At 41.3% G+C, this 144,179-nt stretch overlaps 4 protein-coding genes across 5 annotated transcripts in view; 2 read left to right on the top strand and 2 right to left on the bottom strand.

Moving 5' to 3' along the window:
• Positions 1–28,377, bottom strand: part of si:dkey-82f1.1 (DENN domain-containing protein 2A) — a 66,499-nt gene extending 38,122 nt beyond the window's left edge. The window contains exons 1-2 of the mRNA XM_060914556.1: positions 28,027–28,377; positions 1,770–1,856 (exon numbers count right to left, since the gene is read on the bottom strand). Coding sequence (XP_060770539.1) covers positions 1,770–1,855 — 86 coding nt within the window. The 5' untranslated portion in view covers position 1,856; positions 28,027–28,377. The remainder of the gene's footprint in view (positions 1–1,769; positions 1,857–28,026) is intronic.
• Positions 28,378–49,522: 21,145 nt separating this feature from the next.
• Positions 49,523–59,587, top strand: adck2 (aarF domain containing kinase 2). The gene is made up of 8 exons (XM_060908649.1): positions 49,523–50,807; positions 51,055–51,201; positions 51,276–51,404; positions 51,513–51,608; positions 52,617–52,862; positions 52,972–53,100; positions 53,848–53,901; positions 58,925–59,587. Exons 1-8 carry the CDS (start codon positions 49,956–49,958, stop codon positions 59,066–59,068), a joined length of 1,797 nt encoding a protein of 598 aa, XP_060764632.1. The 5' UTR covers positions 49,523–49,955; the 3' UTR covers positions 59,069–59,587.
• A 6,325-nt stretch (positions 59,588–65,912) lies between these two features.
• On the top strand, positions 65,913–118,205 carry bbs4 (Bardet-Biedl syndrome 4). Its single transcript, XM_060914553.1, has 16 exons — positions 65,913–65,975; positions 71,362–71,404; positions 86,234–86,313; positions 86,406–86,469; positions 88,678–88,789; positions 88,945–89,017; positions 89,119–89,172; positions 93,067–93,194; positions 99,216–99,270; positions 99,363–99,431; positions 99,514–99,666; positions 99,822–99,993; positions 107,747–107,816; positions 107,910–108,054; positions 108,861–109,068; positions 113,068–118,205. The coding sequence occupies exons 1-16, from the start codon at positions 65,952–65,954 to the stop codon at positions 113,193–113,195; spliced, it is 1,578 nt and encodes a 525-aa protein (XP_060770536.1). The 5' UTR covers positions 65,913–65,951; the 3' UTR covers positions 113,196–118,205.
• adpgk (ADP-dependent glucokinase) lies at positions 115,884–143,931 on the bottom strand. 2 transcript variants are annotated; one of them, XM_060914554.1, is made up of 8 exons: positions 143,842–143,931; positions 141,073–141,309; positions 138,421–138,646; positions 130,667–130,729; positions 130,338–130,458; positions 129,941–130,137; positions 122,781–122,879; positions 115,884–120,168 (listed from the first exon to the last, which is right to left on the bottom strand). In XM_060914554.1, exons 2-8 carry the CDS (start codon positions 141,291–141,293, stop codon positions 119,599–119,601), a joined length of 1,497 nt encoding a protein of 498 aa, XP_060770537.1. In that variant the 5' UTR covers positions 141,294–141,309; positions 143,842–143,931; the 3' UTR covers positions 115,884–119,598. The 2 variants fall into 2 exon arrangements, with proteins under 2 accessions (XP_060770537.1, XP_060770538.1); XM_060914555.1 differs by having other exon boundaries at positions 115,898–120,165.
• Positions 143,932–144,179: the final 248 nt, after the last annotated feature.

Genomic DNA, 144,179 nt, shown 5'->3' with positions numbered 1-144,179 from the left:
AGCTGACTATGGGCGAAAGGCAGGGTACACCCTGGACAAGTTGCCAAATCATCGCAGGGCTGATACATAGAGACAAACAACCATTCACACTCACATTCACACCTACGGTCAATTTAGATCAGCCTTTCTCAACCGGGGTTCCGTGGCACCCTGGGGTGCCGTCTGGCTTCGTTAGGGGTGCCGTCAAAAAATTATATATTCTAACATTGAAATAAATAAAATGAATTAAAATTCCAAAAAATTATAGTTACACTAATGCAGATCATCGCTGCCTTATGCATCATCAAAATTTGTCTCACGGCCCCCTTTCCCATGTCACAACGTCACTGCTGGGGTCAGTGTATGGTCAGCGTAACTGCGTATATTTTATATGGGGGTGCCTTGAGAATTTGCATACTTCTGAAGGGTGCCATGACTGAAAAACGGTTGAGAAATGCTGATTTAGAGCCACCAATTAGCCTAACCTGCATTTCTTTGGACTGTGGGGGAAACCGGAGCACCCAGAGGAAACCCACGCAGACAACATGCAAACTCCACACAGAAAGGCCCTTGCTGGCTGCTGGGCTCGAACCCAGGACCTTCTTGCTGTGAGGCAACAGTGCTAACCACTACACTACCGTGCCACCCCCCCCAATACACAAAAGCATATCTTTTACAAGGTTAATGAAAACAATGGGAGAGATGTTCGTCATTCTGGTGAAAGACTTTACTGCATTCTACTGAACACTGAGGTAATTAGCAGTGACCCATTGGGTAGCCTCTAAATTCTAGAAAATATTTATCTTGGTATAAATACTGAATATAGAGCTCCCAAATGGCATAAAGTGCAATTCTTGACATAATATGGATTACTACGGTTGTGGAATAGGGCTATTTACTGTCTCATCTCATCTCATTATCTCTAGCCGCTTTATCCTGTTCTACAGGGTCGCAGACAAGCTGGAGCCTATCCCAGCTGACTACGGGCGAAAGGCGGGGTACACCCTGGACAAGTCGCCAGGTCATCACAGGGCTGACACATAGACACAGACAACCATTCACACTCACATTCACACCTACGCTCAATTTAGAGTCACCAGTTAACCTAACCTGCATGTCTTTGGACTGTGGGGGAAACCGGAGCACCCGGAGGAAACCCACGCGGACACGGGGAGAACATGCAAACTCCACACAGAAAGGCCCTCGCCGGCCACGGGGCTCGAACCCAGACCTTCTTGCTGTGAGGCGACAGTGCTAACCACTACACCACCGTGCCGCCCCGACCTCATGAAGCTGGTTAAGATAATGCCAATAGTGTGCAAAGCATCATCAAGGTAAACGCTGGCTACGCTGAAGAATCTAAAATATGAAACAATTTTTTTATGCTTTTTTGTTTACCACATAATTCCATATATGTTCCAGATGTTATTTCATAGTTATGATGTCTTCAGTATTGTTCTACAATGTAGAAAATAGTCAAAATACAGAAAAACCTATGAACAAGTCGGTGTACCCAAACTTTTGTCTGGTACTGTATGTGTAAGAGGGAAGGTAGAATGTTCCTCCCAGTGTGTTCAGCTGCCCAGCAGTTAAGGAAAAAAAATGCAAAGACTGGTTTCACATTGCACACATTTCTCAGAGGAAGCACAGCATTCCTGGTTGGTAGCTATGATGTGTTAGGGGAGAGCTGTCTAGTTGAGGGAATTGGCGCATGAACAAATTGGGAGAAAAATGGGGTAAATTTGACTTATTATACAATGATTTTGAAGTGTAATATCTTATTTCCATACCCGTTGACTGACTGGTAGATGCAGTTCTCTGTGTTCGTACAGAGCAGCAGTGCTCTTCCACCAGTCATGATGCTAGCAGCTGGCATCCTGAGAAAACACAGAAGCAGAAAGTTGCTTTCAACCCATATGATATCTAATCGCATACACACAGACACCCAAAAGATACAGTTATACACCCTACATCATCCGATGCAAATTCACAAAGTCAGGTAAATATTAGCGAGAATACTGAATTCAGTGATGTTAAATGATTAGGACTTACACTACCGTTCAAAAGTTTGGGGTCACCCAGACAATTTTGTGTTTTCCATGAAAAGTCACACTTTTATTTACCACCATAAGTTGTAAAATGAATAGAAAATATAGTCAAGACATTTTTCTGGCCATTTTGAGCATTTAATCGACCCCACAAATGTGATGCTCCAGAAACTCAGGCCCTGTCCACACGGCAACAGATTCAGGTGACTCCGATACAATTGCTTATCGTTTAGGCCTGGCGTCCACACGGCACCGGCGTTTTGGGTGCCCAAAACGAAATCTTTTTGAGAACGGGTTCCAGAGTGGAAAGATCTGGCAACGTTGCCGTTGTGACGTCTGGATGAGTAGAACGGATTTGTTTACGATGATGTCACAACCACATGACTGTGAGTGCTTCACGCCGGGTAGAAGTGTAACGAACTCGATGCGAGTTGTCAACAAATCCTATAACTTGGTTCATGAAACGTGCTTACAAAATATTTTCACTGTGAATATTTATTGTGTAATGGTGCAAAGTGAGAGAGAGACTCTGCCCTTAGGGCAGAGTCAATCCCACCAGCAAAAATAGGGAAAAAAAAGGAGCGATCTCACCTCTTCAGATGATGGTTTAAGTCCTACAATACATTCCTCAAAAAGGGCGTAGAAGAGCAAATTAATCCATCAACATGTAGCATTACATTTATTCCGGACCGTTAAAGACGCCGCCTTCCGCGTAGAATCATACGTCATCCTCGCCGCCATATTGGATAGGTCAAAGCGGAGAATAAAGATTCATGTGCTGCGTTTAACTGTACCAACAGGTTTACTGTCCAAACGAGATCACATGGGATTACCTTTCACAGGTGAGAAACAACAAATTAATCCATCAACGTGTAGCATTCAATTTATTCCGGACCATTAAAGACGCCGCCTTCCGCGTAGAATCATACGTCATCCTCGCCGCCATATTGGAAAGGTCAAAGTGGAGAATAAAGATTAGCTGCGTTTAACTGTACCAACAGGTTTGCCGTCCAAACGAGATCACATGGGATTACCTTTCACAGGTGAGACTGGAAAAATACTTTTTATTGTACAGTATTTGGTCATTATAATGTAATTTTCCGAACAGATTTTCCTGACTTTGTGGCTAATATGAAGTCGCGCGCATAATAGTTTATGCGCATGCGTCCTTACTTCTTCTATTGTTCTGGTGTCTCCGAAGGGACCGTCTTACAGCGCCCCTAGAGGTGTGGCATGTGTATTGCATCGTTTTCAGCAAGCGTTGCGTTGCCATATGGAGCTGATATTTTACTGATCGTTGCCCATTTGAACGCGATATATTTTTAAATAACATCTCGTTGCCGTTGTCATGTGGATGTAGCCTCAATCTGCTCAAAGGAAGGTCAGTTTTATAGCTTCTCTAAAGAGCTCAACTGTTTTCAGCTGTGCTAACATGATTGTACAAGGGTTTTCTAATCATCCATTAGCCTTCTGAGGCAATGAGCAAACACATTGTACCATTAGAACACTGGAGTGAGAGTTGCTGGAAATGGGCCTCTATACACCTATGGAGATATTGCACCAAAAACCAGCAGCTAGAATAGTCATTTACCACATTAGCAATGTATAGAGTGGATTTCTGATTAGTTTAAAGTGATCTTCATTGAAAAGAACAGTGCTTTTCTTTCAAAAATAAGGACATTTCAAAGTGACCCCAAACTTTTGAACGGTAGTGTAGATGAATAATTTCTAAGCTTGTAAGTTGAGTTTCAAAGCTCAAAATGTTCTTGCCAATTACTGTAGCTGTTCAAATAAATACAGATAAACAGGTCACTATGAGACATATTAGAGAGTTTAGAGAGTTGAAGTGCTGGGACACATACAAGTAATCATCAGTAATCATAAGATATCTAACACAAACACATTTCATCTTCATAATCTTTTGTTCCTATGTCTCACATCTTTTCTCCTCCATATCAAAACACACTAGCACATTAGTTGGATGTGTCAGTGATAGTGACTGGAGACAAAAACAAATGGCTCATTTTTACCCGAAGAGCTTATGGACTGAGTCATGAAATTTGGCAATGTTTACAGCTGTAATACACGCAATGCTTCATGTAGGTTTTAAAACCAAAGTCAGGCACAAAGAGAGAGAGGTTCATGTATCCTCCTGATTAAAAGGTCAGACTCAGTTGTAAAATATTTTTTGCAGCCATGCTCTAAATGCAAGAAACAACAGTCAGCACCATAAATGAGTGCATTCAAAGAATCCTTAAAGAAAAAGCTAAACGTGCTTTCCAAATCCTACAGTAGTGCTTGAAAGTTTGTGAACCCTTTAGAGTTTTCTATATTTCTGCATAAATATGGCCTAAAACGTCATCAGATTTTCACACAAATCCTAAAAGTAGATAAAGAGAACCCAGTTAAACAAATGAGATAAAAAATATTATACTTGCTCATTTATTTATTGAAGAAAATGATCCAATATTACATATCTGTGAGTGGCAAAAGTATGTGAACCTTTGCTTTCAGTATCTGGTGTGACCCCCTTGTGCAGCAATAACTGCAACTAAACGTTTCCGGTAACTGCTGATCAGTCCTGCACACCGGCTTGGAGGAATTTTTGCCCATTCCTCCGTACAGAACAGCTTCAACTCTGGGATGTTGGTGGGTTTCCTCACATGAACTGCTCGCTTCAGGTCCTTCCACAACATTTCAATTGGATTAAGGTCAGGACTTTGACTTGGCCATTCCAAAACATTAACTTTATTCTTCTTTAATCATTCTTTGGTAGAACAACTTGTGTGCTTAGGGTCATTGTCTTGCTGCATGACCCACCTTCTCTTGAGATTCAGTTCATGGACAGATGTCCTGACATTTTCCTTTAAAATTCACTGGTATAATTCAGAATTTATTGTTCCATCAATGATGGCAAACCGTCCTGGCCCAGATGCAGCAAAACAGACCCAAACCATGATACTACCACCACCATGTTTCACAGATGGGAGAAGGTTCTTATGCTGGAATGCAGTGTTTTCATTTCTCCAAACATAACGCTTCTCATTTAAACCAAAAAGTTCTATTTTGGTCTCATCCGTCCACAAAACATTTTTCCAATAGCCTTCTGGCTTGTCCACGTGATCTTTAGCAAACTGCAGATGAGCAGCAGTGTTCTTTTTGGAGAGCAGTGGCTTTCGCCTTGCAACTCTGCCATGCACACCATTGTTGTTCAGTGTTCTCCTGATGGTGGACTCATGAACATTAACATTTGCCAATGTGCGAGAGGCTTTCAGGCCAAGTTTACATTAGACCGTATCTGTCTCGTTTTCTTCACGGATGCACTGTCCGTTCACATTAAAACGCCGGGAAATGCCAGGAAACGGGAATCCGCCAGAGCCCACGTATTCAACCCAGTTCGTATTTGATCCGGTGCTGTGTAAACATTGAGAATACGCGGATACGCTGTGCTGAGCTCTAGCTGACGTCGTCATGGGACAACGTCACTGTGACATCCACCTTCCTGATTCGCTGGCGTTGGTCATGTGACGCGACTGCTGAAAAATGGCGCGAACTTCCGCCTTGTATCACCTTTCATTACAGAGTATAAAAGTATGAAAATACTGCAAATACTGATGCAAATACTGCCCATTGTGTAGTTATGATTGTCTTTAGGCTTGCCATCCTTCCACTTGCAAGTGGTAAGTGACGCGCATGCCCGATATGCACTGGGATCACACACACAGCGGCTCAGTCCCGAATCACTGCTCGTGCGCTTCACTCGCGCGCTCTGTGAGCTGCGCAGGGCCGGAGTGCGCACCCTCCAGAGGGCGCTCGCTGTTCAGGGCGGAGTGATTTGGAGCGCAGCCGCTGAGGAGGAAGCGATGAGCCGCACTGACACATTTCAACTTACGTGCCGAATTAGTCATGTAATTAGCGTATCCGTGTATTGGCGTTGCTGTGTGCACGCGAATCGTGTACTGGCGTTGCTGTGTGCACGCTAATCGTTTTTAAAAATGTTAATCTGATGATCCGCTGATACGGTCTAATGTAAACCCCACCTCAGTTGCTTAGAAATCACCCTGGGGTCCTTTGTGACCTCGCCGACTATTACACGCCTTGCTCTTGGAGTGATCTTTATTGGTTGACCACTCCTGAGGAGGGTAACAATGGTCTTGAATTTCCTCCATTTGTACACAATCTGTCTGACTGTGGATTGGTGGAGTCCAAACTCTTTAGAGATGGTTTTGTAACCTTTTCCAGCCTGATGAGCATCAACAACGCTTTTTCTGAGGTCCTCAGAAATCTCCTTTGTTCATGCCATGATGCACTTCCACAAACGTGTGTTGTGAAGATCAGACTTTGATAGATCCCTGTTCTTTAAATAAAACAGGGTGCCCACTCACACCTGATTGTCATCCCATTGATTGAAAACACCTGACTCTAATTTCACCTTCAAATGAACTGCTAATCCTAGAGGTTCTCATACTTTTGCCACTCACAGATATGTAATATCGGATCATTTTCCTCAATAAATAAATGACCAAGTATAATATTTTTGTCTCATTTGTTTAACTGGGTTCTCTTTATCTACTTGTAGGACTTATGTGAAAATCTGATGATGTTTTCGGTCATATTTATGTGGAAATATAGAAAATTCTATAGGGTTCACAAACTTTCAAGCACCACTGTAAATGCTCTTTTACTTTTACTTGTTTTGGAAAAAAAGTAGGACCAAAAACCTACTACTATCACTTTGTAATACTTACAGTGGATTACTACAATACGTGAAACAGAGAAATATTAAAATACTAATTTGTCTTATTTTTAGCCACTAAAGAAAAAGTAAAAGCATTCTCACACTCTCAAAAACAGAGGCCTTTTGAGCCTGAGTCACACAACATACAGTCATTTTCAGCTATCCAACAGCACATGCTAAGCACTTAGCTCTGTTTTGGGAATGTTCAGAACATTCAATCCACATGTTACCACTTAACAGACATATTTGGGACAGGCTGTCATTTGTGTGCGTGAGCATGTGTGCGTGTACTTTGAGTACTTCTACCTGCTGCCTTTCCTGCCAAGAGGAAGTATGACATCATATAGAGACAAGAGGGGGGTTTAAAAACTCTCTTAATGTCAAATCACTCTGTAACACTACTACAACTCCAAATCAGAAGAAGTTGGGACTGAAAAGAAAATGCAAATAAAAAAGTAAGCAGTGATTTCTAAATTTACTTCGATGTGTATTTCATTGCAGACAGTATGAACCCAAAGATATTTCATGTTTTGTCTGGTCAACTTCATTTTGTTTGTTAATATACATACATTCCTGCGTTTCAGGCCTGCAAAGCATTCCAAAAAAAAAAAAAGTTGGGACGGGGGCAATTTAAAGCTAGTAATGAGGTAAAACAATTAAATAATCATATGATTTGAAACAGGTGATATCAGTAGCTGATTGTAATCATGATTTGGTACGAAATCAGCATCCAGGAAAGGCCTGATCTTTGAAGAGAAAAGATGGGTCGAGGATCTCCAGTTTGTCAACAAATGCATTAGATAGTTATTGAAATGTTTAAAAGCAGTGCTCCTCAAAGAAAGATAGGAATAGATTTAGATATTTCACCTTCTATGGTACATAATATCATTAAACAATTCAAGGAATCTGGAGGAATTTCGGTGTGTAAAGGGCAAGGGCTCAAGCCTAAGCTGAACACCTGTGAACTCCGATCTCTCAGATGGCACTGTATCAAGAACCGTTATTCATCTATAGCTGATATAACCACATGGGCTCGGGATTACTTTGACAAACCTTTGTCAAGCACTACAATACAGAGTTACATCCATAAATACCAGTTAAAACTTTACTGTACAAAAAGGAAACCTTATATTAACTGTGTCCAGAAGTGACTTCTCCTGGTTCGGAGGCATCTGGGATGGCCCATCACACAGTGTAAACATGTACTGTGGTCAGATGAATCAATATTGCAGGCCTTTTTTTTTTTTTTTGGACGAAATGGACACTGTGTGCTCCAGAGTAAAGACGAAAAGGACCATCCAGATTGTTACCAACAATAAGTCCAAAAGCCAGGGTCTGTCATGGTATGAGATTGTGTCAGTGCCCTTGGCAAAGGTAACTTACGCTTCTGTGATGGCAGCATTAATGCAGAAAAGTACATTGAGATTTTGGAGCAACATTTGCTGCCTAAAAGATGACACCTGGCGAGATTAGAAATGAAAAATATGCCAACGACAATCCCGTACTGTTGCACACCTTAAGACCTGTTTGCAGGAAAGATTTGACAAAATAATTCCTGAAATGCTTCATCACTTGGTGTCTTCAGTCCCCAAACATCTTTTAAGTGTTTTAAGAAGGAATGGCTACATTATAAAATGGTAAATGCTTTACTGTCCCAACTTTATTTGAAATATGTTGTAAGAATCAAAATTGAAATATGTGTTTATTTTGAAAAAGCAAGAAAATTCATGAGGTAAGTCATCAGAGAATGTGCTGTTGTATTGTTTTGGAGTCCAATACAGGTGAAAGATTATTTATAAATCAATGTTTTCAGTTTTAATTTCCATTTCAACATACTATCCCAACTTTTTCTGATTTGCGACTGTAATTAAACTGCACTACATGAATTATTCCAATCGCATCCCTCTACAAGAGAGACTCAAAGTGCTTACATGATATAAGTCACATATCGTAGAGCATATGTTGCTGATTCGTGCAATAAGTTAATAGGCTGAACATCCTTTTACAAAAACTTTGCCAATTTTCTACCAAGCCTTGCAGTTGGAGTAGCGTGGGCTAGACATTTTGCATGCAGCTCCAGTACCTGTCCTTTGAAAACTCTTGGCATTGCTGGAAAGAATTCCCAGCGGCTGTGCTGGCCCACAGCATGAACTGATTTTGTGGGTCTGCCAAGAACAATATTGAAGCCATTCTGCATGTGGTGTTCTCCCCTTTAGTGTGGCAAAGGCACTTATTTCAAAGGATTTGCCAGCTTTACTGCTTGTCCTCTTATTTAAAACCCATTAATAACAGTCAAGACTTGGAGGATGGTACTTGGTAATCCATCCATCCATTATCTGTAGCCGCTTATCCTGTGCAGGGTCGCAGGCAAGCTGGAGCCTATCCCAGCTGACTATGGGCAAGAGGCAGGGTACACCCTGGACAAGTCGCCAGGTCATCGCAGGGCTGACACATAGAGACAAACAACCATTCACACTCACATTCACACCTACGCTCAATTTAGAGTCACCAGTTAACCTAACCTGCATGTCTTTGGACTGTGGGGGAAACCGGAGCACCCAGAGGAAACCCACACAGACATGGAGAACAAGCAAATTCCACACAGAAAGGCCCTTGTTGGCCACTGGGCTCGAACCCAGGACCTTCTTGCTGTGAGGCGACAGTGCTAACCACTACACCACTGTGCCGCCCGGCACTTGGTAATATAGTATGCAGGGTATACAAAGTTTTAGACAGTGATGGAACATGATTTAATAATTTTAAAAAATGTTAAATTAAGACAATCGTGGTATGATAATTTCTCTCCTATGCATGTTCTCCCTGTGTCTGCGTGGGTTTCCTCCGGGTGCTCCGGTTTCCCCCACAGTTCAAAGACATGCAGTTAGGTCAACGTGGGATGGCCTTGGGCTGAAGTGCTCAAGAGTGGCGGCACACATGTATGCAGCGACTTTGCTCTCCTATGATGAACTAAATTTCGTTGTACGTTTGTGCAGTGACAATAAAGGCATTCTATTCTATTCTCTCTCTCTCTCTCTCTCTCTCTCTCTCTCTCTCTCGCTCTCTCATATTGCATGGCTGACCTGCATGGCTAAATGATTTTCAGCTGTGTAAGGGGGTCACATGTTTTCAGAGGAACATACACTTTTTTCTCTTCCCTCTGCACTGCTCCTCTTACTGAAACCTAGAGGAAAAAAACACACACGCACACACAGCGAAGACAAATGGAAAGCAGAAATTAATGTATGCAAAGATGGCTAGTAAATTCTATAGCCTATTTCGTAACACGTATCTTTTCAATTGTTCCTCAGAAGCGATAGATCAGCTGATATTTAAAAAAGAAAGACAGGTTTAAACTAATAAAGTATATTTAAAGTTTCAATTCCTGCCCTTTGAGGCCCATACAGATGTCTGGATACAGTGTAAATTCCTCAAACTGTACAGCTCTACCTTCTTAACGGTCAAGAACTGATAATAGTGATAGAGCATACAGAGGCTGCTCCAGTAATACAGCACACTTTGTCTTTCGATTTCTTGTATTGAGCTTTATAGGTGCAGACTCCTGACTCCTAGGGCTGGCATGCAAATAAAACACACAGAGGTACGCTACATGGAGCAAATCCACGACTTGTAAAGCGGTAAATCTGGCAGTAGCCACGTTTACTGCTCCACTGCTTTATAGTCTCGGCTGATTCCAGCTACTTTAGAAATAGTGAAGAGTCTTTTCTTTGTCCTATTCTCTATTGTTAAAGTGACCCTGTAACACACACACTGTTTCCTCAATGATGTGGTGAAAGAGACAGCCATCTGCTTCAGGCAGTAAAAAGTCCCATATGCCCTGGCTGACCTCTTACCTGTCCCGTTTCCTGAGCCACCGTTCAGGAAAATGATTGGTCTTGCATAAACTTGCCCTGCTATGCTGCTTAGGAAGCCTTTGGGTATACTTGGACAAAATTGAATGCAATGGTTTTCCTCAATGAAGACACTTAAAATATTTGCGGCTGTCTTCTTATTTGCAATTTTGATTAAGCACCATGAGAGAAAGTATAATAGCTGTGAAACCTAACAGGTATGATTTTTATGCTTTTATATGTATTTTTGCTAAACAATACATACCTCTGGGTTAGCTCCAGACCCTGATTATTTAAAGAAATACTCTATTTCACATCTCTGTTGATCCCCAAACTAAATCTACACATTTTACCGATGACATTGATGAGCCTCCTCCCAAATAAAAGTGTAAATAGAGTTTTGCGATGTAGATACTACAGACAGTTTACACAGCAGACATACTGAAATGCCTACACTTTGTTCATCTTTATGCACCATTACACTTTAGCATTCAACCTGCCCCCAAAGCCTATAAATGCAAAGAGACACAAAAGCAGGCTGACAGTAGAAGAGCACGACCAGGCTCTATAAAAGTGATAGGCATCAGTTAGTGGACTCTGTTGAGAGTTTGTGGATATTAGTTCAGGTCAAAGCAGGGCCATCAGCCTCTATCAGTTACATAACTAAGCATTCACTTCAAACAACAGATCAGTATCAAGGCACTGTCACCAGGGGTTGGGTACACACAGCATTAGAAAAAGACAAGAGGAATAAAGAACCGCTGGAGGCTAATCACTCTGAGGGTAAACATACACAAGTGTTTGTGGCTAACGAGTTTCCAAAAAAAACCCAGTAAATAATTATACAAACATGTGTTGGTGAGTGTGTTTCCTGCTTGTTTCCTGAGAAAAATATTCACCTCCATGTGTATTAAGTTTTATATACATATACACACACAGTATATGTTCTATCCACATTCACTGGATATGAGCAATCATGTGCTCTGATTGGCTACTCTACAACTAGGCTATCAGCTCATATACCATGAGTAGAAAAAAAACAAAATGGCAGAGCATGTTGCTGAACCAACCGAGGATAAAATAAAAACCCTACTCAAAAACAAAACCCCATAAAAATACAAAAAAGCAACAAAATATGGAATAAAAGTATTTGATGGTCAGAACGTGTCTTTTTTTAATTTTTCAAGAATTATTATGATAACATTTTTGACAAATTGTTGCTGTCATTTCACCAGTTTATTCACATCCACAAAAAAATAAGCAAGTTAATCAAAAGAATTTTAATTTTGAACTGGTTCGTCATTTTGACAACGCGCATCCAGTCAGTGGGAAATTGCTGGGAGTGATGTCTCATCTCATTATCTGTAGCCACTTTATCCTGTTCTACAGGGTCGCAGGCGAGCTGGAGCCTATCCCAGCTGACTACGGGCGAAAGGCGGGGTACACCCTGGACAAGTCGCCAGGTCATCACAGGGTTGACACATAGGCCAAGTTTACATTAGACCGTATCTGTCTCGTTTTCTTCGCGGATGCACTGTCCGTTCACATTAAAACGCCTGGAAACGCCGGGAAACAGGAATCCGCCAGGGTCCACATATTCAATCCAGATCGTGTCTGGTCCGGTGCTGTGTAAACGTTGAGATACGCGGATACGCTGTGCTGAGCTCTAGCTGGCGTCGTCATTGGACAACGTCACTGTGACATCCACCTTCCTGATTCGCTGGCGTTGGTCTTGTGACGCGACTGCTGAAAAACAGCGCGGACTTCCGCCTTGTATCACTTTTCATTAAAGAGTATAAAAGTATGAAAATACTGCAAATACTGATGCAAATACTGCCCATTGTGTAGTTATGATTGTCTTTAGGCTTGCCATCCTTCCACTTGCAAGTGGTAAGTGACGCGCATGCCCGACATGCACTGAGATCACACACACAGCGGCTCAGTCCCAAATCACTGCTCGTGCACTCCACTCGCGCGCTCTGTGAGCTGCGCAGGGCCGGAGTGCGCACCCTCCAGAGGGCACTCGCTGTTCAGGGCGGAGTGATTTGGAGTGCAGGATGCCTGCGGAGCCGAGCGTATCCGTGTATTGGCGTTGCTATGTGCATGCGAATCGTGTATTGGCGTTGCTGTGTGCACACTAATCGTTTTAAAAACGTTAATCTGATGATCCGCTGATACGGTCTAATGTAAACCCCACCATAGACACAGACAACCATTCACACTCACATTCACACCTACGGTCAATTTAGAGTCACCAGTTAACCTAACCTGCATGTCTTTGGACTGTGGGGGAAACCGGAGCACCCGGAGGAAACCCACGTAGACACAGGGAGAACATGCAAACTCCACACAGAAAGGCCCTCGCCGGCCACGGGGCTCGAACCCGGACCTTCTTGCTGTGAGGCGACAGCGCTAACCACTACACCACCATGCCGCCCATATACCTGATTTTCTTTTTATTATAGCAACACATTCACAAACAAAAAGTACCCAAATTTATCAAAACCATTCATCGATTTCCTCAAGAGTGAAGATATTTAAAAAAATATGTCCCGGATGTAGCTTGGATGAAAAATACCACTAAAGCTGATGATGAAAATAGGAAATTATTAAAAGTAGTGTGTGTGTGTGTGTGTGTGTGTGAGAATGGACATGGCTGAGCAGCCATCTGTGTTTTATTTTAAATCCCTAATGCATAGAAACTCAGACAACTCCTTCTTTCCAACTTTCTTTCTGCTGTGGACAATAGAAGCCAAACCCTGGATAGTAGGAGTGTTTTATACACACACACACAAGGCCAGGGGCCAGGTCAAAGTTGAGCTCTTTCCTTTTACAACCACAGGACATCCAAAAAGCCATTCTAGAGATACACACACCCAGATAAGGAGTCATAATAATAATAATAATAATAATAATAATAATAATAATAATAATCACACATACAGTATTAAACAAGCACAAATTAAAAATCATGAGTTATTTTTGTGCCATTAGGTCAGCTGGAGCAGAGGCCATTATTCTTAAAGAATGAAACCATTAACATGAAGCTTAGTATTAGTGATTTAGTGATGGCATCGCCAGTTTGCAGAGAAACAACAACATGCTGAAGCACTTTGAGTCAAAAATCAGCCTGAGGTTTGTTGTTGTCACTGTTATTCCTTGGTATTCTGAAAGGTTAAGCAGCCAGATTTCTCTCTCTCCATCTATCTCGCCTCCCTCCTACTCCTGCTAACAGCTGCTTCTCATAAAGCCTGTCCACAGCGGCCAGCCCTGGAGGACCCTCTTAACGTATGACATCATGCTCACTGCACCTCTCAACAGTAGAGAGAGAGGAGAAACTATGAGAGTGGGAATGAATCTTTGATTGCCACATACCTAAAATATGCAACTCAACCAGATCTATTTGGTAAAGTGATTGAAGCAAACAGAATACTTATTATATACAGGACCTTCTAACGTAGCAGATACTTTGCAACCACTTAATGGCAAAACCTGAAGATTCATTGTCCTATCACAATGAACCCCAAGAGTTGTAGAAATGCGAAAGAAAAAAACTTCAAATCAGTTTACTTTTATTCTTATGAGTGTGCAACCAGGACTTGTGTATTCAGTCTAACTTTTTTTGCTCCTCAACTCACGGGGAACTTTCTCTGCAATCAGTTCATGCGCCACTAAACAAGTAGCAAAGCTGAGATCGAAACATGGTGTGTGAAAGAGTGTGGAGTGCGTGTCTATTCTTCTGTACTGGTGGAGGCACTCAGTGGGGGAATAACTTTCACCCAATGCCTCTGCATTCAGTGAAGGCACATTCCACCAATTTCAAGCAGATTGAGAAAGAGAGCGAGAGAGATGTCTGAGGATTTGTGATTGAGCGATCATATAATGAATATGTTGTTAATTATATACTCAATTTTTACTTCATTACTTCTTTATGTAATTCTCATATATGTTCTTGATATTATTAATTAATAAATAGCTATTTGGCGGATAAGCCCCTGTGGTAAATTGCTGTAGCTGCTAATGCAGCATCTAGTTCCCAAAGCTGTCTGGTTAAACACTCACTTTAGGAACTGATTGTAAACATTCATGTCCTATAATTGTGTCCCATAAAAGACCAACACATATATACTCAGGCGGACCCCCTGTACTGCTATTGTTAGGAAAGGATACATATCAGACAGGAACATGACTGGATATGGCAAACAATTAATTTATGGGTCTATGTTTATACGTCTATGTATGTTGATAGAGCCACAAATAAATATTGATTGGATATATAAAACAAAAAAAACTGTGTCGTTGTTTTTTAATGTGAAAATATCTTTTGAAAATGGCTCATGTTTACTGGACAAAGGTGACAATTCTGACATCTGAACCAAACCATCTAACTAATCATTTAATGCTACAGGGTTACAATGGCATCACTCACTCACTCACAGACAGACAGACAGACAGTCAGTCAGGCTACATCCACACAACAATGGCAACGAGATTTTTTTTTTTTTAAATATCGCATCCACATGGGCAACGGATCAGTAAAATATCAGGTACATATGGCAACGCAACGCTTGCTGAAAACAATGCAATACACATACCACACCTCTACGTGCACTGTAAGACGGTCCCATCGGAGACACCAGAACAATAGAAGAAGTAGACGCATGTGCATAAACCCCTTCTTCTGTAGCATCAGCCACATAAAGTTTTGATTATTAATCAGTAGCGTAAAACGAAAGACGCGGAAAGAGGAATGAATGGGGGTAGATGGAAGCCGGTACACCAACATTCTGATATCCTCCAGAATTCTTTAATGATCCGGAATAAATTGAATGCTACACGTTGATGGATTACTTTGTTCTTCTACGCCCTTTTTGAGGGATGTATTGTCGGACTTAAACCAACATCTGAAGAAGTGAGATCGCTCCTCTTTTTTTCCCTATTTTTGCTGGCGGGATTGTTTTTGTTTTTGGAAAGCAGTGAAAATATTTTGTAAGCGCGTTTCATGAACCAAGTTATAGGATTTGTTGACAACTCGCATCGAGTTTGTTACACTTCTACCCGGCGTGAAGCACTGACAGTCATGTGGTTGTGACGTCATCGTAAACAAATCCGTTCTACTCATCCAGACGACTTCGCAACGGCGCCATTGCCAGATTTTTCCACTCTGGAACCCGTCCTCAAAAGATTTTGTTTTGGGGCACCCAAAACGCCGGTGCCGTGTGGACGCCAGGCCGAAACGATAAACAATTTTATCAGATTCACCTGAATCCGTTGCCGTGTGGACAGGGCCTCAGTCTCAAGAAGAAAATTAACAAGAAAGACAGGATGGGAGATCCTGCCTTCACTACATACCCACTTGTGCGTGTCCTAAATTGAGTGAGAGGGTATTCTGTAGCAATTCCCAGTAGACCAACAGGTCAAAGAAGAGGAAGAAGCCCTTTGAAAATGTCCCATTCTCAGTCCAGCTGTCTGTCCCTGCAGAACAATGGATTGTGCTATTGTCCAGCAAACACTCCTCAAGGACAAATGTCATTTTTTTCAACATTAACAATTATATTTGTCTACTGTATCCAACATATTAAGTGATTAATGGTTGGGGAAAGTTTCTACTTGTTCTACTTTAAATTAAAATTAGAAAAAGACAGAAAAGTATGGATCTTTCTACAACTACAAACCCAAAACAAGTTAGAGCCTTGCTCTCTGTGTAGCTGGTATGAACACTGGTCAATAATGAAGGCTCTTTCTGAAGAAATTTTTTTTTCTTGTCTACTTATTTTTAACCTGAGATCACCCTACTGAGACAAAGAACTGCTTCAGTGCAGCTTTCTTTCAATATAATTGTATCACACTGTCTCTGTGTGTAGGTGGGCAGAGAGACTATCCATCCATCCATCCATCCATCCATTATCTGTAGCCGCTTTATCCTGTTCTACAGGGTCGCAGGCAAGCTGGAGCCTATCCCAGCTGACTATGGGCGAGAGGCGGGGTACACCCTGGACAAGTCGCCAGGTCATCGCATGGCTGACACATAGACACAGACAACCATTCACACTCACATTCACACCTACGCTCAATTTAGAGTCACCAGTTAACCTAACCTGCATGTCTTTGGACTGTGGGGGAAACCGGAGCACCTGGAGGAAACCCATGCAGACATGGGGAGAACATGCAAACTCCACACAGAAAGGCCCTTGCCAGCCACTGGGCTCGAACCCAGGACCTTCTTGCTGTGAGGCAACAGTGCTAACCACTACACCACCGTGCTGCCCGACGGCAGAGAGACTAACCTGGCCTAAATCTAACACAATGCATTACCTGTTACTTACCTTATTAAAGCAGACAAAAATACTCTTAAGGAACAAATAAAATTCTAAATAACTTCCTATGAAGTTGTAATCAAACTATTACTGATTGGATGTGCATATAGTCTTCAGATATAATTTGGATATAGTATATGCATCATGTATATATACATATTATTAAAGCACCTGCCTAATATTATATACATCCCCCTTGTGCCACCAAAACAGCTGTGGTCCATTGAGGCATAGACTGCACCAGACCTCTGAAGGTGTGCTGTAGTATCTGGCATCAGGACGTTAGCAGCAGGTCCTTTAAGTCCTGTAAGTTGCAAGGTGGGGATTTGTGTGTCCAGCACATTTAACAGATGCTCAATCAGATTGAGATCTGGGGAATTTGGAGATCAAGTCAACACCTTGAACTATGTGTCATGTTCCTCAAACCATTCCTGACCAATTTTTGCAATATGGCAGGGAGCATTATCCTGTTGAAAGAGGCCAGTGCCATTAGGGAATACTGTACCATGAAGGGGTCGACTTGCTCTGCAACAATGTTTTGGCTGGTGGTACGTCAAAGAAACATCCACATGAATGCCAGGACCTAAGGTTTCCCAGCAGAGCATTTTCCAGAGCATCACACTGCATATACCAGCTTAGCTTCTTCCCCTAGTGAATCCTGGTACCATTTCTTCCCCAAGTAGGTGACGCGCACACACACTCGGCCATCCACATGATGTAAAAGAAAACGTGATTCATCAGACCAGAACACTTTCTTCCATTGCTCCATGGTCCAGTGCTGATGCTCACATGCCTATCGTCGGTACTGACCCCATTTCCAGAAAAGTTGGAATATTTTCCAAAATGCAATAAAAACACAAATCTGTGATTTTGTTCGTTCACATGAACGTTTATTTAACTGACAAAAATACAAAGAAAAGCTTTTCAATAGTTTTACTGACCAACTTAGTTGTATTTTGTAAATATAAATGAAGCTAGAATTTGATGCCTGCAACACACTCAAAAACAGTTGGGACAGAGGCAAAATAAGACTGAAAGGTTTATAGGATTTTCAAGTAACACCATTTTGAAAGATTCTACAAAAAGCAGGTTAATTGGTAACATGATTGGGTATAAAAGGAGCAGCACCAAAGGCTCAGTCTTTGCAAGCAAGGATGGGTTGTGGCTCACCCCTTTGTGCCAAAATTAGTGAGAGAATTGTTATTCAATTCAAAAAGAACATTTCTCAATGCAAGATTTTAGGTCTTTCAAAATCTACAGCGCGTAATATTGTGAAAAGATTCAGGGAATTCAGAGACATCTCAGTGTGTAAAGGGCAAGGTCAGAAACCACTGTTGAATGTGCGTGACCTTTGAGCCCTCAGGCAGCACTGCTTGAGAAACTGTCATGTTAATGTGACAAATATAGCCACATGGGCTTGGGAGTACTTTGGAAAAACACTGTCACTTAACACAGTCCACTGCTGCATCCAGAAATGCAACATGAAACTGTATTGCGCAAGGAGGAAACCATTCATCATATTGTATGCAGAAACGCCGTTGATTTCTCTGGGCCCGAACTCATCTCAGATGGACTGAAACACAGTGGAAAAGGTGCAAAAGCCAGCCTTTGTGATGGTATGGGGGGCATCAGTGCCCACGGCATGGGTGAGTTGCATGTGTATGAAGGTACTATTAATACATTGAGGCATATATTGGGATTTTAGAGAGACATATTCATCAAGGCAACGTCTCTTCCCGGGACATCTGTGCTTATTTCACCAGGACAGTGCCAGGCCTCATTCTGCACGGGCTACAACAACATGGCTTCGTAGAAACAGAGTGTGTGTGCTTGACTGGTCTGCTGCCTATCCAGATCTGTTTCCTAATTTGGAAAATATCCCAACTTTTCTGGAAAGGGGGTTAGTACTTTCTGCAATAGACAGGGGTCAGCATGGGCACTCTGACCAGTCTGTGGCTACGCAGCCCTACACACAGCAATCTGCAATGCACTGTATGTTCTGCCACCTTTCTATCACAGCCAGCATTAACTTTTTCAGCAATTTTTGCTAGAGTAGCTCTTCTGTGGAATCGAACCAGATAGGCTAGCCTTTGCTTCCCATGTGCATCAGTGAGCTTTGGGAGACAAAGACCCTGTCATCGGTTCATCGGTTGTCCTTCCCACATACCGAAAACACCTCACAAGACCTGCCATTTTGGAGAGGCTCTACCCAGTCACTTAGCCATCATAATTTGGCCCTTGGCAAAAGTCTCTCAGATCCTCATGCTTGCCCATTTTTCCTGCTTCCAAAACATCAACTTTGAAAACTGACTTTCACTTGCTGCCTAATATATCCCACCCCTTGACATGTGCATTTGTAATGAGATAATAAATGCTATACATTTCACCTGTCAGTTGTTTTAAACTTATGGCTGATCGATGCTTGTGATATATTTTATTTGAATTTTATTTATTTGAACTTAAACTAAAAATGTGAATTATTTGAGCTAGTGGGGTTTAGAGAAAGAGTTTGATTTAATGTAGAGCTGAAAATGTAGACAGCTTAGAGTTCAGTTTACTTTTCAACTTGGCCTAAGGGTAGCATATATTTTATGAAATGCACTTAAATGCTCTCCCAGAGAGAATCAGAGAAATGTCTATAGTATTGCTCACTGATAGATGTACATTGAGTAAGCAGTCACATTGTATACTACTTTTCATCTGTTTACTCACTCGATATTTTTTTAAGGTAAAATTCCATACATATCGCTCACTTTGTACATGTAGGTACCCAATTACTGACTGTAGTTCACATGTTGCATGAATACTCACCCTGTGCATCAGGACCACTGATTCAGTAATGTTTAGGTGGTGGATTATTCTTAGTGTGTGTTGTTGTATGAATGTATCAAACACAGCATGGACATGTACACTGTGTACATTAATGGCCAATTTATTAGACACATCTATCTTGAAGGTGTACAGTTTGAGACTTGTCTTTTTTGTTATTTTTTTACCTCTTCGTCATTGTCAGTTTCTGACCACAGAATTGCCGTTCGCTGGATATTTTTAGTTGGTGGACTGTTCTCAGCCCCTTCATTTACAATGAGGTTACTCTGCAACACTACTTCACTCATACCAGTGCCACACGCTACCATGTCATTACCATGTCAGTCTCACTGATGTGCTTCATAACTGCTTAATCCTGGTCAGGGTCACGATCTATTCAGAGTCTGTCCTGGGAACAATGGACACAAAGCTGGAGAATTCACCCTAAATTGGACGCTAGTCCATTGCAGAGCACAGTGCACACACATTCATACACTCATTTATATCTATGGGCACTTCAATGTAGTCGACACCTGCTTGTTTTTGGGATGTAGGAGGAAACCCACATGGACATACGAAGAACATGCAAAACTCCACACAGAACAAGCTCAGGATCAAACCAGTGACCCTGGAGTTGCACCACTGTGCCACCCTGTTGAGAACGATTCAACACCTAAATACTGTCTTGTCAGTGGTGATCCCTTTGCATTGATGGACAAGTAAAATGAGGCTAACAAACTGTGCATAGCAACAGATGCACTACAGTCAGTCAGTATAACACTTTTTTTTTGCATGTTGGCAGGTGCTACTCTTATTACAGTACCTTGAAAAAGTATTCATACCCCTTGAACTTTTTCACATTTTTCCACCTTATAACCACAAACTTAAAAGTTTTTTATTGAGCTTTTATGTGATAGACCAACACAGAGTAGCACATAATTGTGAAGTGAAACGAAAATGATAAATGGTCTTCAAATTTTAAACAAATAAAAATCTGAAAAATGTGATGTGCATTAGTATTCAGCCCCCCTGCGTCAATACTTTGTACAGCCACCTTTTGCTGCAATTACAGCTGCAAGTCTTTTGTAGTATGTCTCTACCAGCTTTGCACATCTAGACACTGAAATTTTTGCCCATTCTTCTTTGCAAAATAGCTCAAGCTCAGCCAGATTGGATGGAGAGCGTCTGTGAACAGCAATTTTCAAGTCTTGCCACAGATGCTCAATGGGATTTAGGTCTGGACTTTGACTGGGCCATTCTAACACATGAATATTCTTTGATCTAAACTATTCCATCGTAGCTCTGGCTGTATGTTTAGGGTCATTGTCTTGCTGGAAGGTGAATCTCCTTCCAAGTCTCAAGTCTTTTGCAGCCTTCAACAGGTTTTCTTCCAGGATTGCCCTGTATTTAGCTCCATCCATCTTCCCATCAACTCTGACCAGCTTCCCTGTCCCTGCTGAAGAAAAGCATCCCCATAGCATGATGCTGCCACCACCATGTTTCACAGTGGGGATGGTGTGTGCAGGGTGATGAGCAGTGTTAGTTTTCCGCCACACATAGCGCTTTGCATTTAGGCCAAAAAGTTCAACTTTGGTCTCATCTGACCAAAACACCTTCTTCCACATGTTTGCTGTGTCCCCTACATGGCTTCTTATGCCTGTCTTTCAACAATGGCTTTCTTCTTGCCACTCTTCCAAAAAGGCCAGATTTGTGGACTGTACGACTTATAGTTGTCCTGTGCACAGATTCTCCCACCTGAGCTGTGGATTTCTGCAGCTCCTCCAGAGTGATCATGGGCCTCTTGGCTGCTTCTCTGACCAGTGCTCTCCTTGCTCGCTCTGTCAGTTTAGGTGGACGGCCATGTCTTGGTAGGTTTGCAGTTGTGCCATACTTTTTCCATTTTTGAATGATGGATTGAACAGTGCTTCTTGAGATGTTCAGAGCTTGGGATATTTTTTATAACCTAACCCTGCTTTAAACTTCTCCAGAACTTTATCCCTAACCTGTCTGGTGAGTTCTTTGGCCTTCATGATGCTGTTTGTTCTTCAGTGTTCTCTAACAAACCACCGAGGCCTTCACAGAACAAGTGTATTTATGCTGAGAGTAGATTACACACAGTAGGACTCTATTAACTAATTAGATGACTTCTGAAGGCAATTGATTGCACTGGATTGTATTTAGAGGTATCAGAGTACAGGGGGCTGAATACTAATGCACACCACATTTTTCAGATTTTTATTTGTTTAAAATTTTGAAGACCATTTATCATTTTCGTTTCACTTCACAATTATGTGCTACTCTGTGTTGGTCTATCACATAAAATCTCAATAATAAACTTTTAAGTTCGTGGTTGTAAGGTGGAAAAATGTGAAAAAGTTCAAGGGGTATGAATACTTTTTCAAGGTACTGTATATCCATATAATAAGACTGTATACCCTATATTGTTGGGAAAGCATGCACAGACATCATATGTAGATTTCCAGGATATGAATGATTTGAAGTCAGTTTGCATGAAAAATATCATTGAATTCAAGTTCAAGCAAACTATACTGAAGTAAAAGCTGATCTAAGACCAAATTTGAGACATTTCCCATATGATACTATGATGAGTTTACTGCTTTTAGATTAGTACTGGAATCAGTCACGTTTTGGCCAAGCACGTAACTGAGATTTTACCCTTCATGGCTGTGGTATATCATGAAATTTCTTTCCCTTTTCTCTGTGCGTTCTTGCCGCTTTTCGCTCTATGTGCTGACTCTGTGCCAGGTCTCCAGTTACCCTTCCTGTTTTCCCTCACGCTTCTGCGGTTCCGCCTGACCATTCCCACCGGCATTCCTGCTCCCAGCCCTGCGCTCAAAGCACAGACAGATTCCTACAATTCCCTGCAGTATTCCCAGAGGATTGCAGCGTGGCGAGAGCTTGGGAAAGTGCTCTTCCGGAGTCAAGGATCCACCAAGCAACAGACAGTTTTGGTCTCTCTAAACCCCCCCCCCCCCCCCCCCCAACCCCCATTCTCAGAATCAACATTTCTAGAGTGAATGAAACCCAGGCAGCCAGAATGATTTTTTTTTTAAGTGATTCTAAGGGAAACACAGAGCTTGGCAGATGTCTACAAGTCCAAATTCTTTTTTTTTTGTCCATTATAAGGAATGAAAGAAGTGAATCAAATATATTTACTAGGTATTTCAAAAATGTATGGCTCCATTTTTCTTGTCAAACATGACTTTATAGGCACTGCATACCTCATAATGATCTTCAGTATTTTCCAAGAACTGAACCATCAGGAGAAATCTTCCAAGTTACTGCAATTACACAGCTCTGGTGCATGGCATGTCTTATACAGTATGGTGTTCAATCTAAATAATTGTCATAATATTGAGTTAATCCATCATGTGTTGCATTAAGACCACACAAACAACTGCAAACAAACGTTACAGATTAGTTTACATAAGGAGTCACTGTAGCCATGTCTTGCACAGAACGCCAAAAGCCAAGACCATGGTGGAAAAATTTAGGCTCCACTACATCAAGATAATGGATGAAGATGCTGTTGTCTCTGTTACATATGCTAGAGAGACAGAGCTTTCTCCTCACTTTCGTCCTCCCAAAGTAGGGTTATGAAGTCTTTGACCATGGGATAGTTCATGGACCCCATGATATGAACTCTGTCGCCCAAGCTATGAAAACATTCTGATATTGTTCTTATACTGACACCCCCCACACACACACACAAAATAAAAATAAATAAATAAACACACTTGTTAGTTTATCAGTATGAAGAAATAGAATATAAATAGTGCCAGTCACAAACAGAAAGCTGCCATCAGGATGGAAAATATTTTTCTATCTATATGCTTTGCTTCAAGACATATGAAACTTTGGCACAATACTGTCATCACTGGACTGGTTGAAGTACATTTTGTACATTTCTATCAATTTATTCAATTGTTGCACCTACACTGTCAGAAATAGGGGTACAGTAGGAGTCCATTTCTGTCCCCCAAGGTACAAGCTACACTAATGTACCCCTTAGGGCTCATTATTGGACCTCCTGGTAACTATTGCCCCTTTTCCACCAAAGTAGTTCCAGGGCTGGTTCTGGGCCAGTGCTTAGTTTGGAACTGGGTTTTCTGTTTCCACTGACAAAGAACTGGCTCTGGGGCCAGAAAAACCGGTTCCAGGCTAGCACCAGCTCTTTGCTGGGCCAGAGGAAAGAACCGCTTATGTCAGCGGGGGGGGGGCGGAGTTGTTAAAGGAACAGTCCACCGTACTTCCATAATGAAATATGCTCTTATCTGAATTGAGACAAGCTGCTCCGTACCTCTCCGAGCTTTGCGCGACCTCCCAGTCAGTCAGACGCAGTCAGACGCGCTGTCACTCCTGTTAGCAATGTAGCTAGGCTCAGCATGGCCAATGGTATTTTTTGGGGCTGTAGTTAGATGCGACCAAACTCTTCCGCGTTTTTCCTGTTTACATAGGTTTATATGACCAGTGATATGAAACAAGTTCAGTTACACAAATTGAAACGTAGCGATTTTCTATGCTATGGAAAGTGCGCACTATAATGACAGGCGTACTAACACCTTCTGCGCGCTTCGGCAGCGCATTGATACTGAGCTCAGATATCAATGCGCTGTCGAAGTGCGCAGAAGGTGTTAGTACGCCTGTCATTATAGTGCGCACTTTCCATAGCATAGAAAATCGCTACGTTTCAATTTGTGTAACTGAACTTGTTTCATGTCACTGGTCATATAAACCTATGTAAACAGGAAAAACGCGGAAGAGTTTGGTCGCATCTAACTACAGCCCCAAAAAATACCGTTGGCCATACTGAGCCTAGCTACATTGCTAACAGGAGTGACAGCGCGTCTGACTGACTGGGAGGTCGCGCAAAGCTCGGAGACGTACGGAGCAGCTCGTCTCAATTCAAATAAGAGCATATTTCATTATGGAAGTACGGTGGACTGTTCCTTTAAGACCAACAACAATAACAAGACCGCGAAAGATCGCCATTTTTAAGCGACGAGAAGCAGCAGCTGTACAAACACGAAGTCATCCATTATTATTATTGTTGTTGTTGTTGCTGTTGCTGCTGCTTCTTCCGTGTTGTTTTTGCTTCGATATTCACGCCAAGGTTTATGCAAACATAGCGACGTAACTGACGTATACAGCGACGTAATGACGTATACAACGACGTAACTGACGTGTACAGTGACGTAATGACGTGTCTTCCGTTAGCACCGCGAGCTATGGAAAAGCAAACTGGTTCTCAGCTGGCTCGCAAGTTGAACGAGTTGTGAACCAGCACCAGCACTGGCTCCGAACCAGCCCTGGAACTGATTTGGTGGAAAAGGGGTATATGTGTACCTTTTTAGGGTCAAAAAGGTACATATATGTTCCCGAGCAGTATATAAAGGGTACAAATAAGTACCTTAGATGGTACGGCACCAGTGACAAGCCATTGTACTCTTAAAGGGTCAATAATGAACTTTATTTTCTGAAAGTGTACTGTCACCCACATATCACGGTGAACTCTGTTTTTTTATGGATAACTCTTGTTGCATGTTGTGCTGACGTTCCCAAATTTCCACTTGAGGATCAATAAAGTACATAGCTACCTATCTAATAGATTAAAAAAGCAGAATGAACTGTTTTAAAAAGTGCAACTTTGCCAAGTCACACTATATTTGGAGTGGAGATTTACATCCAGTATTTCTCACTATAGAAAACAAACTTCATCTCCTGCCACTTCCTCTCCCCCTTCTTTCTCATCCTGGGTTTAAAACAAAAAACACAAAAAAAACAGCTCTACAAAGTGCACTGAACCTTGACAGGGCCCATGTCAGAGCAGCAGCTTGCAAGCACGACTCCAGTGGCAGCAGGGGGTGGGAGAAAGCGAGGTTGAAGGAGGAAGGGAATGGAAGGAGTGTGTGTGTGTGTGTGTGTGTGTGTGTGTGTGTGTGTGTGTGTGAAGGAAGGGGGCGGGCAGTGACCACAGCATCTGTGCTCCGTTCCCAACCACTGCAGCACAAAAGGCAGAGAGCTTGTGGAATCCTGAGCAGCCAGAATTCCCTCACCAGCACAGCGCATTCTGTAAGTGCTGCCACGGAGACGGCCGAGCCATGAAAGAGACTCAGAGTCTGAAACTGCTTTAATATAAAAGACTCCCTGGTGAATTACTGTAGCAGTACGGTTCCACTGAATTACGGTCCGATGATTGAGCATCTGGCAAAATGCATGGTCTGTATTTATGTGTCAGATCAGCACAATTCAGGCCAGATGTCATTTCATACAAGCTTGATTAATGTCTTGCATTAATCTAGAATGATAAAGAAATTCATGCACACACACCATGTCTTATGCATGCACACACACACACAGACAGCCAGACAGACGCACAGACACACACGCATACTTTATGGAATGATCATATGTTTTCCACATATGATTTTGTTAGTAATAAGGGATTACATGGGGGAAGAAAGAGCAGTTCAACATGTTATGGCCTGAAAATGCACAAGCAAACTCATATAATCACGTGAGACTCAAATAACCCAATTAATCATCTGGATAATCTGCGATTTAAAAAAAAAAAAGTCACAAGTCAACATGTAAATATATATGAATAATGTCAGGATATCACACAAAATCATTTGGAAAAATGAATCGTAAATAAGAAAAATCAAAATAAATGAATAATGTGAAAGAATCAGATGTGCAACTAAATGAATCGTGGGGAAAAATCACTAAGTAGTACAAATAAATGAATCATGTGGGGAAAAAATACATCACATGAAAATGAACGAATTACTTGAAAAGCATGATGAATTGTGCTATTCATTTGAAAATTAGCCTTCAAAACGTTTCACAGACGCTTCCTACTAAACAAGACCAGATATAATGGTTTAAATAAGAGTAGACTTGGCATGATAGTACTGATTTGTTGGAAATGGAATACTTTGAAATTATGCTGAAATCAGATAAATATCCCATGGACATATCAAGTAGAATGGAAGTGACTTCTTTATTTTTTTTTTCCTAAAGCAATCCTCCAGTTAAGAGGAGATCAGTATAAACAGCCCTTACTATCAAACAGGCCTGTAATCACATAACAGACTCAAAGACGACCAGGCTGCTGTCCAAATTCACTTCAATACACACACTGTTTGACTGCTCTACACAACTCATACCACTGTCTCAAATCTGCCCTTTTTCTTTGGCCTAGAGTCCTTCTTTACCACTTGGAGATCCGAAGTGTAATAAACAGTGTCACAGGACAATAATTACATGCTAGTTAGCTGAAGCCTGGAACATGATGAAGAGGTGGATTTGGCAAATCAGAGTTGAAAACCTGAATTCATGAATCCAGACCACAATATGGATATGAGTCAGTGGCTGCGTGACAAAGCTGAGAGTCATCCAGAAAAGCTCAGAAATTCGATTAAGCTTTCTTCCTAAGTGTGTGCTGCATTACAATTGAAGTGTTAGTGCTGGAAACCAGACACAACTGTGTGCTCTGAATAGTAAACAACACGGCTGGGTAATATGATATGCGTTACAGTACACTGTGTTATTAAATGAAATATTTCCCTGTAATAAAATTCATTTCCATTTTTAATAATAAGGGTTCTTTCTCTTGGAAATGTGGCATACTGTGTATCATGAAGTATTGCAATATGGGTTTTATTTTGTTGGTGGTTGCTTTTAAAAAAAAAAAAAACATACTGTGCAGGTCTAGTATTTAGTCACAAGGGTAAACATCACTTTTTTTTGTTACCAGACTGATTTTGAGAGTGAATAACTTCTGATCTTGGACAGTCAGGTAGATTTAGTGCTGCTTGATGGAAGTTATCTGTGCTCCAGCTGCTCTGTTTACCACCTCTCCTTTCACTCTATCTCTTTCAGTGGAGCAGTGAAGAGAGACCATTGTTCTGCAGGCTAAAACGACTCGCCTCACTTATCCAATTACCCACTTCTCTATCTGCGCTGTCTCTCCCTGCCTGCACTGGAATGCACCTATTTAACACACACCTCTCCCCGAGCTAGAGCAAAACACCTCACTCTGAACCCTGTCTGCACTCACAGAATGAAGAGAAAAGAAGTTCAAGTAGTGACTCATCTTCCAGAGGAACGCTCCACATATTCTCTTTCTTTCCATACATGCAGTTTCATTCTGAGAATCCCAGCTGATCCAATTCAAACGTATGAGTTGAACATTGATTAACAGTATATGCTTTCTATCAAGTATGCAGAAGCACACACACACACACACACACACACTGCTGTACCTGGATTGGTTGGTTGAGCCCTACAGAAGCGCTCTTGAACTGGTCTTTCATTTTGTGAAACCTGACACTACTGAGTATGGCAACATCCACTCAGTGATTTCTCTTGGAGCAACCAGTCCTCTTCCAGTTCTTCTTCTTCGTTTCTTTCTTTGCGCCCCTTTCAAACACTCTTCTTCCTTGATCCCCTGTTCTTCTGGTCTCTGGATGGCCCCCAAGCCTTTTCCCACCAAACGTGCAATGAGAAGGAAACTAGAAGCAGAGTCTGAAAACTATCTCCACCAACTTCAACCCAAGCAACCCAATCTCTCCCTCCTACTTCCCTCTGCACTATTGCCTTCTTCTCTCTTTCCTCTCTCACATGCTCTTTCTCTGCACTTTTCCCACCCCTCCCTCCTCTCTCACCAAGACCCCCACACACACACTCTGTTCCTCTCTCTCCTTTTCTCCCTCCTCCCCTTTCCCATCATCCCTCCACCCCCTACTGCTGAACTAATCTGCAGCTAGCTGAGTGATTGGAGGTCTGGTTGTCTTGGTAATGAAGTGTCCTGTTTTAGCCGCAGAAGAAAGCAAAGCTGAATGCTTAAATGACAGCCAAAGAAAATAATACAAGCGTTAAATACTTGTCTGCCTGATTAATAGTGTATATATATATATATATATATATATATATATATATATATATATATATATATATATATATATATATATATATATATACACATCAATATGGTGGTGGTATGCTGTACACTGAGAATATAATCAGAAATCATTTAACTATATAACACCATATTGCATACAGTTATGCCATTAATATTACACCATACCAGGTTGGATTGTTTTGTCAAAGAAAAATATGTCTAAGTGCTGTGTCCCTTAAAAAAATATGCTCCAAGGAGTACCATCTCATCTCATCTCATCTCATCTCATCTCATCTCATTATCTGTAGCCGCTTTATCCTGTTCTACAGGGTCGCAGGCAAGCTGGAGCCTATCCCAGCTGACTACGGGCGAAAGGCGGGGTACACCCTGGACAAGTCGCCAGGTCATCACAGGGCCCATAAAAACAATGTTAAATTACGTAAATCATTCTGAGGTCTAGTTGAAAAGATGAAGGTTGTATCAGTTTTCTTAACTAAGAACTAACTACTACTACTACTGCAGTTATATCTCATGTAATGTCATACTTTTTTGAAAAACTGTCATGTTCTGTCACATTGCCATGATTTTTCTTATTATTATTTTGACATAATTTCTAAATTTCTACATTATTTCTTCCATAATAGGTTTCTCAACAGCTCTCTGAATAATTGAAGGTTCTTAGCTTCCTAAAGCGATTCTACTTGGAACTGTGTCTGATAAGGAAATGCTCTGTTGTAAGTTTATACATAGAAACTTGTTTAAAATGTGTTTATTTAATTTTTGCTCATTTGTCCTCTCCAATCTGTGTTTACAAAATGCTGCTCAAGCTACATCACAGGGCAGGGCTTTCTACCCTCTTTGGCATACATGAGCTCTCAAACACCCACGATTGGTTAGTGTCACTGGGATTGACACGCAAGAGAGTGTACGGTATAACCATGTCCAATTTGGCTCTCTTGACTACAGAACGATGTGACATTGCTGGGATTTGAACTTTCATTCTCCTAATAATAATGCACACACCTTCCTGATGCACCATTCCAGAGCCCCTGCTTCAGGGTTCTAAATCTTTCAGGGTTCTAAATCTTTCAGGGTTCCTCCAAACTCACAACTGAAGAAGCAACCCTTTAGGTTCTGGATTTGCCTTCCAGTGTAGTTGGGGGGAAAAAAAAGCCATGTTGGAAATCTACCATCACTGTTCTATTCACGTGTAGTTCCATGAAGCAATCCAGAGGCACCACTGCTGGACATGCGAGAGGGACAGAGTCAGAAATGACTCCTGGCTTGTATTCAAGAGATGAGGAGGCAGGAGAAGTGGTGGATCACAATTCACACAGATATTGGCAACTTTGTGTGCTGAAATGTCCATCCATTTTCTCTTTCATTGCCTGTTTCTACTCTATTTTACGTCTCTTAAAAATCTGTTCATACAGAGAATGAGATAAGCCTCAAATCCTCATCTAGAATACTATTGCCAATTTTGTGGCAGTAATTGATGAAAAAAATCAACTTTTTGGAATGTGTTGCAGGCATCAACTTGTTTTTTTAGATTAATCTTCTGACAAACTTTCTCTCAAGGTCTCACAAGGCTAAAAAGCTGTACCACAAAAAGCATTAAATCAAACACATCTAAGACACACATTAAAGACTTAGATTTCAAAGACTACCACTTTAACAATAATGAATGCCCCATCTGTGACAAGCAAGACAGCTTTAAGACAGAGTCGGACTGCAGGGGGAGGAGGATGTGAATGCAACATCTGTTCAGGGATCTTCATACCTTTTGGGTGGAGGATGGACGACAAGTATATTAACCTCTCAATGGCAGCTGAACATCAGGTCAGTAAAAAATTTTAATATTTTGGGCTTCTGGGAATTGTGCACATGCACATTTATTTTGTAAAGTGCAAAGAAAACAACAAAGCCCATGAAAACAAGAACCATAAACATTAACTGTGGATACAGTACAAGAGACATAAAGGCTATAAATAATAATGTGGCACACACATGATAATAAATGACATCTGCAATAAAAGATTAACGGTGAGATAATGGGTGTATTTCAATGTCAAGGATGCTTCCTTGGTAAGATGGGTCCTTCCAAGTCAGGTTCTTCAAAGACTAGGCAAGTGTGCGTCATTGAAAAGGTCCTGCCTTGTACGTGCACATAGGATTGTGCGTGCATTAAGAACACTGAGGATACACACATGCATCCTTGACAATTCGCTGAACAAAGGACTTGGTCCTTGGTAGAATTCAAAGGATCTTAGACAATGGAATAGTCCTTTGGTGGGATTCGACGATGTGGCATCCTTGAAATGCAGCTGTTAAGGATATTTCCTTGACATTGAGAAACACCCAGTGAAAACTAGAACTTAAATAGTGGTGCTAACAAGGCATAATGAGACACAATACAAACACAAGATTTTTTTTTTGTAAACATCGAGCAACAGTGGATCGACACTCACTCTTGCCCCTTTTCCACCAAAGCAGTTCCAGGGCTGGTTCGGGGCCAGTGCTTAGCTTGGAACCAGGTTTTCTGTTTCCACTGACAAAGAACTGGCTCTGGGGCCAGAAAAACTGGTTCCAGGCTAGCACCAACTCTTTGCTGGGCCAGAGGAAAGAACCGCTTACGTCAGCGGGGGGTGGGGGGGTGGGGGGGGTGGACTTGTTAAGACCAACAACAATAGCAAGATCGCGAAAGGTCACCATTTTTAAGCAGCGAGAAGCAGCAGCTGTACAAATGCGAAGCCATCCATTATTATTATTGTTGTTGTTGTTGCTGCTGCTTCTTCTCCGTGTTGTTGTTGCTACGATGTTTGCGCCAAGGTTTATACAAACGCAGCGACGTAACTGACGTATACAGCGACGTAATGACATGGCTCCGCTTAGCACCCCGAGCTATGGAAAAGCAAACTGGTTCTCAGCTGGCTCGCAAGTTGAACGAGTTGTGAACCAGCACCAGCACTGGCCCCGAACCAGCCCTGGAACTGATTTGGTGGAAAAGGGGTATCTGAATTTCATGCCTGCGACACATTCAAAAACTCCAAAAAGGTTGGGACAGCGGTAACAAAAGACTGGGAAAGTTGTGGAATGCTCAGAAAACACCTGGTTGGAACATTCTACAGGTAAACAGGTTAACTGGTAATAGGAAAGGCTCAGTCGTTCACAAGCAAGGATGGGGAAAGGTTGACCACTTTGTGAAAAATTGCATGGGCAAATAGTCCAACAGTTTAAGAACAATGTTTGCCAATGTACAATTGCAAGGAATTTACTGACTTCACCATTGACCATCCATAATATTGTCAAAATATTCAGAGAATCCAGAGAAATCTCTGCATGTAAGGGGCAAGGCTGAAAATCAACATTGAATGCTGATGACCTTCGATCCCTCAGGCAGCACTGCATTAAAAACTGACATGATTGTAGAAAGGATGTTACTACATGGACTTGGGAACATTTTGGAAAACTGTTGCTGGTAAACACAGTTCATCACTGCATCTAACATGCAAAGTGAAAGCCATATCAACAGCATCCAGAAACACTGCCGAATTCTGTGGACCCGAGCTTGTCTGAGATGGACTGACACCAAGTGGAAAAGTGTGCTTGCAGTCTGACAAGTCCAAATTTTGAACTGTTTTTGGAAATCATGGATTTTGTGCCAGGCGGCACAGTGGTGTAGTGGTTAGCACTGTCACCTCACAGTAAGAAGGTCCTGGGTTTGAGCCCAGCAGCCGGCGAGGGCCTTTCTGTTTGGAGTTTGCATGCTGTCCGGGTGCTCCGGTTTCCCCCAAAGGCATGCAGGTTAAGCTAATCGGTTGCTCTAAAGTGACTGTAGGTGTGAGTGTGAATGGTTGTCTATGTGTTATCCCTGCGATGACCTGGCGACTTGTCCAGGGTGTACCCTGCCTCTCACCCATAGTCAGCTGGGATAGGTTCCAGCTTGCCTGTGACCCTGTAGGACAGGATAAGCGGCTACAGATAACGAATGGATGGATTTTGTGCCCTCCAGGCCCAAGAGGAAAAGGAACATCCAGATGGTTACCAGCAAAAAAGTTCAAAAGCCAGCATCTGAGAGGGAATGGGGGTGTGTTAGTGCCCATGGCATGGCTAACTTACACATCTATGAAGGCTCCATTAATGCTGAAAGGTACATACAGGTTTTGGAGCAAGCTACACTGACATCCTGACAACATCTTTTTCAGGGACGTCCCTGCTTATTCCAACAAGACAATGCCAAGCCATATTCTGTATGTGTTATAACAGTGTGGCTTCATAGTAAAAGAGTGTGGGTGTTAAACTGGCCTGCCTGCAGTCCAGTCCTGTCTCCCATTGAAAACATGTGGTGCATTATGAAGCGTAAAATACGACAGCAGAGATCCCGAACTGTTGAGCCACTGAAGTTGTATGTCAAGCAAGAATGGGAAAGTATTTCCCTTTCAAGACTTTAACAATTAGTGTTGTCAGTTCCCAAACACTTACTGAGTGTTGTTAAAAGAAAAGGTGATGTAACACAGTGCTCCTGTCCTAACTTTTCTGGAACGTGTTGCAGGCATCAAATTCAGAATGAGTATATATATTTACAAAAAAAATTTTAAGTATGAAGATTTAGATCTTTTCTTTGTGTTGTATTCAATTGAATGTAGGTTGAAAAGGATTTGAAAATCATTGCATTCTGTTTTTATTTACATTTTACACAGAGTCCTGACTTTTTTGAATCAGGGTTAGTAAAATTAATAATTTGTTAAATCCCTAATAAAAATAAAGACACTTCATACTACAATAGAAGGCAAAATTACTGGAAAGTGGTAGTTGCACTGGATATTTTTTCAGCATTACAACTACAGGGAGGATGGTTTTTCAAGGACCTACTGACATCATGTCAGACTGAGGCTAGATAAAGTAGGGGAGCATTGGATCAGTTTTAACAGGGGTCAGTTGTAACACTATCAACTGCCCCAATCAGCAACATACAGTACAGTTCCAGTCACTCTGCCTGTGCTCAGTAGCATCCTCTACCTGCCTGCAAAAGAACAGCAAATTAATCACAGCTCTGAAGACTTTGTCATCAAAAGTCAGGTTATGAAGTATGAAAGTAATTTTGCTCATCTGAAGAATTGTGTTCATTTTGTATGCAAATGAAACCAAAATATCCCTTACCAAAAAGAAGTATACTTCAAGTTAATTTTATTAAGTATACTTAAATAAAGTTAAAGTATATTTCCTTAAGTATACTTTTGTGTACCAAGTATACTGATATCAACGTACTTACAGTATACTTGTAAGTAAACTAATCTAATACTTCTCGGGACTAAATTGGCCCACTTTTAGTTTATAAAAAGTATACTTTCAGTCTAAGAGAAGTAAACTTTGAGTATACAACTAGTATTTTTTATTTTGTACTGCAAGTATACCACAAGTGAACTTATATACCAATTGTTTACTAGTCCTATAATTGTAGTCCATTTTTTAGTTTACTAAAGTATACTTTGTAGTATACTGGAAATATACTATTGGTTTACTCGTTACACACTTCTAGTCCACTTTTTAGTTTATAAAAATATACTTTATAGCATATTGGAAATATACTATTAGTTTCTGGTTATATACATCTAGTCCACTTTTTAGTTTTGACGTATACTGCAATTACCCTTCTAGGTATACTACTAGTTTTCTAGCCCTAACCCTTACCTCGCGCACACTACCAGTAGACAACTTAAGTGTTTTGTACCTTAAGTTACAATGAAGTTATAAAGGTAAGAATTCACAAAATAACAACAAATACTCAGGATTAAGAACATATTCATTTTCTTTAAAAATCAAAATTTATAGCAACATTGTATTAAATGCCAAAGTATAAAAACATGGCAATGACAACTGAAATTGACATCCAAGCTCTAAAGAAAAAGAAAGAAAGAAAAAAATTAATTATCCCACTCAGGAGAATTAAAAAAAAAAACTTATATGGAACCACAGACATACCTAAGAGTCAACAATGCTGAAGCACAACTACAGGGCAAGTACACTTAAACATAAGGCACAAATATTTTAGAAAAGAAAAGAAAAGAAAGAAAGAAAGAAAGAAAGAAAGAAAGAAAGAAAGAAAGAAAGAAAGAAAGAACAACTTTATTCATCATGCACTTGTGAAATTTTCTCTCTGCATTTAACTCATCTGAAGCAGTGAACACACACGTGAGCAATGAGCACACACACACACACCCAGAGCAGTGGGCAGCCATGCTAACAGCGCCCGGGGAGCAGTTGGGAGTTAGGTGCCTCGCTCAAGGGCACCTCAGCCCAAGGCCGTCCCATATTACCCTAACTGTATGTCTTTGGACTGTGGGGGAAACCGGAGCACCCGGAGGAAACCCACGCGGACACGGGGAGAACATGCAAACTCCACACAGAAAGGCCCTTGCCGGCCGTGGGTTCGAACCCAGAACCTTCTTGCTGTGAGGCGACCATGCTAACCACTACACCACCGTGCCACTTAATAATAATATTTTAATACTTTATTACACTTTTGTTAATTATATCTTGATCAAAAGTTTAAGTATGAGCTTAATATGCTAAGACTTTTATATATACTTTTCAGTATAAGCCAAGTGTACTTATGTATAACTTTAAGTATATCTCTGATAAGTAAATAACTGAAAGCATACTCTCTTATTTTTAGTTTAAAAGAAGTATACTAGAAGCACACTTGAATAAACTTCTTTTTTGTAAGGGATACCAGTTTTATCATTTTGTTTAGTTGACTATCCATTAGCTTGATTGACAGTTGAAAATACTGAGCTGACCAGAGAAAATTGTTGACCATGTGGGGTCTGCTGTAACAGTTCTAACAATACAAGTATTTAAGGTACTTAACAAAAATTCAAAAGAGATTCCATTTTCTTGAAAAATTGCTGACTTCTTGGAAAACATATTATTGTTATTCATGTGATGCATTTGTGCGTCATGCATTGCCCAGTGTTTTAGATAAGATATAAACATGAAAATGGCATTTGTTTATTAGAAATAGTTACCAGATAAGTATACTTATTTATATGAAAAAAAATCTATGTTTCGTGTATTTTGCTTATCATCGTCGGCTGTCTATCGCTAGCGATGATGACTGCTTCATTAGGATACAAAGAAGTGCAGATAGGCCGCGAGGCCTCCACCAGAGCGATAGAGTCACCTGCAGTGGCAGCACAAATGGCCTGGCCGAGCCGCCATGGAATGCCTGGACTCGTGAGCTCTCGCATACTATTCTCCTCTCCTAATGAAGCACTTTGCATAGTAAGCTGAGACAAACAATGTCGTGCCCCCATTGTGTTGTCTCTCTGGACCTCCAGACCTGATGCCAAGTGGTGCACAAAAGTGCCACAGACCTGATGGGTATGGAACTTGCCCCGCAGTGACAACTGACTTGCTGAGTGATGCCATCCATTGGCCATTTGAGGGGCTCTTCCATATGCCATCAGGTAGTGTGCCATCGACCCTGTTGGATTCATCTGCCACATTGCACCAAAAAGTGCCCTGCTGCCAGCGCCTTATTGATGATGTACTATTTAACCCATGACTGGAACCCAGGCAGGTGCTACCACTCCGAGTCAGAGCAATGGTGATTAAGGGGTAACTCCACTTTCCCCAATACTCAAGTCCTCCTGGACCTGAGACTCACCACCACTACTCACTGTAGTTTAAAGTCATACCAAATCTTAATTTGCTTATAAGATTTACATGAAGGTGTAAGAAATGTTACATTCAACTGTCTTTTGTTTTCTTTCTTTCTTTCTTTCTTTCTTACTTATATTTACCGAGATCCATTCCACTGCCTCTGCTGTATCGTTTGCTTATTATCATGAGCAAATGGCATGAGTTGTCCTTTTATTGCTATTACAATTTTATATACAGTAACACTTTACATACAACAGCTAACACAGTGCACACTAGTAACCCCTGTTGGTCAAGATTGTTTATCGCAGCAATTCTTTACAACATATGACAAATGAAAATCTTATTTGTTTTATTTTGCATTCTTTACTGCAAATAAACCACAAAAGTGTATCATTTTTCTGCATCATTTCTATTTCATTAAATGCAAGTGCTCCAGCACTGAAAAAGCATCCAATTTCCTCTCGGAATAAAAGTCTCAATTTTAAGGTTTTAATTTGACTCACACTTACAGGTAACATTCCTGTTGAAAAATGTCATTAAACGCATTAGCTCAGGGGTGGGCAATTATTTTTTCCATGGGGCCACATGAGAAACAGAATTTTGTGGAGGGCCGGACCAAAAGGCTGAACTAAAGTCTGCATAATATTAATTGTATTTCTTTATCTAAAGCAGTAAATAACATTGTTTTACAAGCTGCTAAGACTGGTAAGAGTATGGAAAAAACGAGGTTGCCTTACAAAAAATGTCATTTATTCAATCAAATTTCCCAAAACAATGGTTAACAAAATGTGAACGTTTGTACCATTTTTTTCAGTCACATTCACCCCAAAACACAATAAAGACATCACAATATTGCCTTTCTACTCCAAATATCAAGCAAGATACATCATATTATAATAATGATGCCCACATTTGTAGTCTAATCACCTCATTTGGTGTTTTTCATTTGGTAATGCCGACTCAAATTGTAGTCTTTGAACACTGCGATCTGCTCTCCGCAAACTAAACACACGGCTTCATCTCTGACTTCAGTAAATAAATACTTAGCAGTCCATGTTTTGTTGAAAGCCCTGCATTTGGCATCTACCTTTCTTCTTTTTGCGGACATTTTGGGGACTAAAGTCTTCTTGTGATCTGCTCGCAACAACTTCGATTCGGTGTAGGTATCAGATCTACAGATCGGCTCGGGCTCCGGCGCCTGCTAGTGACGTCACACTATGTGATTGGCTGGACTGTTTGAAGGATGACGTACAAGTTTGTGGTTGGTCTGGACAAATTACGGAAGTAGTTATCGCAGGATTAGGTTTCGTGGGATTTCATGTCATGCTCATGTCGTGCGCATTGCGTTTTTGTTGAACACAACTTCAAAATAAAAGCAATGCGGCCCGCGGGCCGTAAAATGCCCAGGTCTGCATTAGCTGGTATGTTGTAGAAGTATGTTGACTTACATCTATCCATCATCTGTACCACTTACTGTATCTGTCAGGGTCACAGGTGAACTGGAGCCAGTTCCAGCTGACTTCAGGCAAGAGGTGGGCTACACCAACCTATCACAGGGCTAACACAGAGACAAACAACCATTTACACTTTGGCAATTTAGAGTAGCCAATGTTTTTTGGACCGCAGAAGAAAACCAGAGAATATAGAGGAAATTCACATGCAAACTCCACATAGAAAGGCCCCAGTTGGACATGAGGATCAAACCCTGAACCTTCTTGCTATTGAGCTAACCATTGCACCACTGCACGACCCTCCATGTTTACTTGCACTAATTGTATTTTTGTTTGGTACAAAATAAATAGAAAAATGTTCATATGATAAAGGGGAGGCTGAACTGCACAAACCTGCAGTTCCAGCTGATAAAAATGTAGATAAACACATTACGCCCAGTCGTAAAGATTACCTTCTGATCTTGGAATAAATTTCATTTCTTCTGGTGCTTTTTTGTTCAGCACTGATGAAGCAATTTTACTGTGACATGCATTCTTACTGTACCTGGATAATGTGTCTACAACTATCTAAATCATATATAGATTATGAAAGGTCATTAATAATAATAATATAATAAGCATATATCAGCTGACTAGAAAGTCATCAAGCTACATTATACTATGGAGAGGATTTCATGCCAGAATGGAAAGTGATGAGAAAACATAAAATACAATACACAAACCCCCCCCCCCCCCCCCCCCCCCCCCCCCTCCTTTTTTTTTTCATGATAACAGCCACACCCCTGAGTATGCTGTGACTGGACAGTGATTGCATTTCAATATGGCATGACTTCAACACACCAATGAAAGGGAACTGCAATGCAGTCAGATATTACATTCACTTCTAACACAATATCATCAAGAGATATAAAAACAATACAGTGAATATTTTGCTTTTCAGTGTATAACATTTCCAAGTCATGCAAATGAAAAGTAATACAGTTTGTGCACTTCATGTACCTTCACTGCTGTAAAAGCTTTTCTATGTTAACTTGCACTGTGAAATGCACTGCAGCGGTGCGGATTGTTTTTGAAGGTGGATCACATTACCTTCTGACACACTTTCAGCACTTAATTCTTAAAAAGCATTCCGTTGCAGATTGTTGTTCATTATCAAGATTTATGAGAAAGATTTCCCCGAATGAAATGTAATCTCACCTGTGAAAAAATGTGAAATACAATATGCAAATGGTATTGTGATTCATGAGTGACAGAAAACATACACAAACACTGATAAAAAACAATCCTTGCATTCTTAGAAGCCTTGATCATTGTTGAAGACTTTAAAAGGGCAAACATAGGGAAAGATCTTATGAAAGGTCATTAATAATAATAATAATAATAATAATAATAATAATAGGGCGGCACGGTGGTGTAGTGGTTAGCGCTGTCGCCTCACAGCAAGAAGGTCCTGGGTTCGAGCCCCGTGGCCGGCGAGGGCCTTTCTGTGTGGAGTTTGCATGTTCTCCCCGTGTCCGCGTGGGTTTCCTCCGGGTGCTCCGGTTTCCCCCACAGTCCAAAGACATGCAGGTTAGGTTAACTGGTGACTCTAAATTGAGCGTAGGTGTGAATGTGAGTGTGAATGGTTGTCTGTGTCTATGTGTCGGCCCTGTGATGACCTGGCGACTTGTCCAGGGTGTACCCCGCCTTTCGCCCGTAGTCAGCTGGGATAGGCTCCAGCTTGCCTGCGACCCTGTAGAAGGATAAAGCAGCTAGAGATAATGAGATGAGATAATAATATCAGCTGACTAAAAGGCATCAAGCTACATTATACTATGGAGAAGATTTACTGTATCGCCAACACATTCATTTCTCTGTATCTAGTGAGCAGATTCTTTGCTATTCGGCACAAAAGGACAGCTTCAAACCAATCCCCTGACGAGTTTTTGGTAAATCAGACCACAATAGCACAATTTACTACTGCCTGTCTACAACCCCAGTTCCAAAAAAGTTGAGATGCTGTGTAAACTGTAAATAAAAACCAGAGGTGGACAAAGTCCCCAACGTCATTACCTAAGTCAAAGTACAGATCCCACTGGTTAACGTTACTCCGATACAAGTGAAAGTTGTAAAGTCAATTTTTTTACTAAAGTTAAAGTACTGAAGTACTTGCTTTGAAAAATACTTAAGTATTAAAAATAAATTTTCTGTCAATGCATCGTCATATTATTGCCACAAAGCTTACAAAACCTAATGCTGTTACCAAAGACAGAAATGTGAATTCACAAAATGAAAGCATGCTGTGCATCATGGTGGTTTAACGTTAAGCTAGCTAGTCAGTGAAACTCCACCTGACATGCTAGCAAACTCTTTTCAAACTCAAAATCATATTGGGTAGCTAACGTTACTAGCAAAGAAAGATTTCTACGTTCTGTTTATTTAGCAAGATTATGCTAAAACATATTTCTGAAAGAACTTCAGATAAGTTAACGTTATTCATGTTAGCGTAACTCCGTTTTTACATGTTAACTAATAGTGTCCAAGTTAACTAGCTATGTGTAAATGTTAGCTGTGGACAAGGCGATGGCAACTTGGTGGCAAATCCATAGAAAGTCATTTGACTAACCAGACTGCATAGTTATTGCAATGTTATCGCCAGCTCTAAAAGCACAGACAACTTTGTTGCAAGCTTTCTCTTGGAATAAAGTGTTTATAAACCTCAATATGCTCCCGCAGGTTGGATGGCGAGTTTTTGTTGGCTGTGATGCGGTTCGTTTTTGGCAAGCAAAGCAAACATCTCATCTCATCTCGTTATCTCTAGCCGCTTTATCCTATTCTACAGGGTCGCAGGCAAGCTGGAGTCTATCCCAGCTGACTACGGGCGAAAGGCGGGGTACACCCTGGACAAGTCGCCAGGTCATCACAGGGCTGACACATAGACACAGACAACCATTCACACTCACATTCACACCTACGCTCAATTTAGAGTCACCAGTTAACCTAACCTGCATGTCTTTGGACTGTGGGGGAAACCGGAGCACCCGGAGGAAACCCACGCAGACACGGGGAGAACATGCAAACTCCGCACAGAAAGGCCCTCGCCGGCCACAGGACTCAAACCCGGACCTTCTTGCTGTGAGGCGACAGCGCTAACCACTACACCACCGTGCCACCCGCAAAGCAAACATTTAAAAGAAAATAAATCTTTAATCCTTTCAGAAAACTGAAACATGGGTTCTAGATAAAGCCATGAGTGCGTGCATTCCCCAGAAGAACCGTTTCCTTCCATTCTGCCATCAACTGATCGTGTTCAAATAATGATGTTGAGAAATCACTGAACTTGATTTTATACAGTCTATGGACGTGACGTGACCCTAGTGATTACTGATCGGCTGTCTCAGTGTCACCTGCGAAAAAACCAATCAAGTTTTAGAAAAAAAAGAAAAAAAAACATCCACTTTCAAAGCTGCTTCACAGTAACGAGTAACGAGGACCTTGATTGAAATGTAGTGGAGTAAAAAGTACGATATTTGCCTTTCACATGTGGTGAAGTTAAAGTCATAAGTTTTCAAAAAAAATAATACTCAAGTAAAGTACAGATACTCAAAAAGTGTACTTTAGTACAGTACTCAAGTAAATGTACTTCGTTACTGTCCAACTCTGATAAAAACAGAATGTGAAGATTTGCAAATCATGGAAACCCTATATTTCATTGAAAATAGTACAAAGACAACATATCACATGTTGAAACTGAGAAATGTTATTGTTCTTCGAAAAATATATGCTCATTTTCAATTTGATGTCAGCAAGACATTTCAGAAATGTTGGGACAGTTGGCAACAAAACACTGAAAAAGTTGTGTAATGCTAAAAAAAACCTAATTCGGTTAATCAGCAACAGGTCAGTAACATGATTGGGTATAAAAAGAGCATCCCAGAGAGGCAGAGTCTCTCAGAAGTAAAGATGAGGAGGGGTTCACTGCTCTGTGAAAGACAGTGTGGGCAAACAGTGCAACAATTTAAAAATAATGTTCCTCAATGTTTTGCAAATTTGCAAATTATCGCAAGCTCAGGTTTTCCAAAATGTTTTGGTGAGTCTGCACCCACTGTAGCCTCAAATCCCCGTTCTTGGCTGAAAGGAGTGGAACCTGAAGTTCACCTCTGCTGTTGCTGTCCATCTGCCTCAAGGTTTTGTGTGTTGCGCAATCTGAAGTGCATTTCTGCTCATCATGGTTGTTTTGAGCGGTTATTTGAGTTACCGTAGCCTTCCTGTCAGATCGACCCAGTGTGCCCATTCTCCTCTGACCTCTCCCATCAGCTATTAACTCATTGGATGTTTTTTGCTTATTTGTTTTTTTGTCACACCATTCTGTGTGAACCGAAGGGAGTGTTGTGGAGGAAAATCTAAATTGACTCTTGAATAATTTATGTTAATAAATCTTGCATAATTTATTGTGATCTGTGATTTGTCTTCTTGTGCAAGATTTTGATTATTTAATACACAGGAACTATAAGCAAACAATGGTATAGATAATGGTATAAATATGGTATTGTAACCATAGTTTAAAAATGAATATATGTAATGAAACTAAAATAATAATCCCGGCAGTATGGTGGTGCAGTTAGTTAGCACTGTCACCTCACAGCGAGAGGTTCGAGCCCAGGCGAGGGCCTTTCTGTGCGGAGTTTGCATGTTCTCCCCGTGTCTGCATGGGTTTCCTCCGGGTGCTCCGGTTTCCCCCACAGTCCAAAGACATGCAGGGTAGACTAATTGGTGGCTCTAAATTGACCGTAAGTGTGAATGTGAATGGTTGTTTGTCTCTGTATCAGCCCTGCGATGATCTGGCGACTTGTCCAGGGTGTACCCCGCCTCTCGCCCGTAGTCAGCTGGGATAGGCTCCAGCTTGCCTGCAACCCTGTACAGGATAAGTGGCTACAGATAATGGATGGATGGATAGTCCCTGCTGGAAAGAAGACTATGTCTCTTTTTGACTTTACAGCTTTATTTCTGGTATATAGCAATGATTCTGGGTGGCTAGAGATCTGGATCTTTCCAAAGTTTCACTTTAAAAAAGCACAATGTGGTAGACAAGGTCCCTGATACTTAATTTCCATTTAGTTTTCACCTTTTGAAGAAATTTAATCTTAAATCTGATCTTTATGACTCTATTGCAGACTGATTTTGGTGGTTCTAACTATAAAACCTAGTCTTGGTTTATTGATATAATCAGTACAAACACCTTGCATGAGCTGCGATCTGTCTGTTGAGGTTCTCTAGGCTGTGAGACTGTGTAGTCAGGCTTTTGGGTGTGGATCATCCATGAAAGCTTTTGTTGTGCGTCTGGGTCTAGATCAAAAGTTTTGCTGCTGCTGTCACAGACAAATGATTCATTGTTCTTGTTAAAATTATTCCTTACTGTCATAAACTGTAAACCTGTCATACTTTTTGTATGAAGTACCAACACAAACTGTCGTTGTATAATCCAGCATAAACTATATAATCCAGCATAAACCAGGGTTACTTTCATCCATTTGAGGGAACTTTTCAGAAAGGTACTGGTGTGCAGTGTCAACGTGTTCATCTCTGAGCTAGAAGTCTTTGTTGAGTATCAAATACTTAAGAATGAAAGCTGATGGCATGGTGGTGCAGTGGTTAGCACTGTCGCCTCACGTCAAGCAGGTGTTTGGGTTCGAACCTACTACTCAACTGGAGCCTTTCTGTATGGAGTTTGCATGCTCTCCTCGTACATTGTGTGGGTTTCCTCCAGGTGCTCTGGTTTCGTCACACAGTCCAAAAACATGCAGTTGATTAGGTCAACTGGATTCTCTAAATTGCCCATAGGTGTGAATGTGAGTGTGAATGGCTGTCAGTCTCTCTGTATTAGCCCTGTGATAGATTGGCAACCTGTTCAGGGTGCACACCGTCTCTTGCCTAATGTTAGCTGGGATTGGCTCCATCTTCCCCGCCACCCTCAGTAGGATAAGGTGACGCTAACACTACAGCTCATGATGCTTTGTGATAGGTTATCGATGAAAATGAGGCGTTTTGGTGGAGGTGCTTCCCCAAGCTTCGGGAAGTATTCCTAAACCTACACTGTCAGAAAACAAAGTACATCACTGTACCATTAAGGGTAGACCAACTTGTTGCTGGTGCATTACCCTCTAAGGTACTTATTTGTACTATTTATATACTGGCTGGGAACATTCATCTGTGCTGTATGTCGAGCATGTATAGCATATTTGACAATAAAGTTGACTTGACTTGACTTATTGGACCTTGTAATCCAATAATGAGCCCTAGGAGGTATGTTAGTGTAGATTGTACCATGTGGTACAGAAATGGACTCCTATCCATCCATCCATTATCTGTAGCCGCTTATCCTGTTCTACAGGGTCGCAGGCAAGCTGGAGCCTATCCCAGCTGACTGTGGGCAAGAGCCGGGGTACACCCTGGACAAGTCGCCAGGTCATCGCAGAGACAACCAACCATTCACACTCACATTCACATTCATGCCTACGGTCAATTTAGAGCCACCAGTTAACCTAACCTGCATGTCTTTGGACTGTGGGGGAAACCGAAGCACCCGGAGGAAACCCACGCGGACACGGGGAGAACATGCAAACTCCACACAGAAAGGCCCTCGCCGGCCACTGGGCTCGAACCCAGGACCTTCTTGCTGTGAGGCGACAGTGCTAACCACTACACCACCGTGCCGCCCCAATGGACTCCTACTATACCCCTATTTCTGACAGTGTATCTGTAAGTATTCGCTGCTTAGTTTGCCAATGAAAACATCGCCACCAAGTTTCAAAGCAATTCAAATTTTAATTGAGATTTTGCACAATGTTTTTCACCACTCACGAGACGGAGACACACCAAAAAAAAAAAATCGTAAAGCTTGGAGAACATGGCGATTTTATCAGTATGCCAAGTATTCGCAAACCCATTGCGAGATGTACGTAGTGTGACCAGAGCCTCAGCAGTATAGATAATGAATGGATGGATGGATGGATGGATGGATGGATGGATGGATGGATGGATGGACGGATTGTTGCACATGGTTCCACGTGTGGTGTTTTGTTTGTTTGTTTTTTGTCCATGACCTTTGGCATCAGGGGCGGCACGGTGGTGTAGTGGTTAGCGCTGTCGCCTCACAGCAAGAAGGTCTGGGTTCGAGCCCCGTGGCCGACGAGGGCCTTTCTGTGCGGAGTTTGCATGTTCTCCCCGTGTCCGCGTGGGTTTCCTTTGGGTGCTCCGGTTTCCCCCACAGTCCAAAGACATGCAGGTTAGGTTAACTGGTGACTCTAAATTGACCGTAGGTGTGAATGTGAGTGTGAATGGTTGTCTGTGTCTATGTGTCAGCCCTGTGATGACCTGGCGACTTGTCCAGGGTGTACCCCGCCTTTCGCCCGTAGTCAGCTGGGATAGGCTCCAGCTTGCCTGCGACCCTGTAGAACAGGATAAAGCGGCTAGAGATAATGAGATGAGATGAGACCTTTGGCATCATCCATGTAATGTATTTCTGCCTACAGTCACCAAGTTCATACATAGAGTTATAATCAGTTCCCGCAATGATAAAAGAGCGCATGACATTTACAAACGTACTGTACACCACAGACAGACAGTAAAGAGTCTTAGGAAATCACGCGTTATCTTGTGGTAGCGAGACTTCGTTCCACTTTTGATCATGCGCACACCGCATTGCGAGAATCCCGCCAACCGTGAAGTCATAGACATATAAACATAGACGCCGCATTCTGCGTAGAATCATATGTCATCCTCGCCACCATATTGGATGTGGCAAAGTGGAGATTCTTCAACCGTCTCTGGTATAGCGTCTAGACCAGGGGTTCCCAAACTTTTCCATGCCAAGGCCCCCCAAACAGCATTAGCTTCTGGCCGGGGACCCCCTTTGCAAACCCACAGACAATGCTACAAAATATGTAAAGAAACATCAACTTTTAGAATGTTTTCTCTTACTTTTATTCAATATTCAATAATTGTTACATTTGTTTAGCATAAGAATATTATTAACTAACATGTTTTCAACACAAATATTTTCGCCATGAACAATAAACTTTTCAACAAACTGTTAATAAGAACAGCACAAAAGAAATCAAACCACTCTCAATTGTGTGTGTGTCTGGGAGTGACAGACGGTTTACACTAGTGGGAGGGATGGGCTTGGTGGCTCCTACATAGTTTGTCAACCCTGGGCTTAATCTCCGTCAGTGCCATACGCATGTCATTGTCCACATGTAGACGTGCTCTATGTTTGGTTTTGAGTACCTTTCAAGTTGAAAAGCCAGACTCACACAAGTAGGTTGTTGCAAAAGGGAGAAGGCATTTCAGTGCCCTGTCAGCCAAGCTGGGATAGTCCTTTCTTACATGTAGCCAGTAGTTAGACAGGGGAAGAGCCTCAAAGTCCATTTTTAAATCCCCTGAGTTTGTCATCTCAATCAGCTCCTCCTGTGACTTTAAGTCCAGACTAGAACCGACACCGGGGGCAAAGGGGTTCCTAACCCAGTTTAAATGTGTGTTTTCGAGGTCAGGGAAATAGTCTTTAAAATATCCTTGGAGGTGCTCCAGGTGGGACTGGATCAATGGAGAGACGGAGCCCAAATCATCACATGACAGCAGCTCCTGGTGAAGTAGTGGGAACATTTCTGTAACTCCCTCCTGGAGCTTGTTTAACCACAGCATGATCTTTTTGGAAAAAGCACGCACTTTGTCTTGCACCTGGAGTATGTACGTGTCACGTCCTTGCATGCTTTGATTCAGTACATTTAGATGCTGGAAAATGTCTGACATGTATGCAAGTTTGCGGATCCAGGTTGCATCGGTGAACCAATCTGCCAGCTGATGCTTTTCAGATGAGAGGAACTCTGCAACCTCCCTCTGCAGCTCATAGACACGGTTCAAAACTGCGCCCCGTGACAGCCAGCGCACGTTCGAGTGAAGCAGCAGCCCCTCAAAACGAGCACCCATCTGATTACAAAGCAGGGTAAACAGTTTGTGTTTCATGGGACGGGCTTTAATCAAATTCACTACTTGTATAACCTCCTGTAGTACCTGATTCAACTCGTTATCCATCCTTTTTGCGACCAGTGCCTCGCGATGGAGCATGCAGTGTGTGGCCACTACATGCGGGGCCTTCTGCTTAATGAGCGCGGTCACTCCACTGATCTTCCCAGTCATTGCCGCGGCTCCGTCCGAACACACCCCCACACAACGGGTCCAGGCCAATCCGTTAGACTCGATGTAATCGTCCAAAACTTGAAAAATGTCTTTTCCACTAGTTCTTCTTTCAAGTGCTTTACAAAATAGTCTTTCCTCCACAATACGCTAGTTTGAGGAGCAAAGTAGGTTGATAAATGGCGCAAACTGCAATGTCACAGGCAATCGGAGAGATGAGCATGGCAAACAACGTTTCAATATGATGTATTATCTCATCTCATTATCTCTAGCCGCTTTATCCTTCTACAGGGTCGCAGGCAAGCTGGAGCCTATCCCAGCTGATTACGGGCGAAAGGCGGGGTACACCCTGGACAAGTCGCCAGGTCATCACAGGGCTGACACAAATGCCGCTTTTCCACTACAAACGCGGCTGAGTCGGGCTGAGCCGTGCCGTGCTGAGTCGAGCTGAGTGGGGCTGTTGGAGTTGCATTTCGACTACAACCGCGCTGAACCGTGCTGGCTGGAAGTGGGTGGACACATTGGGTGGAGTTAGCGAAAGTGGGTGGACGTCACGTGATGTCGTTAAGCGGCGCAAACAGTGACATCAGTGATCTTTTAAGCGGTAGTCTCACGACCCGGATAGTAAACAATAAACATGGAGGACATGGAGTCGTTAGTGTTGCTGGTCTTGGTGCTGTGGCTTGTTGTCACCGACAACGCCAACAGATACTGGCAAGAGCGTATAGATGAGGCGAGGCGCATAAGGCTTCGGAAATTCTCGTAATTCGTAATTCTTCTTCTTCCGGGTTTACGGTGTTTACAGATCCCAGCGTGCTCGCGGGGCGTGTGTGAGGACACTCCTCCTCACCAATCAGTGCACAGGGGAGTGTCTGCTCACGCCCCCAGCCTCACTCAGCTCGGTTTGGCTCGCTTCAGCCCCACTCCAAAACCGTGCGAGTTTTGGGTGCTAAGCAGGGCTGAAGCGAGCTGAGTCGTGCTGTTTTGAGATAGTCGAAACACAAGCCGTGTCGGGCTGAAGTGAGCTGAAAAAGGGTCGTGGAAAAGGGCCAATAGACACAGACAACCATTCACACTCACATTCACACCTACGCTCAATTTAGAGTCACCAGTTAACCTAACCTGCATGTCTTTGGACTGTGGGGGAAACCGGAGCACCCGGAGGAAACCCACGCGGACACGGGGAGAACATGCAAACTCCACATAGAAAGGCCCTCGCCGGCCACGGGGCTCGAACCCGGACCTTCTTGCTGTGAGGCGACAGCGCTAACCACTACACCCCCTGATGTATTATTATTAATAATTATATTTTATAATAATGATTAAAAAACTAATTACAATAAATTTAATAATAATTATTTAAAAAATATATTTTTTTTTTCGCGGCGGCACGGTGGTGTAGTGGTTAGCACTGTCGCCTCACAGCAAGAAGGTCCGGGTTCGAGCCCCGTGGCCGGCGAGGGCCTTTCTGTGTGGAGTTTGCATGTTCTCCCCGTGTCTGCATGGGTTTCCTCCGGGTGCTCCGGTTTCCCCCACAGTCCAAAGACATGCAGGTTAGGTTAACTGGTGACTCTAAATTGAGCGTAGGTGTGAATGTGAGTGTGAATGGTTGTCTGTGTCTATGTGTCAGCCCTGTGATGACCTGGCGACTTGTCCAGGGTGTACCCCGCCTTTCGCCCGTAGTCAGCTGGGATAGGCTCCAGCTTGCCTGCGACCCTGTAGAACAGGATAAAGCGGCTACAGATAATGAGATGAGATGAGATATTTTTTCGCAATTTTTTTGTTATCGTTCCTCCAACTTTCTGAGGCCCCCCTCGCGCCCCCTGGCGGCCCCCACTTTGAAAACCACTGGTCTAGACAGCAGCGGAGAATAAAGATGCCTCATTCATGTGCTGCGTTTAACTGTACCAACAGGTTTACCGTCCAAACGAGATCACATGGGATTACCTTTCACAGGTGAGACTGGAAAAATACTTTTCATTGTATTTGGTCATTATAATGTAATTTTACAAACAGATTTTCCTGACTTTGTGGCTAATATGAAGTCTCGTGCATAATAGCCGCTCGGTGAAACCTGTCTCCAAACAACGAAGTATTTCCTTCCTAACTACGCTGATAACACTTTGTGTTTTTGTCAAACATTGGAGCTTTGTATTCATTCTGAAGGTTTATTGTTATTAATATTGAATAAAAAGTAACTGGGATATATCATTGTTAATTATCATTCAGATTTTAGGTAAATTATTTTAATTTGCATCTTATACGGGTTTTATAAGGGAAATACGGATTTTGGAGGTTGGGTATGCAGGTTTGATTGACCAAAGGTTGACATGTATGCAAGTTGCACTTAATATTGAGCACAGTACATGCTCATTTTAGAAAGAAAACTGACAACAATTACAATTTCATAATGCACTCTGAAGACATTCAGGAACGTGTGTAAATAAATCTGTAATATCTCCGACAAAACACCCGCACACTAAAGTTTCAAACGCAGGAACTAAAAGGCGGAACACGATTCCACGGTTATGTGAACCTGTAGGGAAGGATTTAAAGGTGGCACCGGAGAGTGCGGGCAAATTTCACAGCAAGGATGAATGAATATATAAACAGAAAGTGCCGTTTTGGGATGAGGGGTCTGAACGGGTGCTGTATGACAACTCGGACTTGTTAGCAAAATATTTAATATGCATGTTTATTGATTTTATTGATCAGTTTTATTGGTCGTATTTTGCAGGTTTGTACATTTATAGGTGATGCACCTAATGTAGCTTAAAGATAAACTGATACTAGATACTTGTTCATTGCTTTGTTGAGTTTTCATGTCTCTATAAGATTTGACAGTGAAATAATTTGTTCCTGTGAAACTACCCTCGTGTGTTATTTATCTAGTGTGTCTGTATGAGCTTTATCTGTACAGTCCAGTCAAGTGTAGCTCAAATGTGAAATTTGCATCAAGGTACACTATTCTACACTAGTAACTGATACCAAGGACCTCAAAATGTCTGCATTTTGCACAAAGGTTATTTCCCAAAGCCTCAGGTGTACAATTCACAGAGTCTCAGCGTCCATTCGATTCATACCATACAGAGCTATCTTTGTCAAGAGGAGCCATCATGTTCTTTCTCAAGCACCCAAAGTGGCGTTGTTGTGTTGGGGGGCAGGTGGAATCACTTACGCTTCAGCGCAGGAGGCAGTGCTTCCTCACAGGACTACAGAGAAAAAGTCTCTTGCCAGAGTGCAGGTCTACAGGCTGATGTTTGTGTTTCGGCTGGGCGTCCGTGCTTTGGTCCTCCTGCTGAAATTCAGCCCGCTTTTGCTGCTGTACCCAATGAGTCTGCTCTCCCAGCACTGGGCCGCATGCTGGCTAGACGCCCTGCTCTGGGTCACGGAGACGTCTGGTCCAACATTTATCAAACTTGGACAGTGGGCCAGCACACGACGGGACGTCTTCTCCCCGGAGTTCTGCGATCGCTTTTCCCGGCTCCATGTCAGGGTGCATCCTCATTCATGGACTCACACGAAGCAATGTCTAACACGGGCCTTTGGGGAAGGCTGGAGGCAGCTCTTTATCTTTGACAGTAAGGATCCTGTGGGCTCAGGATGCGTGGCACAGGTATATCGGGCCAAGGCTCGAGTGGCAAGTGTGAAAGACCCGGCATTCCAGGAGCTGGTGGAGGGCCTTGAAAAGGAGGACATGCTGGAGGCTTGGGAGATTCCTGGCTTTGGAGGCACTTTGGGTTATTTCTGGGGGTCTGAGAAAGGAGAAGAAGAGATGTCCGAGAATGCAGACGGAGGTTCTGCTGAGCTTCTACATGCAGAGGATAAGGGGCTAATACCAGTAGCGGTTAAGGTGAGGTTAAACAAGCTCTGCTTCTGAGGTTTAAGTGAACATCGTATTAAGTTTTAAGTATATGGTTAAAATATGTCATAAAACCAGGAGCAGTTAGTCATGCCAGTGAAGACACAGATTTTTGAAAGATTTCATAAAATCTATCTGGGGGAACTCTCTCTGATGTGCAAACACTATATGACTCGGTATCATTATTATATAAAAAAAGTGTTGCGATGTCAAAGCAGTCTTCCTATTTTTCATGTAGGTGCTTCATCCTGGTATCAGGAGACAGGTTCAGATCGACCTGATTCTGATGAAGGCAGGCAGTGTGCTCATCAGCTGCTTACCAGGTCTCAAGTGGCTCAGTCTGCCCGAAGTGGTGGATGAATTTGAGAAGCTCATGACGAAGCAGGTAGCACTAATTTCACCAGATACTCTTGCAAATTCTTACAAACCTCCTTAAAAAACCCTTTGGTTTGGTTGCAGATAGACCTTCGTTTTGAAGCAAGGAACATGGAGAAGTTCAAGAACAACTTCAAGGACTTGGAACATGTCAAGTTTCCAACACCACTAAGACCATTTGTTACAAGGACTGTCCTGGTTGAAACGTATGAGGTCAGGAAATTCCTTCTGATTATATTGTACATTAGTAGATGGCGAGTCTGTGTTTTGTCTTCTTTGACTGAATTGTGTCACATGCTTTTAACTAATTTACTGTTTTAGGAGAGCGAACCCATTTCGAACTACCTGAGAGCTGAAGTTTCTGTGGCTGTGAAGCAGAGAATCGCCCGCATGGGGGTGGACACGCTGCTGAAAATGGTGTGAGGATGAAACGTGCTTATGCACATATATTACAGTCTTCACTTATTTAGTATAGTGCAGTGGTTTAAATCTGGAAATCTGATTGTCCAGTACCAGACACTTTTTAGCAAGAGATAGAAGCCTGATTGTCAGGATTATATCTTGGGCCGCTTTGCAAAATGAGACACAGGAGAGGACTTGTTATAAATCCATTAGCTAATACACCGGACAAGTAAAAGCTCCACTGTGGTGCCCAGTCCTATCATTTGTTTGCCCGGAAACATAATTGACTGGGATAAAATGTGGTAGTTAATGTATAATATATGGAACGTGTTAGTTATGTGCATTAATACAGAATAAGGGAAACAAATCTTTAATGTTTCTAATGTAGCAAATTATTTTTTATCCAAACAAACACAAAAATCAGCAAACCATTGACCAGCATTTTGGCTTGCATCAAAATATATGCAATATAGTACTGTCCAGGGGCGGCACGGTGGTGTAGTGGTTAGCGCTGTCGCCTCACAGCAAGAAGGTCCTGGGTTCGAGCCCCGTGGCCGGCGAGGGCCTTTCTGTGTGGAGTTTGCATGTTCTCCCCGTGTCCGCGTGGGTTTCCTCCGGGTGCTCCGGTTTCCCCCACAGTCCAAAGACATGCAGGTTAGGTTAACTGGTGACTCTAAATTGAGCGTAGGTGTGAATGTGAGTGTGAATGGTTGTCTGTGTCTATGTGTCAGCCCTGTGATGACCTGGCGACTTGTCCAGGGTGTACCCTGCCTTTCGCCCGTAGTCAGCTGGGATAGGCTCCAGCTTGCCTGCGACCCTGTAGAACAGGATAAAGCGGCTAGAGATAATGAGATGAGAGATATGTTTGGGCTTCTCTGAAGGCCTAGAAAGCCCTGACGGTTCCCCTCTGGTACGATCTTAATAACTAAACATATGTGCTCGGACAACATGAGTTGTAATTCGTATCTTCCCTGCTGTTTTAGTCGTGTTGAAGTGAGTTGACGTGGCTGTGTTTCCGTGCAGGTGTTTGTAGATAACTTTGTCCATGGAGACCTCCATCCAGGGAATATCTTGGTTCAGGCGGACCAGGGGGTCTCACCCCAGGACAAGGCCACTCTGACGGATCTGTGGGACACAGTGGTGGTCAGTATGAGACCTTCACCTCCTCCGTTACAGTTGGTGCTGCTGGACACTGGAATTGTTGCCCAGCTAAGCGAAGGAGATCTGCGTAACCTGAGAGCTGTCTTTACTGCTGTCGTGCTCCAACAGGTATTGATGCACGACGTATTCGGGCTCATGCAAGAGTTTCAGGACTGAAAATGGAACCTGAGTAACCATACATACTGTACAGTACTTCTCATGTCTTCATCCATGTCAGGGCGAGCGTGTAGCAGAGCTGATTCTACACCATGCCAGGGCTAATGAGTGCCAGGATGTGGCACGCTTCAAAAAGGAAATGGCTGAGCTGGTGAACCTTGCTGTCAGTGATACACTGTCTCTGGGGAAGGTACGCCACATGCCTACTTGCATACGAATCTCAGCCTTCTGATTTTGCACAATGTTTCACTAGATCAGGGGTTTTCAAAGTGTGGGAGAGTCAGCCCCCCCCCTCAGAGAGCAAATAAATAACAGCCCCCCCCCCCCCCCCCTTACAGTTTTTATTGTTGCTATACTTAATGTTCCATTCGTATTTTAAAAAATGGTTGTTGTACACATTTTTATTTTTTTATTTTAAACATATGAGCTTTTTTAAAACCTCTTCTTTACACATTTTAAACATCTGTGCTTTTTAAAACATCTTTTTTTTTTTTTTTTTACACATTTTAAACATCTGTGCTTTTTTAAAACATCTCATAGCATCGTTAGCTAGCACCTCTTGGCAGACAACACATTGTGGCAGTGGAGCATCTTCAGATCCAGTCCATGAAAATCCAAACTTTAAATAATCGTGGTCATACTTCCTTCTTTTTTTGCTTGGCCCAGACTCTGTCTCCTCACTCACTGTAGCTTTAGGTACTAAAAATTGATCCATTTTGTCTCTGGCAAAGGCTAGCTGAAGTTCGCTAAATGTCCGCAATAGTAACTTATTCTGGTTTATTTTTCCTCACGTTGCGCCCCCCCAAAGAACTCTGGCGCCCCCTAGGGGAGGTGCGCCCCACACTTTGAAAAGCCCTGCACTAGATGATTCAAATGTTTTTTTTGTTGTTGTTGTTTTTTTTTTTAAATTCATGTTTTGCTTTGTAATTCTGTAAAGGTTCAGGTGGCAGAGCTGTTGTCCAGAGTATTTGGATTGCTAATACACCACAAGGTATGTGACGTGTTTAATGTAAAGACGCACACATACACAGCTCAACTTTTTGAATCTTTTCAGTAACTTGAGTCACTTGAATCTGTTCAGTTAAATGAGTCGCTCAGATTCGTTCACCAGTGTTCTCTCACTCACATTTCCAGTTTGCCCAAATGTTCAGCCTGATTATGTCGCCATCATGAGCTTGAGTGAAATATCGCTAGCTTGTGTTGTTTGGAGAATTTATCTTTCACATCCCGTCACATCAGCATCGAGTACTAAAGCCAGTATCTCACTGGGCTGCGACAGCTTGCGACAAATTGCGAACGTCATTCGCGAGAGAGTTTCAAAAGTGTCTTGAAACATTCGCGGGGCTTCTCAATTTCCTCGCATGAGTCGCAAAGTGTCGCTCCTTCATTGCTGAAATTTTGAACATGTTCAGAAAATTCGTGCGACAAAATTTCTCTCAAAATAGCCGCAAATGCATCGCTAGTGTCGCAAAGCCGTCACGCACCCTTCTCAAGTCAGTTTCTGTGAGACAGGAAGTGCGATTGTATCTCTCTGGGCTGCGACAGCCTGCGACTAGTTGGAGACAACAATTGCGATAAAATATGCGAATATCAATTCAGTGTGATTCCAAGTGAAAATTGTCACTAATTCGCATATTTTATCGCGATTGTTGTGTCTCCAACTAGTCGCAGGCTGTCGCAACCCAGTGAGATGCTACCCTAATGCATGCGCTGCCTTTGATCAAACGAGTCAGAAAGGGATTCACTGACTCTTGAAAGTTCAGTGTACATGCTTTTAAGCATGAACGGTAGCCTGGCAAGCCAGACTAAATGTGAATATTTAGTCTGGCCTCGCTTGTAGACATTTCCGAAGGGTGTGGGTGGAACAACCCGTTGTCTTTCAAACTGTCTCTGTGCGTATAGGCCAACGCTCTGACCAATCAGCACAACAGTGACTGTGATGTAGTCAGAGCGTGCAGTGGGGGAGACCTTGAAATAATTTTTCAAAATGCGTATTAATTAATAAACAGGTTCTAGATATTAAGATGTTTGGAGATAATAACCACAAGTTTGGAGTCTGTACCACATACTTAACATACACTTATTTTTTTCAAGTGTTTTTCAAGGGTTTGCTTAAACTGTGTTTGAGAGTTTTTATTTAGTGGTGTTTGGTGAAATAATTTCCCTTAAATTTAAAATAACGGGAAAATAAGAAACAGTCAAAAAGTAATGTTTCAAAGCTGTTTATTAATTCTTCGTACTGCACAAACTAGCCCCATCCTTTCGGCTACGAGCGGAGCCAGCTGGTAGATCAGACTTTTGCCATAGCCGGTCGGCAAAACAGCGAAAACGTCCTTCTTGAAAAGGAATGAGCGGAGAGCCTCTTCCTGCTCATGTTTCAACGAAAACTCCAAGTCTAATTCTTCTAAAACTGATTCCAAAGCGGAGTCAAACGCACGCTGTTCACTAGCCGTAGCCATCTTTCCTGCTGCGCTTTCTCCAGCGTTGCGCAGCTTTGTCATCACTCCTGCAAAAGCCCGCCCAAAGAATCCAAACAAAAACCTTGCGTTGTGATTGGCGGGCACGATTTGATGCCCGGGGTGTTTTGTTGATCTGGTGCGAGGCTAGACCCACTCACAGGCAAAAAATATTTTTGGCCGCTAGGCGGGTGGGTCTAGTTTACTAGCCTACATGAATGGATAAATACATAAATTAAAAAAGAGTGGCTGAAAGATTTCATGATTCATACACTGAACTATAAAACCCCCCCACAAATCCAAAAGAATTCACTGACCGAGTAGAGCAGCGGATCCGGTTCAGCAAATACGACTCTCACAATTTTCAGATGTTTGAAAATCACAGACTGGTAAACGTATACCGTAGGCATATGTAAAATTTCTGTCGGTTACCAAGTTGTATGTAAGAGATGTAGTGCTTTGGCTTCCATATTGCAAACTGCAAAACTGAATGAAAGGAAAGACTCAACATGGCAATTCGTTCACTGTAGTAATGTAATTTGTTTTAAGGAAAAGAATCATTTGTGAAATACACATCTATACCCGCACTAGAGTGCCAAACTAGCCATTTCTTATTATGTCAGATCCATCATATCCCACCATAAACCAGACAAGAAAAGCTTACATAAGATTAAAATATTGTAACGCTTGAAACTATTTTACATTCATTAAAGTAGGCGGCCTTTCGATTTCATATAATCAGTGAAATTTAGTTCCCTCTGAAATGTGGTCATTGTGATGTATATTTATTTCTGTAATATCTCACAAAATATCAGGCCATTCTGTGGCTGGGAAGTTATTTAGTTTGAGGGATTCCCGAGCAAATAATGTTCATGAAATCGCTCGCTTCGCGCAGTCAAGCAGACAGAGGAAGTCTGTGTGCGCATGCACAGGTTTACCTTCTTCTTTTACAGCAGCTGGCATCCACAGTGTTGCATTACTGCCATCTACAGGTTTACCTTGACCGTGCACTGACAGTTCCATCATTCTGTCGCTAAACGAACAGCTGATCACACCGAGGTGCTCGCTGACCGCCGATATTTATTAGTTTGGTCCTGCGTTTCCTTTCCTTCACAACATAACATCTTTTCTTCTCGCTTTCCGTTACTGTAGTCAGTCTTTCACGTTTCATTCGCACACTCACGTCCTCCATTTTTCTCCCCCGTTTCAAATTTGTATCCCACAATGCCTTGCGCGAACGGGGAAAGCCCACCACGTGATGTTTGATGTAGTATCTTGTATTGCGTCATGGTGAAGCTGGAAAAAATAGCGGAGAATTTAGGGCCACGTGGCCCTAAATTCATTAATTGTTCTGTTTTTAAAAAATAATAATAAAATTGGAAGTCTGTGATTCGAATTCAGCAGCTTTCAGTCCACTAAAGAAAAATAATTGGGTGTCAGGGAAAATTATTTTTATGACCTAAGCTTGAAAAATCTGAAAGGCAGTCTATCTTTAAATATTTGAAAACAAAAAAAAAAGCGTTTAGTTTGGGTCTACAGTGTGTTGCCTTTTTATAGAAGACAAAATTAAAGAAAGGTTAAGATAAATTTTAAGCTAAATTCTGTTTTTCAATTAAAATTAATTAACGTTGATATAAAATCCGGTGGCGGCACGGTGGTGTAGTGGTTAGCGCTGTCGCCTCACAGCAAGAAGGTCCTGGGTTCGAGCCCCGGGGCCGGCGAGGGCCTTTCTGTGCGGAGTTTGCATGTTCTCCCCGTGTCCGCGTGGGTTTCCTCCGGGTGCTCCGGTTTCCCCCACAGTCCAAAGACATGCAGGTTAGGTTAACTGGTGACTCTAAATTGAGCGTAGGTGTGAATGTGAGTGTGAATGGTTGTCTGTGTCTATGTGTCAGCCCTGTGATGACCTGGCGACTTGTCCAGGGTGTACCCCGCCTTTCGCCCGTAGTCAGCTGGGATAGGCTCCAGCTTGCCTGCGACCCTGTAGAAGGATAAAGCGGCTAGAGATAATGAGATGAGATGAGATAAAATCCGGTTAATACAGGTAGGCATATCGGACGTTCGCTGGCTGTGCTGTGAAAATTGTGCATGCAGACGCTCATTTGCCAAGTTTCCAAATCTGTCATTGCTTAACTCTTGAATATTTTCTATCATGAGAACTGTCATTAAAAAGCTTATAATCTCAGCTTTCCAAAGAAATTAGTCTTGTTAAGATCTGCTCCGTACTTTGGGAGTAACAGCAGGTTGAATTTGGTACAACAGAGTAAAAACTGCTTGCGTGATGTCGGGAAACTGCCGGTGCTTTTTGAGTCACATGAAAGTGGTCAGGCTCTCGCTCTTCTGATCAGTTTCCGACTGGATTACTTGTGAATATCATTCAGATAACTTTTATAGGGGTGTTCTGTTCTGATGAAGTATTCAGCAAAATTTTCCGTCAGCTAGTTTTGATGTTATGCTTCACGGGAGACTTTGAAGTGAGTTTTCATAGCTTTACCTACTTATTTTTCAAATCAAACTGATTCCTGTAAATAAATAACTATTTTAGAATATAACTGTAGCTGTTTTGATGAAAAATATTGAGATCTTGGTGGTTGGAATGAGATTTAAAAAAAACGGAAGTCAGAAACGCGAGTGTCAATTTCAGTTCAATTAACTGGAATTGTTTATTGGATGTGAATCTCGTGTTTTTTTTTTTGAGGTTCGCCTTGAAAGCTGTGAATATTAATTGAAATAATCATTTCTATTCTTTCATATAAACACTAGTAGGCCCTATTTAGAAATACAAAGGCATACAGAGCACAAAAAGGGTATTAGAAATAGTCTTTTATGACACTTTTTTTTATTTTGATAGAGAATGGTAGATGTGAACGGCGTTCAGTGCTTATTTATGCATATTTTATAATTAGTATTGATTTCTCCTTTGTGATGTATTAAATGAGAGCTAAGATCAGATTTATATTGCACAAATAAAGCTATTTGGTGAAACTTTGAAGAAGAGAGTGTACCGATTTAACGGTTTTACTTAATTAGCATAATTAATACTAATTAAATACTCATTTGTATAATTTGTTTTTACTAAATTTTCAAACTCTGTATTCAGTATACAACCATCTATGTGCCTGCCAATTTCCATGTAAATATTTTGAAAAATGGAAAAGTTATTAAGGAAAAAAAAAATTTGATCTCATTGGTTAATGAGGCCCATTTTGGACCATGTGATCCTAATACAGAATATTACAGCAGGTTTCTAAAAATTTAAGTCATTTTTTTTTTCAATCTTTGATTTGGAATAGCTCAAGAATGGATAAACATATTTTAATTTTGTAAAAAGTATGTTCTGCATTCAGTTCTGAATTCAATGAGACCAATTTCAAGCAATTTGGATAGAATTTGAATTTTCACCTGACATGCCTAATATAGGTATGACGGCTGAGATAGTCACCTTTCACGGGATGTAATCTAATTAAATTCAGGTCTTCATTGTATAACTTGCATTGCAGTGCATAGTAGGATGCATTTTGGTCAAAAAGTCTTGTTTAGCTGTTGGCCTTTTGTTTGCAGGTGAAGCTGGAGAGCAACTTTGCCTCCATTGTGTTTGCCATCATGGTCCTGGAAGGCTTGGGCAGGTCACTGGACCCAAACTTGGACCTGCTGGAGATTGCTAAACCTCTGCTGTTAAAGAACTGCACCTCTTTTCTTTCCTGAACCCTATATCCAGAATTATCCAATTTTGGTCCATTGTCTCAATGTAGCTTCAACAAATAAATAAATCTGTACACAATTACTTAATATATATCCTATGCTAAATTTTATGGGCAGTTATTGTTTTAACAGAATTGAAGGGTCACGTACAGTGAGACGAGCAGGGCCAGTGTGTGTCAAGTCTCTCCAAGGAAAAATCTGGTTTTAATTGCCAATCAATCAGGATATTACTTCTATACTCCGATAGTTAAGCCTGAGACTATTTTTAAGAGCAGTTCTCAGAAGTTTTAGTCACAAGCAGATCTGCAACAGATCCCTCAATACATCATCAACAGAAAACCTCATCGTCCTGCCTGTCAGGAAACGCCACGATCACAAATGTTAAGACAGATCTGAAATGAACGCTCGAGTCAGAACAGTGATGGCTGCCTGAAATACTGTAGATGAATTGTATCGTGCAAGCTATACTTTGTGTGTTTCCTGAAAATTGAAATAAATTCTGGGGGTCTATGCATTACTCATCATTTGCCTTATACTTGCTTTTTTTTTTTACTGTTGAACAGATGCACTGGAGTCAGTCCTGTAAAGCCAGCTAGTTTTAAATCTTGGTTGAAAATAACTGCAGCTTTCAAATTCAATCGTAGTTTGTTTTGCCTTTTTTTTTATCATCCTCAATTAAATCGAATTAAATGTGAATTAACTGACTTTCACGGGAGGTTTTGAGGAAGTGACCTAAAATTAGCTACAGCAGACTTGTAAATGAAACACAAATTTTGTTGTGGTCTGGTATAAAAATTATACTACCAAGGGATGTTTGGTACTGAATGTACCTAAGTGCACCGATTCCTACACTGTAAAGAAGCTCCTTCATCACCTAGCATTAGTGTATTGAAGGATTAAAGCTCCGAGAGAAAAGCCCGTCCTGTAATAGAAGGGCTTGAGAGCAGATTTTGCCAGCAGGTTTGTGAACATGCTGAGTAATATGCAGGTGCATACAGACTCTGGATGCTGTGTTTTGTTGTTGCAGTACCAGTTGGGATTGGGGACTGGGATCTGTACATGCTCTCGTGCAGCGAGGAGCCTAGGCATAGTGGCAGAAGCAGACAATTAGACACTGAAACCAGTTCTCCATGTGTAAAATAAGGCCTGTGATGCTTCATTTGGACATTTTTAAGTGACGTGTGACCTGAAATGGAACAGTCCAGAGAAAGAACTGGACTGTTGCTCAGTGGTCCAAAGTCCTCTTTTCAGATGAAAGTAAATTTTCATTTCCTTTGGAAATCAAGGTCGGAGAGTCTGGTAGAAGAGTGGAGAGGCACAGAATCCAAAGTGTTTGAAGTTCAGTGTGAAGTTTCCACAGTTTGTGATGGTTTGGGGTGCCATGTCATCTGCTAGTGTTGGTCCACTGTGTTTTATCAAGTCCATTGAGCAACAGTTCAGTTCTTTCTCTCCTTAGCCCAGGTAAGACACTTCTAACATTGTCTCTGGTTCAGGGGTGGCTTGATATGAGGAATGTGACAGTTGTAGCCCCTTTCCTGAAGACATCGGAGTGTGGTGGCTCTTGATGCACTGACATCAGCCTCAGTCCACTCCTTGTGAAGCTCTCCTACGTTCTTGAATCAACTTTTCTTTACAATCCTCTCAAGGCTGCCGTCATCCCTGTCGCTTGTGCACCTTTTCCAGCCAGCTTTTTCAGCAATGACCTCCTTGTGGAGGGTGTCAATGATTGTCTTCTGGACAACTGTCAAGTCAGCAGTCTTCCCCATGATTGTGGTTGCGTGTACTGAACTAGACCGAGAGATACACAGTGTTTATACTATTTTACTCAAACTGAAATTGAAATATTCTAATAATTTCAGATACTGGATTTCTGATTTTCATGAGCTGTAAGCATCAAAATTAAAACAAAAAAGCCTTGAAATATTGCACGTTACATTTAATGAATCTAGAATGTATGAAAGTTTACCTTTTTGAATTAAATTACAAAACAAATGAACTTTTTCATGATATGCCAATATTTTGAGATGCACTAGTAAATAGATGTGGAGCTTGCAATATGAAATTTGTATATTTGAATGATTTAAAAGTCACATTAAATAATTTTAGTCCTGTGGTGTTTAATAAATGTAAATTTTTGCAAAAGCCTCTTCTTTGTTTTGAAAATAGAGTCAAAATTACAGGTTATCATTTTCACAAATCTAAAAAATTCATATTTCATGTAAAGTAGGCCAAAGATGATGCATCCAGGAAAAAGTAGAGTTAAGTGGGGTCAAAACTGAAGCTATGAACTGTAATGAGGTAAGTGCATGTAAAGGTTTCATGTTCTAATGAAGTAGCTGAATTCAGTAGATAGCTGTGATTGGTTAAATGCTCAGTTTGACCACTCTAATAATGATTACTTTTCCCTGGGAGTCCCACATGTTTTACCTTTGGCATGAAATCTGTATTTTTGAGATTTATATTTAGGATTCAAGTTTTTCCCCAGAAAATCTCAAAATCACAATCCATAAATTTTAATTATATGCTTTTAGAGGTAAACTTTAATCCTAATAAGTTCAAAACAAAGAAATAGTTTGCTGGGAATGCTAAGTGAGTGAAGTAATAATATGGTTTGCAGAAGGAATTGCATGTTTATGTATATTCATCTTGGGTTTTTTCCATCTTTGTATATTCATCTTAGTTAGTTAGTATGTTTATGTATATTCATCCTGGTTTTTTTTTTTTTTGCATCTTTGTCTATTCATCCTAGTTAGTTAGTATATTTATGTACAGTATGTTCATCCTGATATCTATTTGGCATCTTTATGTATATTCATGTTAGTTAGTTAGTTAGTATGTTTATGTATATTCATCCTGATATTTTTTGCATCTTTATATTCATGTTAGTTAGTTAGTTAGTTAGTTAGTTAGTTAGTTAGTTAGTTAGTTAGTTAGTTAGTATGTTTATGTATATTCATCCTGATATTTTTGCATAGTTTTTTAAACCTGTCGTTGTTTATGTATATTCATTCTAGTTAGTTAGTATGTTTATGTATATTCATCCTGATATTTTTTGCATCTTTATATTCATGTTAGTTAGTTAGTTAGTTAGTTAGTTAGTTAGTTAGTTAGTTAGTTAGTTAGTTAGTATGTTTATGTACAGTATGTTCATCCTGATATCTATTTGGCATCTTTATGTATATTCATGTTAGTTAGTTAGTTAGTTAGTTAGTTAGTTAGTTAGTTAGTTAGTTAGTTAGTTAGTTAGTTAGTTAGTTAGTTAGTTAGTATGTTTATGTACAGTATGTTCATCCTGATATTTTTTGCATCTTTATATTCATGTTAGTTAGTTAGTTAGTTAGTTAGTTAGTTAGTTAGTTAGTTAGTATGTTTATGTATATTCATCCTGATATTTTTGCATAGTTTTTTAAACCTGTCGTTGTTTATGTATATTCATTCTAGTTAGTTAGTATGTTTATGTATATTCATCCTGATATTTTTTGCATCTTTATATTCATGTTAGTTAGTTAGTTAGTTAGTTAGTTAGTTAGTTAGTTAGTTAGTTAGTTAGTATGTTTATGTATATTCATCCTGATATTTTTTGCATCTTTATATTCATGTTAGTTAGTTAGTTAGTTAGTTAGTTAGTTAGTTAGTTAGTTAGTATGTTTATGTATATTCATCCTGATATTTTTGCATAGTTTTTTAAACCTGTCGTTGTTTATGTATATTCATTCTAGTTAGTTAGTATGTTTATGTATATTCATCCTGATATTTTTTGCATCTTTATATTCATGTTAGTTAGTTAGTTAGTTAGTTAGTTAGTTAGTTAGTTAGTTAGTTAGTATGTTTATGTACAGTATGTTCATCCTGATATCTATTTGGCATCTTTATGTATATTCATGTTAGTTAGTTAGTTAGTTAGTTAGTTAGTTAGTTAGTTAGTTAGTTAGTTAGTTAGTTAGTTAGTTAGTATGTTTATGTATATTCATCCTGATATTTTTTGCATCTTTATATTCATGTTAGTTAGTTAGTTAGTTAGTTAGTTAGTTAGTTAGTTAGTTAGTATGTTTATGTATATTCATCCTGATATTTTTGCATAGTTTTTTAAACCTGTAGTTGTTTATGTATATTCATTCTAGTTAGTTAGTATGTTTATGTATATTCATCCTGATATTTTTTGCATCTTTATATTCATGTTAGTTAGTTAGTTAGTTAGTTAGTTAGTTAGTTAGTTAGTTAGTTAGTTAGTTAGTTAGTATGTTTATGTACAGTATGTTCATCCTGATATCTATTTGGCATCTTTATGTATATTCATGTTAGTTAGTTAGTTAGTTAGTTAGTTAGTTAGTTAGTTAGTTAGTTAGTTAGTTAGTTAGTTAGTTAGTTAGTTAGTTAGTATGTTTATGTACAGTATGTTCATCCTGATATTTTTTGCATCTTTATATTCATGTTAGTTAGTTAGTTAGTTAGTTAGTTAGTTAGTTAGTTAGTTAGTATGTTTATGTATATTCATCCTGATATTTTTGCATAGTTTTTTAAACCTGTAGTTGTTTATGTATATTCATTCTAGTTAGTTAGTATGTTTATGTATATTCATCCTGATATTTTTTGCATCTTTATATTCATGTTAGTTAGTTAGTTAGTTAGTTAGTTAGTTAGTTAGTTAGTTAGTTAGTTAGTTAGTTAGTATGTTTATGTACAGTATGTTCATCCTGATATCTATTTGGCATCTTTATGTATATTCATGTTAGTTAGTTAGTTAGTTAGTTAGTTAGTTAGTTAGTTAGTTAGTTAGTTAGTTAGTTAGTATGTTTATGTACAGTATGTTCATCCTGATATTTTTTGCATCTTTATATTCATGTTAGTTAGTTAGTTAGTTAGTTAGTTAGTTAGTTAGTTAGTTAGTTAGTATGTTTATGTATATTCATCCTGATATTTTTGCATAGTTTTTTAAACCTGTCGTTGTTTATGTATATTCATTCTAGTTAGTTAGTATGTTTATGTATATTCATCCTGATATTTTTTGCATCTTTATATTCATGTTAGTTAGTTAGTTAGTTAGTTAGTTAGTTAGTTAGTTAGTTAGTTAGTTAGTTAGTTAGTTAGTATGTTTATGTACAGTATGTTCATCCTGATATCTATTTGGCATCTTTATGTATATTCATGTTAGTTAGTTAGTTAGTTAGTTAGTTAGTTAGTTAGTTAGTTAGTTAGTTAGTATGTTTATGTATATTCATCCTGATATTTTTTGCATCTTTATATTCATGTTAGTTAGTTAGTTAGTTAGTTAGTTAGTTAGTTAGTTAGTTAGTTAGTTAGTATGTTTATGTATATTCATCCTGATATTTTTGCATAGTTTTTTAAACCTGTCGTTGTTTATGTATATTCATTCTAGTTAGTTAGTATGTTTATGTATATTCATCCTGATATTTTTTGCATCTTTATATTCATGTTAGTTAGTTAGTTAGTTAGTTAGTTAGTTAGTTAGTTAGTTAGTTAGTATGTTTATGTATATTCATCCTGATATTTTTGCATAGTTTTTTAAACCTGTCGTTGTTTATGTATATTCATTCTAGTTAGTTAGTATGTTTATGTATATTCATCCTGATATTTTTTGCATCTTTATATTCATGTTAGTTAGTTAGTTAGTTAGTTAGTTAGTTAGTTAGTTAGTTAGTTAGTTAGTTAGTTAGTTAGTTAGTTAGTATGTTTATGTATATTCATCCTGATATTTTTGCATAGTTTTTTAAACCTGTCGTTGTTTATGTATATTCATTCTAGTTAGTTAGTATGTTTATGTATATTCATCCTGATATTTTTTGCATCTTTATATTCATGTTAGTTAGTTAGTTAGTTAGTTAGTTAGTTAGTTAGTTAGTTAGTTAGTTAGTTAGTATGTTTATGTACAGTATGTTCATCCTGATATCTATTTGGCATCTTTATGTATATTCATGTTAGTTAGTTAGTTAGTATGTTTATGTATATTCATCCTGATATTTTTTGCATCTTTATATTCATGTTAGTTAGTTAGTTAGTTAGTTAGTTAGTTAGTTAGTTAGTTAGTTAGTTAGTATGTTTATGTACAGTATGTTCATCCTGATATCTATTTGGCATCTTTATGTATATTCATGTTAGTTAGTTAGTTAGTATGTTTATGTACAGTATGTTCATCCTGATATCTATTTGGCATCTTTATGTATATTCATGTTAGTTAGTTAGTTAGTATGTTTATGTATATTCATCCTGATATTTTTTGCATCTTTATATTCATGTTAGTTAGTTAGTTAGTTAGTATGTTTATGTATATTCATCTTGATATTTTTTGCATCTTTATATTCATGTTAGTTAGTTAGTTAGTTAGTTAGTATGTTTATGTATATTCATCCTGATATTTTTGCATAGTTTTTTAAACCTGTCGTTGTTTGTATATTCATTCTAGTTAGTTAGTATGTTTTATGTATATTCATCCTGTTTTTGGGGGGCATCTTTATGTATATTAATCTTAGTTAGTTAGTTAGTTAGTTAGTTAGTTAGTTAGTTAGTTAGTTAGTTAGTTAGTGTATATTCATCTTGGTATTTTTTGTTATGCTCCTAGGTAATGTGAAGATTTTTTTTTTTTTTTGGTCCATGAAAAACATATTAAACACATTAAACGGCATCCACGCAGACCGTTAACTGTTTAATTGCATGTTTAGGAGTACTTTAATATTAAAACTGCATTTTCTGGAAAAATAATCTAATGGTATAATCTAATAATCTGGTATAATTTAATAAAACATTACCTATAATGCCACGCGTTTCTACAGTGCTTTGTCGCTACCGCGTTGCCTCAGTAACGGCTGTGCGTTTGAGGGCGCTGTGAGAAACCGGAAGTGCGTCTCCTCATAATCTGCTGCCCGAAAGGATGGCTAACGACGGGACCAAAACGGTGAGGATTTCTTCAAGTTGTTCGTTTAAAAACGTATTTGTTCGCTTATTTTGTCCACCCTAAAGTGCACTCGGTAGCTAATTGAAGTGATTTTGCTGTCGGGGGTTGATATGGGGTGCAGTTAGCAGCAGAGAGCTCGGCAGCCATCTGCTTCACAGCCATCTGCGGGGCTTTAGGGAGCACTCACTCACTCACTCTCTCACTCACTCACTCAGTGTTTATTTCGCTAAATTCCATAACATGGCTTAGTATATCAAAACTATGACCTGGGTACATCAACTCTCACACACATTCACACACTCATAACACCATCTACTCCTCACAGGACAAACTAGTTCAGAAAGCAGCACACAATCACATTCACTTTATAGCTTTTGGCCTCTCATAAGGGTGACATAGCTTAATATTTTAAAAACAGGGAAGCTAGAAACACCAGATTTCACTCACACTTTGTTCACCAGAACTGTAGCCCCATTATGAAGATAACGATCCATTAAAGCTAGACTGCCTTTCAGATTTTTCAAGTGTAGGCCATAAAAATAATTTTCCCTGACACACAGTTATTTTTGTTTTGTGGACTGAAAGCTACTGAATTCGAATCACAGACTTTGAATTTTATTAGCTTTTTTAAAAAAAAATTGAACAGTTCATTAATTTAAGGCCATGTGGCCCTAAATTCTCTGCTATTTTTCCTACTTCACCATGATGCAATACAAGATGCTACGTCATGCATCACGTGGTGGGCTTTCCCTGTTTGTACAAAGCATTGTGGGATACAAATTCGAAACAGGAGAGAAAAATGGAGGACGTGAGTGTGCGAATGAAACATGAAAGACCGACTACAGTAACGGAAAGCAAGAAGAAAAGACGTTATGTTGCGAAGGAAAAGAAACGCAGGACCAAACTAATAAATATCGGCGGTCAGCGAGCACCTCGGTGTGATCAGCTGTTCGTTTAGCGACAGAATGATGGAACTGTCAGTGCACGGTCAAGGTAAACCTGTAGATGGCAGTAATGCAACACTGTGGATGCCAGCTGCTGTAAAACCCAAAAGAAGAAGAAGGTAAACCTGCGCATGCGCACACGGACTTCCTCTGTCTGCTTGACTGCGCAAAGCGAGTGATTTCATGCACATTATTTGCTCAGGAATCTCCTCAAATTAAATAACTTCCCAGCCACAGAATGGCCTGATATTTTGTGAGATATTACAGAAACAAACATATATCACAATGACCACATTTCAGAGGGAACTAAATTTCATCGATTTTATGAAATCGAAAGGCTGTCTAGCTTTAAGCGTGTTCTCATTCTAACCTGAGTATAAGCTAATGAACAACTCAATCAAACAATGACCCAGAAAGACCAATTTTTTTAATCACTCATTATTAATAATAGCTTTCAGTCGACTGAAAGCTGCTCACAGTGCACACGGAAAACTCGCCAGAAGGGTTTTTCTTGAACATGGGCTGTCAGAGGAAATGAAAATCACAGTCTATCGGGCAGTTTCTTTCAGCACACTGTTCTACGGATGTGCAACGTGGACTCTATCATTGTAACATCTAAAATGTTGAAAGATTTCATCAAATAAAGCTGCAGTCAATCCTAGGCATTATCGTTCAAGTCCTGGAATGTGCCAGTCAATTGAGTATTGAAGCTTAAATGATATCAAATGTTACTAACTTGCTTTCCAAATGAAGAAAGAAGGGACAAGAAGAAGGGCTGGTCAAAGGAAAAGATACTACCTTCAGATATTTGATACCTTCAGCGCTACCTTCAGATATTTGACATTCAACCATCCAACGAGGAAACATTTGCTCATGATTGGCCAACATGGAGAATCTGGAGCCAAACGAGAAGCACACAAGAAGATTGAAATAGCAGTCTGAATATCACTGGGTAATTTCCATGCGTTGTCTGTGGAAAAATATACCTTTCAATGATAGGACTTCTAAATCATCAAAGAAGGAAACATCCTGGACAACTTCTCGACTATGAGAACGGCCAATGATGATTAATCATAACTTCTATTGGCACTGAAAATAACGATCTCATTAAACCAACCATAAAATTTAACAGCCTCACAGCTCCAAGATCATGGATTCAGTCCTGAGTTGGGGTTAAACACTGTGTGTGTCGCTGCATGTTTTCCATGTTGGTTTCCTCCAGATGCTCTGGTTTGGAAACAGGGAGGTATTCCCACCTCATGCCCAGTGTTCCTGGGATCCGTTACAATCCTGACCAGGATAAAGCAGTTGCTCAAAGCGAGTCAAGTGAGCTTAATATAGATTTAGTGTGTTAAATAACATACTTGCTTTGTATTTAGTTTAAAGAGTCATTATTTTGATAGGAGACGGTAGTTCTTACTTAAGTGTGGGGAAAAATGGACAAGTGACATAGAAAATGAACAAATGAATGGATAGTGTAATTAATAGATAATATTATGGTTACTATTGGGTGTCACGGTGGTGTAGTGGTTAGCACTGTTGCCTCACAGCAAGAAGGTTCTGGGTTCAAGCCCAGCGGCCAATGGGGGGCCTTTCTGTGTGGAAAATGTCTGCGTGGGTTTCCTCTGGGTGCTTCGGTTTCCCCCACAGTCCAAAGACATGCAGGTTAGGTTAACTGGTGACTCTAAATTGAGTGTGAGTGTGAATGGTTGTCTGTGTCTATGTGTCAGCCCTGTGATGACCTGGCGACTTGTCCAGGGTGTACCCTGCCTTTCGCCCGTAGTCAGCTGGGATAGGCTCCAGCTTGCCCGCGACCTTGCACAGGATAAGCGGCTATAGGTAATGGATGGTTACCGGTTACCATTGTAGTGCAGAAAGCAGTCTGGCTTTATGCACTTGAAAAGCTTCCTTTGGTGATGTTCTACTTTTTCTTTATGGAGTATAATTTGGCCTCGCTTATTAAGGTCACATTTAATTTATCCAAGCCAAGGGGAAGCCATGGCCAAATGGTTAGAGAAATGGCTTTGGGACCAAAAGGTTGCTGGTTCAATTCCCTGAACCAGCAGGACTGGCTCAAGTGCCCTTGAGCAAGGTGCCTAACCCCTAATTGCTCCAGCAAGAGTAGTGGCGTATCTGATTAGCCAGAGAAAAACTGATGATGTGATTATCAGTTCGGGCAAGAACCCGGTCATAACTAACTACTTTATCCAGCGTAGATGATCAGTCTATATTTACTGTCACAAATCTACCAACAGGAAGGTGAAGTGCATTAATCACATGACTTTGTGTGTTGCATAATTCAAAACTGGTTGCTGTTAAGAAGAACAACTTTATTCATCACACGTACACTTAAGCACAGTGAAATTCCTCTGCATTTAACCCATCTGAAGCAGTGAACACACACACACGTGAGCAATGAGCATACACACATACCCTGAGCAGTGGGCAGCCATGCTACAGCCCACACATGCCCCTTTTCCACCAAAGCAGTTCCAGGGCTGGTTCGGGGCCAGTGCTTAGTTTGGAACCAGGTTTTCTGTTTCCACTGACAAAGAACTGGCTCTGGGGCCAGAAAAACCGGTTCCAGGCTAGCACCAGCTCTTTACTGGGCCAGAGGAAAGAACCGCTTACGTCAGCGGGGGGGGGCGGAGTTGTTAAGACCGATAACAATAAGACCGCGAAAGGTCGCCATTTTTAAGCGACGAGAAGCAGCAGCTGTACAAACGCGAAGTCATCCATTATTATTATTGTTGTTGTTGTTGCTGCTGCTGCTTCTTCCGTGTTGTTTTTGCTTCGATATTCGCGCCAAGGTTTATGCAAACGTAGCGACGTAACTGACGTATACAGCGATGTATTGATGTGTCTTCCCTTAGCACCGCGAACTATGGAAAAGCAAACTGGTTCTCAGCTGGCTCGCGAGTGGAACGAGTTGTGAACCAGCACCAGCACTGGCCCCGAACCAGCCCTGGAACTGATTTGGTGGAAAAGAGGCAACAGACAATACGCAAACTGCACACAGAAAGGCCCCCGTCAGCTGCTGGGCTCGAACCCAGAATCTTTTTGCTGTGAGGCGACAGTGCTAACCACTACACCACTGTGCTGCCCATTAAGTTGTCATTAACAATTAATTAGCACTTTCATTTAAAAAAAATCTTGTGTTGTCTTTGTGATTTTCTTGCTGTATGAACTCCTCAACAGAGTTTTAAACTGATGTCATTCTTAGTGAATCAGTATCAGGATGTATTTATTGATAGAGTCTTCAGAGCACGTATATAAGTTGCTGTGGATAAGGGTGTCTGCCAAATGCCTTAAATGAGAACTGAAATCATTTTTAAACTTGCTTTATTTCTTCATTAACGTGTTATTCAATTACGTTTTCGGTTTTAGTAACCTTATATCGTGACTCGTATTGGAACTAATTGCAATTAAATATTATACTTATCGGCCTATTCGGTTTTTAGCCGTGTTGAATGTAATTCGTTTGGTCCACGGCAGGCGTCACTTATCCGCGTGATCTTCACCAGACTTGTGCGAGACTTTGAAACGTCAAGTGTCAGTGCCGCCATTTTGAAAACTGTTTTTCCAAACGAAACATTGCACAAAAATGAGTTTAAATGACAATTACTGCCTACTTTTTTCAAACTTTCCTGATTGCTATCAAAACAAATAAACAAAACTTCCGGCTTGATTACGTCAGCATTCGAAGGAGGGCGCGCGTCTTTTGACAACGTTGGCAGTTGTTGGTCACTTCGATTTCCGCTGTACATTTTACTTCCGTCCTACGATGTCGCGCACAGGTCTCAACGAATCTCGTTTACAGCCATTGCTTTGACATATGGACTGATATATTACAGAGCATATTTCAAACACTCATAACTTGCGACAGCGGTGACAAAATAGCGATCAAACTCATCTCATCTCATTATCTCTAGCCGCTTTATCCTGTTCTACAGGGTCGCAGGCAAGCTGGAGCCTATCCCAGCTGACTACGGGCGAAAGGCGGGGTACACCCTGGACAAGTCGCCAGGTCATCACAGGGCTGACACATAGACACAGACAACCATTCACACTCACATTCACACCTACGCTCAATTTAGAGTCACCAGTTAACCTAACCTGCATGTCTTTGGACTGTGGGGGAAACCGGAGCACCCGGAGGAAACCCACGCGGACACGGGGAGAACATGCAAACTCCACACAGAAAGGCCCTCGCCGGCCACGGGGCTCGAACCCAGGACCTTCTTGCTGTGAGGCGACAGCGCTAACCACTACACCACCGTGCCGCCGCGATCAAACTGCATTCTGATATTTAATAAAATGAGATAAAATAGAATTTTGATAATAAAAAAAAATTGCCTTCAGTTCTCCTTTAAATGTAAGTGGATTACTATTCCTTTAGTAATGAGTCACTCTATCTCATGTCTCGTATTTCTTGACTTTAGGAAGCTTCACTACCTGTGGCCATGAAAGCCCGTCCTAAAAAAGGTATGTACCTGAAGTCCAGGATGTATTATGTAAGGTTTCAGAGCTGTTCGTGTACTACCCCACACTGTGAGGCAACTGGAAACATTAAGAGCTGTTAAGAGAGACCATTTCTACCACTCCAGTCCTGCTGAATGAAACCAGTTGATTTCCAGAATGGTGTGAACTTTATTTGGGTTTTGGAAAGTTCTTTTGAGGGTATGTTCGAGTATACTGTGCTTGGAAAATGTTTGCATTCATTAAACTGAAATGAGTACAGCAAAGATGGTTCTGCTTAATCTCTAATGAAGTATATTTACAATGGAACAAATTATATACAGTGCGCGCCACAATTATTGACACCCTTTGTAAAGGTTATTAAAAAAAAAAAGCTTTGAAAAAACCCACCTTTTGATGAAGTTGCTTCATCTCACACTGGAAAAATGAGAAAAAGTCAATTAAATTGCAAAATTCAGGCACTTACGTTTGTGAATATTTTAAGTTCGTTTCTTAGACAAGGATATTTTTTAAGCTTGTTACCTTGTTAACAGTTTCGGCGAGAATCTCCCGCCTTCTTCAGAAACAGTCACCAGATGGCGAGTGGTGACGTGCCTTATCAGCTGAAAAAGCACACCAAGAAAACCTAAAATCAGCCATTTCAGACCACTGCAAACGGCAAAATCACATAATGAATTGGGAAGAGGCCAGAGTCATTCGCGCTGAAGAAAATAGATTCCAGCGTTGGATTTTAGAGGCAGTGGAGATACGCAAGCGGGCGCAGAGGACGATGAACCGGGATGAGGGAGCGTATGCGCTGTCGCATACCTGGAGCGCCGTCCTGGAGGAGCGACCTGACAGCAGGAGGCGTGGACTACCTGTCAAATTGGGCGGGACGTTCACGCCTCCTGCACGCAACATCAGCTGATAAGGCACGTCACCACTCGCCATCTGGTGACTGTTTCTGAAGAAGGCGGGAGATTCTCGCCGAAACTGTTAACAAGGTAACAAGCTTAAAAAATATCCTTGTCTAAGAAACGAACTTAAAATATTTGTAATAGTTAGACATAATGAACATCCACTACTTACGTTTGTGGTTAACTGACAGAAAAGGCTTTTTTCTGGCATTCCTTCCAATAATCTGTTGGCATGGAGGTGGCGTCTGATGGTGGTTTTAGAGACTCAGAAACCCCAAGATTTTACTACTACTTGTAATTCACCAACAGTCATCCATGGGGATTGTTTTGCTTCTCTTACCCTCCTCCTCACTGTACGTGGGGGCAAAATAAACTTGGGTCCTCTTCCAGGCAAGTTTGTAACAGCTCCAGTTGGTGTCCATGTTTTTATTGTTGCCCTAACAGTCGAAATGGACATTTTCAGGCGAGTAGCTATTTTTAATCGCCATTCTCTGACTTGTGAAGATCAGCACACTTCTCCCTTATTCGGTTTATTTGTTCTCTTCTCTTTCCCATGTTGATGGGTGACTAACCCTGTGTCCGAAATCGCTCCCTACTCACTCACTATACAGGGCACTATATAGTGGGGACGCCATTTTGTAGTGCTGTCCGAAACCTTAGCGAGGATTATTTACACCCTATATAGTGCACTCAAGGTATCCCACAATGCCTCATTAAAAGTAGTGTACAACCGATGGTCGCTAACCAAAGCAATATATCCCATCATGCATTGCGGTCGCACTGAAAGAAATCAAATAAAAAGTCTCAAATTTGATTTAATAAAAGGAAGCGGCAAAGAAGAAAATATTCAGCCCTGATTTAAAACAACTGAAAGATGCAGCTACTTTGTATTGATTAAGGTGGGGAAATGCGCTCAGTATAATATGGATTTATCACAAAAATACATGCATGTATTTATTTTGAAAACCCACCAGCTGACTGATCTGGCATGTTTTAATTGTGCGACAGTAATGATGTAAATAACGGCGCGACAGACTAGTGTTCAAAAGTGTTTTTTTTTTTTTTTTTTCATTTTACCAGCTCACTATATAGTCCTCTATATAGTAATTCCCCATGTAGGGAGTAGTGAACGAGTGAGCGATTTCGGACACAGGGTAAGGGAATTTAGTCTCTGTGTCACTTCATATTTGTTCCCCAGTTAATCAGGAAGTCATGGATTACAGCATGAACGTCCCTACACATTCCAATTAACTCAAACGTACAATATAAATAGGAAACATGCTTCAGTTACATTGCGTTCACTATCATTTCCAGGGGTGCCGATAATAGTGGCCATGTGTTTTTGTTGAAATAATTATTTCTTGATTTGTTTTTCTCTGAATAAATTTATTTCAATTCAAGGTTGGATTTTTCTCATTTTTTCAGTGTGAGATGAAGCAACTTCACCGAAAGGTGGATTATTTTCCCCCTAATCTTTACAAGGGGTGCCAGTAATAGTGGAGGGCACAGTATTAAGCACAATAATACAGGCATAGGTGATTTTACGGGCGGCACGGTGGTGTAGTGGTTAGCGCTGTCGCCTCACAGCAAGAAGGTTCTGGGTTCGAGCCCCGTGGCCGGCGAGGGCCTTTCTGTGCGGAGTTTGCATGTTCTCCCCGTGTCCACGTGGGTTTCCTCCGGGTGCTCCGGTTTCCCCCACAGTCCAAAGACATGCAGGTTAGGTTAACTGGTGACTCTAAATTGACCGTAGGTGTGAGTGTGAATGGTTGTCTGTGTCTGTGTGTCAGCCCTGTGATGACCTGGCGACTTGTCCAGGGTGTACCCTGCCTTTCGCCCATAGTCAGCTGGGATAGGCTCCAGCTTGCCTGCGACCCTGTAGAACAGGATAAAGCGGCTAGAGATAATGAGATGAGAATATTTTAGCTATTTATTGGAGCAATATACCATTTTATTCCTGAACTTTCCACTCAGAAAACACAATTTATTCAATTTGTCATTAAATTTAAGTTGACGTTATTTACAGACCTGTTCATGTTTGAGCTAGTGAGGTTTGGATTAAATCAGGCTTATAGTACTCGAGTCCAGGACTCGGACTCGAGGCCGACTTGTGCCCTAACTTTAAGGACTCGTGACTCAACTCGGACTTAAGCACTGATGACCCAGACTTGGATTCGGATTCGTGCATTAACTGCATTCGGACTTGTAAATTGGAGACAAGGACTCAGATTTTTTCTTTATTTTTGTAACATGCCATAATAATTTGGCATAAGATATTTATATCTACATTAATTTTGTACTAATTTCATGTAAGAGTGTCATACCTGCGCGCCTTGGCTCATGCATCAGAGAGACTCTTGGGCACTCCGGACAGCGCACGCACCAAGCGGACTCTCGCGTGCACCATAAACAACTCGCACCTGCACAGGATTAAGGTGCAATCAGCGCACCGATATAAAAACTGTGAAAACACACTTACTTTGCGAAGTATTGAGTTGCGTTGCTGTCACATTACCGAGCCTTATTTCCTTGTTTGGTTTCCTGATCCCTGATTTCCTGTTTGTTTTTGATTCTGCCAAGTCTACGATAGCCTGTTTGTGGCTCGCTCGACCTGTTGCCTGTTTCACTGTTTTACAATTTTGCCTGCTGTTCTGGATTGTTTACCCGTCTTCATTTGTATTAATAAACACGCCTTCTGCACTTACATCCGTCTCCCAACCATCTCTGACAGAATACTTCGCACTCTCTGATAAAGAGAAGCGCATTCACCTGTTCATACGTCATGTTCAGGAACGAACTAATGTTAGTGGCGCTAAAACAGCCACCGTAAAATGGTGCGGTTGGAGTGTTGGACTCAGACTCGACTCAGTTTTTTTTAATGACTTGGACTTGACTCAGACTTGGACTCGAGACTGGACTCGGACTCGAGTTTTAGTGACTCGACTATAACAGTGGATTAAACTAAAAGAAATAAAGAGTTAAATCCTGAAATGTCAGCCTGTAAAGGATCCATGCAAGTTATGTACAGTCCTGTGCAAAAGTCTTATTCACATGTAAAGAAATGCTTTAGACCAAAAATGGCTTAAAAATAATGAAATGAAATGTTTCAACATAAAAAAAATACTATAAACAGTAAGCAGTAAGCCATAATAAATGAAACAAAGTCAGTATTTGGTGTGAGACGACCCTTTGCTTTAAAAAAAATAATAGTCTCAGGTCCAGTGAGTGCAGTTTTATGCGGAAATGAGCTGTAGGTTTTACTGAGCATCTTACAGAACCAGCCACAGTTCTTCTGGACGCTTTGACGGTCGCACTCGCTTCTTCATTTTGCACCAAAACCCAGCAGCCTTCATTATGTTTTCTTTTTTACTCTGAAAAGTGCTCTCTTATGTACAGTAATATGCTGCTCAGATACAGTACAAGCATTTTTTTCTGTAACATGTAATTTTGTGCTGGAAAACGAATGTTTGGAACTCTAAAATGTTTTTGTACTGACTTGATAATGTAGAAGTCATACAATAGAAATCTATAACAAAGTTTGTATGAAAAAAATAGGGTGCACAAAACTTTTGCACAGTACTGTACATTATTTGACTGTGTATAAGAAGCTAGATAAAAGGATTTGTTCAATCTACATTCACTTGATATGAGCAGTCGTGCGCTCTGATTGGCTACTCTACTACTAGGATATCAGCTCATATATCGTGAGTAGAGAAAAACAAAATGGCGGAGCGTGTTGCTGAACCAACCGAGAACGAAATAAAAATCCTACTCGAAAACAAAAACCCAAAAATTATCAAGTATTTAAAAGAAACAGAAATAGCTAAAAGATTATAGTCCCCCCCATATCTCCTGTTCTACACTCCAGCCCTAAAGAAGAAGAAGAAAATAAAAAAAACCAAAATACAACCCCGATTCCAAAAAAGTTGGGACAAAGTACAAATTGTAAATAAAAACGGAATGCAATGATGTGGAAGTTTCAAAATTCCATATTTTATTCAGAATAGAACATAGATGGCATATCAGATGTTTAAATGTTACCACTGTGAGACATCCCCTTTTCTCTTTACAACAGTCTGTAAACGTCTGGGGACTGAGGAGACAAGTTGCTCAAGTTTAGGGATAGGAATGTTAACCCATTCTTGTCTAATGTAGGATTCTAGTTGCTCAACTGTCTTAGGTCTTTTTTGTCATATCTTCCGTTTTATGATGCGCCAAATGTTTTCTGTGGGTGAAAGATCTGGACTGCAGGCTGGCCAGTTCAGTACCCGGACCCTTCTTCTACGCAGCCATGATGCTGTAATTGATGCAGTATGTGGTCTGGCATTGTCATGTTGGAAAATGCAAGGTCTTCCCTGAAAGAGACGTCGTCTGGATGGGAGCATATGTTGCTCTAGAACCTGGATATACCTTTCAGCATTGATGGTGTCTTTCCAGATGTGTAAGCTGCCCATGCCACACGCACTAATGCAACCCCATACCATCAGAGATGCAGGCTTCTGAACTGAGCGCCGATAACAACTTGGGTTTTGATTCGTCTGACCACAGAACAGTTTTCCACTTTGCCACAGTCCATTTTAAATGAGCCTTGGCCCAGAGAAGACGTCTGCGCTTCTGGATCATGTTTAGATACGGCTTCTTCTTTGAACTATAGAGTTTTAGCTGGCAACGGCGGATGGCACGGTGAATTGTGTTCACAGATAATGTTCTCTGGAAATATTCCTGAGCCCATTTTGTGATTTCCAATACAGAAGCATGCCTGTATGTGATGCAGTGCCGTCTAAGGGCCCGAAGATCACGGGCACCCAGTATGGTTTTCCAGCCTTGACCCTTACGCACAGAGATTCTTCCAGATTCTCTGAATCTTTTGATATTATGCACTGTAGATGATGATATGTTCAAACTCTTTGCAATTTTACACTGTCGAACTCCTTTCTGATATTGCTCCACTATTTGTCGGCGCAGAATTAGGGGGATTGGTGATCCTCTTCCCATCTTTACTTCTGAGAGTCGCTGCCACTCCAAGATGCTCTTTTTATACCCAGTCATGTTAATGACCTATTGCCAATTGACCTAATGAGTTGCAATTTGGTCCTCCAGCTGTTCCTTTTTTGTACCTTTAACTTTTCCAGCCTCTTATTGCCCCTGTCCCAACTTTTTTGAGATGTGTTGCTGTCATGAAATTTCAAATGAGCCAATATTTGGCATGAAATTTCAAAATGTCTCACTTTCGACATTTGATATGTTGTCTATGTTCTATTGTGAATACAATATCAGTTTTTGAGATTTGTAAATTATTGCATTCCGTTTTTATTTACAATTTGTACTTTGTCCCAACTTTTTTGGAATCGGGGTTGTACCAAAAAAGCAACAAAATAAGGAATAAAAGTATTTGATGGAAAGAACGTATCTTTTTTTATTTTTCAAGAATTATTATTATCACTCCTGTCATTTCGACGGTTTGTTTACATTCTAAACGGAAATGATTTTGTCGGGCGTTTTGTATCAAGTTTTTATTTATCAAATTTACAAAAAATAAAAACGGTCTGTTTCTCAAAATCCAGTGAATGTGGATAAAATAAAACAGTTATTCCACTCAATCTCGTTGTACATGGCTTATAGGGAGGGAAAGTGAAACACAGCGATCCTAGTGGTAGCGTTCCTAAGCCGAGAGCCATACTATTGAAAATCCCATAGACCCGATTTTTAAAAAAATCCCACGAAGTTATGACGTGGAACTTGTGCACCCCCAAAAAATATGTTGTATATGTTGGGATTATCTACTAACTGTGAAAGTATCAGGTGAAATTTTGCTGTCTTTTAAAAGATCGAAATTGCGCCTAACCTGTCAGAAACGGACTACAACCAAACTGTCTAGTCAGAGTTGCTCATATTACGTCAGCAGTAGGCTTAGCTATCCCACGCTTGGTTATCCCCACGAGGGATGCATTTCTTATTGGTACAGAAATACTCCGCCAACCACGCTATACAAATCAGCATGTTGATGTAGGCTACTCGCCGGCCGCTACCTGCTACAGATTTGGAAAGGCGCTAGACTTGTGGTGACGTCACGTACGCAACATCAGATCCGTGTAGTCTTATTAAAAAAAACATTCAAAACAATTCAAATCGGTGGAAAAAATAAAGTATGATCACCAGGATCGATAGAGCTGCCCGACATGCACAACATATGGAAGCCATTGTCTAAACTTTGAAGTGTAACCCGAAATGTAATTTTTTGAAAAGGTATTCCCATTCATTTTGCCATAGAAGTTGGAACGCATCCAGTAGGGGGCGATGAGATTACTTTTCCTCCCTATAGCCGACTTGGTGCTACCCACCTCGTCGGCTATCAGCTCATGTACGACTCGATTTCATGGAATAACTGTTAAATGTCGGCCTAATATAAGCAACTGGAATTTTAAATCCGTGCTGAAATTTAACATCTGTGTTTAATTTGAGAAATCTGTATCTTTAAAATTATGTTCATGCATGCATTTCCTTTCAAATTATTTGCATCTTTATTCTGTTTACATTTTTTAAATTGAAATATATATATATTTTTTTTCTCTGTTGACTTTGTCAGTCATTGCAACATCAAATGACAGAGACTCAAAAATGTGATGGCGAGAAAAACCCCTCAGTTTTAATTCCAACAGCAACGGGTGCAGATTTTCCTTTTGCATCTCCTTTAAAGACTACAGGTCAACATTTCAGGAAGTTAATTTTGTAATGCTATCACAACAGAATTTTCTCACACTCGTCACTTTCCTCATCACATTATTCTCACACTCATCACTGCCAGGGACAGCTGTAACTGAGTGCATAGTGTGAGTCATATTTACAGCGTATCACGTTTCCTCGCTGACTGTCATTCTTCAGTTTATCCTGTGGATGGCGCTGTTTGTTGAGTTTTCATGCACTGGTCTCACTTGAAAAGGATTAAAGCTCAGAGAGAAAAGTCTGTCCCGGAATAGAAGGGCTTGAGAGCAGATTTTGCCAGCAGGCTTGTGAACACACGAAGTAATACGCGGGTGCACAACAGACTGTAGATGCTGTGTTTGTTGTTGCAGTACCAGTTGGGATTGGGGACTGAGAGCTGTACGTGCTCTCGTGCAGTGAGTGAGGAGATGAGACACTGAGTGTGTTTACATGCACATAGAGAAAATCGAATTTCTGCCGTTGCTCGACTGAAATTGAAGTTCTAAATGGCATGGAAACACCTTAGCTCGGCTGAAATTGAACCGAACTTGATTTCTCATAATCGAGCTACACGACCTAGATTATGCGATTGTAGCCGAGCTACTTAGTGCATGTAAACCCTGTCGAGATACGTAATCGAGCTGCTTACTTCAGCACTGCCCCTTCCGGAAGTGACGAGTGACGAGACCACAAGCGGGAAACACAACAGCCTCGGTCGGCATGACACTTCACCTTAGCCACCATTTTATTAGGAACACTTGTGTCTGGGCATGTACGCACCCATTTCCAATTAGTTGGTAAGTTATTAGCATGTTAGCAGGCTAACAGTTAATATGTTAACCATTACAGATCAACTTCAACTTAGTGGCCATTTTATTAGGAACACTTCTGTTCGTACATACAAACACACTTCTTGTGAACATGGAACTGATAACTTTGTTTATACTCTTGAATAGCTCTTCTTCATGACGACAACCGGAAGTGTACCAACACGATGGGGCGTGTAGCGCCACCTGTGGCTCGGGTGCACAATGCACCTCACACAATAGCTCGATTTCCTTGTGTGCATGTAGGATTGGATTTGTCTGGCACCCCTGCTGGGACCCTCAGCTCGATTACCGACAGCAGCTCGATTTGGATGTGCATGTAAACGTACTGACTGTGGCATAAGCAGCCAGTAAGGCCTGTGTGACCTGAAATGGAACGGAGATCACTACTGACACAAAATACCTTTACTGTCTTACTCACTTTATGTGCACCACCTACTATGTTTACAACTCTACCCCTTTATGACTTTAAAACAGGATTAAAATGACTGCGTGTCGTCGCAGCATGCTGGTTGCACCTGGTTATATGGTGGTGCTTGAAAGTTTGTGAACCCTTCAGAATTTTCTTTATTTCTGCATAAATATGACCTAAAAACAACAACAGATTTTCACACAAGTCCTAAAAGTAGATAAAGAGAACCCAGTTAAACAAATGAGACAAAAATATTATACTTGGTCATTTATTTATTGAGGAAAATGATCCAATATTACATATCTGTGAGTGGCAAAAGTATGTGAACCTCTCGGATTAGCAGTTAGTTTGAAGGTGAAATTAGAGTCAGGTGTTTTCAATCAATGGGATGACAATCAGGTGTGAGTGGGCACCCTGTTTTATTTAAAGAACAGGGATCTATCAGGCCAAGTTTACATTAGACCGTATCTGTCTCGTTTTCTTCGCGGATGCACTGTCCGTTTACATTAAAACACCTGGAAATGGGAATCCGCCAGGGTCCACGTATTCAATCCAGATCGTGTCAGCTCCGGTGCTGTGTAAACATTGAGAATACGCGGATACGCCGTGCTGAGCTCTAGCTGGCGTCGTCATTGGACAACGTCACTGTGACATCCACCTTCCTGATTCGCTGGCGTTGGTCATGTGATGCGACTGCTGAAAAACGGCACGGACTTCCGCCTTGTATCACCTTTCATTAAAGAGTATAAAAGTATGAAAATACTGCAAATACTGATGCAAATACTGCCCATTGTGTAGTTATGATTGTCTTTAGGCTTGCCATCCTTCCACTTGCAAGTGGTAAGTGACTTGCGCACAGCGGCTCAGTCCCGAATCACTGCTCGTGCACTACACTCGCGCGCTCTGTGAGCTGTGCAGTATAGTAGTATGGTAGTATCATGGTTTGGGCCCGTTTTGCTGCATCTGGGCCAGGACAGCTTGCCATCATGGATGGAACAATAAATTCTGAATTATACCAGTGAATTCTAAAGGAAAATGTCAGGACATCTGTCCATGAACTGAATCTCAAGAGAAGGTGGGTCATGCAGCAAGACAACGACCCTAAGTCGTTCTACCAAAGAATGGTTAAAGAAGAATAAAGTTAATGTTTTGGAATGGCCAAGTCAAAGTCCTGACCTTAATCCCGGGTTTTTCAACACTGGGGTCGCGACCCCACGTGGGGTCGCCTGAACTTGCAATGGGGTCGCTTGAAATATCCAGAAGTGGGAAAAAAAATACTGCTAAAAAAATAAAATAATTGTATGAATAATAATACTATCAAAAAAGTATTACCATCGATTAAAACACCACACACACACACACTTAAATGAACATACATGATCGATATGGATTTTTTTATGTAAATTCGTTCAAATGACTGCGATGACGGCACAAAGATACGCCCACTTCAGTTTACGCGCTTGACTAAATAACTGAACAGTAGCCAGTGCTGCCCACACAGCCTTGCTAGCTATTAGCCTACAAGTGCAACAAAAAAATGGAACGATTTCTTCGTCCGCCCGACACTACAAAGAGCAGACAAACAACACCTGATGAACATGAACCGAAAACAAAAAGGCTGAGAAGATACGACGAAAGTTTCTTACAATTTGGATTTACCAGCGTGCTGGAAAGAAACGAGGAAAGGCCGAAGTGTCTTCTGTGTTCGGCCGTGCTGTCTGCAGAGAGTCTCAAACCCAACAAGCTGAAAAGGCACTTTGAAACAGTGCACAAAGAACATCTCGGTAAACCCCTAAGTTTTTTTGAAAAGAAATGTGCTGAGCTTAATCAGCAGCGATCTTATTTCAAAAAGGCTGCGACGGTGAGTGATGGGGCACTGAATGCATCGTTTGAAGTTAGCTACCTCATTGCGAAAACCAAGACCCCACACACAATCGCAGAGACGCTAATTATGCCTGCTGTCCTCAAAATGGCAAAAGCAATGGGTGAGGAGGAGGTGGGAAGAAAATTTAAAGTGATACCTCTGTCTGATAATACAGTTAAGAGACGAATCGATGCTATTGCCGCTGACCAGGAGAACACGCTAGCAGAGAAACTCCATGATTCCCCAGCCTATGCTCTTCAAATGGATGTCAGCACCGAAGGCAAAAATGCCCACGCATTGACATTTGTTCGATTCTTAGCAGAAAATGCCATTCAGGAGGACATTCTATACTGCCTGCCTCTTCCCGAGCATGAGACTGCAGAGGCAATGTACGATGTTCTTCAGGATTACATGGAGAAACACAGAATTCCCTGGGAGAATATGGTGGGATTTTGCACAGACGGGGCTCCGTCTATGGCCGGACAGCGAAATGGTTTGAGGACACTTGTCATTCAGCGAGCACCATCTGCACTGTGGAATCATTGCATGATTCATCGGGAACAACTGGCATCTAAAGAACTGAGCGCGTCCATCACAGGCATCATGCAACAGGTGGTAGCCATGGTGAACTACATCAAGCCACATCCTCTGCGAGCACGCCTGTTCGCAAAGCTATGCGTCGATATGGGCTCTGAATATGAAGATCTGCATTTTCACACAGACGCCCGGTGGTTGTCGAGAGGCAACACGTTGGAGCGGTTTTTCAAGCTGAGAAACGAACTGTTGGCGTTTTCAATGGATGTGAAAAAAAACGATTTCGTTGACTTTCTCTGTGACCAGCAGAAAATGTGCCTCCTTGCATATGCCACGGACATATTCAGAAAACTTAACGAACTGAACACAAGCATGCAAGGAAAAAATAAGAATGTCATGCAGATGAGTGATCGGATTGATGGATTCAGGGCCAAAATCACACACTGGAGAGGAAGTCTTGCAAAGGGAAACAGTGTTTCCCGCACAAAATTGCTTAGTCAAGGTGGTGAGTCTTCGGTGGGCATCACGCGCGGCACGGATAGTGGTCCGGGGGGGGGGTTTGTCGGGCCGTAACGCGTCACACGTTGCACAGATAGTCCGGGGGGGGGGAGTAGTAGTACTACAATAATAACAAAGCTGTGTAGAACTGTAAAATAGGTATTTATTGAAATTAAATGTCACAACTACTTACAAAAACTGAGGTAAAATGGTTTCCTGGCCAATAAAAGTGCTCTCAGTACAGCAGCAAGAAAAAAGTAACAAAAAGTGCAGGTCATTTACATAAGGGAAAAACGGTTAGAAACAACATAGAGTGCAACATTTACTAGGCTACTTATGGCACATCTTGCAAGTCTTGTCCTTGCAGGCCATCCTTCTGGGTTTTTCAAAAAACAGCTCCAGTGCTCTGCTGTAATTGAACTGCCCTACTGGTGGGCCATTTATGCTAATCGTCATGCAGGCTGTGAGGCTGTCACCCTGCAGCCTACTTCGCAGGTCTGTTTTGATCTACACACAGAGAGAAATGAATATAAGATATTTAACTCAGTAGTCATCTAACATCGTGATTTTAAGATGTGTATGAATGATGAAACTCACCCTGTTCAGCGACTCCTCGGCTGAAAGAAGCCCGATATTTTTTGTTGTTTCCCTGCCATTTACTGCACGCAAGAAAGGAAGCAACAAGTTAGCGTCAATCATGCAATCATTGGGACAGATCGGTTTTTTTTTTAACTATTATAATTTATTTACGGCCCATCAGAGGAATGTTGGTGTGCAACGGCGAAAAATGTATGGCTTTGCCATCTAGCCTATGATTACCCTCCCCTTTTGTTGAGGAGGAAAATGCATGACCCTCTCTCATAACATCCAGACTAAATAGCTGCCCCTTCCTTCCACAAAAAAAGTTGCGTGACCATTCCCTGTTTTCCTCCGGTGGACCCAACGAGAGTAATCTCGCTGGGTGGACCAACAAAAATAACGGAAGGGTCCCACGAATGTAGCCTACAGCCATAATTTATATTGCCTACCTTAATACATTTATATTAGGCCTACTTATATTAGCACATGAACATTATATAGCATTAGGCTATATAATTATATTATTATATTATCTTACTTATATTAGTACATGAAAATTAAATTTCACTGTAACAGTGCAAATGCACCGTTTAGATGAGCAGTTACAAATACAACTTACCTTCTTATTCCACCGACGATAATGGCAACGTCTCGACTTTCCCGCTGAACCGTTGAATTTAAAATTAAAATGTTTGTAAATATGGCCTCGAGGACATATGGCGTAGTAATATATCCAACCACTAGGTGCCGCAGTTTAGTCTAGCTGTCAGTCCCTGCGCTGAAATGCATTACCACTTCGGTTTTTTTTTTTTTTTGGACGCATTTTTTTTTTTCTTGGAACCTTGCTAGGGCGGGCGGTCGAGTTACCCAGGGTGGCCGCCTTGCCTGGAAAGTGCTGGGGGAAACACTGGGAAACTTCACGCATTTCCCCCAGTTAAGTCAGTTTTTGGAAGACAACAGCATCGACAAGTGTTCTACAATGGAGATGTGCAGCCACCTGGAACGGCTTGAGGAGCACTTCGCCACATACTTTCCAGATGTGGATATGTCAAAGTTTGAATGGGTGAGGAATCCGTTTCACTGTGATGTGAGCGCAGTGGACCTTCCTGCCACCGCGATAGAACAGCTGATTGACATGTCTCGTGACAAAATGCACCAGCAATTACATTCGCGCGTGCCAGTGGAAGAATTCTGGTTTGGAGCCAGAGAGGAGTACCCCGAGATCGCACTGCGTGCTTTGAAACTGTTGGTTCCTTTCGGAAGCACTTACCTTTGTGAAGCTGGATTTAGTGCACTTGTCTGTATGAAATCAAAGTACCGCTCGCGTTTGGATGTTACGTCAGAGATGAGATGCGCACTCTCTACCACAGAACCGGACTTTGAAAGGCTGCAGAGAAGTGTGAAGGCTCAGACATCTCATTAGATGTGGTGAGTGGAGAGACTCTTTTACATAGTTCCATTTTTGTGAAATTGAAGGATATGTGATGAAAATAAAATGTGAGTTTGTGCAATAAACTGGTTACTCTGTATTTACAACACAGTATAAAACACATCAAACACTAATTAAAAAAAAAAAATGTCAGTGGGGTCGCCAAAAATGTACGAGGTCAAAATGGGGTCACAAGCCAAAATAGGTTGGGAACCTCTGCCTTAATCCAATCGAAATGTTGTGGAAGGACCTGAAGCGAGCAGTTCATGTGAGGAAACCCACCAACATCCCAGAGTTGAAGCTGTTCTGTACGGAGGAATGGGCTAAAATTCCTCCAAGCCGGTGTGCAGGACTGATCAACAGTTACCGGAAACATTTAGTTGCAGTTATTGCTGCACAAGGCGGTCACACCAGATACTGAAAGCAAAGGTTCACATACTTTTGCCACTCACAGATATGTAATCTCATCTCATCTCATTATCTGTAGCCGCTTTATCCTGTTCTACAGGGTCGCAGGCAAGCTGGAGCCTATCCCAGCTGATTACGGGCGAAAGGCGGGGTACACCCTGGACAAGTCGCCAGGTCATCACAGGGCTGACACATAGACACAGACAACCATTCACACTCACATTCACACCTACGCTCAATTTAGAGTCACCAGTTAACCTAACCTGCATGTCTTTGGACTGTGGGGGAAACCGGAGCACCCGGAGGAAACCCACGCGGACACGGGGAGAACATGCAAACTCCACACAGAAAGCCACGGGGCTCGAACCCGGACCTTCTTGCTGTGAGACGACAGCGCTAACCACTACACCACCGTGCCGCCCCAGATATGTAATATTGGATCATTTTCCTCAATAAATAAATGACCAAGTATAATATTTTTGTCTCATTTGTTTAACTGGATTCTCTTTATCTACTTTTAGGACTTGTGTGAAAATCTGATGTTGTTTTAGGTCACATTTATACAGAACTATAGAAAATTCGAAAGGGTTCACAAACTTTCAAGCACCACTGTATCACAGTATAATACTAACGTAACTTAGTAGACTTGTTACTGGTTTATATATAATATATTATGTTTCCTTTCTCAGCCCCAGAGCTCCCGATACTAGAGAGGAGGAACTGGCTCATCCATCTACACTACATCCGTAAAGACTACGAGACCTGCAAGGTGCGAGCTCTTCTTCTGCTGGCAGCTTCTTCAACTTCTGTTATTCCTGTATTATCCCTTCATTGTGTTGAATTTGCTTCATATCTTCTAAGGCAATTATAAAGGAGCAGCTGCAGGAGACTCAGGGCATGTGTGAATATGCCATCTATGTCCAAGGTAACCTCTTAACTCCACCCATCACACAAATTTTGCTGATGTGGCATCAGAAATTTCATATTTTTGACTGGAACCTACAGATAGTGACATGTTAAAGTTTTTGTGTGGCTAAAATACATAATGCAGGGCTTTCCCTAAAGTGCGGATACGCAGCTCTCCACTGCACTGTGCAACGTCAAGCACTGTGTTGTCACTTGCACACCAAAAATAAATCAATACCATAAATTGAACAATGCAGAGTATTTTCCGCACCTAAATATCTTCTGTTCCCCTCTGAAAATGAGTAATAACTATAGAAATAGGAAGATATTGTAATATATAGGTCTTGACTATCCTGGTACTCAATCCAGAGATGAAAATAAAGAGTTTCGCTGATTAATATTCAAAACCATGCATAAAGCCACGTTCTAAGTGCTGGTCACTAGATGGCGCTGTTGCATGATTTGATCTTGACTCTATTCCTGGCATCCTGGAATTGGAAAAGGAAGAGGCATGCCGCGAAGGGTTTTCATTTCAATTGAATCTTTTGCCCTTTAAATTTTTCCCCTTGCATATTTGACAAGGTAAAAAACAGCAAATTTAATAATAATAATAATAGTAATGTTGAATTGTGTCTAAATCAGCCCTAGATGCCACCAGAATGCACCATCTGAAGTCTCTAATTTCAAAATTTTCCAGCGGAGCATGTTCCTGGACCCCCCTAGCAGCCTTCGGGGCCCTCCAGGCTGGGATCCGCATCAGTAGCACTGCTCTGAGATATATATATATATATATATATATATATATATATATATATATATATATATATATACACATACATATATATATATATATATATATATATATATATATATACACACACTACCGTTCAAAAGTTTGGGGTCACCCAGACAATTTTGTGTTTTCCATGAAAAGTCACACTTTTATTTCCCACCATAAGTTGTAAAATGAATAGAAAATCTAGTCAAGACATTTTTCTGGCCAGTTTGAGCATTTAATCGACCCCACAAATGTGATGCTCCAGAAACTCAATCTGCTCAAAGGAAGGTCAGTTTTATAGCTTCTCTAAAGAGCTCAACTGTTTTCAGCTGTGCTAACATGATTGTACAAGGGTTTTCTAATCATCCATTAGCCTTCTGAGGCAATGAGCAAACACATTGTACCATTAGAACACTGGAGTGAGAGTTGCTGGAAATGGGCCTCTATACACCTATGGAGATATTGCACCAAAAACCAGCAGCTAGAATAGTCATTTAGCACATTAGCAATGTATAGAGTGCATTTCTGATTAGTTTAAAGTGATCTTCATTGAAAAGAACAGTGCTTTTCTTTCAAAAATAAGGACATTTCAAAGTGACCCCAAACTTTTGAACGGTTGTGTGTGTGTGTGTGTGTGTGTGTGTGTGTATATATATATATATATATATATATATATATAAGTGCTGTCAAGCGATTAAAATATTTAATCGCGATTAATGTCGCGACTGTCATAGTTAACTCGCGATTAATCGCAATTTAATCGCACATTTTTGTCACATGAAAAAACATTGTAATTCTCTTATCAGTATAAAAAAGTGAATGGGCTTGCTTTGTACCAATGTTTTTTTTTATTGCAGAGCATAACACGTCTTGTCACAGCCACTGCAAAGTCGGGCTGGAGCCGCCGATGGGAAAACGAAACCTAAGCCGAGCACCGTGGCTCTTCGTCCCGAGGCGCGGGACTAGCGCGCCCTGCCCGCACTGGTTCTTTGGGGGGAGGGCAGAGGACTCTGGCTGTGCGGGGCGTGGCATTACAGTCTAGCTGCTATCGTTTTTCTAAGCAAAGTCTCTGTTCCAAGTTCCTGGCAGTTTCAAAAACTTATGAAAAACCTACATCATGTCACAGAGCGTTAATCTCACGATAAAAAAATTATCGCCGTTAAAATTGAGTCAAGTTAACGCGATAATAACGCGACATTTTTGACAGCACTAATATATATATATATATATATATTTTTTTTTTTTTTTTTTTCTGGGGAAAGCCCTGTGATGTTATCAGTGAACTTTTTTTTAATTTTTAAATTTTTTGCACTCTTAGTGTATTCTGAAGGCTGATCGGATTAATGTGTGATGTGCATCCATTGCACAAAACTCCTACTGCACCCATTTCTAACCCTGTAATGACAGTCGCCTTTAATACTGTGTGTGTGTGTGTGTGTGTGTGTGTAGCTCTGATCTTACGTTTAGAGGGGAAGATCCAACAGTCTCTAGAGCTGTTTCAGAGCTGTGCCATCCTCAATCCCACCAGCTCAGACAACCTCAAACAAGTGGCTCGTTCCCTGTAAGCGTCCTGCGTTGATATACATCTTGGGTTTTTAGTTTAGTTTTGTTTTTTTGGTGAACATTTGTAGATTCTTTCAGAAAGAAAGTCATTTTGTGTGTGTGTGTGTGTGTGTGTGTGTGTGTGTGTGTGTGTGTGTGTGTGTGTGTGTTCAGTTTTCTCCTAGGGAAACATAAGGCTGCCATTGAGGTTTACAATGAGGCAGCTCGTCTCAATCAGAAAGACTGGGTAAAAGTCCTCTTAACTTTTAACAACAATCATTACCCATAACCCTCAAATTAAGAATTTCTGCTCTATAGCACCAAGTGACATTTCAGTTTATTTTGCAGGAGATCAACCATAATCTCGGAGTTTGCTACATCTACACCAAGGACTTCAAGAGCGTAAGTCGGTCCCGGTGTTCTGTATCGTAATTTGTGTTAGTTATTTGACATTATATGACCAAAATTATGTAGACACCTGGGTGTCGTACTTATGTGGTTCTCCACCAGACTGTTGCCACAGACTCTGAAGCACACAATTGTCCAGAATGTCTTAGCATGCTGTAACATTACAAGTTCACTTCTTTGGAACTAAGGGCCTTCAACTTTTCGAGCATGACAGTGCTCCTGTGCTCAAAGCAATCTCCATGAAGACCTGCCCTGTGTCCGAAATCACTCATTCATTCACTACTCCCTACTCACTATATAACGAATTACTATAAAGAGGACTATATAGTGAGCTCATGAAAAAACACTTTCGGACACTACTCCGTCACGTCTTTATTTACGTCATTACTGTCGCACAATTAAAACGTGCCAGATCGCTAGCCATGCTTTCTGCCATAATGATATAATGTGTACTACATTAAAAACAGTTCAACAAAATTCAAAAATACTCGTCATGTCATCAAAAGTCAAACGGAAATTTACTTACATTTATACATAATATTATAATAATATTCTCTCGTTGCTGCACTGGTTGCTCTTCTGTCATCTGCCTTTTTTTTTTTTTCTTCAGCGCAACTGCAATGCTTGATGGGAGATATATATATATATATATATATATATATATATATATATATTGCTTGGTTAGTGACCATCGGTTGTACGCTGCTTTTCGTGATGCATTGTGGGATACTTTGAGTGCACTATATAGGGTGTAAATAATCCTCACTATTCATTCGGACAGCACTACAAAATGGCGAACTCACTACAGTATATAGTTCACTGTGTAGTGAGTCGGGAGTGATTTCGGACACAGGAATAGTTTGCTAAAGTTGGAGTGGAAGAACTCAAGTGGCCTGCACAAAGCCCTGACCTCAACACCAATGAAGACCTTCAGGATGAACTGGGACACTGAGTGAACCCCAGACCTCCTCATCCAACATCAGTGCCTGATTTCAGCAGTGCTCTTGTGGCTGAATGAACACAAATCCCCACAGCCACATTTCAAAATCTAGCGGAAAGCCTTCCCAGAAGAGCAAAGAGAGGACCAAATCTGGAACGCTATGTTCAACAAGCACATATGGGTGTAATCAAGATCAAGGTCAAGGCTTTTTTCTTGTCATTTCAACCATCGGTACAGTACACAGTTAAAACGAAACAACGTTTCTCCAGGACCATGGTGCTACATTAAATATCGCAGGACTATGGATCTACATACAACAACCTAAAGTACAAGAGTGCAGTGAGTGCAAACATTGCAGACAATAAACTACACACAACATAAAGTGCAGACAACAAGGACAGTGCAAAAATGACAACTAATACAGACAGACAGTCCTGTGCCAACCAGTACCTGTTACTGTTAATATGCGGAAAGTTGAGTGTGTGTTTTAAGGTAGTATACAGTGGGGCAAAAAAGTATTTAGTCAGTCACCAATTGTGCAAGTTCTCCCACTTAAAAAGATGAGAGAGGCCTGTAATTTTCATAATAGGTATACCTCAACTATGAGAGACAAAATGAGAAAAAAATCCAGAAAATCACATTGTCTGATTTTTAAAGAATTTATTTGCAAATTATGGTGGAAAATAAGTATTTGGTCAATAACAAAAGTTCATCTCAATACTTTGTTATATACCCTTTGTTGGCAATGACAGAGGTCAAATGTTTCCTGTAAGTCTTCACAAGGTTTTCACACACTGTTGCTGGTATTTTGGCCCATTCCTCCATGCAGATCTCCTCTAGAGCAGTGATGTTTTGGGGCTGTCGCTGGGCAACACGGACTTTCAACTCCCTCCAAAGATTTTCTATGGGGTTGAGATCTGGAGACTGGCTAGGCCACTCCAGGACCTTGAAATGCTTCTTACGAAGCCACTCCTTCGTTGCCCGGGCGGTGTGTTTGGGATCATTGTCATGCTGAAAGACCCAGCCACGTTTCATCTTCAACGCCCTTGCTGATGGAAGGAGGAGGTTTTCACTCAAAATCTCACGATACATGGCCCCATTCATTCTTTCCTTTGCACGGATCAGTCGTCCTGATCCCTTTGCAGAAAAACAGCCCCAAAGCATGATGTTTCCACCCCCATGCTTCACAGTAGGTATGGTGTTCTTTGGATGCAACTCAGCATTCTTTCTCCTCCAAACACGACAAGTTGAGTTTTTACCAAAAAGTTCTATTTTGGTTTCATCTGACCATATGCCATTCTCCCAATCCTCTTCTGGATCATCCAAATGCTCTCTAGCAAACTTCAGACGGGCCTGGACATGTACTGGCTTAAGCAGGGGGACACGTCTGGCACTGCAGGATTTGAGTCCCTGGCGGCGTAGTGTGTTACTGATGGTAGCCTTTGTTACTTTGGTCCCAGCTCTCTGCAGGTCATTCACTAGGTCCCCCCGTGTGGTTCTGGGATTTTTGCTCACCGTTCTTGTGATCATTTTGACCCCATGGGGTGAGATCTTGCATGGAGCCCCAGATCGAGGGAGATCATCAGTGGTCTTGTATGTCTTCCATTTTCTAATAATTGCTTCCACAGTTGATTTCTTCACACCAAGCTGCTTACCTATTGCAGATTCAGTCTTCCCAGCCTGGTGCAGGTCTACAATTTTGTTTCTGGTATCCTTTGACAGCTCTTTGGTCTTGGCCATAGTGGAGTTTGGAGTGTGACTGTTTGTTTGAGGTTGTGGACAGGTGTCTTTTATACTGATAACGAGTTCAAACAGGTGCCATTAATACAGGTAACGAGTGGAGGACAGAGGAGCCTCTTAAAAAAGAAGTTACAGGTCTGTGAGAGCCAGAAATCTTGCTTGTTTGTAGGTGACCAAATACTTATTTTACCGAGGAATTTACCAATTAATTCATTAAAAATCCTACAATGTGATTTCCTGGATTCTTTCCCCCATTCTGTCTCTCATAGTTGAAGTGTACCTATGATGAAAATTACAGGCCTCTCTCATCTTTTTAAGTGGGAGAACTTGCACAATTGGTGGCTGACTAAATACTTTTTTGCCCCACTGTATGGAAAAAAGAAATAAATAGATGTGAACACTGTGTTTGCAATGGGCATTGTAAAAAGCAATAGTACATTATTGTTCACCGTGCAAAGATTGCCATGTGAATGGTGAGTTCAACAGTCCGTGTGTTATCAGTCCAGTCCCTCAGAGTCAACGAGTCTGATAGCATGTGGAAAGAAACAGTTAGAAACCCTGGCTACAAAGGCCCGAATGCTTCTGTACCTTTTCCCAGACAGCAGGAGGGTGAAGAGATTGTGTGAGGGGTGTGTGGGGTAATACACAATGCTGGTGGCTTTCCCAGATGCAGCATGTGGTGTAAATGTCCGTGATGAAGGGAAGACAGACTCCAACGATCTTCTCAGCTGTCCTCGCTATCCGCTGTCGGGTCTTGCGATCCGAGACGGTGCAATTCCCAAACCAGACCGTGGTGCAACTGCTTAGAATGCTCTCAATAGTCCCTCTGTAGAATATTGTGAGGATGGGTGATGGGAGATGGGTTTTCCTCAGCCTGCGAAGGAAGTAGAGAGACGCTGCTGGGCTTTCTTGGCTATGGAACTGGTGTTGAGGGACCAGGTGAGGTTCTCTGCCAGATGAACGCCAAGGAATTCGGTGCTCTTGACATTCTCCACGAGTGAGCCGTCGATGTACAGCAGAGAGTGGTCACTCTGTGTAATGGTCAGGTGTCCACAAACTTTTGGTCATACAGTGTCGTGTATATAAAAGGAGACTGTATTATTCATCATGACCAAGCCGTGAAAGGACTCGGACAATGGACGTCTGAGGATTATTGATTGTTGTCTTTAGTGGATGATGTAAAGTTTGACCCTTTGACTTGTACGCAGGCTGAGGAGCATCTAAACATGGCGCTGCAGCTTAACAAGCACGACATGACTTACATGATGCTGGGAAAGAGCTACCTGTTACAGGGAGACACCGAGAAGGCCATTGAGATCTACAAGAGTGCAGTGGAGTAAGTCTGTTCAAGCCCTAATGCCTCTGGTTAGGTTCTGCAATGTTGTACCAGAGGAGTGCAGTGCAGCTGCAGATGTTAATTTTTCACCCAAACCAATTTCTAGCTCTAAGCCTCGTCTCGGTGACCTAGAAGACACATGATCAAAGCCTGCGCTTTGTGACGCGAAGCAAATTTTAGACTGAGAGTAACCTCAGAGACGCCTTAGAGATTCACAGCAAGTGGTGGTGGCAGATGAAGTCAGTGCTTCGGGGGAAAAACAGCATGCCGGGATGAGACGCAGAGCAATGGTTGTAATTAATCACATTTACAGGCTGACTCTGACACTTTTTTCTTTTGTTACGACTGTTTTCGCAAACCTCCCTTAAGGAAAGAAGATTTTTTAATAGCCTTGAGTAATTATTATTTAAAGATCAGAGTCACGTCTTAAACAGATTTCGCACGCCGAACAGATATAGCTACAGAAAGAATCAGTGCTATTTACCACCCGAGTGAACCGTGCTTGATTAGGAGTGTTTACTTGTTTTTCTGCTTTTATTGACTTTAGGAAATAAGGAAATAACTCCTTGAAGTTGTTAGCGTATACTCTGGCATAGATATCAGAAGAACTCTAGGAGAGTAAATATGTGAAGGCAGAGGAGCTGCTGTGCGCACAGTGTGTGTCCTCATCTTTACCATGGACCTCCTGTAGAGCCGCTGAATTAGTCATGTTGATGTGCTTTAATGAGCAGTGCTGGGCTTCTCCTGAAGCAAGAAATCTCAGTTCCGCTCATTTACACTAGAGATAGAAGAAAGAGGCGTACTCTCTCTGTTCTTCTTCTGAGCCAAAATGAATAACTAACAGCTTGCTGAGATGAGCCACACTGAAATGAGAACGTGAAAGACAAACATGATGCTGTCAGGCAGAACATGGTTCAGGCTAGAAGTTATTGAATGTCTTGGTCGTTACAGAGCAAGACATGTTGCAGTAGCATCCTCAATGTTCCTGGCAAAATATTTAGGTCCGACCTGTTCAAAATTTTAGGACTGGAAGTAGAAAAATTCTCTGAAACGTATGTTAAGAAAGATGTCGCTGTAACACCATTGTACTGGAGTTGAATTCACTCGATCACTGTCTATATAATAAAGCCGTTGTGGTTATTTTCCATTTACCAAAATTTCACATGCCCTGTGTCCGAAATCACTCCCTACTCACTATAATAAATCTTGGGGTAACGTTTGACAGTGGGCTTAAATTTGATAAACAGATTAGTTCTGTTGTTAGAACGAGCTTTTTTCAACTCCGTCTCTTGGCCAAAGTGAAGCCGTTTCTCAGTCGGCAGGATCTTGAGAAAGCAATTCATGCATTTATCAGTTCGAGACTGGACTACTGTAATGCCCTGTATGTTGGCCTCAGCCAGTCTTCAATTTTACATCTTCAACTTGTACAGAACGCTGCGGCCCGATTTTTAACAAGCACGTCTAGACGTGAACACATTACTCCTGTGTTGTCGTCACTCCATTGGCTTCCAGTCCGTTTTAGAATTGATTTTAAACTTCTGTTGTTTGTTTTTAATGCCATCAATGGCCTGGCCCCCTCTTACTTGTCTGAGATTTTAACTATTCGTGATCATGGTAGGGCCCTGCGTTCTTCAGGTCAGCTTCTGTTAGAAGTTCCAAGGTCGAGATATAAACAGTGGGGTGATCGTTCTTTTGCTGTCGCTGCTCCCAGACTGTGGAACAATCTGCCCCCCGACATTCGCACCACTATTGATCTCGGCCTTTTTAAATCAAAGTTGAAGACCTGCTTTTTTAGATTGGCGTTCAATCCTGACTAGGGGAGTCTTGTTTTTGAGGGGTGCTTTGTTTCGTCTGTTTTATTTCATGTACTTCTGAAAGGCTTTTGGTAATCTGCAGCACTGTGGCACCTTCCGCAGTCAAAACCTGTGTTTTTATGTGTTTTGGTGTTCTGTTTTATGGCTTCGATGTGAAGCATTTTGAATACCTTTTGGTTATTGTAAAGGGCTATATAAATAAAATTTGATTGATTGATAATAGTGGACTGTGAGTTTGCCATTTTGTAGCGCTGTCCGAATGTATAGTGAGCATTATTACACCCTATATAGTGCACTCAAAGTATCCCACAATGCATCACGGAAAGTAGTGTACAGTGCTTTGCAAAAGTATTTATCCCCCTTGGTGTTTGTCCTGTTTTGTCGCATTACAAGCTGGAATTAAAATGGATTTTTTGGGGGGTTAGTACCATTTGATTTACACAACATGCCTACCACTTTAAAAGGTGCCATTTTTTATTCTTTTTATTATTATTATTTATTTAAACAATAATTAAGATGAATAAAACAGAAATCTGGACTATGCATAAGTATTCCCCCCCCAAGTGAATACTTTGTAGAGCCACCTTTTGCTGCAATTACAGCTGCAAGTCTCTTGGGGTATGTCCCTATTAGCTTAGCATATCTAGCCACTGGGATTTTTGCCCATTCCTCAAGGCAAAACTGCTCCAACTCCTTCAAATTCGATGGGCTGCGTTGGTGGACAGCAATCTTCAAGTTATGCCACAGATTCTCAGTTGGATTGAGGTCTGGGCTTTGATTAGGCCATTCCAACACATTTAAATGTTTCCCTTTAAACCGCTCCAGTGTAGCTTTAGCAGTATGTTTAGGGTCGTTGTCCTGCTGGAACGGGAACCTTCGTCCCAGTCTCAAACCTCTGGCCGACTCAAACAGGTTTTCCTCCAGAATTGCCCTGTATTTAGTGCCATCCGTCTTTCCTTCAGTCCTGACCAGCTTTCCTGTCCCTGCAGATGAAAAATATCTCCACAGCATGATGCTGCCACCAGCATGCTTCACTGTAGGAATGGTGTTCTCAGGGTGATGTGTTTGCGCCGCACATGGCGTTTCCCATGATGACCAAAAAGATCAATTTTAGTCTCATTTGACCAAAGAATCTTCTTCCATGTGTTTGGGGAGTCTGCCACATGCTGTTGGGCAAACTCCAAACGTGATTTTTTAAGCAATTATTTTTTGGGGGCCACTCTTCCATAAAGGCCCACTCTGTGGAGTGTACGGCTTAAAGTGGCCCTATGGACAGATACTCCCATCTCCGCTGTGGATCTTTGCAGCTTCTTCAGTGTTATCTTTGGTGTCTTTGTTGCATCTCTGATTAATGCCCTCCTTGCCCGGTCTGTGAGTTTTGGTGGGCGGCCTTCTCTTGTCAGGTTTGTAGTGGTGCCATATTCTTTCCATTTTACAATAATGGATTTAATGATGCTCCCTGGGATATTCAAAGTTTGGGATATTTTTTGTAACCCAACCCTGAGCTATACTTCTCCACAACTTTGTCTCTGACCTGTTTGGAGGCTCCTTGGTTTTCATGTTGTTTGCTTAGTAGTGTTGCAGAGTCAGGGTCCTTCCAGAACAGGTTGATTTATACAGACATCATGTGACAGATCATGTGACACTTTGATTGCACACAGGTGGATCTTAATCAATTAATTATGTGACTTGTGAAGTGAATTTGGTTGGAGCAGCTCTTATTTAGGGGTTTCATACGAAAGGGGGTGAATACTTATGCACAATCAAGGTTTCTGTTTTTTCATCTTAATTATTGTTTGTGTCACAAAAAAAAAAAAAAACAATGTGCACCTTTAAAGTGGTAGGCATGTTGTATAAATCAAATGGTGCTAACCCTCCAAAAATCCATTTTAATTCCAGCTTGTAATGCGACAAAACAGGACAAACACCAAGGGGGATGAATACAACACGCATTTTGTGCATGATTGTATAACATGCGTCTTTAATAGAAAAAATAATAATTTGGTGCATTAATTTATTTTGCGTTTTCTGGAATCACCACATGGTCAAATCTTATGTATCTTCTTCTTCCTCTTTTCGGCCGTTCCCGTTAGGGGTTGCCACCGCAGATAATGTCCCTCCATCTCCTCTTGTGCTCCATATCTTTTTCTGTCACACCAATTGTCCTCGTGTCTTCCTATCTATGGTCTTCCTTTTTTCCTTCTACCAGGCAACTCCATCTCCGGCATTCTTTTTCCAGTATACCCTGGATCTCTCCTTTGTATGTGTCCAAATCATCTCAATCTCGCCTCGCTCACTTTGTCTCCAAGCCGTCCCACATGTGCTGTCCCTCTAATATACTCATTTCTCATCCTGTCCAACTTTGTCATTCCCATTGAAAATCTCAACATCTTCAACTCTGCTACTTTCAGTTCAGCCTACTGTCTTTTTGTCTCCAAACGATACAACATCACTGGTCTTACTACTCTTGTACACTTTCCCTTTCACTCTTGCTGGCAATCTTCTGTCACAAGTCACTCCCGACCCTCTCCTCCATCCATTCCAACCTGCTTGCACTCTCTTCTTCACTTCTCTTCCACACTCACCATTACTTTGTACAGCTGACCCCAGAGAGTCCACTGGGGTTGCAATCCAGCCAATGGGTTTGCACAAGCCAGTGCTTTCTTAGTGTCAGTCCCAAGCCTGAATAAATGGGGAGGGTTGCGTCAGGAAGGGCATCTAGCGTAAAACTCATGCCAAATCAATTATGCAGATGATGAACAGGACTTTCAAGTGTTATACATACAGGGTCAAAAATATACATACATTAGACCTAATATTTTGTTAAATGGCCCTTAGCAAGTTTCACCCTGACCAGACACTTTTGGTCATCATTAACAAGCTTCCAGCAGAATTCTGGTTGGATATTTGTCCACTGTTTTTGGCAGAATTGGTAGAGTTCAATTAAATTTGTTGCTTTCCTGGCACTTACTCAACTTTTAAGCACAGTCCACATATATAGGGTTGAGTTCAGCCTGCTTTTTCCATGCCACAAAATGCTTTGATGTGTTTGAGGGTCATTGGTCCTGTTGGAACACCCAACTTTGTCCAAGTTTCAACCATCTAACTGATGGTTTGAAGTTATGCTGAAGAATTCTGAGGTAGGACTCCTTCATTATTCCATTCACAGCAAAACAGCCCAAGAGGATGATGCTTAACAGTTGGTCCAGTGTTCTTGGGGTTGAATGCCTCACCTTTACTCCTCCAAACATATCTCTGGTCATCGTGGCCAAACAACTCCGTCTTTGTTTCATCTGGCCATAAAATTTTCCTCTAGAGGGCTTTCTTTGTCCATGTGGTCAGCTGCAAACTTTAGTTGAGCTTGAAGGTGTTGATTTTGGAGCAGGGGCTTCTTTCTTGGACGGCAGCCTCTCAGTCCATGGTGATGTAAAACTCGCTTGACTGTAGACTGGTGTCCCAGCAGCTTCCAGTTCGTGGCAGGCCAAGTGGGTTGTTCCTAACCATCTGAACCAATTTTCTCTCAGCTCAGGGTGACAGTTTGGGTTTTCTTCCAACCCTTGGCAAAGTGGCTACACCTCCCAATAATTTGTATTTACACACCATTGTTTGAACCGATGAGCTTGGAATCTGCACTTGTTTAGAAACGGCTCCAAGTGACATTCCTTCCTGAATTGTGTAAATCTATGATCCTCTTTCTCAGATCTGCACTGAGCTCCTTGGACTTTCCCATTGTACTGTTTGTTGGTCAATACAGTGACTGCTGTCAAGCAAATCCTTTTATTTTGGCACTGAGAAACTACCAGCTCTAGTCAATCATGATCACTAACAGGAAGTTAGGAGGCCTTGGCAAGTTAAGACATTTTGGAACTTTCAGCACCATTGAATTAATAATCTAAGTTTGTATCAATACATTTCTGACCCTGTATGTATAATGTTGATGCTTTTTCATTTCAGAAAACCCACAATAATTTAAAACTTGTGCGCTATTTTTTTTATCTTAAAGATGCATGTTGTACAATCATTCTGCCACAGAAAAAGAACAGTTCAAAGAAATCATTGAAAGCCCAATATTGCCATGACATTCATGTTTGTGATGAGTGTATGTAAACCTCTGAATACAACTGTATATACTGTATATTTTTGCGGATACATCATTTATCTAGAGTTATCCAGAGGTGCATTGAGCAGTTGTGAATGTGTGCTGTAGGTTTTCCCCAGAGAACACAGAGTTGCTGACCACACTGGGACTCTTGTATATGCAGGTCAGTTTCAGCAGACAATCGGGTCATGAAACCTAATGTTGCCTTGGATGGTCTGGATTTGAAATTCACGACATTTTTGTATTTCTTTATAGCTCGGAAAATATCAGCGGGCCTTTGAACATCTTGGGAATGCACTGACATATGACCCAAACAATTACAAGGTCAGAAAAACTTCCATTTCTGATTATATGTCTTGCCTTTGAAGGTAAATGTGATATACTCAGTGGGTGTGTTTCCCCCCAGGCTATCCTGGCAGCGGGAAGCATGATGCAGACACATGGCGATTTCGATGTGGCCATGAATAAGTATCGCGTGGCAGCTTTCACAGTGCCTGAAAGCCCCCCACTCTGGAACAACATCGGCATGTGCTTTTTTGGCAAGAAGAAATATGTAGCTGTGAGCTTCCGAGTTTTTCATCTTGTGTCGTTAACTATTTATAAGATGCCACACTAATGTTTTCTGTCTTCTTCATTTGTTGTGCTTTTTTTCCCCTTGCGTGTGTGTGTGTATGTGCGTGTGGGTTTTTTTCCCTTTGTTTCTTTGTTTCTCAGGCTATAAGCTGTCTGAAGAGAGCAAACTACCTGTCTCCATTTGACTGGAAGGTCTTATATAATCTGGGTCTGGTGCATCTCACCATGCAGCAGTACGCTTCAGCCTTCCATTTCCTCAGTGCTGCCATTAACCTGCATCCACGCATGGGAGAGCTCTACATGCTGCTCGCAGGTATTTACACCTGTTTCCTTCCTTTATCAGCTAAATAGAGGGAAAGGAAAAAGCTTAAACTTGTGTTTGTGTAGGTCTCGTCAAATTAACTCAAGCTTTCTGTCACTGAAAAACTGTACAGTGTGACTGTAAGCTCTCTTCTACATATACACAGTGGCAAAGTGTTACACAAGAACAACATGTAATAACTGCTGTTAGTCTAGGTGATTATAGAAAATCAAGCACGCTGATTGGTCAGGAGATTCAGATTATTTCCCGATAATCACCTCGAATGGCGGCCAATCGCTTCGTCACCGTAAGTGAGGAAGAATTACAAATTGTGAAAGAAAATGTTGTTCCTAAAAGCACTAAAGATGCTGCGAAGTTTGGTCTAAAACTATTCAAAGGTAAGAAGGGATTGTGATTTATTTTATCGATTTCAAAACAAAGTATTTGATGTGACTCGGCGTAGATAAGTGACACACACCTGTGTGCGTTACATTTTCATGCCACTTTTGAAGACTGAAACAAATTATTTTTTAAAATTTGATTAATTTTTTTTTTTTTAATAATTACCTGTGTGTTTAAACTAAAACAATTATCCGCCTCAGGCTCAGTGAATAATAACCTTGACTTCATTTCTGTTATTATTGAAATAATATTGGCTGGCGTTGAGTGGTATACAGTGGGGCAAAAAAGTATTTAGTCAGTCACCAATTGTGCAAGTTCTCACACTTAAAAAGATGAGAGAGGCCTGTAATTTTCATCATAGGTATACCTCAACTATGAGAGACAAAATGAGGGGAAAAAAATCCAGAAAATTACATTGTCTGATTTTTAAATAATTTATTTGCAAATTATGGTGGAAAATAAGTATTTGGTCAATCACAAAAGTTCATCTCAATACTTTGTTATATACCCTTTGTTGGCAATGACAGAGGTCAAACGTTTTCTGTAAGTCTTCACAAGGTTTTCACACACTGTTGCTGGTATTTTGGCCCATTCCTCCATGCAGATCTCCTCTAGAGCAGTGATGTTTTGGGGCTGTCGCTGGGCAACACGGACTTTCAACTCCCTCCAAAGATTTTCTATGGGGTTGAGATCTGGAGACTGGCTAGGCCACTCCAGGACCTTGAAATGCTTCTTACGAAGCCACTCCTTCATTGCCCGGGCGGTGTGTTTGGGATCATTGTCATGCTGAAAGACCCAGCCACGTTTCATCTTCAATGCCCTTGCTGATGGAAGGAGGTTTTCACTCAAAATCTCACGATACATGGCCCCATTCATTCTTTCCTTTACACGGATCAGTCGTCCTGGTCCCTTTGCAGAAAAACAGCCCCAAAGCATGATGTTTCCACCCCCATGCTTCACAGTAGGTATGGTGTTCTTTGGATGCAACTCAGCATTCTTTCTCCTCCAAACACGACAAGTTGAGTTTTTACCAAAAAGTTCTATTTTGGTTTCATCTGACCATATGACATTCTCCCAATCCTCTTCTGGATCATCCAAATGCTCTCTAGCAAACTTCAGACGGGCCTGGACATGGACTGGCTTAAACAGGGGGACACGTCTGGCACTGCAGGATTTGAGTCCCTGGCGGCATAGTGTGTTACTGATGGTAGCCTTTGTTACTTTGGTCCCAGCTCTCTGAAGGTCATTCACTAGGTCCCCCCGTGTGGTTCTGGGATTTTTGCTCACCGTTCTTGTGATCATTTTGACCCCACGGGGTGAGATCTTGCGTGGAGCCCCAGATCGAGGGAGATCATCAGTGGTCTTGTATGTCTTCCATTTTCTAATAATTGCTCCCACGGTTGATTTCTTCACACCAAGCTGCTTACCTATTGCAGATTCAGTCTTCCCAGCCTGGTGCAGGTCTACAGTTTTGTTTCTGGTGTCCTTTGACAGCTCTTTGGTCTTGGCCATAGTGGAGTTTGGAGTGTGACTGTTTGAGGTTGTGGACAGGTGTCTTTTATACTGATAACGAGTTCAAACAGGTGCCATTAATCCAGGTAACGAGTGGAGGACAGAGGAGCCTCTTAAAGAAGTTGTTACAGGTCTGTGAGAGCCAGAAATCTTGCTTGTTTGTAGGTGACCAAATACTTATTTTACCGAGGAATTTACCAATTAATTCATTAAAAATCCTACAATGTGATTTCCTGGATTCTTTCCCCCCATTCTGTCTCTCATAGTTGAAGTATACCTATGATGAAAATTACAGGCCTCTCTCATCTTTTTAAGTGGGAGAACTTGCACAATTGGTGGCTGACTAAATACTTTTTTGCCCCACTGTATCAGATATATTCCATTCAGCTAGCATGATATTGAACGAGTTGAAGATGAGTTCAGTATCATGCTAGCTGAATGGAATATATCTGATAGACCACGAAAAAGTCAGCCAACATTATTATTATTATTAGCTCATCTGGCCGACAGGCGATGATCTTACGCCATCATGTATTGTCCATCATCTGTCCGGCGTCTGTTGTCCGGCGTCGTCCACATTTCACGAAAATTGCTTCTTCAGGTCTGCCTGGGGTGCATATAGCTTGTACCCAAATTTGCATAGTTGCAATTAATAAATAATAATAAAGATATGGAGTAATTAAGCCCTAACGAGCAGTTTCCACACAAATCGCTTCTTCTCCCTCAGTTCTTCACCAATTTGGATTTTTTTCTGGCATGAAGGTAGGGGTACCTAGGGTGCATATAACTTCTACCCAGACTTGAGTTCTCATGGGGCCAGAGATTGATGGTCTCGTTATACATACACATTCCTTTCGGCTGTCTTTCTCCTTCAAAATTCTGTTAAAATCTTCCGTATTCAACAAAGCAAACCTGGCAGCCATATTTGTTTCCAAATTGTCACAGTAGCGCAGAAGTTTTACATCTCCGACATGTGACGTCATGTTGTCTTGACAACCATGCAATATTATAAACTATATTCAAAGCTCATTCTCCATTGGGTAGAGTGTCGTAATACACGCAGGATAAGCAATATGCTAACAATATTGCATGCTATCAAACTAAATGAATGGAACCTATGAGAAGGGAATAGAATAAATATATGTTATTTACCAGCTTAAGGTTGGTCCGTATCATGAAATACCGTGACCGAGGTCTTGAAAGTACTGAGCGAGGCCCTCTGGGTTGAGGTCAGTATTCAAGGCTGAGGTCATGGTATTTCACCATACGGACCGACCTTAAGCTGGTAAATAATATATTTATTTTTTGCTTTACCAAATTCTAACAGAAAACGAGAGCGCCCGAAAGGGAAAACCGAGCCGAGGCGAGACGCCATTTTGAATCCTCATTCAGGGCTGTAATGCAAATGGCTTCTTCCTCGGTATACAAGTGCACTTCCATGGCAGGAAAAAAACATCATTTTGCCGCCTATGTCGTCCCCTATTTATACAAAATTGAGTCATTCAGGATTCAGCCATGTTTTTGCTCGGCGTTAGCAACAGTTAGAGGTTTTTAGCTTTCTCCTGAAATGTTTTCTTTTATTTAATCTTCCTCTGGGTAGTAAAACTCGCTTTCGCTGTGAACACTGTCGTTATCGCTATCCATGCTGTAAAATTAATGTTATTCTCCTGAGAAATGCTGGCAAAAATTTACAAGATTTTTGATAATCTTATAAATAAATCTTATTAAAAAAAAAGATAAATGTTGACAAAAAAAATCTACTGTTTGTTGTTGTGAATGAGCGAGTCGCCAGAGGTCCGTAATTGGGGTCCGTACTGTAGGATACAGACCCGCTCGCCAGCCAATCAGAGCACAGGATTTGGACCGTGAAAAAAATAAATGTTTTTCTTCCATCGAAAAAGTGTCCTGTATGTATGATAATCACCGATATTCATATTCAAATTGTTAATTATTATGCAGCATAAGATCACACAAGTCTCCGGTGAGCCTGTATCACTTTAGCCTCAGATTCCTGTTCTGGGCTGACAGGAGCGGAAGATAATGTAGTCTTCTGCTGTTGTAGCATATCCTCCTCAAAGGTCGATGTGTTGTGCATTCTGAGATGCCTTTCTGCTCACCATGATTGTAAAGAGTAGAAATCACACTTCCTGTCAGCTCAAATAGAGAATGTCCTGAGTGATACGAGCGGACAGGAAGGCAACATTAACTCACGTAACCACCCTCCCTTTACAACTGTGTTAATTTATAGCCTACTCAAAGAAGTTATTTCACAGAAGAGTTCTGATTATTTAATACAGGATTAATGGCTTAATTAGAGCGGTTTTAAAAGTAGACGGCCTTTCGATTTCAAAAAAATCGGTGAAATTTAGTTCCCTCTGAAATGTGATCATTATGATATGTTTATTTCTGTAATATCTCACAAAATATCAGGCCATTCTGTGGCTGGGAAGTTATTTAATTTGAGGAGATTCCTGAGTAAATAATGTGCATGAAATCGTTCGCTTCGTGAAGTCAAGCAGACAGAGGAAGTTCGTGTGCGCATGCGCAGGCTTACCTCCTTCTTCTTCTTTTGGGTTTTACAGCAGCTGGCATCCACAGTGTTGCATTACTGCCATCTACAGGTTTACCTTGACCGTGCACTGACAGTTCCATCATTCTGTCGCTAAACGAACAGCTGATCACACCGAGGTGCTCGCTGACCGCCGATATTTATTCGTTTGGTCCTGCATTTCCTTTCCCTCGTATATAACATAACGTCTTTTCGTCTCGCTTTCCGTTACTGTAGTTGGTCTTTAAAGTGCTGATGACAAGTTTTTGACATCTTTGGCGATGTTTTATAACATAAAAATTCCCGATGATCCATATATTAATTCATTAATATCATTAATTAATGATTAATAATTATCATTAATATCATTAATTAATGATTAATAATTAATCATTAATTAATTAATTAATTAATTAATTAATAATCATTAATTAATTAATTAATCTGTTGCCAGATACTGCTGAAGTTTTCCAGCCCAAAATATGTTCAAAACCCACCAAAATGCACTTGAAACCGCTCAACTGGGCGGGAAAAATCCCAATCTGGCAACACTGCCAGTATTCTGGAGGGGGTCTACTAGTAGCTATGCCGGATCCAAAGACAGTCCTCCTGTCAGAACGTGTTGTGAAACGACATAAGATAAAGGTACGTAGAGCTATAGATTCTACATGATAATCATAAATGTAATCATAAAGTCGGCGTGATATCAGTCATGTATTTGCTTGTGAAAGCTTGCGGCTTTCATGTAACTGCCGCCTAGCAACGAGAGGCAAAGGGTAAAGAGGGTAGGCTATCATAGATTCTATTCGGAAGAGATCAACACAATTCTAGACTCCCAGAAGAGGAAGAGCTAGCACTAGAGAGTTCACCGGCGTTTTCATGCGCCATTTCCATTGAGTAGAACCAGAGTAGAACAGCCAGTGAACCGCAGCGTGTTCTTCCGCTGACGTCACAACATGGCCGCGAGCCACGGACCCAGTTTTCTTGCGCTGTGCAATTAAAAGTTGGATATTCGCGTAACAACAGCTTCTTTTCACGTAATTATAACAGAAATCTAACATGTTTGCCATGTTGTATAGTTTATTTAAGAAATTGCATAGAGTCATGTTCGTGTCATCAGCCCTTTAACATTTCATTCGCACACTCACGTCCTCCATTTTTCTCTCCTGTTTCAAATTTGTATCCCACAATGCTTTGTACGAACAGGGAAAGCCCACCACATGATGCATGATGTAGTATCTTGACTTGGGTCATCGTGAAGCAGGAAAAAATAGCGGAGAATTTAGGGCCACATGGCTCTAAATTCATTAATTGTTTTTTTTTTCTTTAACTCATTCCTTACGGAATACTTCAATTTTTTTCAGTCACGTTTTGACGGAATACTTTTTGTGAAAATCACCAATTTAATAGGTACATTCAGTTAAATGTCTCTATCTCCATAACAAATTATTTTAGAGGTAGAAAAGTATACATTTACCGAGTCCTTGAACCCTATCCTTTCTAAATATGGAATTATTTTTGTATAATTCTGAAGTAGGTAGGTTTCACAAGCATCAGTCATAATATAATATTATAATAATATTATAGCAGTCAATCCCTGCTATAATAAACCTTCCCTACGCGTGACTTCTGGGGTTTCCCGCTAATTATAATATCCAAATGTGGTCTATGTGCAGTCCTCTACGGCTCTGATTGGTCAAATTCACATGTACTGCTTTATTATGGGAGTTTCCGAGGGAATTCCGTATGACGTCACCAAAGCCGATAGTACCGGCTTTCCGTAGGGAATGGGAAAATTCGGCGAGCCGCTGTCAGCGGCTTGCTGTAGGGAAGGAGTTAAACCTGATAAAATTGGAAGTCTGTGATTCGAGTTCAGTAGTTTTCAGTCCAGTAAAAAAATAATAGTGTGTCAGGAAAAATTATTTTTATGACCTAAACGTGAAAAATCTTTAACTAGAGAGTATGCGGGTTCTCGGTCAATGCATAGACACTAAAAATGTCCATTACTGTGGTTCTTAGGCCCTGTCCACACGGCAACGGATTCAGGTGACTCCGATACAATTGCTTATCGTTTAGGCCTGGCGTCCACACGGCACCGGCGTTTTGGGTGCCCAAAACGCAGTCTTTTTGAGAACGGGTTCCAGAGTGGAAAGATCTGGCAACGTTGCCGTTGTGAAGTCGTCTGGATGAGTAGAACGGATTTGTTTACGATGACGTCACAACCACATGACTGTGAGTGCTTCACGCCGGGTAGAAGTGTAACGAACTCGATGCGAGTTGTCAACAAATCCTATAACTTGGTTCATGAAACACGATTACAAAATATTTTCACTGTGAATATTTATTGTGTAATGGTGCAAAGTGAGAGAGAGAGAGAGAGAGACTCTGCCCTTAGGGCAGAGTCAATCCCGCCAGCAAAAATAGGGAAAAAAAGGAGCGATCTCACCTCTTCAGATGTGGGTTTAAGTCCTACAATACATTCCTCAAAAAGGGCGTAGAAGAACAAATTAATCCATCAACGTGTAGCATTACATTTATTCCGGACCGTTAAAGACGCCGCCTTCCGCGTAGAATCATACGTCATCCTCGCCGCCATATTGGATAGGTCAAAGCAGAGAATAAAGATTCATGTGCTGCGTTTAACTGTACCAACAGGTTTACCGTCCAAACGAGATCACATGGGATTACCTTTCACAGGTGAGAAACAACAAATTAATCCATCAACGTGTAGCATTCAATTTATTCCGGACCATTAAAGATGCCGCCTTCCGCGTAGAATCATATGTCATCCTCGCCGCCATATTGGATAGGTCAAAGCGGAGAATAAAGATTAGCTGCGTTTAACTGTACCAACAGGTTTGCCGTCCAAACAAGATCACATGGGATTACCTTTCACAGGTGAGACTGGAAAAATACTTTTCATTGTATTTGGTCATTATAATGTAATTTTCCGAACAGATTTTTCTGACTTTGTGGCTAATATGAAGTCTCGCGCATAATAGTTTATGCGCATGCATCCTTACTTCTTCTATTGTTCTGGTGTCTCCGAAGGGACCGTCTTACAGCGCCCCTAGAGGTGTGGCATGTGTATTGCATCGTTTTCAGCAAGCGTTGCGTTGCGATATGGACCTGATATTTTACTGATCGTTGCCCATTTGGACGCGATATATTTTTAAATAACATCTCGTTGCCATTGTCGTGTGGATGTAGCCTAAGTGATTGTGCGTAATCTGATAAGTAGAACTTCAACCTGGTCTTTTGTTCTATAGGGCTAATAGTTGTTCATGTCTTGGTTTGTGACAGTTGCCCTGACCAATTTAGAGGATGTGGAAAATGCGCGCAGGTCGTATGAGCAAGCCGTTCAGCTTGACGAGTAAGTCTTCTAAACTTTCGAAACAACTGTAGCTGTTTCACACAGGCTAACTGAAGATGACTGGCTGTCTCTGTTTTTCCTTCTCTCTTCCAGGTCCAACCCTCTGGTGAATCTGAATTTTGCAGTGCTGCTGTATAATCAGGGAGACAAAAAGGCAGCACTACAGCAGTACCAGGAGATGGAGAAAAAAGTGAACATGTTGATAGAGCGCAACAGCAACACTGAGTTTGACCCTGAGGTAGAACCTCACTCCACGAATACAGCTCAGATCTGGGATAACATCGTGTCGCTTATCAACAAGCTAAGCTAGAAAACATTGAACATTTCGATAGAAATAAACAGAAGCGTTTAATATTGAATTAGAAACACTGTTTAGGATTATTATATTTGTAAATGTTTCTGATTAATGAATAATAAGGCTTGAAATTGATTCATTTTTACTCGACTACTTCGACTTGGATGGTTTTAAATTCTCAGAAACCGGTGGCACGGTGGTGTAGTGGTTAGCGCTGTCGCCTCACAGCAAGAAGGTCCGGGTTCGAGCCGCATGGCCAGCGAGGGCCTTTCTGTGTGGAGTTTGCATGTTCTCCCCGTGTCTGCGTGGGTTTCCTCCGGGTGCTCCGGTTTCCCCCACAGTCCAAAGACATGCAGGTTAGGTTAACTGGTGACTCTAAATTGACCGTAGGTGTGAGTGTGAATGGTTGTCTGTGTCTCTGTGTCAGCCCTGTGATGACCTGGCGACTTGTCCAGGGTGTACCCCGCCTTTCGCCCGTAGTCAGCTGGGATAGGCTCCAGCTTGCCTGCGACCCTGTAGAACAGGATAAAGCGGCTACAGATAATGGATGGATGGATTTTCAGAAACCCTATCATGTTGGTTATCTGGCACATCTAGTCCTTTATTCTCTTGCCAGTATAATTAGTCATGAGCAAGAGTTCACCGCGTTCACACACGCAGTGCACATGAATCTGCACATTCATACCTGCAGCTAGTCACTACCACATATCTCAGGTTCTATGCTCTAAAGGCACCTGCTTTCTCCACAGCTTATAGAGATGGCTCATAAAATGGGGGCAGCCCTTCAGACTGGGGATAATTTATTCTGGTCGAAACCAGGCAAAGAGTCCAAGAGCAGCCAGCGCTCAAATTCCAGCAAGCCGTCCTCCTCCCAGCAGCCCCTGGGCTCCAATCAGGCCTTGGGTCAGGCCATGTCATCTGCTGCAGGTTACAGCAAAAGCATGCAGCTGGCTGCAGGTACACCAATTCAACATACTACTGGTACTTTTTTTTTTATATGAACCCGAGTCTGTTTTTGCTGAGTTGGACGTGTTTCAAATCACATTGGCTTTAAGAGTTTAAGTGGCTCATGGACACTTTCATTGATTAAACCAGCTGAAAAAATTGCGTCATGGTATTAGAACTAAGTAAGCACTCGCACCACTACTGCACTTTGCTGCTGTGTTCTTAACACTTGTTTTATAAACAATAATGTAATTTAAAAAAGTCACTATTTCACAGATATGACACATTCGTTTGCTCGTCTTTCTAGACGTTGCAGTCATGAGTCAGCGCGATCACTACCCATTTAGCTTCCGTAGAGGAGTTATTACGCCTAGTCATCGAAAATGAGAACTGCACCAAGCTCTAATAGAGGCCCGTTGAGGCAGGAATCACGCTGCCCCATGCTGGGGAGACGAGCAGCAGACAGACCGTTAATGACAGGGTCTCCACATTGGACTAGTTCAAAATACCCCATGGCCACTAAGATTTTGTTTTATAGCAAATCATTGGAATTAAGTCCAATAATTTTCGACAAAAAAGTTCCATGCATCGGAAATGTGAAATAGTCTTACACAAAAGCTGAGAAAAATTCTCACTTTTCCAATTTCTGATTTTTGAGGGAAAAGCCTAGGTCACAACCGGACGTACGATTTTTTGGCCGTGCGATTTTTGGCGTTTCCCAAATCGCTGCGTTTTTTTTTTTGTTCATGGAGAAAGACGCGCGTTGGCCGTAAGTTTGTCTTGCAACCTGAAAAAAACGTAAGTGCCCGTTGAGTTTGTTTGACATGACAAAGAACCTCTGCAGCCGGTCTACGGCTCAAAAATCAGCACGTCACACGCATGCCCTCCGTACGTTTCTCATGCGCCCTCCGTGCGTTTCTTGCGTTTTTTGCACGTAGACCGGCCGTAGGAGCACATACGGCCGGTTGTGACCGAGGCTATAGTTTTAAGTCTTTTGCATGGTTTTGGAGATAAGGTTCTGCTGGAAATGTTTTCTGAAACCTGGCAACCCTGGTTAATGGTATTAGGGCTTGTGTTCATCTCACACATGGGAAAAACACCGCTGTATCAAACACAGGTGAACAAACGTACATCTGAAACCACTAAAACGAGCTGCTAGACTGTATGCTGGATGACTATGTTGTTGACTATCAGGTGTTTGTAAAACTTTACTAGACAGTAGCCTTAAAGTGCATATTCTGGACCAATTTCGTTTTTTTTTATATGAAAGTATGTCCCTTTACACACTCATCCAGAAGGGTAATTTTGCATAAGGCCATCTGTCTACAGCAGAAAAAAATAAAATAAAACGCGTCTGGAAAAATCCCAAGGGAGTCTGGAGCCAGATTCGTGTCGTTATCTGCGGAAGCGCCAGCAGGCTGCGCGAGCTTTGCACGGTTTCAGTGCACAGCCTGTGTAGACCAAGCGCTCAAATTTCTCTCTCATTGTCCAGTCTTTTGGGAAACGACGAGTACTAATCCCATCATGATTGGTGTTGCTACACCCTCCTACGATACATCTGTTAACCATTTTAATAACTACGTGATAACGTTGAAGAAATTTGCAGAAAACCACCAGGTCGTTTTCTCATAAACAAACCAGCGCTGACATAGGATTCAGAAGGAGGCGTCCCGCACGTGACATCATGAAAATCAATGTTTCCAGGGAAATCCAAATGCCGAGTTTTTCAGAGGCGGACCAATTCGCCTCAAATGACTTGATTTCAACTGTTTTTTTCTGGTATTGCGCAAGGTAAAAAAATTGCAGAGAATGCAGAATGTTACAGATATTTGACCAAAGTTTAATATAAAATAGGAGAATTACAGTGAAACCTCGATATTAAGACCACCATTGGGACCAGGTCGAAGTGGTCTTAATATTGAGTTGGCAAGATATACTGACAGTTGCTGAGCTGTTGCATAGCAGCGTGCATGCATGACGTTCTTAATACTGTTGTATTACATGTAATAAATTTATGAACTAGTTTGTTGTATTTCATTGATAAATGATTAAATCAACAAGCTAAATTTAAACAAAAGTGGAGCGTGTGTGTGGTTTGTGTGTCTAGCAAGTACAAATGTACATGTAATACAACATGTAAAAAACAATATAACTAAGTTTTCATTTAAACTTTTAATAAACTTGTAATAGAATTAATCATAATTAAAACCATACCATTTTTAAATGTAAACCATACAGCAAACTTACACAAGTCATTGAAACAAGAAATTGAAATCTCGTTCTGAATACTCTTTCATAATTAGGCCACACCAATTCAATTAGTTGGTTCTCGGAATCACCGCTTGAAAAAAATGCAAAATGAAAAAAAAAAAATCGAAATCAAACTCCCACCAACAGAAAAGGTCACGTGACGCTGAAAACCAATCAAATCGCCCCTTTCACTTCAGATAAAGACTTGTGGGAGAAACATGCCTGTGGAGGGGAATCCTCCAAAGCCTGTTTGTGATTGTTAGGATATTCAGCGAACAGAAGCGTAAAATCTTTGACAGGTGTGTCGAAATTCTGTTTACTGGTTTGCCTGTATTGTTTGGTCTATTTCCACCGCTAATTTTACCATCAGAGCATTTTTTTATTTTATTTTTATTTCGCCCGCTCGCTTCATATTTTTCCTGAAAAAATCCAAGAACCAACTAATTAAATTGGTGTGGCCTTATGACACTTGAACTTTTTCTATTTAAATTGATCTACTAAAGCTCACTTCACACCTCGTTGCATAGATTACCTGCGTTTTGCCAATTCCAAACTTTTCTACTAGCTGACGCTGACTTTTACCCGCACTTTCGTTAATCAGATCAATTTTTTCTTTCAAAGACAACTCATTACGTTTTCTACTCATTGTCGTACAAGTCGATCTTAATTTTGCGGCATGACGTAAACCGGATGTCGTGAAAGCTCTTGTGCCCCGTGTTTTGACACGACGGGGGGCGCCCGTATTTTCGAGGTCTAATTACATTGATTTTCGACGGGTGGGACCGACATTAATGGTCGTAATACGCAATATTGAGGTGGTCGCATTATTGAAGGCCGCGACCAATGAAATATATAAGCAAGCAATTGGGACCGTGAAAAACTGTTCGCAATTTTGAGGTGGTCGTAACATGAGGTTTCACTGTACATTGATCTTGCTCCTGAATTTACCCATGAGATGCACTTTAAGTAGACTCAGTTTGTTTGAGCTGGTCATTATTCATGCTGTCCTGACCAACCAAAACCTATGGAAGCGAACCGCCGTGGCTGCTCTCAGGTTCTGCCCATCTTTAAAGGAGAACTGAAGTCATTTTTAAACTTGCTTTATTTCTTAATTAACGTGTTCTTCAATTACGTTTTCGGTTTTAGTAACCTTATATCCTGACTCGTATTGGCAACTAATTGCAATTAAATATTATACTTATCGCCCTATTCAGTTTTTAGCCGTGTTGAATTTAGTTAGTTTGGTCCACGGCGGGCGTCGCTTATCCACGCGATCTTCACAAGACTTCAAAACGTGACGTGTCAGCCAGGTGTCAGTGCCGCCATTTTGAAAACTGTTTTCCAAACGAAATATTGCACAAAAACGAGTTTAAATGACGATTACTGCCTACTTTTTTTCAAACTTTCCTGATTGCTATCAAAGCTAACAAAACTTCCAGCTTGATCACGTCAGGATTCGAAGGAGGGCGCGCGTCTTTTGACAACGTCGGCAGATGTCGGTCACTTTGATTTCCGCTGTACGTTTTACTTCCGTCCTACGATGTCTCGCACAGGTCTCAACGAATCTCGTTTACGGCCATCGCTTTGACATATGGACTGATATATTACAGAGCATATTTCAAACACTCATAACTTGTGATAGCAGCGACAAAATAGCGATCAAAAATGCGTTCCGATATTTAATAAAATGAGAAATAGAATTTTGAGAATAAAAAAAAATTTGCCTTCAGTTCTCCCATAACGGTCTTATTTCCTGTGTAGAGCCAGATGTGAAGAAGAGTGCACCAGCACCCCTGTCGGAGCCTCAAGGAGAGGAAGAACATGATGGCGATGAAGCAGCAGCACTTCCCAAAGACAAGGAAAGAAGACGAGCAAACTCCGAGCAGTGACAGAGTAACCGCTCCCAAGCATAGGCAAATGCTGCTTGGTAAACAGTGTGTGGAAGCTTTATAGAGTATTTGTGGCCCATGAATGTATAGCATATTTATATTTAGACATCTTGTTTCTACAGAGTGTTTTTACATTATGATCTCTCTCTACAACTATTGCTCAGATGCTTACCTGGTTCTTAAGAGTCTGCCATGTTTACTTGGTCATAGGAATACGAACACGTCTCTCTCACACAGCGTGAACACCATCCAAGTTACTGCACGCGCTCAGGAATGATTCGACTTGTGTGTACAGAAATGGCTTATAGTCTTTGCTGTGTTGTTTTAAGCACATTAACACTAACAGGGTTTTAATATATAGACTTTAATGAAAAAAAGACATTTATACCCATAATTTTTGGAAATTAGAATAAATGCATCCTTCTGGATTCTTAAAGGGGAACTGAAGGCAATTTTATCAAAATTCTATTTCTCATTTTATTAAATATAGGAACGCATTTTTGAGAGCTATTTTGTCGCTGCTATAGCAAGTTATGAGTGTTTGAAATATGCTCTGTAATACATCAGTCCACTAGGGCTGTAACGATATGCGTATCGAAATCGCGATACGCAGAGCCACGATCCGTATCGCGATACAAGAAGGCAGAATCGCAGTACACCCTTTCAAACTTCTCCTCAGCCCAAAAACAGAGGCGCTTCCAAACTTCAATTTATGAATACTTTACTTTTTATTTAAATTACATTTTAAACTTACTTAAATTACTTTTTTTTTTTTATATCTATTAGTAAGTCGTTTTTTTCGCCGACCTGCGACAATCTTCTGCGAGTCACGCAACGTCCACACTCGCCACTGGCAGAGCATTCATTTCTTTTAAGCGGTCGCCATTCTGGTTGCGACGCGGGGAGCGAATCTGTAAACAAGCAGCTCATTGGCTGGCTAGGTGTGCCACAAGCCAATCACAATCACCTGACCGGAAAGGCATGCAGTGTTGCCAGATTGGGCGGGTTTAGGTCCTTTTTGGCTGGTTTTGAACATATTTTGGGGTGGAAAACGTTAGCAATATCTGGCAACACTGCAGGCATGTCTGCTTGGGCGGAAGCCTTCTGCGGCAGTTACATTTTGACACGCGAGCAACATTTCACCATAAAAATTCCGTAATTTCCATCTGTTTTCCGCGATCACAGAAAATCATTGGCCCTATGAGAGTGAGACAGTGAGAGAGCCCCCCCCAAAAAAATCTTAACGGATTTACACGATTTGGAAAAATGACTTTTTCAGAACTGAAAAAAACAGCTTCCGGCTCAACAGTATTATTTTGAGAAATAAAGCAATCTTTGGATATACATTTGTTCATTTTTGCATACATATTACTCATTCTCTGCAGTGGTCTGAATTATTTGTTATTAAATAGTTAATGTAAGTAAATGTTAAGTCAAATTTACTACTTTAAAAAAACATTTTTAAAAAAATCATGGGCGTATCGAATCGTGGGTCAAAAATTGCGATACGAATCGAATCGTGAGTTGGGTGTATCGTTACAGCCCTACAGTCCACATGTCAAAGCGATGGCTGTAAACGAGATTCGCTGAGACCTGTGCGAGACTTCGTAGGACAGAAGTAAAACATGCAGCAGAAATCGAAGTGACCGACATCTGCCGACGTTCCCCATGTCCGAAATCGCTCACTTGTTCACTACTCCCTGTATAGGGAATTATGTCATTACTGCCGCACAATTAAAACGTGCCAGATCAGGCGGGTGGTGGGTTTTCAAAATAAATACATACATGTATTTTTGTAATAAATCCATATTATACTGAGTGTATTTCCCCACAATCAATACAAAGTACCTGCATCTTTCAGGTTTTTTTTTTTTTTTAAATCAAGGCTGAATACTTTCTTCTTTGCTGCTGCCTTTTATTAAATCAAATTTGAGACTTTTAATTTGATTTCTTTCAGTGCGACTGCAATGCATGATGGGATATATTGCTTTGGTTAGTGACCATTGGTTGTACACTACTTTTCATGAGGCATTGTGGGATACCTTGAGTGCACTATATAGGGTGTAAATATAATCCTCACTCAGGTTTTGGACAGCACTACAAAATGGTGTCCACACTATATGGTGAGCGATTTCAGACACAGGCGTTGTCAAAAGACGCGCGTGCCCTCTTTCGAACACTGATGTGATCAAGCTGGAAGTTTTGTTTGTTTTGATAGCAATCAGGAAAGTTTGAAAAAAGCAGGCAGTAATCGTCATTTAAACTCATTTTTGTGCAATATTTCGTTTTGAAAACAGTTTTCAAAATGGCGGCACTGGCACCTGGCTGACACTTGACGTTTCGAAGTCTCGCACAAGTCTGGTGAAGATCGCGCGGATAAGCGACGCCTGCCGTGGACCAAACGAACTACATTCAACACGGCTAAAAACCGAATAGGCTGATAAGTATAATATTTAATTGCAATTAGTTCCAATACGAGTCAGGATATAAGGTTACTAAAACCGAAAACTTAATTGAACAACACGTTAATTAAGAAATAAAGCAAGTTTAAAAATGAATTCAGTTCCCCTTGAAATGCATCACATTAATGTAATGTAGAGCATCGTGCTTTTCCACCCACTGTATCTGACCCAAGTGAAAACTTTAAACAGGTTAAACTGTATTGTTTATCACTTTAGAAATTCCTTTACATAAAGAACATCAAGACAGTAGTAGATTTTGGATCAACAGAAAAAGTTTATTGATATAAAAAAAAAAATAATTAAACACCTTAGTTCACCATAACCTAAATATTCCTGTTATTATGTCCTTTTAATGTTTAAGACTTTGCATAATTTGTACAGACCGACTATTCTTAACTAAATGTTCTATATGCCACCCTAACATGGAGTCATTTAAAAGAAACAAAGCATCAGAACACAGTATAAAAGACAAAAGGAAAGCATAAAGTGAGTTAATGACATTATTCCAGTAGAACCAGAGCCACTGAAGACACGGTTTTCTTTAAAGGAGAAGAAAGCCTTGTACAAAGAAAAGTATGATGCCAAACAATTGAATTTATAATTCAACGATATGTGCAGTTTGACAATCACTAGTCCGTTTTAGAAACAAATCATCACCTCTTACAATTCTGTCTGTTCGCTTACAGTAGCAGCTTTATGACCTCTATTGTTTTATGGAACATAGCAGTGTCACTGCGAGGAGTCCAGCACAGACGTCCTGTTCGAACAAGGTCAAAATGAACCATCCCTCCCCGTTTCAGGCCATGTACACACGTAGCCGGGTATTTTTAAAACCGAACATTCCTCCCCCCCGTTTATAAAAATGTTTTATCCACACCACCTCGTCTTCGAAAAAAATCCCTTCCACACATAACCGAACATCTGCGTTTTCAATCACATTCATAAGCATTCCAAACCTGTAGATGGCATTATTTCCCCAAATCCTACCCCCTAATCACATCAGAATAGCCCTTTGTTGGCGTCACTTCCGCCTAAACATAAAACATAGCGCCAAGCTCGTTCGTCTGGACAGACTCGGAGACAGAATTGCTTCTAAACACAATTTTGGAGTATAAACTTCAAAAGACGCAAGAAAACGTTGATTGGGAATCTCGTCAGTAGTTGGGCTTCTAAAATTAAACATGTAAATAGCACCTGCACAATAATTAACGCTTTCAAGGCACTCCTCCGATCCATTACTCTTTGTCCATGCTTAATCTGGCTTCTGCAGTAAACAAAGGTCACACGTTTGACGTCAGGGCAGATTTGTCGTCTTTTTTTTGGCGCAGATTGTGACGTTCTAAAACGCAAAACTCCGGTTATCTCGGTCTACACGAAAAGGCATACCGTATTTATCCTAATAAACGCACCCGGGCGCGATGCAAAACATGAAGGGGGAGCATCGATTTCGACCCTTAAATGACAAAAATCGAACATGACAAAATCATCGGAATTTAAAACATTTATTTTGAAACACATGAAAATACAGTTATATGTCCAAAAAGTCAATTAAACAATGTCCAGCTTGCTTATAAGGATAACATTGGTAAGTAAACGATTTGTAGTGACGTCACAATTCACGTCATCGTCGATGTTTATGAGCTCACAAAACAAAATGTCGTCCTCAAAACAATCCTTCACCGCTAGTTTTAAGTTAAAGGTTGTAGAACTGGCAGAGCAGAAAGGCAAACACTTAGCTGCAAAAACATTTAATGTTCACCGTAAACGTGTACAAGAGTGGTGCAAACAAAAGGTACGTCTCCACCCGTACTGATATCCGCAGCAGAGTGAATGTCCGTATTTTATACTGTCCATGTTTACTAACGCGATTTCCGGTAAAAAAAAAAAAAAATCAGCGGTGAAATTGAACGTCTCTGTTGTGGTTTGTTGGATTTAAAGTTTGTTAAATGAAGAAAATGGTTGGTAAATACTATTCTAGCTCTGAAAATCGTGGAGGCGCGTCATATAGGGAGGGCGCTTCTATAAGGATAAATACGGTACACAGAGTTTTCAAAAATCTTCACTTTGCCCGGAGTTTTTTTAAATATTCGTTTTTGATGTGTTTTCATGTGGATGACAGGCCAAAACGTAGAAAAATATCTTCGATTTAGCAGATACCCGGCTACGTGTGGACGGGGTCTCAGTCTATTCACTTCTAACAACTGGTCCACGTACATCATTTTACTGTACCAGAAAAAAAAAAAAAAAAAAACAGGCTTTCCTTCTTATTAGAGAAGACGTGTCAAATCACAGAACCCTTCAAGTTTCTCATCATGCATAAATGCAGTCAGTTGCTGACCGCAGGATTTATTTTTTTTAACGATCACAACCAAGACATCATTTCATCACACCATATATACACAGACATTATGCTCGAGAAAAATAAGAAAAAAAAAAGTACAGGACATGACTAAACAAGTAGGAAATGTTCCCTTACATCCTTTTAAGCCATTCAGCATAAAAAGAGGCAGGATGTGTTCACTTACGGAAATAAAATGATCTAAAACATGCTGAGGATGAAGTGGGTGCTGGTATTCTTACAAATATTCTACGAAGCAGAACACTAAGATGTCTGCCATTTCTATTGCCATTCAAGTAGGTAACAAGTTCCAATACACAATTTCAGTAATCAAAAATAGTTTTAACGTATGCTACCAGTCAAATATTCAGACGCGCTGGATTGGTTTAAGATATTCTGATAAAAGCTTACAGTTGACATTTCTAAGCCAGTTGTACATAGTGGAACAAACGCCCATGTATACGTTTCAAAATCAACATGAATTTTTAATGAGCAGATTTTACTTTAAATGATATTGTTTCCCCAAACAAGTAGATTTTCGGAGAAGCAGCTTGGAGCTTGGTCTAGTTGGGAAAAGCCTTCTGGAGTGTGCAAAGCTTCACAGTATTCAAGAATACTGTTAGCAATTTCAAATATTTAAACAGTTTTGATTTTATATTTTTCTTGGCTAGTGTGCTTCAAAATATCAATTTATTATTATAAAAAAAAAGTACTACGGGCAGAGGTGTCCAAACTTATGGCATATGTGAGAATTAGTTAGTTTTAACTACCAGTATTAAATTCATTATGCCAGAAGACTGTGCTTAAGTTAAACAAGTCCAGGAAGGAGTATTTTTGGGGGGGGGGTGTCCTCTATTTTGAGGGCAGAGTGCAGTAAAGCACCAAACGCATAACTTCTCTCCCATCTCATTATCTGTAGCTGCTTTATCCTGTTCTACAGGGTCGCAGGCAAGCTGGAGCCTATCCCAGCTGACTACGGGCGAAAGGCGGGGTACACCCTGGACAAGTCATCACAGGGCTCAAACGCATAACCACTTAAGCATAAATGATTTGGTTCCTTTCTGGTTTTGGTTAAGGCATTTGATTTCATTGGGGGGGGGGGGGGGGGGGGGGGGCTGTGGGATACACAAGCCATTTTTATTTTATTTTCATAGCAGCTCAGGCTTTCTGCACCTTGCTCATAAGTAGGTCTCTGTTGTAGTAGTCACTGGAGCAAAAAGTCCATGGAGTGTGGAAGGGGGAGACGAGAGTGGAAAAGAAAAAAACAAAAAACACCCAACAGCATTTTCTACCCAGTGCAATACAGCCTCAAGTAAGATGCAGTACAGTACTCACCAAACGGATAAATACTACGCACCGATTTTGCACAAGACGACAAAGTGAGGATAAACTCTCATTCCTGTAGCCAGGAGAAACATCCTCTCTTCCTCCATTTGTCACTGTTCACATTAAGGACTAAGAAACCGGAGGAGCACCTACAGGGACATCTCCAGCTGGTTAGATGCTCATCAGGCATTGTAGAGAGGATCAAGAGTACAGAAGTGTTTTAAGACATTGTTATTGGACCTCAGGGACTAAATATCTTAAAATTAAAAGTTCACTTTTAATCATCGGAGTGCAGCTGGGGCACAATCTCAGAGTAGAGGAGTCCCTCTGCGGAGATCGCGTCCCCCAGCCCTACTGTCCGCAGCGGCTGTTTGCATACGAGTACCGGACTAAGATGGAACGACACGTTCCCCCTTCGCCACACCGTCACCGGATTGGATGGGTCCAAAACTAAGCCCTCTTTCGGTTCTGAGAAAGAGCTATAGAAGCTGAGCGGAGCCTTGAGCTCCACCTTACTGACGTCCACGGCTTGTAATCCGCAAGCCTGAGAGCTGGCAACGCGAGTCCCGGCCGCTACGGCTCCCCGCTGGTTCCTCCAGTGGCCGTCCACCGTGGCCAGCACATGATAAGCCAGAGTGTGGAAGTGGATGCGGGTTAGATGAGCTTCAGAGTCTAGGTCGGCTCGGCCGTGCTGCTCCAGGATCCAGAGGAGGATATCGGCGACACGGCCCACGTCAGGAATGCCGTTCCACGAGTGGAGGGTAGAGTGAGGACCGTCTCCAGCCTGAGACAGGAAGAGCAGCTCTTGCTCATTCAGGCCGATTGAGTTCACCATGGGCAAGACCTGCTAACAAAAGAGCACACAGTACTGAATGGGGTACGCATGCTTTTCAGCGACAGAATGTGTGTCACTACCCCGTCTGTACTATGTATGCGTAAACATTTTATAGCTCCATTAAATTCACATGTAAACAAATGTCACGTTATGAACCTTCAGTGTCCATGTTTATAATCATACAAATGCAATGCAGACCCTAGAGTACGACCTTGATAAAAGGCATAATAAAACATCGGTTATTACAAATAGTATCAATGATGGTGGTCTAAACATCCTTGGGAAAAAACATTCAAGATGAACTGATTTAAGAAAATTGTCTTGCCCTTAGTATGGAAAATTATTAGCAAATTTGTATTCTCTCAAATGGGTGATCTCCAGTCTGCTGTGTAATAAACAACACATCAAAAAAAAAAAAAAAAAAGAGAAAAAAAATCCAGTTTCTATAGACCCCTTCGCAGTAAACGTCATTCATACGTAAGCGGAAATTGCGCGCGCAGCCTGGACCCAAAAAAGACTCAGCGATGCCTAGTTGTTGTGTTGTCAGGTGTCAGAATCGTAGCAGTGATGGGGTTAAAATGTACAGAATTCCAGCAGGATCTCACCCATTCCAAAAAAATCGCCAACGTCTATGGCTACAAGCCATCAAACGTGTAGACTGGGATGAAAGCACCATCAAAACTGCACGGGTTTGCAGCGCCCACTTCATCACAGGTAAGATCAGGCTATTTATTAAATCTTTCTTTTTCATTCTTTCTAGTCTTCGTTTACTGATGTAGCAAAATACTTTGGTAACGTTTGTCTGATTAGCTGGGTCATAGTTACACAATGTAATGAATATTGTTAGCATGTTAACTTAGCTTTGCATGCAGTTTTGTTTGTAGGAGAGCTCTCGCTTGACTCAAGCAGTCCAGATTTTGTGCCATCATTATTTGTGTCTGCCGAAAATCACAATTTTAAAGCAAGGATGGAAAGGTAAAATTGTGTGCCCTCACTCTAAATGCCAACTTACGTTGACTGCTCTAACCTACTGTAGCTCCCGCCCCGTTCAGTTTCATTTCTGCTCTCTGCCTCTCGCTTTTTACGCAGCTCTGATTTCTCTTAGCTGCACTCTTTACACTATCATTCCTTTCATGCCATCACCTCCTGCAAATTGCTGTTTAGTGTTGGGATTTGCTGTTGTAGCTAAAGCCACATTGCCATCACATCACTGGCATAATTTGATTAAAACAAAATGAATATGAATGTCCCATTGTTAATCAAGTTGTACATGCCCGCACATAACAATCATATGCGTCTAAAGACTTGTAGGCATGAAGTTTTTCGTGGGTGTACACTGAAGTCTGGTCAATAAGGTACGAGTATATATCTGGCCATTGTATACCAGAGAACTTACTAACATCGTCCGTCCACTCTTTAATTAAATACGGATCCGGTAGGCGATGTCCACTTGTTAGAGTTAACTTATTTATGTAGCATTCTCCATCTTGTAACGACAATTGTTTGGCATAATCCGACAGCTCATAATGCCGGTCTATGGGCAGCGCCATTGTTTCTGAGTCCAGGCTGCGCGCGCATCCTGGCAACGGTCGGTTTGTTTACAAACATGCGAAGGGGTCTACAAACCGATGTTTTAGTGCTGATCTATAAGCATTAATTTAATTGAAATGCTCAAGTTAATACTTAAGAAATAAAATCAGTATTCCAAAAATAATAAAAATATTTTCAGTTTCTCAGCTGTTATTAAATGTGGCAAAAGGCCATTTTATATATTTTTATATATATATATATATATATATATATATATATATATATATATATATATATAAATATAAAAAATTGCCCCCCAGAATTTTTAAACTGGTAAAACGCTCTAGTAACCCCCTCCCCCCCCCCCCAAAAAAAAGAAAGTGCTCCAAGAGCACAATATCCCCTGCTGGCAGCTAAATCTATGCTATAAGTGCTTAATAGACCCTCATGAAATTATCAAAGTAAAAGTTTGGTAATCAAGAGCCATAACTGTGGTAAAACGTGACTGAATTGAACGGAACTGCAATATGCGCATTACCGAGAGATAACAAAGAATCCTGTCAAGTTTTGTGAAATTCCTCCAAAAATTGTGAGAGCAATTGATTTCAGAAGGCGAGTACCCTTCCCGGGATGGACAGACGGACATGTATCACCACAACATAATCCTCCTTTGGGCCTTTCGGCCAGCAGGGATTTAAAAAAAAAAAAAAAAAACAGCTGTAAATGATGCCATTCCTAATATAGTTACTTTTACAGATTTCTGTTTTGTCGCATGGGTGATTTTGATTCCATCATGAAATTATACATGTGCAATACAGAACAGGCAGTGCTGTAAAGTATCAAAATCTGCACGTGCACCATAATGGTGTGTGCGTATGGTATTCTGTCTGGGCAGAGGACACAGATCAGGTATTAACAAGGTTTTGTGTGAAGCAGCTGTTTGTGATTTCTCTGCCTTGGGGGAGTAACAGGCCTGAAATCTTATGACAAAATTGTGTTGTCGTACAAAACGGAGCATCCAGTATCTTACAAAGCCCACATCTTTCACAAACGTACAAGGGGTAGAAGAGGACACATTAAACATATACATTTACCTCCTTCGTGATGATGCTCATGTAATCTCGATCAGTCATGCTGGCCAGCTCTAGATGGACAGGCGATTCGTTGCAAACATCAGACATGGCAACCACAAACTGTAGGAGATTAAATTACTTTAAGATCAGACAGACATTAACTTCTCTGAAGAGCTCAGTATTCTGCATTGTGCGCGCGCATTCTGTTTAAGGTCAGCGTTCCAATTCTGGCAGCGATCCATGCCCCGAAAAGAGTTTTGATACAAGGTTATACAGCTTGTAGTGGTTTCCTAATTGGGCATGCTAGCATAAAAAAAATGTTCTAGATATTCACAAGATAGAATTCCGTTGTCTTGAATATCACAGTACGAAATACTGCCAAGGGTATTGTAATCAGTGCGGTTTGTTTGTGCATGCATGCATATACTGTATATCTGTCTGTGTCTGTCTATTAACAATCTAGCATCTAGACGGTTGCACCGATTGACTTCAAAATTTCAAGGTAGGTGGGCAAGATTACCTGATTAAATTTTGGGGTAATCAGGTCAACGTCACCGAAAAGGTCAAGCTTTTGTTCAAAATAACACATTTTTCCATTACAGTTATGTCCATAAATATTTGGACAGAGGCAACATTTTTCTAATTTTGGTTCTGTACATTACCACAATGAATTGTGAACAAAACAATTCAGATGCAGTTGAAGTTCAGACTTTCAGCTTTAATTCAGTGGGTTGAACAAAATGATTGCATACAAATGTGAGGAACCAAAGCATTTTTTAAACACAATCCCTTCATTTCAGGGGCTCAAAAGTAATTGGACAAATTAAATAATTGTAAATAAAATGTTCATTTCTAATACTTGGTTGAAAACCCTTTGTTGGCAATGACTGCCTGAAGTCTTGAACTCATGGACATCACCAGACGCTGTGTTTCCTCCTTTTTAATGCTCTGCCAGGCCTTTACTGCAGCGGTTTTCAGTTGCTGTCTGTTTGTGGGCCTTTCTGTCTGAAGTTTAGTCTTTAACAAGTGAAATGCATGCTCAATTGGGTTGAGATCAGGTGACTGACTTGGCCATTCAAGAATATTCCACTTCTTTGCTTTAATAAACTCCTGGGTTGCTTTGGCTTTAAGTTTTGGGTCATTGTCCATCTGTATTATGAAACGCCGACCAGTCAGTTTGGCTGGATTTGAGCACACAGTATGTCTCTGAATACCTCAGAATTCATCCGGCTGCTTCTGTCCTATGTCACATCATCAATAAACACTAGTGACCCAGTGCCACTGGCAGCCATGCATGCCCAAGCCATCACACTGCCTCCGCCGTGTTTTACAGATGATGTGGTATGCTTTGGATCATGAGCTGTATCACGCCTTCGCCATACTTTTTTCTTGCCATCATTCTGGTAGAGGTTGATCTTGGTTTCATCTGTCCAAAGAATGTTCTTCCAGAACTGTCCTGGCTTTTTTAGATGTTTTTTAGCAAAGTCCAATCTAGCCTTTTTATTCTTGAGGCTTATGAGTGGCTTGCACTGTGCAGTGAACCCTCTGTATTTACTTTCATACAGTCTTCTCTTCATGGTAGATTTGGATATTGATATGCCTACCTCCTGGAGAGTGTTGTTCACTTGGTTGGCTGTTGTGAAGGGGTTTCTCTTCACCATGGAAATTATTCTGCGATCATCCACCACTGTTGTCTTCTGTTGGTGTCCAGGTCTTTTTGCATTGATGAGTTCACCAGTGCTTTCTTTCTTTCTCAGGATGTAACAAACTGTAGATTTTGCCACTCCTAATATTGTAGCAATTTCTCAGATGGGTTTGTTCTGTTTTCGCAGCTTAAGGATGGCTTGTTTCACCTGCATGGAGAGCTCCTTTGACCGCATGTTTTCTTCACAGCAAAATCTTCCAAATGCAAGCACCACACCTCAAATCAACTCCAGGCCTTTTATCTGCTTAATTGAGAATGACATAACGAAGGAATTGCCCACACCTGCCCATGAAATAGCCTTTGAGTCAACTGTCCAATTACTTTTGGTCCCTTTAAAAACAGGGTGGCACATGTTAAGGAGCTGAAACTCCTAAACCCTTCATCCAATTTTAATGTGGATACCCTCAAATGAAAGCTGAAAGTCTGGACTTTATTTCCATGTCCATTATATAACTATAACTTGAATATGTTTCAGTAAACAGGTAAAAAAAACAATTTGTGTCAGTGTCCAAATATATATGGACCTAACTGTATAACTCAAAAATGGTTGCCGATAGATAGACGTTTACTATTATGAGCAAATAAGAACTCCTATATGGCCTTTCATTTGGCACCATGATATTTGACCTTGAGTGACCCTGAAAACTCAAACTCAAGGTCACGGATTTTCAAAGGGCTGTAACTTAAACGGTTGATGGTAGACGGATATTTACCATTATCAACTCGTAGGAAGTGCCATATGGGCTTTCATTTGGCACCATGAGCTTTGACCTTGAACGGTCAAACTGAAGGTCATGGGTTTTCAAAGGGCTATAACTTTAAAATGGTTCATGACAGCCAGATGTTTACCATCAACGTATAAGAAGTCCCATATGGGCTTTCAGTTGCTGCCATGGCTTTGAAATGTCAAACTCAAGGTCATGGATTTTTATAGGACCATAACCTGACAGTTGATGATTGAGAAATATTACCATTATCAACATATAGATATAAAATAAGTGCTGCCGGCAAGGTTTGTTTTGCCTGGCAACACTGGTTACATTTAATATTCATTATGAGTTCTACCTCTTTTTACACACTAGACAGCAGCATCAGAGGTAGCAGCATACGGAACATGAAGTTTGAGAGTGGGAACCTAACTGTCTTGAAGCGTAATTACTTAGGCTAATAGTTCAAACATTCAAGCTAATCAGAAGGGAGAGTTATGGCGCATGTCAAACACAATGCCCATGTGCTAAATCCAGCCTGTCGCTTTGTTTCACTTGGCCTGAAGAACACTAACGCTCAAGATTTTTCCCACGCTATCCAGAATTTACAGCAGATCCATATGGTAGCCATCCGAAGTGCTTTTACCATATGCATGCACTCAACTGAGGTTCTATCGAGGATAGAACCTCATTTGAGGCTCTGACAACCTCATTTGTCTGAAACATGGGTTAAAATAAATAGCATGCTGCGCTTGATGGAAGTCACATTCACATCCAAAATCAATTCAGAAGCGCGTTGTGCTGGTAGTGGCGTAACCAGAAACTAATTTCAGTAAGATGAAGAAATTTACAAAATAAATTATATACAAAATAAACATTGTTTTTCTCATTTGTACAATTAAATGGTTAAGTGTTGTGCATTTCGAGCGGATCAAGACAGCAGTAGGAGCAGTGAGTAAACGTTATTCAGCTTCATCATTTATAGGGTAGTCACACTAGAGGCGGAATGAGCCGGAATGCAGTCAGAATGAAAGTTCTTCGTATATTCCGGGATATTGGAAGTGCATTCTAAAAATTCTGACTGCATTCCAAACATTCGGGCCCATTCTTGTGGCCAGCCCGAATGTTTTGCTCATGCTCAAAACATTCGAGGTGCATTCGAAGAGGAGAAATATCGAACAGCATTCGAAATGTATTCTAACTGCATCCTGACTGCATTCTAAATATTCTTACGGCATTCAAGACATTCTGATTGCATTCAAGGGAAAAATCGAAATGGCAAGCCACTTCAAATCCTGCCAGAACGTCCCAAATGTGCCTCGAATGAGCTGGAATGCACCTCAAGTACATCTCGATTGCTGCCGGAATCTATTTCAATATTAAAATAGTTCAGCTGGAACGCACTTCGAATGCTGTCTGAATATTTCCACTGCTGCTCGAATACATCTCGAATGCAGTTGGAACGTCCCGATTGGCCCTCAAAGGAGTCCGGACGTGATTCAGAACACCACTGAGTCGCATAAAAACGCGGCTAGCTGCTGCTGGAACTTCAGTCTGCATTGAGGAGTCGCCTGCTCAACATCAACCTTTCATACATTGTTTTAAAAAGTTTCCCAAGTTTCTCACATCATGCCGCCAAGGAAGAAAGGAGCCAAGGTCAAGAACTCCATCACTGGCTGCGGCCATGGTCAGGTCTGATACCTTCTGGGTTTTCTCCTCCTAATGTTTCTTCTCCTAGTCTCCTCCACATCTCTTTCAAGCAGGTCTTGCTGGAGGACAGCAATCTGCAGCAAAGCAACATGGTCCAGGGGGAACATGGTCCAGCAAAGCAACATGGTCCATACTCTATGGTGTCTGGGCTGAGACTGATGAAAAGGCTAGATTCGGCAGCGTTTTATACCCTATCGGGGACCATTCCGGTGGCATTCTTGGTACACTCGGGACATTCGTGTTAAGCACATTCGAAGTATTCGAGCTGCATTCTCTTTGAATTCTTAGACGTTTGAAACATATTCGGCGGTTATTCCAAGAGCGTTCTGACTGCATTTGAGGTGAATTCGTACAGCATTCGAGGCACCTTCCAACCCGACTTCGGGTGGTATTCAGGCAGCAATCGAACGGCATTCGAAGTGCATTCTTAATATTCTTACTGCATTCTAACAGCATCTAGGTATTCCTACTGTGTTCCAACTACATTTGAACTGCATTCCAAAGCTAATACACCTGGAATGTCATCTCATCTCATTGTCTCTAGCTGCTTTATCCTGTTCTACAGGGTCGCAGGTGAGCTGGAGCCTATCCCAGCTGACTACGGGCGAAAGGCGGGGTACACCCTGGACAAGTCGCCAGGTCATCACAGGGCTGACACATAGACACAGACAACCATTCACACTCACATTCACACCTACGCTCAATTTAGAGTCACCAGTTAACCTAACCTGCATGTCTTTGGACTGTGGGGGAAACCGGAGCACCCGGAGGAAACCCACGCGGACACGGGGAGAACATGCAAACTCCGCACAGAAAGGCCCTCGCCGGCCATGGGGGTCGAACCCGGACCTTCTTGCTGTGAGGCGACAGCGTTAACCACTACACCACCGTGCCGCCCCACCTGGAATGTGCAAGAATCATTTGAGGCGGGTTCGAAGTGCATTCTAAGTATTCGAACGGCATTCTTACAAAGCTTTAAGAAATGTTGGACAGTTTGAAATTCCCGCCCAAATGTGGCACGAATTTTGAAAAATTTTTCATTCCGGCTGGTTCTGGATGATTCCTGCTAATTCTGAATAAGTGTGACGGGGGCTTTAAGCCACAATATTCCATCAAACAATCTTTCCATATTAATAACTTTCCCATGAAATACACATCACACTGAAAAAGATTAAAATAACATTAAAATAACATTAGTAGTAGGAGAAAATTACACCTTATAAACCCTGATATACTTTTTAAAAAAAAAAAAGTACAATGTATTGATAACATTGCAGTGGTTCAACTTGTCACTACAAAATACATGTATTATAATATTTTATTGTGTCAGTATCATCTGGTGAAGCCTTTATCGTGATACGTCAGGTATTGTGGGTTTAGCGTATTGTCTCATGCCTAGTGCTAGAGGCATTATATACAACCCTGATTCCAAAAAAGTTGGGACGAAGTACAAATTGTAAATAAAAACGGAATGCAATGATGTGGAAGTTTCAAAATTCCATATTTTATTCAGAATAGAACATAGATGACATATCAAATGTTTAAACTGAGAAAATGTATCATTTAAAGAGAAAAATTAGGTGATTTTAAATTTCATGACAACACATCTCAAAAAAGTTGGGACAAGGCCATGTTTACCACTGTGAGACATCTCCTTTTCTCTTTACAGCAGTCTGTAAACGTCTGGGGACTGAGGAGACAAGTTGCTCAAGTTTAGGGATAGGAATGTTAACCCATTCTTGTCTAATGTAGGATTCTAGTTGCTCAACTGTCTTAGGTCTTTTTTGTCGTATCTTCCGTTTTATGATGCGCCAAATGTTTTCTATGGGTGAAAGATCTGGACTGCAGGCTGGCCAGTTCAGTACCCGGACCCTTCTTCTACGCAGCCATGATGCTGTAATTGATGCAGTATGTGGTTTGGCATTGTCATGTTGGAAAATGCAAGGTCTTCCCTGAAAGAGACGTTGTCTGGATGGGAGCATATGTTGCTCTAGAACCTGGATATACCTTTCAGCATTGATGGGGTCTTTCCAGATGTGTAAGCTGCCCATGCCACACGCACTAATGCAACCCCATACCATCAGAGATGCAGGCTTCTGAACTGAGCGCTGATAACAACTTGGGTCGTCCTTCTCCTCTTTAGTCTGAATGACACGGCGTCCCTGATTTCCATAAAGAACTTCACATTTTGATTCGTCTGACCACAGAACAGTTTTCCACTTTGCCACAGTCCATTTTAAATGAGCCTTGGCCCAGAGAAGACGTCTGCGCTGCTGGATCGTGTTTAGATACGGCTTCTTCTTTGAACTACAGAGTTTTAGCTGGCAACGGCGGATGGCACGGTGAATTGTGTTCACAGATAATGTTCTCTGGAAATATTCCTGAGCCCATTTTGTGATTTCCAATACAGAAGCATGCCTGTATGTGATGCAGTGCCGTCTAAGGGCCCGAAGATCACGGACACCCAGTATGGTTTTCCAGCCTTGACCCTTACGCACACAGATTCTTCCAGATTCTCTGAATCTTTTGATGATATTATGCACTGTAGATGATGAGATGTTCAAACTCTTTGCAATTTTACACTGTCGAACTCCTTTCTGATATTGCTCCACTATTTGTTGGCGCAGAATTAGGGGGATTGGTGATCCTCTTCCCATCTTTACTTCTGAGAGCCGCTGCCACTCCAAGATGCTCTTTTTATACCCAGTCATGTTAATGACCTATTGCCAATTGACCTAATGAGTTGCAATTTGGTCCTCCAGCTGTTCCTTTTTTGTACCTTTAACTTTTCCAGCCTCTTATTGCCCCTGTCCCAACTTTTTTGAGATGTGTTGCTGTCATGAAATTTCAAATGAGCCAATATTTGGCATGAAATTTCAAAATGTCTCACTTTCGACATTTGATATGTTGTCTATGTTCTATTGTGAATAGAATATCAGTTTTTGAGATTTGTAAATTATTGCATTCCGTTTTTATTTACAATTTGTACTTTGTCCCAGCTTTTTTGGAATCGGGGCTGTAATATAAACAGGGTATTTTAGTTCAAATGTACAGCACACCTCTTTGAGTCGGTCCTCCCAGAGCTCACGGCCCATTCCCTCCATCATGTGGAGTCCGGACAGCACCACCAGTCCGGGCTGAAACTCCTCCAGACTGGCCACAAAGGTCTCCAAAGTGCTCATCTCCCCATTGGACACATCATGAGAGAAGATGAAGCGATTGGCTTGAGGGGCCTGACTCGATCCCCACTTCTCCCCTAAACATGCGCATGCACACAAAGAGCTGACTTTAGCTTTCAGAGTCCAATTAACAAAACCATCATTATGGTGAGAACACATCATATATATGTTCATAAGCAATTTTAAACTAAACTGTTTTTATAAAACAAAAACACTACTGCATTATCTGTAGGAGACTTCTTGTCATGCATAGAGTGAAAGAGGAATCTATCCTGACCTGCCTTGTACTCAAGGATGAGGTGATACTCATCAGTCTCCTGCAGTGACTGTGGTGGAACTACTATCTGTTCATCCAGGAGTTCATGCAACTTCGGCCCGATAGGACCACACAAAAGAACCTAAGGGAAAACCAATAAACATATGTTTTGCACAATGAGGTATGTCTTACTGCATGAACACGACTTTTTAAACTAAAAAACCTGAGTCACAAACCAGGTATAATAATCAGATGAGGAACTGACAAGCACACTAATGGTAGCAGTTAGCAGAATAAGACACGCTACGCTGTCAATGATTCACTGCTGACCGATAACCCACAGAACTCACCACCAGCTCTGGAAAAGAGGCGAGTTTCTGGCCAATCAGAGCAGCATTTCCTCCCACATACACCTACAGGAGACAAGAAATGGAGAAGCCATTGAATACGAAACAACGTCCATCACCCACAGAGATACAGTCCTCTCAAAAAGGATTTGAACGATAATAGCAATTCTGTTGTCTTTGCTATATACTGAAGACATTCGGGTTGGAGTTCAAAAGATGAATGAGACAACAGATCAGAATTTGAGCTTTCATTTCCTGATTTTTACATGTAGATGGGTTAAACAAGTAGAACCTGTTGCGTTTTGTTTGAACCCACCCATTTTTCAAGTGATCAGAAATACTGGAACACATCGCTCAGGTGTGTCCTGTTAGATTGATTGTTTTAAACAATGGCTCTGAATGTCTAAGCTGCGTTTCACCTGTGAAGACTGCGTTTGTTGTTTAAAATAAACAAAAACAAGCCAACATGAAGACCAGAGAGCTGTCTCTAGGACAAAAAAAAAAAAAGAGGGAAAATTGATTAGAGTCGTTGCAGAAGCATTGGGCATAGCCAATGCAATTAGAAATATCCCGAAAAAGAAGGAAACCACTGATGCACTCACAATCAGACATCAACCAGGCAAAGGAAACTGAGCTCATGATTCGAAACATACAGTGGCGCATCACAAAAACAGCTCAGCGGATCACAGGCACTCCACTTCCATCACTGGAAGAAATCCATCACATCCGGTGCACCCGCAGAGCCTTAAACATTATCAAGGACCCGTGTCCAGGATGGGTTGGACTCTTTACCCCTCTGCCATCTAGAAAGTGCTACAGAACTCTGTACGCCTGCACAACCTGGCTGAGGAATAGTTTTTACCCCATAGTGATCATACTACTGAACTCATAGCACCTCACTCCCCCCCAGACTAATCCACAGGTCTGAACAGCACACCTCCACTCGCTCACTGCTGCTATACTACTGTGCAGTACAGCCCATGGCATTTGACCGGTTCTGTACATTACGTGCTGTACATTACTAGATCAACACTAGTGCAATAACATACTCGTACAATATTCCTCTATGTGCAATACTCATACACTTTATTACATACATAATCTTACTCCTTCGTTTGTACATATTACCTCAACAATTCTGTTTTCTCAATAACTCTGTTCTACCTCAATAGTTTACTGTGTATATTTGTTTGTATTCCTTTTTTATTGAAGTATTTTTATACCTTTTAGGCCATTATTAAAAAATGTTCTGTTTCCGGTCCACCGGTCGGGTGAGTGCCGTTTGTGCGGGTGAAATTTTTTTTTTAACGCCGGTTTTGACATTTTTTTGGGGCTCGTAAATCTAAACTCGAACTTGACATTTACGCATTCCCAGGGCTTTCCACTAAGGCTCATACTGCCTCCGCCGAGTGCGCGCACACACCGCATGTCAGGGCCGCGAATGAGTTACTCTCCCCTGATCAACGAAGTCGGCGGGGAATTTGTGGTTATTATCGGTACAAACAGCGCGAATCACAACTTAAATGAGTGCGGTTCATTCATTCATTCATCATCTCTAGCCGCTTTATCCTTCTACAGGGTCGCAGGCAAGCTGGAGCCTATCCCAGCTGACTACGGGCGAAAGGCGGGGTACACCCTGGACAAGTCGCCAGGTCATCACAGGGCTGACACATAGACACAGACAACCATTCACACCTACGGTCAATTTTACAGTCACCAGTTAACCTAACCTGCATGTCTTTGGACTGTGGGGAAAAGCGGAGCACCCGGAGGAAACCCACGCGGACACGGGGAGAACATGCAAACTCCGCACAGAAAGGCCCTCGCCGGCCCCGGGGCTCGAACCCAGGACCTTCTTGCTGTGAGGCGACAGCGCTAACCACTACACCACCGTGCCGCCCCGAGTGCGGTTCAGTTTGACATTATTGTCAGTCCGTTAGATAAACATTTAATTTTATTAAAATCGAAAATTAATATTTAGAGCCTGTGGACTACAAAAATAATAGTCATTAGAGTAGCCGGCTGGACTTAATTGCATGGCCGCAGCCGGCGCTTGTGGAAAGCCCTGTCGAATCAGCTCTGTGCATGCGCCGTGCAGCACAAAAAAATGGCAGCCACCATGAAGGAAGGGGATCCGGAGTTTTCAAACATTTGCTTAAGTGTGAAATCGCAAAATGGTATTCTAGCGAACAACAAAATAGTAAAGATTCAGAAAAACAAATCATTCAGTGATCATTTTAATAGTGTAATTTCATCCGAACTAGGCCTAACGCTCGATTTAGAACTACAAAAAGTCCGTGTGTCGGACATTTTAAGTACCTTTGTAAAAGTTTTGCAAATGTTGCAGTCAGCATGTAAAATGCTAACTTACAGTTTTTGTACAAGTTTCAGTTGATTAAACTGTCATATTGTATTAAATGTGTCTGCTTTTGTAATAAAAAAGTACTGAAAGAAAAAGCAAACACAGCATTGCAATTTATCATCCATCCATATATAATAAAAAAAAATTAAAAAAAAAAAAATCCCTCCCTCCTGACTGAAAATTTTTTTGCTCACCCAGTGGACAGGAAACGGATTTTTTTTTAAAGGATGGCCTTATAACTAGATAGAACTCGACGCCAACAGCGTCGATGGGGATGCCTCCGCCCGGTTGACTACACGCCTTATTAAGTTGTGATTTGGGGATGGACATTTGACCTCACAGTAATCTTGACCTGGTGAAATTACTTGTATCAGCCTTGGAGATATTGTGTTCACAAGGTTTTCGGACAGACATTTGACCTCAGTGACCTTGACCTTAGACCTTTTGATCTCAAAATCTAATCAGTTCATGTTTGTCCCAAAGCACACGACTGGTGAAAGTTTGGTGAAATTCCTTTCATCTGCCTTTGAGATATTGTGTTCACAAGGTTTGCGGACAGACATTTGACCTCACAGCGACCTTGACCTTAGATTTTGAGATCAAAAGGTCTAATCAGTTCATGTTTGCCCCAAAGCGCACAAATGGTGAAAGTTTGGTGAAATTCCTTTCATTAGCCTTTGACATATCGCGTTCACAAGGTTTCAGGACGGACAGACGGACAACCCGAAAACATAATGCCTCCTGCACCTTACGGTGACGGAGGCATAAAAATACTTTTCTACTTTAGTAAATTTAACTGAGCATCTGCTGGCTTGTTCCAAATGACATCTCACTGTACTTGTGCAGTGACAAAGGCATCTTGTATAAGAACATCAGTGAAGCACAGTGGAGATAGTGTCATGGCTTGGGTTTGCACTGCTGTTTCTGGAACGGGCTCACTAATCTTTATCGATCACGTAACTCATGATGGGAGCAGCAGAATGGATTCAGAAGTCTCCGGAAACATTCTGTGTGCCAATTTACAGAGAAACGCATCCAGTTTAATTGGGAGGAACTTCATCATGCTGCAAGAGAATGATGCAAAACACGCTGCCAACACAGCAAAGGACTTCATCATGGGGGAAAAATAATCTGGAAGACTGGCCAAGTCAATCAGCAGACCTTAACCCAACTGAGCATGCATTTCACCTCAACCCCCAAAACAAACAACAACTGAAAAGCTGCAGTATAAGCCTGGAAGAGCATCACAAAAGAAGAATGCATCAGTTTGGCGAGGTCAGTGTTTCACCAGCTTGATGCAGTGATTGCAAACGAGGGATATTTACTTAAAGACTATCTATTGCAATACTTTTCCTCAGCAAAAAAAATGGATGATCACAGAGACAGAAATATACAGTGGTGCTTGAAAGTTTGTGAACCCTTTAGAATTTTCGATATTTCTGCATAAATATGACCTAAAACATCATCAGATTTTCACACAAGTCCTAAAAGTAGATAAAGAGAACCCAGTTAAACAAATGAGACAAAAATATTATACTTGGTCATTTATTTATTGAGGAAAATGATCCAATATTACATATCTGTGAGTGGCAAAAGTATGTGAACCTTTGCTTTCAGTATCTGGTGTGACCCCCTTGTGCAGCAATAACTGCAACTAAACGTTTCCGGGGGCGGCACGGTGGTGTAGTGGTTAGCGCTGTTGCCTCACAGCAAGAAGGTCCGGGTTCGAGCCCCGTGGCCGGCGAGGGCCTTTCTGTGTGGAGTTTGCACGTTCTCCCCGTGTCCGCGTGGGTTTCCTCCGGGTGCTCCGGTTTCCCCCACAGTCCAAAGACATGCAGGTTAGGTTAACTGGTGACTCTAAATTGACCGTAGGTGTGAATGTGAGTGTGAATGGTTGTCTGTGTGTCAGCCCTGTGATGACCTGGCGACTTGTCCAGGGTGTACCCCGCCTTTCGCCCATAGTCAGCTGGGATAGGCTCCTGCTTGCCTGCGACCCTGTAGAACAGGATAAAGCGGCTACAGATAATGAGATGAGATGAAACGTTTCCGGTAACTGTTGATCAGTCCTGAACACCGGCTTGGAGGAATTTTAGCCCATTCCTCCGTACAGAACAGCTTCAACTCTGGGATGTTGGTGGGTTTCCTCACATGAACTGCTCGCTTCAGGTCCTTCCACAACATTTCGATTGGATTAAGGTCAGGACTTTGACTTGGCCATTCCAAAACATTAACTTTACTCTTCTTTAACCATTCTTTGGTAGAACGACTTAGGGTCATTGTCTTGCTGCATGACCCACTTTCTCTTGAGATTCAGTTCATGGACAGATGTCCTGACATTTTCCTTTAGAATTTGCTGGTATAATTCAGAATTCATTGTTCCATCCATGATGGCAAGCCGTCCTGGCCCAGATGCAGCAAAACAGGCCCAAACCATGATACTACCACCACCATGTTTCACAGACGGGATAAGGTTCTTATGCTGGAATGCAGTGTTTTCCTTTCTCCAAACATAACGCTCATCATTTAATCCAAAAAGTTCTATTTTGGTCTCATCTGTCCACAAAACATTTTTCCAATAGCCTTCTGGCTTGTCCACATGATCTTTAGCAAACTGCAGATGAGCAGCAATGTTCTTTTTGAAGAGCAGTGGCTTTCTCTTTGCAACCCTGCCATGCACACCATTGTTGTTCAATGTTCTCCTGATGGTGGACTCATGAACATTAACATTAGCCAATGTGAGAGAGGCCTTCAGTTGCTTAAAAGTTACCCTGGGGTCCTTTGTGACCTTGCCGACTATTACACGCCTTGCTCTTGGAGTGATCTTTGTTGGTCGACCACTCCTGGGGAGGGTAACAATGGCCTTAAATTTCCTCCATTTGTACACAGTCTGTCGACTGTGGATTGGTGGAGTCCAAACTCTTTAGAGATGGTTTTGTAACCTTTTCCAGCCTGATGAGCATCAACAACGCTTTTTCTGAGGTCCTCAGAAATCTCCTTTGTTCGTGCCATGATACACTTCCACAAACATGTGTTGTGAAGATCAGACTTTGATAGATCCCTGTTCTTTAAATAAAACAGGGTGCCCACTCACACCTGATTGTCATCCCATTGATTGAAAACACCTGACTCTAATTTCACCTTCAAATTAACTGCTAATCCTAGAGGTTCACATACTTTTGCCACTCACAGATATGTAATATTGGATCATTTTCCTCAATAAATAAATGACCAAGTATAATATTTTTGTGTCATTTGTTTAACTGGGTTCTCTTTATCTACTTTTAGGACTTGTGTGAAAATCTGATGTTTTAGGTCATATTTATGCGGAAATATAGAAAATTCTAAAGGGTTTGCAAATTTTCAAGCACCACTGTATCTTTCATTTCAAACCCAAATTTCTTCACCGTATAGCAAAAACAAAAGAATTGGCCTTGTCGGTCCAATAATTTTGGAGGGGGCTGTATCTTATTACCCATGACCAGAATGCACTGTGAATAACTGATTCAAACCTTCCAAGCTGAAGAGGTCATGAGTGAGCCAAAACACAAATGCATATGGAGTAATGCAAGCGCAAGTCTGACTCAAGCCGGCTGCTGAAAATATTAATTACTGTCAATGAAGCAGAATTAAATCTGACACAGAAACTTAATCCTCCCTGGAGTCGGCCTTCGTTCAATATTTAAACTGTCAGCTCTTGTGAGGGAGCACTTTCTTACAGGTCCCAAACATGTTTAATATGTGTATATGTACTGGGTTCAGCTACACATAGAGTATACAAGCAGGATGCTTGGGGTTTTTTGCACTATCAAGCCTTACGTGAATCGATTCGCAGTAATCCTTGTTGACTCTATGGTAAGAGTAAAAAAGTTATCACCATTCAGAAGCAAAACAAAGGCCAGTCATTACACAACTGTAGTACAGTCATAGCTGATAAATAGCTGTTTCTCTGTAAACCTTATTGCTACGCTTACGTTTTACTGCTGATCCGTTATGAAACCTGGTATGACTGTACTGTTATTTGACACTTAGCCCATGTTTACATTAGACCGTATCAGCGGATCATCAGATTAACGTTTTTAAAACGATTAGCGTGCACACAGCAACACCAATACACGATTTGCGTGCACACAGCAACGCCAATACACGGATACGCTCGGCTCCGCAGGCATCCTGCGCTCCAAATCACTCCGCCCTGAACAGCGAGTGCCCTCTGGAGGGTGCGCACTCCGGCCCTGCGCAGCTCACACAGCGCGCGAGTGAAGTGCACAAGCTGTGATTCGGGACTGAGCCGCTGTGTGTGTGATCCCAGCGCATATCACTTACCACTTGCAAGTGGAAGGATGGCAAGCCTAAAGACAATCATAACTACACAATGGGCAGTATTTGCATCAGTATTTGCAGTATTTTCATACTTTTATACTCTTTAATGAAAGGTGATACAAGGCGGAAGTCCGCGCCGTTTTTCAGCAGTCGCGTCACATGACCAACGCCAGCGAATCAGGAAGGTGGATGTCACAGTGACGTTGTCCAATGAGACGCCAGCTAGAACTCAGCACAGCGTATCCGCGTATTCTCAATGTTTACACAGCACCGGAGCTGACACGATCTGGATTGAATACGTGGACCCTGGCGGATTCCCGTTTCCCGGCGGTTTAATGTAAATGGACAGTGCATCCGCGAAGAAAACGAGACAGATACGGTCTAATGTAAACGTAGCATTAGACAGGTCAGACGTTTTTGCACTGCAGCATAGTTCTCCTCACATTTTGGCAGCTATTAATAAAAAAAAATCTGTTCAGATCTCTTAAAATACCTGGGTAGTTCTTCGGTAATGGAATTACATTCACAGCAAAACGTGGTAACTTTTTAAGTTGCAGTACTCAAGATAATGGCATTAAATAAAATTCACACACTGTATGGGGCATCTTTTGCCCCTAAAAAAAGCATAGCCAATTTTTCTCTGAACGCAGAATCTTTTATGAGGAAAGAAAAGTCAGGAACGGAATTACATCAGGAAAAAAAAAAAAACTTTCATTTCTTAAAATTCAAACTAAGATTTCTCTGAAGCAACATTGCATAATTGGGGTGATTTTTAAATATGGTTTTCAGTACATTTTACCTTGGATTCCTTACTTTAGCAACATCACTGAGCTGACAAGTTACGGTAGTCTTAATAATTTCCTCATTTTGGCCTGTCTGCTGAAAAATTGCCCACGTCTCTGTGGTGTCACAGGTCCCAGAAGATTGAAACAAATGATCCAATCAATTAGGACAAAAAAAAGTGGCTTCATTTATTTGCAATTTATGTTCCAGGTCAGCCAGTTTCTGCTCGCCTCTGCTAAAATCACTGGCTACATAACAACAAAACCTCAACCCAAAAGCCGACACACTGTACCTGAGCACCAGGATATTCAGCAGCGGCTCTTGCGATCTGTTGGAAGACTTCTTTATCTGCGAAGAAACGTTCTGCAGCTGCTCCTCTTTCCATGTAGTGAATGAAGGTCTCTTTTAGGTCCTCTTTGGAGTGCAACACATCATGGTCATGTCCAGACCCTGGGTCAAGAGCCAACGCCTGGAGCAAATTGACACCTGACACCACGACGTCAATACAGGCATTTACCCTGAGGAAGGAAACCAGAGATCGAGGCTGAGCTGCTGTTCTGAAACGAGTCAAAATGTTTTGACTCTTTTCAGTTACTTGAGTCATTTGGCTCAGTTTAGCTAAATGCAACAGCAAACGCAGCTTACACAATTAAAGGATGTTGGTTTAAAAAAACCAAAAAAAACCCCAAACCACATGACCGATACATGTATAACATAAAGCAAACTAGAGTTTCTGTTTGATCACTATGTTACGGATCTGTTTGGAAATGGAGTGCGGTGGTTTGTACTTTTTTGATGAATACAGGGTCTCCCTCCCCCCAGATTCTGAAAAATATTCTCCAATTTTTCCTTGAAAAATCAAGCCGAAGAAGTATTCTTCACTTTGTCTGTATTTTTTCTTAGTTACTGACTTATCAAAGTGGACTTAATACAGGTTTATACTAACCAAACTGGCATAATTCAAACATTTGTACAGATACAGCTAGGCCTTTCCATTACATATAAAATTTGGGCTCCACTCCAGCCTCTAATAAGAAAGACTTGATTTTGGGCGCCCTGTGCATCATCAAGCTAAAATAAACCTCTGTAGTTTGAGCTTACTGAAGGTTATTTTAGCATGAAATTATTCAAAAGATGTATTCGGACTCCCTTTAGCCTTTACTTCAAAACACAACTTGATTTACAATTGAACAGAGTTGAGAAGAATCTTGGAACAACCAACAGTGAAGGAATCCGATTTTCCCATTGATTGATGAACCAAACGCAGAATGATACTGTTTTACATCATACATTCGCCACGGGAACGCAACACACCACACTGCCTGAAACAAAGCGCTTCAGTTGCTTGCCAGCCAACAGCACTTTTTTTTTTATTCTAAAAAGACCCCTGCATTACTGACGCCATCCGATGTGCTCGGGGACAGTCGGGGCTCCGAGTGTGCCAGCCCCCGGGGCTGTTTCCACCCTGAAATCACCTTCAGTGCTTGAAGAAGCCCGCCAAAAAAACATCAGCTTAGACTGCGCCATCGTTCGGTTCACGCAGAGATAATTACACCACCACACCAGGCCGATTAAGACGCACGTCGATTGGTCAAAAGCTTGGCGCTCATTTGGTCATTATGTGTCGTCAGATTTTACTGGGTCACAAGCCCGTGCTCATTGTTTACACTCTGGCTTTTCTAGAAAGGGATTTCTAAAAGAGACGACTTATGATAATGATGACAAATACATTTATCACCGTGACGACTGCTAGTAATTTTCTCTTCATCACTGATGGATTATGTTCGTCAATGACGAGTGCCAGCAGGAACCCTGAAATAAATCCATATAAGGTTACTAACCGTTCTACTGCTGCCAGAGTCAGTCAGTGTAACTGTGGTTAATTGTGAAGCCCATCAGCAGAAACGATACAAACGGAAGTGGCAATGACATACAAATTCCCCTTAGTGACTCGTTCACTAAAAAGACAGAATCTTTCGTGAAATAAATGTATCTAGTTTCTACATCACTTCCAATGATTCCTCAAAAAGACTCCAAGACTGTCATATTCCAAAGGCAACATTCTGTGTGCAGCCACTTAAAGTTTTAATCCATGTTTTCTATCAAACAATGACTTTCTTTTTCCATATGAATGATATACAGTATGATATATAACAGTACATGTTCACTAAACGTTGTTGGATCCATCCAATATACCACTTTTTTTTTTTTAAACAGCAGTTTACTTTTTCGTGATTTTTCACCTCATATCAGTCATTCTGCGCTGGTGTTCCTACTGTTAGTTTACTTCCAGTTGTGATGGTTTTACTGAGATAGTGACAACGTATATAAAAAAAAAAAACCACCCATTTGATCACTGTTCATGTCTTCTCACTAAAAATAAAACTGTAGAGAACATGCTTGTGCATTTAAATAAAAAAAAAAAAAATGTAGTGCATCACTGTCTTGTGAAAACATTTTGCTCTTCATGATTCCTGATCCCAAAGTGGTGTAGTGGTTAGCACTGTCGCCTCACAGCAAGGTGGTCCTGGGTTCGAGCCCCGTGGCCAACAAGGGCCTTTCTGTGCGGAGTTTGCATGTTCTCCCCGTGTCTGCGTGGGTTTCCTCCAGGTGCTCCGGTTTCCCCCACAGTCCAAAGACATGCAGGTTAGGTTAACTGGTGACTCTAAATTGAGCGTAGGTGTGAATGTGAGTGTGAATGGTTGTCTGTGTCTATGTGGCAGCCCTGTGATGGCCTGGCGACTTGTCCAGGGTGTACCCCGCCTTTCACCCGTAGTCAGCTGGGATAGGCTCCAGCTTGCCTGCGACCCTGTAGAACAGGATAAGCAGCTACCGATAGCGGATGGATGGACGGACAACATCCGAGCATGTCAATTAAAGTAGGTTATGTTTATGATGATAATTAAAATCTACTTATTTATTCAGGTCACAGAGACTCACTCACCCAACCGCTATTCGACCCCATTGTCTTGCAGGTACAGTGATGAGGGCGTCCCAGGCACGGGAGATGGTTTCTTCCAGGTTTGCAGTACTATGTTCATGCTGCGAGGAGAATAATGACTGGGTGATGAGATGTAAAGCCTGCTCCTGAAGCTTGGGGTTTGTGTGATAGAGGTAACCTAGTGCAAGGGCCAGCAACGCCACTAGAGCAGCCTTCCTCCACATGGTTCAAGCGAAGGGTCTGGAACATAACCAGCCAAACACAGAAACAAATCGCAACAGGAGTATTTGTATAGACTTTCTTGTATAATTGAATACATGAAGGGGAGGGGAATGTTATTTGTCACAGGTTCATTGTTCACTCACTGGAAGTAACTTTAAACTACCAAATATTTCTGTGTAAGGAAATGGATTTATTAACTGTTCATCAACCTAGTAATTGAAAGTAACTTGAAACCAACAGTTAAAGAAACTCAGGTGGTGTTTACATTAGACCGTATCTGCGGATCATCAGATTAATGTTTTTAAAACGATTCGCGTGCACACAGGAACGCCAATACACGGATACGCTCGGCTCCGCAGGCATCCTGCGCTCCAAATCACTCCGCCCTGAACAGCGAGTGCCCTCTGGAGGGTGCGCACTCCGGCCCTGCGCAGCTCACAGAGCGCGCGAGTATAGCGCACGAGCAGTGATTCGGGACAAATAGCAGGAAGTGAAAGTCCACGCCGTTTTTCAGCAGTCGCGTCACATGACCAACGTGGCATGACCAACGCCAGCGAATCAGGAAGGTGGATGTCACAGTGACGTTGTCCAATGACGACGTCAGCTAGAGCTCAGCACAGCGTATCCTCGTTTCTCATTGTTTACACAGCACCGGATCAGATACGTAATGGATTGAATACGTGGGCCCCGGCGGATTCAAGTTGTTCCGCCTGTGGAGTCGTTTCCCGGCGTTTTAATGTGAACGGACAGTGCATCCGCGACGAAAATGAGACGGATACGGTCTAATGTAAACACCACCTCATACAGCTGAAAAATGGTGGAGTATGTTTCAATGAGTGGTTAAAAGCTATTATTAAAAAAAAAAAACCACAACCTTACAAGTTGTTCAACATCATTCTGACCCAATACCTATCTTTATGTTAAGTGTTTGAAGCTAGTTTGCTAAATACACTACCGTTCAAAAGTTTGGGGTCACCCAGACAATTGTGTTTTCCATGAAAAGTCACACTTTTATTCACCACCATAAGTTGTAAAATGGGCGGCACGGTGGTGTAGTGGTTAGCGCTGTCTCCTCACAGCAAGAAGGTCCGGGTTCGAGCCCCGTGGCCGACGAGGGCCTTTCTGTGTGGAGTTTGCATGTTCTCCCCGTGTCCGCGTGGGTTTCCTCCGGGTGCTCCGGTTTCCCCCACAGTCCAAAGACATGCAGGTTAGGTTAACTGGTGACTCTAAATTGACCGTAGGTGTGAATGTGAGTGTGAATGGTTGTCTGTGTCTATGTGGGCAATTCCATGTAAATGTCAACCTCACAGGAGATCCCAAATTTCAAACTAAACAAAATAAATAAATAAATAAATAAATAAATATTTTGATCACCTAATATGTCACTGTCAGTCTTTCTTTCTTATAATGTAAACCCCAAGCTAAAATCAACTTTGATCATGTACAATTCTATATTATTGCCACAAGCCACAGAAATGTATGCTAAAATCCACAAAACAGCAAAACAATAGCCATCCTAAATATTATTTAAGAACTTTGATAGTTTTAGCTGATATTTAGAGTTTTTCAAAGGGTTATGGTGGTTAAATTGCTGATTTTCTAAACATATGCCATGTCTATTTCAGACGCGTCACATCCATAACGGAATTTCGTCACATCCATAACGCTGACTTTTCCTTCCGAAACTCTGCATGAAATACAAAATATTTTAAACAAAGATTTTTTAATATTCACCTTGGACCCCTCTATCAAATGGATATCTCCATTTCGACATTAGGTTTACAATTTCACAGAGTTTGATAAAAATGTACAGTCACCCAAGAAAAGTGATACTTTTTCTGTCACATCCATAACGCATCTTTTATTGGCATTTTCTGGCCAATGAGATGAGAAGTTATAAAATGAATAGAAAGACATTTTTCTGGCCATTTTGAGCATTTAATCGACCCCACAAATGTGATGCTCCAGAAACTCAATCTGCTGAAAGGAAGGTCAGTTTTATAGCTTCTCTAAAGAGCTCAACTGTTTTCAGCTGTGCTAACATGATTGTACAAGGGTTTTCTAATCCTCCATTAGCCTTCTGAGGCAATGAGCAAACACATTGTACCATTAGAACACTGGAGTGAGAGTTGCTGGAAATGGGCCTCTATACACCTATGGAGATATTGCACCAAAAACCAGCAGCTAGAATAGTCATTTACCCCATTAGCAATGTATAGAGTGCATTTCTGATTAGTTTAAAGTGATCTTCATTGAAAAGAACAGTGCTTTTCTTTCAAAAATAAGGACATTTCAAAGTGACCCCAAACTTTTGAACGGTAGTGTATCAAATGTTTAAACTGTACAGTATAACCATGACCTCCCTGCATATCAAGTTTTCCCTAAAGAATAAACAAGCAGGCTAGCTGCCTCCCAGCACTAATACACTCACCGAGCTAGCGTTAGCTTGATGTTTGGATAGCTAGCTAACAATAAAATAGCAATAAAGTACAATATCCAAGAAGGTTTTGTTTTCTTTCTGTGAAATGTATAAATACAGTCCACACTGACCTGAGAGATGAGTATGAAAGCCAGGGTTGTGAATGAAGCTGGCTGCTGAATGAGCTCCGGCGCCACGTCGGAAACGTAGAAAGACTCGGCGACTTTAGTGTTTCTGCGTAGCGAGACGTGGTTACAAACAGAGATACGCAATTTCCTCTCATTCCCCGCCGTACTGCAGGTTGCTGAATCGCATCATCGCCTTATAGGAAGTAAACTATAATGTCTAAACTCAAACCGAAATTGGCGGTGCAGCAGTTTAACTGGAAAACTAATCCCAGTAACCCCTCAGTACACATGCACGTTATTTAAATGATTTATTTCTGAACCTTCTACCAACACAACATATA

This window comes from Neoarius graeffei, chromosome 2 (genome assembly GCF_027579695.1).
Source record: "Neoarius graeffei isolate fNeoGra1 chromosome 2, fNeoGra1.pri, whole genome shotgun sequence".
Lineage (NCBI taxonomy): Eukaryota > Metazoa > Chordata > Actinopteri > Siluriformes > Ariidae > Neoarius > Neoarius graeffei.
Note: the sequence above shows the minus strand (reverse complement) of the source record. Positions and strands in the feature narration are given on the sequence as shown.

Coding starts and splice junctions, on each gene's coding strand:
- adpgk (XM_060914554.1), bottom strand. CDS start 141,293: ATGTGGAGGAAGGCTGCTCTAGTGGCGTTGCTGGCCCTTGCACTAGGT. Junction 130,459..130,666: donor CCTCTTTTCCAGAGCTGGTG/GTGAGTTCTGTG, acceptor GTTTTCCCTTAG/GTTCTTTTGTGTGGTCCTAT. Junction 120,169..122,780: donor TGAGCATCATCACGAAGGAG/GTAAATGTATAT, acceptor CTCTTTTGTTAG/CAGGTCTTGCCCATGGTGAA.
- adck2 (XM_060908649.1), top strand. CDS start 49,956: ATGTCTGCATTTTGCACAAAGGTTATTTCCCAAAGCCTCAGGTGTACA. Junction 50,808..51,054: donor TAATACCAGTAGCGGTTAAG/GTGAGGTTAAAC, acceptor TTTTTCATGTAG/GTGCTTCATCCTGGTATCAG. Junction 51,405..51,512: donor TCCTGGTTGAAACGTATGAG/GTCAGGAAATTC, acceptor TTACTGTTTTAG/GAGAGCGAACCCATTTCGAA.
- bbs4 (XM_060914553.1), top strand. CDS start 65,952: ATGGCTAACGACGGGACCAAAACG. Junction 99,271..99,362: donor TGGGACTCTTGTATATGCAG/GTCAGTTTCAGC, acceptor ATTTCTTTATAG/CTCGGAAAATATCAGCGGGC. Junction 99,432..99,513: donor ATGACCCAAACAATTACAAG/GTCAGAAAAACT, acceptor GTTTCCCCCCAG/GCTATCCTGGCAGCGGGAAG.